This window comes from Odontesthes bonariensis, chromosome 23 (assembly GCF_027942865.1).
Source record: "Odontesthes bonariensis isolate fOdoBon6 chromosome 23, fOdoBon6.hap1, whole genome shotgun sequence".
NCBI lineage: Eukaryota > Metazoa > Chordata > Actinopteri > Atheriniformes > Atherinopsidae > Odontesthes > Odontesthes bonariensis.
In genome coordinates, this window is record NC_134528.1 from 5,834,419 (window position 1) to 5,968,793 (window position 134,375).

Consider the following 134,375-nt stretch of genomic DNA (forward strand, 5'->3'; position numbering starts at 1 on the left):
CAGGAAAAAGTCAGACCTCACAATGGCTTGGCCCTATTTTCTCTCCCTTCGTATCACTGCCTGCTGTGCAGACTGAGCAGCAAACACCGTAACAGGCGCGGCTGTCACCAGACTTTTTCCTGGAGAACGATTTTGTGATGCAAATGTATTACTCTTTTGAACGCATATTGTTTTGAGAAGCAAAACGCTTTATTTTTTAAACCCCAGCCAACTAGCCGGACTACCTTCATCAACACCAAAACGAGGCTGGAACTCTGCTCACAGGACGCAGCAGGGGGTAAGAAGATGTTCATAAATGATGTTGCTGATATGGGATGTCATACAGCTTCATGTCAAAAGAGGCGAACTATCCCTTTAAGCTTTCGGTTTGCCATTTTACACCATTAAACTAACAATGCAACTGGTTTGGGTAAAAAAATACAGAGTAGGGTGTCACAAAGTGATAAACAACCACAACAAAAAAGCGCACCAATAACACTCCAGACGGCTTAGCGTGAAACAGCTTTTCCTTTGAATAAAACCATTCAAAGAGTCGCTCACTTCCAGTTTTATTCTCATTGTAAATGAGTCTTTAGTGTCTCCGTTTTCTGCTCTTTGCCTGATCCCTGAAAACCTTATTAAGTTCCTGGAGTTTTGAAATGTTTGACTTATTTTTCAGTTTCTCCTCTTTCACCTGCTCCATCTCCAAGTTTTCACGGTTTTAAAGAGTTCTAATACTTTCCCAAACCACACACACACACTTCACCAGCATGGTTAGTTTACAGCCGGAACATTTACGCTCGTTTCGCTTGAGCCAACCGAAGAATTTCATACAGATCGTCGTCTGAACCCGATCGTGTCCCAACCTGAAAAAAGCAGCTTGATGAGATTTCTCAGCTTTGTGTGGAAGAACTTGAATCTCCTGCATAAAAGCTGCGACCTTAAACACATCCAACCTCCTGCAGAATGCTGAACATCTGCTGGAAACTCTGAACCGAGCAAAAAAAAAGACACATGTGGGCATAATATTTGGACATGCAGATTCATATCTGTTTACATCAAATGAATTTGTTTAGTGGATATGCATCCTTTGACGGGTCAGGCATGAACAGGGATTTACTGTAAATATTTGACGTTTACTTTGAGATCAGACGCTTTGGGTGTTTTACATGTAAACAAATTCTGAGTTACACAATATGTTAAATAATCTAAGATCCATTTATGCTTATATACAGTGAATCACATCGTTTGATTATAGGAACGTGGATCTTTTTGCTTAATGACGCTCGACTGAGCAATAAAACTTTGTTCAAACTCTCAGAACTTCGTGATAAATTCTCGGTAACTATCGAATTTAGTGGAAGTTCTGCAGACCGATAACAACTACTTCATTTGTCAACATCAGAGTTTTAGTAAAAGTGGAATCTCAACCGTCTAAAAATAGGCAAGGCATCTTTATTTATACAGCGCATTTCATACCACAGGCAACTCAGTGTGCTTTACATAAAGATAAAGGCATTTAAAAGAACAGCATAAAAACAAGCAATTTAAAGAGAATATAAATTAAAACACGCAGTTAAAAGCAATCAAAGAAGAGGGGAAAACAGAAAAATATAAAACAATTAAATAGGATTTATAGCATTATGCGTTAAAATGATTTAAAGGAACTCAACCATAAGCACACGGAAAGAGAAATGTTTTTAACCTGGATTTAAAAGTGCTCACAGTTGTGGCTGATTTCAGTTCTGCTGGTAGTCTGTTCCAGTTGTGTGCAGCATAACAGCTAAAAGCTGCTTCACCGGGTCCAGTTTGAACTCTGGGCTCCACTATCTGACCTGAGTCAGCAGATCTCAGAGCTCTGCTGGGTTTATACTCTGCCAGCATGTCATCCGTGTGTTCTGGACCTAAACCATTCTGTGATTTGTAGACGAGTAGCAGAACTTTAAAATCTATTCTGTATGGATATGTTCTTAAGTTGATAAAAAGCTGATTTGGTGACTGATTTGATATGATTGTTGAAGGTCAGGTCTGAGTCTATCAGCACGCCGAGGTTCCGGACTTGGTCTTTAGTTTCTGTCAGTAAACACATTGAGACAGTGACTCAAGATGTTTACTGACAGCAAACCTCTTCTCTTTGTTGCCAAACACAATGACCTCAGTTTTTTTCTTGATTTAACTGAAAAATAGTAAAATCTCCACGTTTAACCCTCGTACCCAATTTAAAACAACTTAATTTCTGAAAGGGGACATTTTTGTCCCCTTTTAAAACAACTTATAAATATCACATGTTAATATTTTTTTCTGCTTTGTTTTTCGTAGATCTTTTATTCCACTTCAGTTCTGATCATAACTACCAATTATTTTAAAAAATTTAACCCTTTAAATACTGGTTTATATGACGTAAACGCCAATTTCTGTAAAAAAAAAAAAAAAAAAAAAAAAAAAAACTCACAAAAACTGCTATATTTTCAATATATAGAATGCAAAGTGGAATTATTGAGTCGGGATAATTATGGTCTGGGATATCTCAATGATCAGCAACAACATTGATTTTTAGGGATTTTTATTTTTTTTGCTATGTCTGTTTACCTCATATACACAAGTATTTAAAGGGTTAATTTTTTGAAAATAATTGAAAACTTGGTGTTTATGATCAGAACTGAAGTGGAATAAACAATTTATGAAAAAAAGTGGAAAAAAATATTAACATATGGCGTTTTTAGGTCGTTTTAAAAGGGGACAAAAATGTCCCTTTTTTTCTACACAATGAAAAATTGTATTGTATATGATGTGTGTTTGAAATAAATTAAAAAAAATAGTCAAAAATGCACAACTGGACCAAATATGATGAATATCACTATCTACAGTGTGAAATTACAGAAGAAAGTACACCCCAAGTGGACAAAAGCGTCCAAGTTGGACCAATGAACAATAGGGTTCATTTTTTAAAATAATTGAAAACTTGATGGTTATGATCAGAACTGAAGTGGAAGAAAAGATTTATGAAAAAAAAAGTGGAAAATAATATTAACATATGGTATTTTGGGGATCATTTTAGAAGGGGACAAAAATGTCCCTTTTCAGAAATTAAGGGGTTTTTTTTTCAAATCAGGCATAACAAAAAAAAAAAACTCTAAAAAACAATGTATTTGCAAATCATTGACATATCCTAGACAATAATTATCCCTACTCAATAATTCCACTTTGCATTCCATATTTTGAAAATACTGGCACCAAAAGGCTTAAAATTTGGGCTAAAAAGTTCAAATTGGCATCTAAAGGGTTAATTTTTTGAAAATAATTGAAAACTTGGTAGTTATGATCAGAACTGAAGTAGAATAAAAGATTTATGAAAAAAAGTGGGGAAAAAAATATTAATATAGGATGTTTTTAGGTCGTTTTAAAAGGGGATAAAAATGTCCCTTTTCAGAAATTAAGGAGTTTTTCTTTCTACAAAAAAATTGTACTGTATATGATGTGTTGGAAATTTAAAAAAAAAAGTAAAAAATGCACAACTGGACCAAATATGATGAGTATCACTATTTCCAGTGTGAAATTAGAGGAGAAAGTACACCCCAAGTGGACAAAAATGTCCCCCATCAGGGATTAGGGTTAAGCATTATGAATAGCCGCATTTCATTTCAAATTGTGCAGAAAAAGTGCAGAAAAAGAGGCAGCCAGACCGAACACCAGCTACAGTAACAGATCAGTGTGGCCGGCGCACAAAGGTCAAGTCTTGGCTCCTAAAACAGTGCGCCCTTGTGTTGGCTGCGTTCCCCCGGCCCGCCTGCGGCCTCGCAGCATCACACACCGGGTGCCAACTTTTACACCACGTCGAGAAACCGGTCAGCTCTGGAAAACAGCCGTGGAATTATTGACAGTGAGATTTCTTTTGGGAATGCTGAAAGCCCGATGTGTTGGCACAACGAGGCTCTTTATGCCATCTTTCTTCTTTCTTTCCTCCTCTCTGTGTTTGGGTTTTTTGGACCCGTGCCCGGTGCAACAGCTGCCGTTAGCTGTGTGGCTGCAGATTATTTGGTTTTACCCTGTGGTGGGACTTTACTGCGAGCCAGGTGCTGCCGTAGGATCGCTGGATCTGCTTTAAACCCTCATGTGGTCGGCAGTCTGAGGCTGCAGGGGAAGCTGCCTCACAGACCGGAGGACACCCCCAGAATCCAGATTAAAAAGGCTGATTTTCATCCTTTGGCACAAATTAACACGATAATACAGACAGTGATAGAGGGAGGTGTTTAGATTCTTTTAAACTTGTAAAACAAATAGGGGAAACCCTGCACTGAAAGATGTATTAATCTCAGCTCAAATTCAAAACAACAATAATTGATGTAGTGAACTTTATCAGTCAGTCGTACGACATAAATCTGAATAAATGAAGCATAATTTCTAGGACTGGGCAAGTTAACGCGTTAACGCATTAATTATTTAACGCCTATAAATATTTTAATCGCACATGTTTTATTTATTTGTTTTTTTTTACAATTTAAAAATATAAAATAAAATAAATATTTTTGAGGGCTTTTGTGCCTTTATTTTTTGTTACGACTTCAACTTTATTAGTTTTCCATAAAGAAAAATACGCAACAGTTCCAGATTAACATTACACAAACATTGGCAAATCTTCTGGACTCTCCATAGCATGTGCCAATATAATAATTAAGATTACTTAATAGAAAGAAAAAAAATAACTAAATAAAATAAAAGACAATGACATCAACTACCACAAACCAAAAATCTACCTATATAACTTAACTTAAAAAAAAAAGAATTTAATCGCTCATTAACGCAGGTTTTTTTGTTTGTTTGTTTGTTTGTTTTTTTAAATTTAGAAATTAAAAAATTAAAAACATTTTGGGCTTTTGTGCCTTTAATTGGATAGGAAAGTTCAGAGAGACAGGAAGCAGGGGCAGAGAGAGGGGGAACGACATGCAGCACAGGGCCAGCTGCAGCGAGGACTATAGCCTCTGTACATGGGGCGGCTGCTCAGCCCACTACGCCACGGACCACCCCTGTTTTATTATTGTAAAAGTCTGCTGCTCACAGGCTTTTATTTTGTAAAAGTCTGTTGCTCACAGGCTTTTATTTTGTAAAAGTCTGCTGCTCACAGGCTTTTGTTTTGTAAAAGTCTGCTGCTCACAGGCTTTTATTTTGTAAAAGTCTGCTGCTCACAGGCTTTTATTTTGTAAAAGTCTGCTGCTCACAGGCTTTTGTTTTGTAAAAGTCTGTTGCTCACAGGCTTTTATTTTGTAAAAGTCTGCTGCTGTCTGCTGTGGAACCAGAAAAGAAAGTAATCGGCAGATCCACCAAACATGGAGAAGGGTACGGAACTTTTACTCGGCCATTTTCATTTTAAAGTTCTTCCAGACGGCGGAGTCGACAGAACCAAAGTCATCTGTAAACACTGCCAAGTTGAATTGTCTTCTCAGCGTAGTAGTTCCAGTCTAAAATATCACTTAAATGCAAAACACACAACTGATAGCAGCAAGTCATTCAAGGAAACAGACAGTGGAGCGAGGCTTCTACATAAAAACTACAGAAAGATGCTGATGTTAAAAGTGTGTTTGCACAACAAATGTTATGGCACTTTCATTCATATGGCAGCACATTTAAAATAAAACTAAATGCTAAAAGCTATACGCTACTTTTGGATTTATTTCTGGATTCTGCGTACAAATGAGATTAATCGTGATTAATCAGGGAAATCATGTGATTAATTAGATTAAAGATTTTAATCGTTGCCCAGCCCTAATAATTTCATATAAGGAGTTAAGACCTGAGATAAAACTCAGCTTCCTGCCTGATTTCCCCCCCCTCGATGTTTCCCCTTCTCCACCCCTGCAGCACGATGATGCTTCGCCCCTGTTGGATAACTCGTCCCCGACCACGACAGTCATGCTCGACACAGACCGAGGCCACTCTGTGATCTCCGAGGCGGAAGAAAAACACTGAGGCCGCGCCCGACTGTACGTTCAGATCAGCACTTTCCCCGAGAGCTTCACATCGTGATTCTAAGTCTTTGGAATGTCTTCGGGCCTCTCTGCTGGTCTGACGCACACGAGGAGTGACTGAACATCTGCCCCCATCAGTCAGCAGGAAAAGGTTGTGTAACAGGTTTATCCAAATTAGACACGTTGTGCTAAGTCTCCTGGATTACTGTTAAAAAGCTTCAATTACAAAGATTTTTGCTTGTCTGGGAGTGAGCCAAGTAATCCAAATGCCTACTTTTAACACTTCTTTACAGCTCACAAACATCTCAAATTAGCAGTTTATTAAATAGCCATCCATGTATTTAATAAGTTCAAGGTTAGACTATTGCAATGCACTTTATGTTGGCGTTTATGTTTGTTTTTAAAGCTCTTAACGGCCTCATCGTGTTTGTCAGCTCAATAAAACCTTGTTTTATTTCGGTTAAAATGAGATTGAGACTGTAAAGCCCTGTAAAACACACAAGTGATTTAACCTTTAGTTAAAAACCTTTAATTAATTCCAGATATTGTTATTTCTGCTGCTCTATGACAAATGTTTGTGTCAATCTGTGAAGTTTCAAGGCCACATGTTGTTTTATCCGATAGAAAAGTCACATTTTGTGTGCAGAAACAAGATATTTAGCATATTCTAGTGGAAAGAAAATCTGAATTTCAGCATTTATTTGCTGAAATCTGTTAATCTTTGGGACTTCTGCAGGTCCTAAAGAAGAACAAGAAGCTCGAAGGGAGATGGACAGAGGGTGGGCCACTCCCATCGCATACGCCACCTGGAATCAGACACCGGGTCTTTTTTCTCAGTTAAAATGTTTTTAAGTCGTCACGACCTTGAGAAAGCCATCCAAGCCCTGATAAGTTCAAGGTCAGACTATTGCGGTGCTCTTTATGTGGGCGTCTCCCAGTCTTCTCTCAGCCGCCTTCAGCTGGTGCAGAACGCTGCTGCCCGTCTTTAACCAACACCAACAGACGTGTGCACATCACTCCTGTTCTGAACTCCCTCCATCGGCTTCCTGTCCTTTAGAGAACTGATTTTAAACTTTTAATGTTGGTTTTTAAAGCTCTTAACGGCCTCGCCGATTCTACATACATTCATCCATCCATTCATTCATTTTTTTTTTATAGATAGTTTTTGTGACACTTGTTTGATGTGAAATTCATGTACTTGTGATTTTCATGTTTTCATCAGTAAAAGCATAATTAACTGTGAATAATGCATATGTTCATTGAATACTAGCCAATAAAAATGAACATTTCTAATAAACACAGTTGGTACAATCTCAACCAATGAAGTAGGCACACAAGTTACTACAAGTAAATAAAGTTAAGGTCTTGGGGGAAAAAGTATCAGTTTTAAAAAAAGTCTGGAATTTTAATTTGGAAAAAGAGCAAGCACCCTGTATTTATTTTATTTGATTTTGTTGTATTTTATTGCCTTCACTGTTATTTTATTTTGTTTTTACTTCTTCTCTTTATTTATTACCTGCTGTAAAGCACTTTGGTACACCGTAAGGATTGGGGCTGTATAAATAAAATACATTTACTTCGACAGACTAGATGCATCCGCTGGATGTGGCTTCCAGGTCTGAAAAGTAACACAAATGTTTGCTAAAACAGCTTCATTGCAAAGAGCCCGCTTGTTATGTAAAATAAAGTCATTTCTGTCCATCCTAAAGGAAGACATTCATGCTTTGGGAGTAATCTGATCCACCGGCCCAGCCTGCGGGTTGTTTATCCACCTGATGGAAATGTAAAAGGTTGTGGCTGCATTTGACCGGTCATACCTGAGTCTGCCTCTTCTGTTTCATGTCGTTTTTTTCCCCTCCTGAGCTGGGTCACCCATCTGCAGAGAAGCAAACCTGGAGCTGGACTGAGCGATGAGGAGCAAACGAGATAAAGATTATGTTGCAACTCAGTAGAAGAAGATGCTGTTCTGACTGGAGAAAAGACTCAAACGGGGGTTTATCATTAGCTGCCTCAGACCCACCATTTTAATCCTTTCCAGAGTCAAAGTGGTCTCAATGTCTCCTCCTTAATTTGCCTATTAATACAATACTGAATAAAGAAATATTAATGCAATAAATGAGACCAAAACAGCAAGAAAATATGGGTTAAAAGCTATAAGCACAAAATTAAGGCATTATTTATATTAAGACGTGCATTCCTGAGCAAAAGGTTTGTTCTTCTTCTTCTTCTGAATATGTGCTTATAACCAAAGGGAGTTTGAGATTCTTGCCAGGGAGTTAAAAAAAACAAAAAAAAAAACACACCCGACTAATGGACAGTCCCGAGATCTAAGCCAACCACACTGAAGCATATACAGCAGTGCATTACAACTCATATATAGCATCATGGTCTGATAAATTTACTGTCACTGTGTGTGTTCTATGTCACTTATAAATATTGATATATTTTTTTCATTATATTAGATTTTTTCAAATTAATTTTGGGAACACAGTAATGAACTCTTTTGACCACCAGGGGGGGGCAATGTCCTCCTGCAAACTCCGCCGATGCTTTTAGTCCATACAAAGAGAAAAGCAAGGAAACGTTTCTGAGAACATCTGAATCCAGCAGATAAAACACAACACATGTGGACATCCAGAACCAGCGGATGAAGGGTGTTTCAGTCCTCTGTGAGCGGCTCACCGTGGACTAACACAAGTCTTAGAGGTTTGTGGAGGAATGAGAACATTCAGCTCATTTTTAACATAATTGTGTTACACCTCTCAGTGCAAGTAGTGGGCAATGAAGTGCACTTAATTTTCTAAAAATGGAATAATTTGCATGAAGGAGGATTGAATTTGTGGGGATAACCAGAAATCTGGGAGACATTCCAAACACTAGAGGGAGTCATTACATCTGCAGCAAAAACAGACTGAATTCATTACTCTGCAGTACAAGCAGGAGAAGCCTGAGATTCTATCTTTAGTAGATGCATCAACTTACTGAAAAATGTAAGAATATAAACACAGTTTATGAGGTTAAAAGCAGAGTGAGTGATTAGTCATTAGATTATATCTTATATTCCTTTTTAAGCTTTAAATTGAATCTTATTTACTTTTTCTTGATGTTGAATAACATGTAATTCTTATTATTGTCTATTTTTTTCCTACTTTTAGACGTGATAACGTTCATTATTTTGGGATTAGGATTTTTTTAAACTGAATTTCTTATATGACTCTTTTGGTAACTGAAAGCAGTTTTAACGTAAATGTACAAAAAAGCTGTTTTTCAGATGCAGCTAAAGAAATGGGAACAAATGATGTGTCTCTGTGACAGGCTGCTGGGAACAAAGTGCCTAAAGATCCAGTTTAAAACGGCTTCTTTGCTAAGTTGTCTGTTCTGTGTGGACACAACACTGGTTCATCCCTTGAGTTAGGAGCCTTTTTCCTGCCTGAATGATTAGCGACATGTGATGATGTTTACTCCCGTTTCATCTTTAAAGATTTTTACCCGTTTCTCTGTGATCCTCTAATCATTCTGTTTGTCTGTCCTGAGGCCTTTTCAGGGCTGTTTACACACACAAATATGTTAAAATGAGATTTAATCTTTTAGATTCACTGGATGCCTTTTGGGTTTCATGCTTTCCGAGCCAGCCTTTGTTTATTTTCAATTACCAGAACAGTAACTAAAGTTTACTTGTATCTGTTCTTTCCATCTTTTATCTTTTGTCCATGATAATAATACAACTGTCAGTAAATCAAATACATGGTGTTGTTACTGATTTGAAGCTCCACGTTGCCAAGAAATGATTTAAAACACTTCATTTGACACATTTTAGCCAATTTTCCCAGTTAAAAGGTAAGAACTGGTTAAAGCTCAACACACTGACTCACCTGTTTGATTATTCTCTGTTCTGTTTGTTTTTTTGTCTTTTTCAGCCTCTCCTCCTGTCGTCTGCTGCCCTCTGCAGGAGGCTCATTCTCCCCTCTTTATGGTGTTTGGCCTGATCCAAGAACGTGTCATCCAGCTGGGAAAAGTCAGGGATGCACGATCAAATCAGCCTGCCTGTGGTAAAAATGTAAAGAAGCAGTGCATCAAAACCCATGAAAACCACACCTGGGATGCTTCAGCCACACCTTCACAGGTGTAGCCGACGAAGCCGTTAAGGCCAATCAGGCCCAAACTCCACCTTCAGACTCCTGCTGCCACAAAAAGGTCAGTGAGGCAAGAAATCCAAGGCAAAAAATACCTCTTTTAATCAATTATATAAAAATGTTGGTGTCTAATTGGGTTGTAAGTTATCATTTTACATTATTTCTTCATTTCTATGACAGTTTGATTGAAACAATCACGCCTTTCACAGAAATTCTCCCCAATCTAACGAAGGAAACACACAAAATCATTTAAACCCAACAACTGTGCAGCATTTTTAGCCACTAAATCATCAGATGCATGACTTTCCTTGTTGTTACGGGGTCTTTCTTGTGTTTGTTTACATATCACACAGCTTTCCAAAGATAATTGCTGTTAAAAGATAATAATTGGGTCAGGTCTTTAAGCTCTGCAGAAAGCTGAGGACGACCCATTCATTTGAACCAGGTGTGCTGGAGCAGGGAAACATGGAAAACATGCAGGGCGGTGTGTCCTGGGGACCAGGGTTGGGAAACCAACACTCTCTTTGTCACTCCTGTTCAGATTCAATGCAAAAAAAAACTCAGCTTCAGCACTGATGGCTGATGTTGCTCTTATGTCTCTTTGAGAGAGATTTTGATCTTTCTCTCGATATTTCTTTATTTAAAGGAGGAGTTCGGTTATTTTAAACCTTTTTTCTGGCATAAAATACGTTCATCTACTCACTGATAACAGTTTGGTGAAAGTCGGCGTCCTCCGGAAGATGATTCAGGACTCACGATTCGTACCTGACTCACAGTTCACAGGCTCGCTCGCTCCCGGCTTTATTTTGAAGGAAGCGGGAGTTCATTCATTATGTACATAATTTTATTCTAATGGTGCAGTGTTGAATGTTATAATATTATTATTTTTGCACTATCGTTTAGGTTATTTAAATGTTGTAGTTGTGCACAGTTTCATACATCTTGTTATAATTTTGCACTGTTTCGCATTGAATGTTAATTTTTGGCTATTTGGGTTATTTGAATTTATTTAGAGAGAAAGAAAGAAAAAAAAATGTTTGGCCTTGGAGACTTCTTGATTTTTAGCCTTTTTCCACAATGATTTGGGACGTGGTTTGGAACTTGTTTGTACATTCCGTGGCGCACACTCTGGGTGATTGATTCAAGTGACTCGAAAACCCGATTCACTTTAGTGAGTGACTCGTACAAACTCGAGTCAGTAAAAGGAATCGAGTATCCCATCACTAGAAAGAGCTGAGCTGCAGTGGCGCGCTTCAAAGATGTTACCCCACGAGACGCGTGTGTAGAAAGCCCCCGATAACAACAACACAGCAGAAATAAAGACAGATAATGCCTTATTTAGAGGCTGTATCGTCTCTGTCCTGTTCTCTCCCGTTATATGGATATACGCTGATCTCCAGTGATCTAAATATCTTCAGAAGGACGTCGACTTTCACCAAACTGTTATTGGTGAGCAGATGAACGTATCTTATGCCAGAAATAAGGTCCAGGTTGAAAAAAAACAAACTTGCCCTTTAATTCTAGTTATTTGAGGGTTTTTTTGGGCTTTGTAATAATATCTGCTGTATAGTTTTTAATTTCAACCAATGTTTGACTGATTCACCAACAGGATGATGATAACGAGCACATGAATCCCCTTTGGTTTACCTCACGTGGTGCAGGCTGAAGTTTATACCACCAAAAGTCTGTGAATCTATCAAAACAGAGCCGTGCCTGCAAGATGATGCAAAAAAATCTCACAGAAAGAGAAGATTTTTACAAGGAAACCAAAATATGCTTAGCTGCTGCAGAAAAACAAACTGTGGCACTTTACTGAAGGGACGCGTTAAGCTCTTCTCCTTTTTGTCTTTGAAACTGGTAGAAAACTAACGAGGAGGTCATTTCTGAAGAAATCTGTCATGTTAGCTTTATGCTTGTTGGTATTCAGATCATGTTTTACTCATTTAGCTATTTACACCTTTACAAAACTCAGTCAGTTCTGGACGGTGTCATGTCATCGCTCTCCAAGCCGCTCAGTTTCAGAGCATCAGGCACATCTGTGCTTTCTGCTTCTGGTTTCTTTGTGATGATGCTCAGCCTTTAAACAGGCTGAAACCTGATCTCACAGACTCATGTGCACTGTCCACATGCTGAGATCACACTGGAAAAAAATCTAAATCTTACCAAGTATATTTGTCTCATTGAGTATCTCATTACACTTAATATAAGACACAACTGCCTAACAAGTACCATTTCAGCCAGATATAGGGACTTGTTTTAATACAATACATCTTGAATATCTTGTTAAGTGAAAAAGTCTTGAAAACATCTTGTTTTGAGTTGGATTTCACATGAAACAAGTTTTTTTTTTCATTTAAAGAGGTTTTTAAGCTAATTTCAAGATCACTTTTAACTGAAAAGTTCTAAATATCACATCTTATTTAAAAAAATCTTGACAAGCCGATTTTCACTAGTTCCATTGGCAGATTTTTTTGCTTATTTCAAGCAAAAACATCTTGTGTTTGTTGTTTTTTTACTTATTTTTGGAGGGGGCATTTTTTCCAGTGCACATCATATAAATGTGAGAAAACCAGGCTGCTTTTACAAGTGTCTTTACACCTGAAATTTGACTGGTAAAGGGAAGGCATCTCTATCTGAACCCTCAGATAGGCCCAAAGAAGCACAGAGAAGGCGTGAGTGAAACAAATGGAGGAGCTTCAAATGAATCCTTTTGTTGACGTGATTTACTCGAGGGCTCTGAAGCTGAGTCCAGTTTCTGGCAAAACGGGAACACAAAGCAAGGAAGGAGTTAAAAAACAAGTATCCAGAGGAGAAAAAAGCAACCCCACCCTCCCTGCTCTGCCTCTGAATGGTCTAACCCAGAAGTTCACATGGCGCCCTGCCCCCATGTGTATGTTTTCTTTGCCTTATATAGCGCAGGGTCACCCGGCTGCGGTGCCCGGCTCTAAGCGATCAGGCGCACATGCAACCTGCCTGTCTACACATCTTGTGCCTGCACATCGCTCCTGTTTTCCCAGTTCAGTTCTTAGAGGAATAAAGATGAACGGTACGATGGATGGGAACTACGACCACGGGTCCTTCATGTTTACCTCCGAGTCTGTGGGAGAGGGGCATCCTGGTGAGTGCAGGACTCCCTTTCTGTGCAGCGTTATGCAAGAAGTCTTTCATGTTTCAGTGATCATCGATGATTCTGAGGAATGTTCAGAATCCAGAGCCGAGCGCCAGTCTGTGAAGCCTCATGGCTTCATTCCTCATTCCTCTAACTCCTCCAACGTGAGGCATACTAAATGTACACTTATGGAGGGGGATTCAGCCAATTTTCATAAATTTTTCAAGTTGTGGAGCAGTTGCATGCGATGCTTCTTTGAGCAAGGAAGTTTAAACTGTAACTGATTTATGTCGATTAAACTTTAACCAAGGTTTCTGATTCAAGATTCAATACTTTATTGCCATGTAAATGGAGTTAAATTGAATTTTTTATGGTTGCTCCACCCAATTCAAAGAAAGAAAACTCATAAAATTCATAAAAGAATGCAACGGGGTGAAATCAGATGCAAGTTGAGTGCAGAATGAGAATTTGCTTTAATTCTCATTAAAATAAAGAGTGATTTCAATTGACTAGATTTGAGAAAACAAGTTTGATTAATGTGACCAATTTAGTCTAATTAACATCTGTTCATTCAGTTAGTTTGAAATGTATCTCTGTGTTATAGTCACACTATTTTGAGTGTTTTTAACATAAAACTTCATACTTTGTCATTTATAAATGATTAGACGTTTAATACCTTCTCTAATAATCAACTTAATGTGATTTCACATCTAAGATTAAACACAAAGGCTTCCATTAGATTTAGTGTCTTTGGAAAATGAATCATGGAAAAGAACAACATTACGCATCGTTAGCAAACAAACCTCGAACAATCTCTTTTTATTGTAATTCTATGTGAGATTTCACAACCTCTAAAAACGTTTTTTCTTGCATTAAATTTACAGATTAACAAAAGTTTATTAGAGCCTCCATTTCAGCAGGTTTCTATAAAGTATTTTCACTTTAAAGGTCAAACAACACATGATCTGCTGCAAAGAATGATATACACGTGAGTTTATGTTTAGAAACTTCATTTATACTCTAAAGTTAGACTACCTATTGTGCTAAATCACAGGAAAAGATAATCTCAAGGTTTCTTTAAAGATGCAGCTCAGTTCAAGTTCATTATAATCCAGTTAAATCAAATCCAGTCCAATTCATATCATGAATGGGATGGTTTAATTCAGCCTCCTGTCCTGAGTATGCATTAGGACACAGTGGAGAGGAAAACTCCCTTTTAACAGGAAGAAACCTCCAGGAGAACCAGAACCATGAAAGGCGGCCATCTGCCTCGACCAGCTGGGGGTTCAGAGGACAGGACAGAGGGGACAACAAACAGCGTAACACCAAGCCAGGGATACCTGCTGAGAGGCTGTGTTCGAAACCGCATACTTCTCCTACTACTCATACTACTCATACTAACTTTTTGAGTTAGTATGCGAGTTTGAGTAAGCGAGAAGTTCCCGGATGCATACTAGATTCTCTGAAATGTTGGGTATGCATCATGAGGTTACTACTCATACTCAAACTACCCAAGATGCAACGTAACGTGACGTCGCTGATCGTCATTTCCTGTCAAAACGGCAGTTTCAAGCTAGCTACAACGAGGGTAGGTTCACTTCCTGTTTTCAAAACAAAAGCACCAATTGTATGGTAATGGCTTTCCCTATGATAAAAGGCAACGGGTATTTTATTTTGTGAAAATAACCGGAAGTGCGTTGCTCACTGCGGCTAGCTTTAGTAGCGCCGAATTCGTGGGAACAAAATTGTAAACAGCCGATATTTTGTCAGGTTTTCAACACGTTGGGGATCTAAACGACTACTTTCTCACCTGAAAATGTTTCAAATGTTGCTAAAGTTTACAGAGTTTAGAGCTTAAGCGAAATCAGCTTCAGGCCGGCTGATTTCGGCTCGGGCAGGAGCGAAATGCATTGTGGGTAAACGCTCTGCATACTGTCTGATCGATCAGTATGCAGTATGAAAGTATGTAGTATGCGGTTTCGAACACAGCCATACACTTTAAAGCAGTTAGTAGTATATGAAACAGAATTCAGAGAACCTATCTGAGAATTCAAGCTCAGTGTTCAGTTTGTCCTATTTCATAACTTCCTATGTCGGTAGATCAAAAAAGTATTTGTATTCTAACTTCTCTGTGTGAAGTCTTCTGTTTTCCATCAGTTTTTTGAACGAGCCGAAGCTGTTTGATCAGCTTAGTCTCGGTGAATTTTTCCTTCACAAAGAACCAACGATGCACACATGCATTGGGTATGCATCATGAGGTTACTAATACTCAAACTTGCAATAACCTGCAATGATAATACATCAAAAACTCAACCTCAACTGTGTTCAGAAGCCAGTGCCAGAAGAAACCGGACTTAAAGCCTTAGAGTGTCCCAGCAGCTCTGACACAAAACCTGTGTTTGATTCAACTGAGGAGGCAAACTGTTTTTTAAGCCTGGAACGTGGACCATCCAGGACCAGCTGGACCATCCAGGACCAGCTCAGACGAGTACGATGGAGTCAAAACATTTAGAGCTTCTTTACAACGAACAATAAAACCTCAAACTGGATCCGAACAGGAAGCCAATGAAGGCTTGCAGCAATCCTGTCACTTTTAACCTCTGGGCTGACCTGTTGTTCCAGTTTGAAAGACTTATCAATGAGGTCAGCTGTAGGAAATAAGAGGACCTAGAACACTATCTGCACCATTCAGTGGGCCTAAGATGGAGCCTTGTGGTACACCACAACTGAGTGGGGCTGCTGATAGATATGTTCTAAGAGGAGAAGATAAAGAAGTTGATAGTTTTTGCTTTTTTAACGGCTGAAACCACAATCAGAAGAGTTGCTGATGACATTGTTGGACAGATATTTCAAGTTACCAGCAGGGTTTTACACAGGTTAAAGTTTTATGATGATCTACACAAGTTTAAAGGTTTTTACAGCAGAATACTCTTCAAAAACATCTTGTTTAAGAAGCAGATCATAAAGCAGGGGAATAAAACTTTGTATGATCTGGTGGAGTGCAGCATGACATACTGATATGTAATCACCCCACCAAAGTCTATTCATAGGAGCGATGCGTAGTACTCGGTGAAAGGGGATATTTCCCTGCTCTGCCCTCACCAGGAATCTGACCGCAGAAGGTCACAACTCTGCACACATGCAGATGTTGATCCTTTTAAAACTTTATTTTTCCTCCCAGATAAGATTTGTGACCAAATCAGCGATGCTGTGCTGGACGCTCATCTGAGGCAAGACCCCGAGGCTAAAGTGGCTTGTGGTGAGTAACGCTGTGTGGTTTTGTCCAGCAGAGGGAAGCAATACGCCAGTAAGAGTGAAGTGTGTTTTATTATGGCTGTGAGGAAGGAAAGGAGAAAGATGGATGTGCCAAGTTAGTGAATTAGTGGTGGGTTAACTATTTGAACGGTTTGAGGCCAGTCTTGTTTAAAGGGATCCTTAAAGGATCCTTAATTTAAGCCATTAAAAGTGCAAATGTTTGAAGATTTACCGGAATATGATAGAAAGTAATGTCATAACACATACTTTCTTTTAGCGTTACATACCTAAATCAAGTTTTAGAGATGTTTCACCTCTAATCTTTGATTGGACAGATTATAGTGGGTGAAAAAGGTGCTCTACCCAATGGTTGAGCAGGATGTTAAAGAGTTAAACCCTACATTAATAATTATTCTCTATAAAGCTATAAACCTGCACAGTTGGATGTGTTCTGGTGTTATTGGTAAGCTAGCTCTGCTCCGGTGAAGGCTGCCAGATTAAAGGGACAGTTCGCCTCTTTTGACATGAAGCTGTATGACATCCCATATCAGCAACATCGTTTATGAACATGTTCTTACCCCCTGCTGCGTCCTGTGAGCAGAGTTCCAGCCTCGTTTTGGTGTTGATGAAGGTAGTCCGGCTAGTTGGCTGGGGTTTAAAAAATAAAGCGTTTTGCTTCTCAAAACAATATGCGTTCAAAAGAGTAATACATTTGCATCACAAAATCGTTCCTTCTAAACTGACCAATACAAGACAAAGAGCCAGTATAGGGATGCAATATGACAACGAGATGAAAATGACCAACACAAGACGAAATGTAACACAAAACCAACCAAAACACAAAACATTTAACCACAAAATGACCACAAAGACAGAAAATGTGCACATTTCAACACAAAACTGTCATCCAATGCTGACAAATAGATTAAAAAAAAATCAAAACACAAGACACAAAACAACGTAGAAGAGATGAAAAAAAAAACAGATCAACATAAAGCTCGAAACAAGACGAAAAGATGCCACAAAATGACCAGTAACATGCACACAAAATGCACAACAAGAATCAACCGAGACTAAGAGGAATTACGCCGTTTCATCTGCTCGTTCAGTCAGACCTCACAATCGCTTGGCCCTATTTTCTCTCCCTTCGCGCCTGTTATGGTGTTTGCTGTTCGGTCTGCACTTCGGTCTGCACAGCAGGCAGTGATACGAAGGGAGAGAAAATAGGGCCAAGCGATTGTGAGGTCTGACTTTTTCTGGAAAACCATTTTGTGATGCAAATGTATTACTCTGTTGAACGCATATTGTTTTGAGAAACAAAACGCTTTATTTTTGAAGCCCCAGCCAACTAGCCGGACTACCTTCATCAACACCCAAACGAGGCTGGAACTCGGCTCACAGGACGCAGCAGGGGGTAAGAAGATGTTCATAAATGATGTTGCTGATATGGGATGTCATACAGCTTCATATCAAAAGAGGCGAACTATCCCTTTAAAGGTAGATGTCAGATTTTCATGAGAACTGATAAATTTAGTTTACAATTAGTGACCTGAAGTCTAACTAAAAACTTAAGGTCTAATATCAGCCACTGGCCAGTCAATGCACGGGGGGCTTATTCAGGTTCTGCATGTATACCTGGGCTGAGTTTTCAGGCTGTTCTGCCAGATTTGTGTCGGTGTGGGACCAAAGCATCTGTGTGTTGAAACAGAGACGGTGTGTAAGACGGGGATGGTGCTGCTTTGTGGAGAGATCACGTCGCGAGCGTGCGTAGACTACCAGAGAGTGGTGAGAGACGTCATCAAAGACATCGGTTATGACAACTCAAAGAAAGGTGAGTGGAAACTTAAGTTTAGGGGAGAGGGATGTCCGGGTGTCCCTCCTGGACCTGTTGCCTCCACCGAGGTAATGGAGGCTCAATTTGCCCCAGGTTAGGGTTAAGTTACACCAGCTTGGGGCAAACTGACCATCTAATTTACTCAAAATCAAACTAATATCTTACAAATAGTTAAATAGCATAAAACCAAAACTTGCCCAAATGAATTTGGGCATAATTCAGACAATGATGAAGGCAAACTCGTCCTTTTCTCACATTTGGGAACTCGCAAACAAAGCAACAAAGTTTAAAGACCATAAAAAAACGTAAAAACTAACAAGCTTACGAATTCAGGGAAATATTTAGCAGAATGTTTTACATGGTTTCATACAGTTACAAATGACCAACATGCAACATTTAAGATTTAAAAGACTTTGTTGTATTTGCACAGTTGTACACAAGCACAACCAAATTGGGTCACAGTTCTACTCCCGGTGCAAACATGTAATAAATAATAAAACAACTAAATAAGGCACTTATCAAAAAAAAAAGAAACACAATATATAAATTAAGGGACGGCAGACTGGGCTATAAACAGACGTGTGGCATATTATTAATGTGAGCACTGCACATATATATGTGTCCTGGGTCTGTCCCGGGTCTGTCCTTGGTGTGTCCTGGGTGTGTCCTGGGTGTGTCCTGGGTGTGTCCTGGGTGTGTCCTGGGTGTGTCCTGGGTATGTCCTTGGTGTGTCCCGGGTCTGTCCTTGGTGTGTCCTGGGTCTGTCCCGGGTCTGTCCTTGGTGTGTCCCGGGTGTGTCCCTCGCTCTTCCTCCTCCTAAAGTCCACGATCCCTTCCTTTGTATTGGAGGTGTTGAGGACCGAGTTCACATAAATTATTTGTCTCTTCTCTTCTCACTGTCCATTTCTTTTTGTCTGTCCAGGCTTTGACTATAAGACCTGTAACGTGCTGGTGGCCCTGGAGCAGCAGTCTCCTGACATCGCACAGGGAGTTCACATCGATCGGGGGGGCAGCGACATTGGAGCCGGAGACCAGGTCACCCAGACCCAGATGTTTAAAACTCTTATAGACGAGATTTAGTCCAATGAATTTGTCTGCAAATGTAAGAGAAGACAGCAGTTCCGTGATCTGATTTTACTCACTGGATGTGAACAGGGTCTGATGTTCGGATACGCCACAGATGAGACCGAGGAGTGCATGCCCCTCACCATCGTCCTCGCCCACAAACTCAACGCGAAGATGGCCGAACTGAGACGAAACGGGACCGTCCCCTGGCTCCGTCCAGACTCCAAGACACAGGTGGGCTCAGAGTACAACGCAGCAAACACAGATTTTCTTTTTTAAAAAAGCACAAAATGTGCAGATACTGTATATTTTCTTGCACTCTTGTTTGTAAAACAGGTCCAATTTAGTATGTTTCATCTAAATAAAGCAGAGATCCTCATTGGGCAGCTCCTCAAGCTTTAATTGGCGGCTCGCACTCGCATAGTAGCTTATAACAATATGGTAACAATAACAATATTTTTTGTCAAATAACATACAGCGAATACTGCACAGTATTAAGTATTTTTATTAAGTACTAATTAAGGCTTAATGGTGTTTCCTAAAGGGGGCACACTGTTAAACCTGGCAACGCAGCCCGCTTAAAGGCCTACAGAAAGCTGACACTACACCCAATAAATAATGATAATACCTACACAGAGGAACAATAATGATCATTGGACTCTACACCAAAACATTTCATAAACGCATGAAATTAGCGATTTTGAATTTGCCGCCTGGAAATCCTTCCTGGAATTCCAGACTGGGGGCGGGGCTTCCGTGTGACGTCACAGGTGCCATGGGTTTTCCTGGCTGCCGCTATCATAGTATGCTTGTTGAGTGGTGAAGGCAATAAAACGTTGGGTTCAGTGCAGTTTTTATTGCAAGTAGATGTACGAAGTGCTGTGGGTGCATGTGTTGCCCTCAGCAGCAGCAGCTCACACCACCGGGGACAGAGGAAGCAGAGAGACCCGCGGTCTTGTGTCTGTGCCTCCCTGTCCGCCTGCCTCCTCTCTGGTGAAATCAGCCGGAGCCATCCCGCCGTGTTCAGCTCCCTGCGGTGCGGACGCTCAGGGGGAATCCACCTGGCGGAGAGCGGACACACCGCGGGATGGTTGCCCTGAAATCAGCCGGAAGAGCCGGCAGAGTCGGGGCTCTTGATGATCGCTCTGCTGAGATTTCCACTCTCCACCTGGCAGAGTGTGTTCGCTCTCCGCCAGGTGGATTCCTGTCAGACCGCAGGTCTCTCTGCTTCCTCTGTCCCCGGTGGTGTGAGCTGCTGCTGCTGAGGGCCACACACGCACCCACAGCACTTCGTACATCTACTCGCAATAAAAATTGCACTGAACCCAACGTTTTATATTTCCAAGCGACGTCCCGCAGCACACATCGAAATTTGCCGTGAAGAAGCTGTCCAGATCTGGCAAACTGCTGGCTTCGCTGCTAGAACTACTGGGGGTTGTTCCAGCAGCTGGCACTCGCGACGTCACGCACCTGTCGTTCCAGTTTGCCAAATTCGAGTCAAATGTGGTGATAGTTTATTGGGCCTAATCAGGACTATCCAGGGGCCTAAAATTATTTTAAAATCAAAAAAAAATTCCATGGTATATAAGGAATCGATCTGCTATTTCAGTTTTGTGCAAAAAAAATCACCTTTCTGTAGGCCTTTAAACCACCGTCACACTTGACCGCAGTGCACGCTAGCTCCTTTAGCCAGCGCGAGATGCAGGCACAATGGATCGGTTTTTAATTAAAAAAGGGCAAAAACCAGCACAAAAACCATGCTCATCCTGAATGTCTCACTATGATTACAACAACAAACTACAAATACAACATGAAGAAAGTCAAGGACATGCACGCCAGCTTCCGCTCATCCCAGTATTAAGGTAAATGTGGTCTGAATTGAAAATGTATTGGCTGTGTTGTTTCCTTTTTTGTGGGATGTTTCATATGTAGAAATACATATTTGCAAAAAGGGGACTTTAGTATGTTGTGGTAAAAGTGGCTCTTCCCTTGATTTTGCTGCCAATGTGGCTCTTGTGAAAAAAATAGTGAGTATCACGTAAATAAACTGGACTATAGATGCATCTCAGCTGGTTAATGCATCACCATGGAGTACATATGGCTGCAGATTTATCATATTAAAGGCAACACTTTGTGTTTGTTTTCATCGGCGTCCTTTGCTGGAAGAGGAAGTCCAGTCAGCAAAGTTGGAACTGAATATTTCACTCAGTAGAAAAGTAGGTCGGTGTTGGTCACCTTCAGAATGTGCTTACCAGCAGACACAACCAGTGCACGCTGGTATGCAACATCTGAGCTGGGAGACTCCTTCCCTCCAACACTTCTGCGGTGTCAGTTTGCACCGATGCTTTGAGCTCGCAGCACACGCGACACTCCCAGAAGCTCGAAAATGACATTTAAGACGGATATTTTGAGCTTGAATTATACGCTGAGAATCTGTTTCCTTGTGCAGGTGACGGTTCATTACGCGCAGGAGAACGGCGCTGTGATCCCAAAGAGAGTCCACACTGTGGTGATCTCAGTGCAGCACGATGACGACGTGAGCCTGGAGGAGCAGAAGAAGGTCCTGAAGGAGGAGGTCATCAAAGCTGTGGTCCCTGCAAGATATCTGGACGAGAACACCGTCTATCACCTGCAGCCCAGCGGGCGCTTTGTGATCGGCGGCCCGCAGGCAAGTCCCACAGATGTCAAAGATCCAGTAACGGCTTATATATGTCCAGGTTTTCCTCCATGTTTGTTCTCTTTAAAGACGATTTCTGCCCCTGAGGATGAAAACACACCTTTGCACAAAGATGTGATGACACAAGCTTTGTTTTTCATGGTTTAGTTCCCTTAATAGTGTTTAAACGTCAGTATTTAGTCGACTGATATTGAGTGCGTTGTTTGAATAATTTAATTTGTTTGAATCTATAAAGTAGGGCTAGGCAACGTATAAAATGTTTAATCTAATTAATCACGATTAATCGCATTTGTGCGCAAAATCCAAAAATGAATCCAAAAGTAGTGTACAGCTTTTAGCATTTAGTTTTATTTTAAATGTGCTGCCATATGAATGAAAGTGCCATAACATTTGTTGTGCAAACACACTTTTAACATCAGCATCTTTCTGTAGTTTTTATGTAGAAGCCTCGCTCCACTGTCTGTTTCCTTGAATGACTTGCTGCTATCAGTTGTGTGTTTTGCCTTTAAGTGATATTTTAGACTGGAACTACTACGCTGAGAAGACAATTCAACTTGGCAGTGTTTACAGATGACTTTGGTTCTGTCGACTCCGCCGTCTGGAAGAACTTTAAAATGAAAATGGCCGAGTAAAAGTTCCGTAACCTTCTCCATGTTTGGTGGATCCACCGATTACTTTCTTTTCCTGTTCCACAGCAGACAGCAACAGACTTTTCCAATAATAAAATAAATAATAAAAACCCGGTTCAAGTCCCGCATCGGACGGCCCTGTGCTGCGTGTCGTTCCCCCTCTCTCTGCCCCCTGCTTCCTGTCTCTCTGAACATTTTCCTGTCCATTAAAGGCACAAAAGCCCCAAAAACTGTTGTTTTTTTTTTATTTAAAAAGAAAAAAAAAAAAACGTGCGTTAATGCGCGATAAAATATTTATCAACGTTGAATAATTAATGCGTTAACGCGATAATAACGAGTTGCCCAGCCCTACTTTAAATATTTGTCATTTTCAAGAATCTCAAATAAACCGATTTTCTCTGTTTTATCCTTGTAAACTGAACATTTAATCTCATTCAAATCGAAACATCTCTCATTTTTATCGGGAGAATGGAGTCTAAAAAGGTCGATATTTAAGTCTGTGTGTGTCTTCTCCATCAGGGCGATGCAGGAGTGACGGGCAGAAAGATCATCGTCGATACGTATGGCGGCTGGGGGGCCCACGGGGGCGGCGCTTTCTCTGGGAAGGACTACACGAAGGTGGACCGCTCGGCTGCCTACGCTGCCCGCTGGGTGGCCAAGTCTCTGGTGACGTCCAAGCTGTGCAGGAGGGTGCTGGTGCAGGTGGGTTCGCCTCCAGCTGGGATCCTTTATTTCAGTTTCATCTCTGAAATGTAGTAAATCTTCACCAGAGAAACTGATATTTCTGATGAGACATTAATGTTTAATTATTAAACATTAAACTCATTAATGAGCTTGAATAGGAGCAGTTTCAGGCCTCATCTGAAAGGCTTCTTCAGTTGTTCAGAAACTTGTTGGTCGTTTTGGCTAATAAATAGTATGTGTGTACGATACTTAGAAGCTGAAACTCCTCAATAACCGGTTTAGAATTCAAATCAAATTTATTTGTAGCACATTTCATGTACAAAACAATTCAAAGTGCTTTACATAAAATAAAAGCATTGCAGCAGGGAGTGTAAGAAGCATTAAAAATACATAAAAGAATATAAAGAGAAACAAATAAAATAATTTAAATGAATTTTAAAAAAAGCAACAGTCCAGATAAATTAAAAATAAAAAAAAATAAAAGATATCGTGCAGATTTCATGCATGAAAAAAGAAATGTTTTTAACCTGGATTTAAAAATGTCTCCATTTGGTGAAAGAAGCCTTTAAGATGAGAGCTGAAACGTCATTTTTCATTGATAAATACACCTACTTTAGTGTTTTCATTGCCACAAATCATCAACAGAGCATCACTATAGCTGTAAACGGTGATTAAAATGCCAGTTTGTAACTTAAAAGCATTCAGCAGCTACATAGATGCCCGGTAGAAGGCGGGTTAGAATCAACAACAAACAAAAACTCAGTAACAACATGCAGCAGGATATAAAATATATATATATAAAAATGTGCAAACAGTTCTGATATGCATGTGAATATGGGTTTAATGCTTATCCTCCCTGGCCACCCAGTGGGGAGTTATAGAGTCTTATGGCCAGGGGGATAAAAGAGTCATTTAGTCTGTTTGTGGAGCAGCTCCGGGACAGCAGCAAAAGTCTGACCTTGAACTTATTAGGGCATGGATGGCTTTCTCTTCAAAAATATTTTTACTGAATTTTCCTTATCAACAACAATGTGAGGGCACATCCAGCATAAAGAATAGAAGTAATAATAAATAAATAAAGTAAAAACAAAACAAACACCTTGGGTATACAGACAGTAAAATAAAAATGAAACAAACCCCTTGGGTACGCAGGTGGTAAAATAAAATAAACAACACAAACCCCTTGGGTATATAGAAAGTAAATTAAAAATAAAAACACCTTGGGTGTTTAGAAAGTAAAATAAAATAATACAAAACAAACACCTTGGGTATATAGATAGTAATATGGATGGCTTTCTCAAGGTCATGACGACTTAAAAACATTTTAACTAAGAAAAAAGACCCGGTGTCTGATTCCAGGTGGCGTATGCGATGGGATGGGGGCCCACCCTCTGTCCATCTCCCTTCGAGCTTCTTATTCTTCTTTAGGATCTGCAGAAGTCCCAAAGATTAACAGATTTCAGCAAATAAATGCTGAAATTCAAATTTTCTTTCCACTAAAATATGCAACGTGAGCTAAATATCTCGTTTCTGCACACAAAATGTGACTTTTCCATCGGATAAAACAATACGTGGCCTTGAAACTTCACAGATTGACACAGACATTTGTCATAGAGCAGCAGAAATAACAATATCTGGAATTAATTAAAGTTTTTTAACTAAAGGTTAAAAAGTACCCGTCTGATTCCAGGTGGCGTATGCGATCGGAGTGGCCCACCCTCTGTCCATCTCCCTGTTTACGTACGGCTCCTCTCAGATGAGCGAGAAGGAGCTGCTGCAGATCGTCAACAGAAACTTCGACCTCAGACCCGGCGTCATCGTCAGGTCAGGATCATCAGACTCTTCCTGCGTCTGCTTTTTAAGCTTTTTATAGACGAGCGGTATTACTGAGCTTCACGGTAATGTTCGACCCATACACATGAAGGCTTGTGATTGTGCTGCAGTGACCTGGACCTAAAGAGACCAATCTACCAGAAGACGGCCTGCTATGGACACTTCGGCAGGAAGGAGTTCCCCTGGGAGGTCCCGAAGAACCTGAACGTTTAGTGTGTATGTGAGTAGAGTGTGAGTGGTTTATAGATGCACACATAGCTGTTGCCATGCGCCTGTAATCTAGAGGGGTCCGGGTGGGGTCTCAGTTCTTTCCGGTCATCTGAGATGGTTTTATAATCTGACACACCAGATGGCTTCTTACATAAAACTGATTTTACAAAAAGGAACTCAGCTGCTACGAAAGATGAGGGGTTTCCTAACCCCTGCATGGCAACTAAGAACAGATAGTTTCACACTTTAACTGGTTAATCTGTCCAGTATAAAAGCGAATGACCAATGAGAGCCATGCGTGTGTTCCTGAAGACAATCATGGGCCTTTTATAATGTCTTAAAACCAATCAAAATGATCGTTATTATGTGTAATCATTGTGTAATGATTCATTGCTACAAGTCAGAATCCACTTTTTAATTTTCAAAGGTGCAATTACATCCATGGATCAAATAAAATGTACCATAAACTGGCCCAATTCTGCTTTTAATCCCGTTGACTGATCAGACGCAGATCATCGCTATGGAAACGCTTGAACTTAATCCAAAACTCAACGAGTTCAAATGGAATTACGGCATCTACAAATGACTTGTTTTCACGTATAATTATTATGAATATAAACATGAAAGTAATTACATTAAGTGCACCTGACACTGTTGAATCGAATGGAACATTTCCAGCACCAACTTTCCTGCAGGTGTCAGTAAAATGCTGAATTTTGTGGTGAAAATCAAACCTGAATTGTGCCCTTCTTTAAAATGTTGTTCGTTTACTCTCAAAGTTCAGGTTCAAGGTGAAAATGCTGGAAAAGTTGGAGCTTCTTGTTCTTCTTTAGGACCTGCAGAAGTAACAGTGAAGCAAACACGGGACGTGAACTAAGAAAGGATACAGAAGTCCCAAAGATTATCAAATTTCAGCAAATAAATGCTGAAATTCACATTTTCTTTCCACTAAAATATGCAACGTGAGCTAAATATCTCGTTTCTACACACAAAATGTGACTTTTCTATCGGATAAAACAATACGTGGCCTTGAAACTTCACAGATTGACACAAACATTTGTCATAGAGCAGCAGAAATAACAATATCTGGTTTTTAACTAAAGGTTAAATCACTTGTGTGTTTTACAGTGCTTTATAGTCTCAATCTCATTTTAACCAAAATAAAACAAGGTTTTATTGAGCTGAAAAACACGATGAGCTGTGAACAGAGGCATTAAGATGTGAAGGTTTTTAATTCATTTGTGAATCGATGCAGACAAATGCAGCAGTGCAAAGATAACTGTTGGGTGTGTATATTCTTTATCTTTTTGTTTTCAGTTAGAAATAAGCACGAGTTTCCTGTACTCGAGGTTTAATTAGCAGTTCTTCAGTTTTCTCATATTTGGCATAAAACTGTGTGAAAAACCTGTGTTTGTCTATAAATGAGCTGTAAAAACGCCGAACGTCCCATTCTGTCTTTTCAAAATGAGAAAAATCCACTTTTGTTTGTCTCCATTTGTTTTATTTTTTTGCTCTTTGTTTGAGTTACAGATTTATTTTCTTATAAAAGTGTTATTCTTATACGATCAAATACAGCATTTCCTCTATAGTTTGGTCCCACTGAGGCTGTAAAAAAGCCTCTTTCAAAGGAAAAGAGCTGAAAGAACACACCAAAAAATATATCAGAACTGAGCTTATGTGCAAAATATGAGGCAACATGTTACAGCGTTCATAGCAACATGAAATGCACGATAGTTAAGCTGTTCGTATGATAATGACGGATACTTCTGCCATGATTTTGGGTGGAAAAAGACACTAAAGATGAGAAATTATTCTCGGCACACTGCAACGTTCACCCATTTACAGAAGCCCAGAGCGGACATGGTACACATAAACTTTTTTTTAATGGTTTTCTCGAGTTAGTTTACCGAGGCCACTTTTTCTCCCCAGTTCGCCCCTGTTTATGTGTTTATATGTATTTCTGGCAAAGGTTTTTACCCATCTTTACCCCCCTTTCCTTGAAAACTAAATAAAGTAGCCTATGAATCAAACATGGAATGTGGAGCGTTTGTGAAAATGCACAAAGCAAATCCCGCTGGTGTGACGAGCAGAGATGGGACCAAGTCACACATGTGCAAGTCTCAAGTCTTAGCTTTCAAGTCCCAAGTATTTTTTTCTTGGTCAGGTCAAAGTCAAGTCACCTTATTGTTGCAATTTTACCTGCAGAATCTGATCTTAATAAAGTGAAAACACAAAGATATAAGTAACTATCAGTAAACATCATTGGCCAATGTGTCCAACCTGTCCACCCCGTATCATATCAAGCTAACGTTAGCTAACTACCGGCTAGGCTACCAGGATAATATTAGCTAATTTAACGAGCACTTACTGGTCAGAATGGATCTTCAAATGACGAACAAAGTTGGAAGTTATGCTAGATGCTTAACACTCAAGTCATTCAAGTCATCGTCTCAAGTCAAGTCAAGTGCCGAGTCTTTAACTTCCAAGTCCGAGTCGAGTCTCAAGTCTTTTATTTTTTGTCAAGTCAAGTCGACTCGAGTCCAAGTCACAGTGACTTGAGTCCCCGTCTCTGCTATCCACGTCCGCTGCAGTCGAGCCAGCCGTCTCCTTAAAGTACGCGGGCTGATATGAAAGTTATCGCTACGAGACAAACAAACTGCGAACACATATAAACAGGGGCGGACTGGGGAGAAAAAGTGGCCTCGAAAACCATCGGTAAATTATCTGGAGAAAACCTTTAAAAAAAAGTTTATACGCACCACGTCCGCTCTGGGCTTCCGTACCTATTGCTGAAGCTTTTTGGGAAAACTTCCCCCGCACGGCTGAAGGAAAGCGTGAAAGCTGGTGATGTCAGAAAACTTCCTGAGTAAAAACGATGTGAGATCGTCTCTGTGACGGCGCCTCAGTGAGGATCTGAGCTCAGGCGCTCTGTTAGAGGAAAGGCTGTGACTCAAAGACGCTCTAACCAAACAGCGAAGGCACCTGAGTGCACCTGCAGCTCATTGCTGGCCTCCGTGTTCACAAAGGCACTTTCTGCAGTGTCGCTGTACTTTGACAGAAGTCTGAGTTCTGGTGCCGTGGCTGCAGCTTCCCGTCCAGCAACGAGTTCCACCTCAGCTACAGGATGGTCAAACCCTCCGGCTGAGGTTGGTGGGCTCCTCCACCAACCTCGGCCTTGTGGTCGGAGGTGGAGAAGCTGTGCATTCCCCCTCCCCTGGAGAGCACCATCAGCGTGTCCCCCGACATCCCCCCGAACTCGAAGGCAAATGTCCCGTAGAAAAGCATGATGAGCATGCAGTAGATCCACTCAAAGATGGCGGAGGTGTGCTGCAGGGCGAAGCTCTCCTGGCCGAAGAAAACTCCGCCCGGTGACCAGAGGTTAAGAAGGACAACGGCCGAACAGCAGGAAGGTCATGAAAACAAACAGCCGTGAGTCCATGCATGCACAGATTTACTCTTTGTAATTAAAAAAAGGTGAAAGTTGACATAAAAAAGTCTAAACTGGCTCATCACAACGGTTCCAATCAGAAGCCCATTTGGCCTCCTGACTCTGTGGTGTGAATGTTTGAGTGTTTTCTTGTTTTGTCGTTTCTTTCCAACAGGTTATGTTTTGTAATTGTTTTCCTCTGAATAGGGCCTCAGTGATTAGTAGAATTCAAAAATTATATTTTAAGTAGGGCTGGGCGAGTTAACTCATTATTATCGCTTTAACTCGTGAATTATTTAACATCGATAAATATTTTATCGCGCATTAACGCAGGTTTTTTATTTTTTAGGGCTTTTGTGCCTTTTAATGGATAGGAAAGTTCAGAGAGACAGGAAGCAGGGGGCAGAGAGAGGGGGAACAACATGCAGCAGAGGGCCACCCGATACGGGACTCGAACCGAGTCCAGCTGCAGCGAGGACTATAGCCTCTGTACATGGGGCGCCTGCTCAACCCACTATGCCACAGACCACCCCTGTTTTATTATTTATTTTATTTTGTAAAAGTCTGTTGCTCACAGGCTTTTATTTTGTAAAAGTCTGCTGCTGCCTGCTGTGGAACAGGAAAAGAAAGTAATCGGCGGATCCACCAAACATGGAGAAGGGTACGGAACTTTTACTCGACCATTTTCATTTTAAAGTTCTTCCAGACGGCGGAGTCGACAGAACCAAAGTCATCTGTAAACACTGCCAAGTTGAATTGTCTTCTCAGCGTAGTAGTTCCAGTCTAAAATATCACTTAAAGGCAAAACACACAACTGATAGCAGCAAGTCATTCAAGGAAACAGACAGTGGAGCGAGGCTTCTACATAAAAACTACAGAAAGATGCTGATGTTAAAAGTGTGTTTGCACAACAAATGTTATGGCACTTTCATTCATATGGCAGCACATTTAAAATTAAGCTAAATGCTAATAGCTATACGCTACTTTTGGATTCATTTTTGGATTCTGCGTACAAATGAGATTAATCGTGATTAATCAGGGAAATCATGTGATTAATTAGATTAAAGATTTTAATCGTTGCCCAGCCCTAATTTTTAGTGTAAGAACGGAAAGCGACTGTATTTATGTATCACACACGTGTAGAACAGTTTGTTCTCCAGCAGGAGGCGATATAACACAATTAGTCTCATCGCCTCTAAAAACAATGGAGCGTCTCACTTTGAGAGCTGGTGACCAACAGTGTGTAAAGCAAAGACATGTTCTATCGAAAAGAATGAAAAATATGAATGATAATGAAGATATGAATGAATTATTTTTGTCTTAGATCAGATCTGTTCATATATTATATCCAAATGGTCACAGAACTGGAACCATTTCAGCTCCTTCTCCTCAGCTGGGTCTGTTCTGGTTTCTATAGGAACACATCTGACGGAGGTGTTTGGTGGTCGGTGGCTCCGCCCCTTGTCATGTTGTCACGGCTGAAATGTTTACTCATACGGCACGGACACAACCGGCGCGTGTTCATCTCAAATTGATTGATTGATCGTTTTTATTTAGTCATTTATTATCATTATTATTATTTAGTAGTAGTATTTTTATTAGAATTGGTATTATTATTGTTGTTAATATACAATCATAAATCCTAATAATTTTTTGAGCTACTTGACTAATTTGAATTTCCCCCATTGGGGATGAATAAAGTATTTTTCTATTCTATTCTTGACTATCAGTGATCAGCTTGGTGTATAATCCCCTGGTTTGGCCTTAAAACAGCTTCCTACCAGCTTTATTTTAGTCTGAAGTTCTGATGTTTAATCTCTCGACCAGTAGAAGACGCACAACCAACTCATGGAGTCCAATGATTTCAGGAGAAATTTCAGGTTTGACTACAGACACAGCAACAAGAGTAGAAAGAAGCAACCAGCCCAAAGGATACTCAGCACCAGGGCGATCAGTGCCAGCAGCGCCATCCCCACTCGTATGTGACCTATCCGGTACTCCTCCTGGGTTTTGGCCAGTCTGTAGGTCAGAGCCGACTGAAGACACACAAACAGCATGCTGGACGGGAAGGCCACTCCAGCCCCGACGTAGTGGAGGACTTTGGCGAAATCCACCTAGGAAACACCAAAAAATATCACGCACAACAGCATCAAACGTTGCCCAATACATACAGGATGCTGTAACAAATGGATGCCCAGAGGCTGAATCCCCAAGTAACCAGGGGTCTGCCTCAAGCAGGTCAGTTTTCACAAAACTGAAGAAACATCCCGAGTGGATCGAAACAAAATCGACTCCTGCAGACATTCATGGTTCACAAATGACGTTCACAAATCAAGTCCAGCCACCAAGGTTACATTTTCCTGCTACATAAAACCTTTTTAAAACCTTTTTTTTCCCCACATAACTACATATTTTATTTGTTTTCCAATGAAATTTGGTTCAAAAGTCACTGATTCTTTGTTCATTATACAAAAATAATTACATTCCCATCAGCTATGCTAATGCTTGGTATTCAGGCTGATTAGCAAATGTTACATGCTAGCATGCAAAACTTAGCACTGAGTGTTATTGGCTATTAATAGATAAAACAATCCTCAATCAGCAGTGTTTCCAAAAGTCTTTGTTTTAGGAGTTATTAAAAATGCTGGAATAGTGTAAATTCATACCAAGATGAAGAGCACAGTGAACTTTGCACATGCTAAACAATTAGCGTGCACATGCTAGCATGTTTAATTTAGTGAAACACAGCTTCTCAGCGCTGTCAGTTTGGCTGTTCAATGTTCTGTTTTCACCACTGAGATATTCATTCTGAACAATTTGTGTTGATTTGTTTCTTGTCTGACCAAAATACCCGTCTCGCTTTGCTAAACATTGATTTGTGGGTGATGAAAGGTGGTATTCTGCCACATTATGTGCTGTAATATATCTTCACAGTCATTTTCTACCAAATAAATGACTTTTAGCACCCTCAAAGACAAATTTAGTCTTCAGTTGATATATAAAAAAAGAGATGGAAGTGGAAATAATCTCTTTCCTGGTGAGGGCAAGATAACCAACAAAACCAAGCTGATGGAAACACAAACACTGGGGTCATCCTGACCCAACACTGGCACACTTTAGAAAACAAATGGCAACCACCGGGAAACTGTAATGATACTTATTTACAAAGGCAACCAAATACACTCTAAAATCATCTGTGATGCTGAGAGGGATGACAGTGTCAGCTTGAACTCAGTAATGAGATAATATCACTGTGGACTCATTCAGTTTTAGCCTCCAAAACAGAGGAAGTTCATCTTACCTGTATTCATGATTATTATCATATTTCCTGTGATCTGTCTGCAAGACGCTACACAAACGCACACATTTTCAAACGCAGCAGCTACTATGAGGACAAAGCTATTCAAACAGTTTAATTACAGGGAAGAGACACAGAGAACAAGCAGTCAGCCTGAGTTATGTTCTTATCCTGCAAAGCACCTGAGAGCTCCGTAAAAATGATGAGCTTTTCTGCTGTCAAAAGGCTCAGTTTGTACAGCTTTTAAATTACACACTTCATGTAATTCATGTGAAGTAATGTGCTGGTGAGGGTCTTTTGATGACCATTATTCTGAGACTCTGCTGTCACACTTGGGCTACAGCAGTAAGTAAGTCTGAAAACATTGTCATTTTTGTTGGTAATTTTGCCTTTTACAATGTAAAACTAGGGCTGGGCAACGATTAAAGTTTTTAATCTAATTAATCACATGATTTCCCTGATTAATCACGATTAATCGCATTTGTACGCAGAATCCAAAAATGAATCCAAAAGTAGTGTATAGCTTTTAGCATTTAGTTTTATTTTAAATGTGCTGCCATATGAATGAAAGTGCCATAACATTTGTTGTGCAAACACACTTTTAACATCAGCATCTTTCTGTAGTTTTTATGTAGAAGTCTCGCTCCACTGTCTGTTTCCTTGAATGACTTGCTGCTATCAGTTGTGTGTTTTGCCTTTAAGTGATATTTTAGACTGGAACTACTACGCTGAGAAGACAATTCAACTTGGCAGAGTTTACAGATGACTTTGGTTCTGTCGACTCCGCCGTCTGGAAGAACTTTAAAATGAAAATGGCCGAGTAAAAGTTCCGTACCCTTCTCCATGTTTGGTGGATCCGCCGATTACTTTCTTTTCCGATTCCACAGCAGACAGCAGCAGACTTTTACAAAATAAAAGCCTGTGAGCAACAGACTTTTACAAAATAAAAGCCTGTGAGCAACATACTTTTAGAATAATAAAATAAGTAATAAAACAGGCTATAGTCCTCGCTGTAGCTGGACTCGGTTCAAGTCCCCCATCGGACGGCCCTGTGCTGCATGTTGTTCCCCCTCTCTCTGCCCCCTGCTTCCTGTCTCTCTAAATTTTTTAATTAAAAAAAAACAAAAACCTGCGTTAATGAACGAGTTAACTCACTCAGCCCTATGTAAAACTTAATACTAATACCACTCAGAATCTCTTCAGCTGTGACTGAACGTTCTGCTTTGTAGGACCTCGTTTTACTGCATTTTAATTAATTTGCTTACTTTACGGATCAAAAAAAGGTTGAGGGGTCAGCAGCAGTGTAGGCGGATCGTATTAGTAGCCTTCTCACATGCTTTTTGACATCATGTGTGACCAGGTCAGGACCAAGGAGAATATTTAATTCTATATCATAAATAAAGTGGCAGCCGGGCAACATAATCTTGTCATTCATCAAGTCTCTTATCTATGAGATTTATCTCCTACTGTTAAAGCCACTTTTAATTATCTGGATACACATGATGGCCAACATCTGGCAGGCAGAACAAGTAACTTAAGTAGGGGATAAATGTTAGTTCAGAGTTGGCCGACGTACATTTGCCAGGGTTCAAAGATTAGGTCTGCAACTTGGCTAAATTCAGGTCACCATACGTTGTCATTAGTAGGTCTGAAGGGATCTAAATTGGCCCACGACACCAAAATGTCCCAATCTGAGCAGCTGCCACAGAAACAGGCGAGCCTGCTCAAGACTTTCAGCAGCATACACACAATACTTCTGCAGATTAAACTCCCTAAAAACAGTTTAATTGTGGGCCTTATCATTGTGAATATTTCCATTTCAGAAAAAAAAGAGCAACTCTTAACTGGAAAAAGAGCCGATACGGTTACACCGCTAGCAAATTAGTAAACAACGATTTTGACATTTGGGTAATTCATCAAGCAGAAAACATGTCTTGATCTAAGTAGTGCTTTGTAACTTTCATTTATCACGTTTTTCCTACATTTAAAAACCAAATCAGATTATCAAGATATAAGACAGAGGTCACCAACTGGCGGACCGCGGTCCGGATCCGGACCGCAAAGCCGTCCCATACGGACCCGGACCTAACCGGCCAACAACAGAAGGTTATGATAAAACCTGACGGAGCGCTTCCATTTTCACCGGCGCAGCTTTTGTAGTCTTTACGGTAGCAGTTTAGCTGCTGTGGAAACGCACAGACCAATCCCACGTGATACTACTCAGCCAATCAAGTCTGTGCATTACAGGCGGTAAACATTGCGAACCTACAGTGCAGACAGAAAAAAGAGTTTGAGTCAAGTTACACATGAAAAGACGATAGATAGCATACAGTTAGAGAAAACAAAGGGAGATATACAGACGACTGACTTGAAGAAAGTTGAGAAACAGGAGTGAGACGGAGAAAGGTAGAGAATTAAGTAACAAATGGCGCTCTCCCAAAAAAGAAAAGTGGACAGCGAAAATAGAGTATTTAATCCGGAATGGACAGACTCGTTTCTGTTCATACTTCCCACTGGGAGCATTAAAGCAGTGTGTCTCAAATGTTCAGAGACTGTGGCACTTATAAAAAGTGCCAATATGAAACGCCATTATGAGACAAAACATAAAGGTTTTGAACAAACATACCGACTCAAATCTGAAGTGAGATCACAGAAAATAAGTGGTCTCAGAGCCCAATATGACCAGTCCAGAAAACGTTCTGTGAAGACCTGTTAGGTGTCACTCCCCTTCAGACCAGTACAAGAGGAGAAGACATCTACCTGGCCATAAAGGAGATGTTAACAAAGAGAGGAATAGAGCCAAAACAAGTGGTTTCAATAACCACAGATGGAGCCCCTGCTATGATCGAGAACATTATACTTATCTGCAGTCATACATACATGTTCAGTTCTATGTTACGTGACAATAAATATTGTCAAAAAGTTTTTGAATTGTACTGAATTCATTTGATTTAACCGTCAGGTATTGATTACATGCAGATGTTGATACAACTACTTGGCTACTTAAATATATATCACACTAAATAGTTAGACTTTATGATTTTCCGGACCTTTGCTTCAAGAAATTTTCTCTAACTGGACCTCTTTAAATTTTAGTTGAATACCCCTGATATAAGAAATGATTTAAGATGAATGATACTCTAAGAGTGCAACTTATATAGCTAAAAATCTACCCTCAGTAAATGCCCAAATTAGAAAGCTTGAATATCAAAATAAGAACAATACAGTTCTTAAAGTGTAAATGGAAATAAACAGTAGCCTCCTTTACTATGTTTTTATTTGTGAAGAATAGCATAATGTTGAGAATGAGCCCTTTTTAAATCAAAAGTGTCTATATGTTTCTATGGGATCTCTGAAAGGACAAATCAAACACCGGCTCTTTTATTGGCCACCCACATGTATCCGTTTGGAAAGGTGGGTGGCACAGGTAGCATTCAGCTTCCTCCCCACTATATCATTAAATCCCACTCATTTCATCTTTAATACGTTTACTTTTGGAACCGTTACACCTGCAAAAGGATGTGATGGAGCTCGAATTTACGCTGTGTTACCTCATGAATCATGCAGAACTACGTAAAACTGATGAGTTAGAAGTGAGCGTAAAATGTCTTATAGGTCTCTTGTCTGATTTCTAACTGGAAGATCATCAGACTTTCCTCTGAACTAAAACCCTGAGTCAGTCTGCAGATGTGGTGTCAGAGCGACACGTTTCCAAAGATTCCTGCCATGTTTACAAGAAGGCAAACACTGAGGTTCATTATGTACGACTGGGCAAAGAAAGGGAGGAGGACCCTGCAGCCAATCAGGGAGCAGAAGAGGACCACCTTTAATTGTTAATGTTTGAAACGGATGAAAAGCAGGCTGAACTGGTGTGTTCTGAAATGCATTTGAAGGGCCCCTCAGGTCATAAGAGGAGAAATCTGAGATGCTAGTTATTATCATTTCCACTTAAATGAAAACAGCTCTGATTGTTGCCACAAAGAGTTAAAGCGGTATTACAGTATAATATTTTTAAAATAGCAATAATCAAACAGTTATATACAGAATTACTCAAACTCTACGAATCTGCAGAGAATTATCTGCAGCTAATCTTGGTTTAAACTCACTTTAAAGCTGCCAAGCTATGAATTTATGGTCCATAAACAGCTGCAGCTGTTTGCAGTAAGAAAGCTCTTAAAATCCCTGAGTGTTGCACTACCTGCTCAGTAGGAGAAACTGCGATTAACCAATTTATCACCGTCAAATCCCAAAGCGTGTTTCCATCTGCGGCTTTTCCTACAACCTCTAAAGATGTGTGTGTTGGACTGATGCGAGTTCTTATTGAAATGTGATCACTAAACAACATGCCAAGGGAAAAAAAAGTCTCCAATAACATTTCCAACAGGATAATTCGGTCCACTTAACCAGTTTGTAACGTCCTAAAACTTCCTGTAAAACAACAACAACCAGGGACAAAGATTCTGACTCAGAATCTGATTGTTTGGACGCTCATTCGTGTTTGTAATTAGCTGAATTACCTCAGCATTACACAGCTTTTCCAGTCTTTTCCTCTGCCAGCGAGTTTAAAAGATTAAGATGCGTTTCCCAGTTCCTCATTTGACATGTTGGCTTTGTGCTGTTTTCAATTAAATAAAGAGTTGAGTAGTAGAGGAGGCAGCAAGGAAAATAATAGAAAACTTGATTTTCTCTTTACGGACAAAACAAAGTGAAAAACTGGCCAATAAAGGCAAGTAGACTAAAAGATGGTGACGGTACGAAGCTCTGAAGCGTGCCCTGAACTGGAAGAGCGATTACAGCTGAAGCCCTGATTGGAGGCTTGTGTCGAGCTCCCAGAAATCATGTGATCGACGTCACCCGGTTGGGCTCATCTGGCGATTCATGCATTGAAATATAAAATAACTAGGACTGGGCAACTTAACTCATTATTAAACTCATTATTATGGGGCGCCTGCTCAACCCACTACGCCACGGACCACCCCTGTTTTATTATTTAGTTTATTATTGTAAATGTCTGTTGCTCACAGGCTTTTATTTTGTAAAAGTCTGTCGCTCACAGGCTTTTATTTTGTAAAAGTCTGTTGCTGTCTGCTGTGGAACAGGAAAAGAGAGTAATCGGCGGATCCACCAAACATGGAGAAGGGTACGGAACTTTTACTCGGCCATTTTCATTTTAAAGTTCTTCCAGACGGCGGAGTCGACAGAACCAAAGTCATCTGTAAACACTGCCAAGTTGAATTGTCTTCTCAGCGTAGTAGTTCCAGTCTAAAATATCACTTAAAGGCAAAACACACAACTGATAGCAGCAAGTCATTCAAGGAAACAGACAGTGGAGCGAGGCTTCTACATAAAAACTACAGAAAGATGCTGATGTTAAAAGTGTGTTTGCACAACAAATGTTATGGCACTTTCATTCATATGGCAGCACATTTAAAATAAAACTAAATGCTAAAAGCTATACGCTACTTTTGGATTCATTTTTGGATTTTACTTACAAATGTGATTAATCGTGATTAATCAGGGAAATCATGTGATTAATCAGAATAAAAATTTGAATGGTTGCCCAGCGCTAATAATAACTAAAAAGAAACAAAAGCTGAACGGCTGAGGAGGAAGCAAACACTTCCACACTGGAGTAAAAGCTAATCAAGGTCTCATGGGAGGAATACAAGTAACGTACAACAAGCAAAGACGTGAATAAGACACAACGATCTGACAACAAGGAACAGCTGAAACCTAGGCGTGAATCTCCTGAGGAAGTGACGAGGGGATCGAAGGCAGGTGAGTGCAATGAAAACCAGGTGTAACACAGAGGGAGGAAGTAAAACTCAACAGAATAAACACGGGAGAAACTACAAAAACAAACAGGAAGTAACCAAAGATCAACGAGGAAAACACAAACAAAGGAAAAGTCAAAGCACACGACACCTGGATCATGACAGAAATAAAGTCAAAGGGGAGCTAAAAGGCACATAATGCAGGTCATATTCATCTTTTACGTGTGTGGCGTCGTATCTAAATGAAAAAACAGCCGCCTTGTGTTGTGGGTTGAGTGTTGGTGGTGGTAAAAAATTAACTAGTTTGGCAATATTTCAACTTGGCATTCCCTTGAAATGTAAGATTTAACTGCTTTATTACATAATTTGTCACCCTGTGCAACTACTTTTTCTTAAATGAGTAATTTTTTTATCCATTATGTAAAGAGTCTGTTGTGTGGCAGAGACCTGGTTACAACACGGTTAGGCCTTGGTGTCCTTTTCATGAATCACAGGATGACAGCGTTGTTATCTATGTTCATCTAAGTTTCAGCACTTGAAGCTTTAATTCTTTCAAGGCTTTGAAGACGATGATTGAGACAAAAAAGGTTGAAAATGAGGAGCAAACTCTCTAAAGGTCCTGAAGCCATCACTACCAAAATATACCAATATATCGATGAGTATGCAGTATGGAAGTATGTAGTATGCGGTTTCGAACACAGCCATACTGATCGATCAGACAGTATGCAGAGCGTTTACCCACAATGCATTTCGCTCCTGCCCGAGCCGAAATCAGCCGGCCTGAAGCTGATTTCGCTTAAGCTCTAAACTCTGTAAACTTTAGCAACATTTGAAACATTTTCAGGTGAGAAAGTAGTCGTTTAGATCCCCAACGTGTTGAAAACCTGACAAAATACCGGCTATTTACAATTTTGTTCCCACAAATTCGGCGCTACTAAAGCTAGCCGCAGTGAGCGACGCACTTCTGGTTATTTTCACAAAAAATAAAATACCCGTTGCCTTTTATCATAGGGAAAGCCATTAGGATACAATTGGTGCTTTTGTTTTGAAAACAGGAAGTGAACCTACCCTCGTTGTAGCTAGCTTGAAACTGCCGTTTTGACAGGAAATGACGATCGGCGACGTCACGTTACGTTGCATCTTGGGTAGTTTGAGTATGAGTAGTAACCTCATGATGCATACCCAACATTTCAGAGAATCTAGTATGCATCCAGGAACTTCTCGCTTACTCAAACTCGCATACTAACTCAAAAAGTTAGTAGGAGTAGTAGGAGTAGTATGCTGTTTCGAACAGAGCCCAAGACTAACCGAGAAAAACAAGGGAATAGAACAAGAAAACTGAAGCAGAGAATCCTAAAACTGCAGGAAAGTTAAGAAAATTTAACACAGAAACCACAGATCAGCAGTAAGATCTGCAGTGAAACCTTCAGCTGCAGTTGTTAAACATCTGTAGTGGGATCAAAGTGCCAATATGACTCCCAGAAATGTGGCACGGCTGAGCTGCTTAGGTTGGATGAGCGCTCGAGGACAAATATCTGGAAATTTAGTGCAGCAGGTGAGTAAACATGTTTGTTTAATGTTCCTCGGTGCAGACGCCTTAACATGAATGTCACGGGAAAATTCAGAAGCCCAGCAGTAAAGACAGCACGCAGAGTTATTACAAAACACTGACAGCTACTTACAACATCCAGCCAGAGAACACAAAGACGGACAATTTACAGACGGAACAAACGATCATAAAAGCAGATTTTGATTGGAAAGTCTACAAAGTGCAGAGAGACTGCAGCAGAGAGATGGGCTCAGCATGGGGGGGTGACGGTTCAGCCATCATTCAAAGCCACATTTAGCCACATAATCCAGCCATTAACACCACTTTTAATCAATTAGATCCTCTCCAACTATCTCACCTCAAGACATGCTCATTTTGGTTGGATACGTGCTGTTCTTTCACTCAGCAGCTGAAAACTCACCTTTATTATCGTTGAAGAGGTGCTCTGAGCTCCTTTGTGCTTTTTCTAACGTTACACAACGTATTGTTTGTGACATGCAGGCCCTTTGCTTTCTGTTGCCATGACGCTGGCCTATAAATCCAGTCTTATCCGAGCAGCAAAGTCTGTGTAACATTTGTAAGAGAAAGAACAGTTGAGCAGAACTCGGTCAGGTGTGAAAACGGTTTATCTGCCGTTTACAGAACTGAAGCTACAATAACACGATGTCCCGTTCATTTTGTCCTGAGGTTACGCTTTGGATCAAACATCCACCTTAGTTTTAAAGAAACCAACAGAGCGGTTATTGTCTTACTGTTCAGACTGTCTTACATTTAAAGGGATAGTTCGCCTCTTTTGACATGAAGCTAGTTATTCAGTTCATGTTTTCATTTTGAATATAAAATTCATAAAATTAATTAAAAAAATAACATGGATTACCCGGTAGGAGCGCAGGCTGAGAATGGCATCATGATTGGATCCCTACCCTGTCCATCAGCCATGCCCTCTCTACATACCTTAAGTGTTTATTGGAGAGAATAAACTCATATCAGATATGCATCAACATGGCAGCGGGAGGCTTCCGTAATTACCATTTTGACGGCAAAAGACGAACAGCACAGAGCAAGACATGCGGCATCAACATCTCAGACAGCCAGACGACAACTTCCAACTTTGTTCGTCATTTAAAGATCCATTGTGACCAGCCTCGTTTTGGTGTTGATGAAGGTAGTCCGGCTAGTTGGCTGGAGTTTAAAAAATAAAGCGTTTTGCTTCTCAAAACAATATGCGTTCGTTCAAAAGAGTAATTCATTTGCATCACAAAATCGTTCTCCAGGAAAAAGTCAGACCTCACAATCGCTTGGCACTATTTTCTCTCCCTTCGTATCACTGCCAGCTGCCGCCTGCCGCGCCTGTTACGGTGTTTGCAAAACGCTTTATTTTTGTGGCCCCAGGCAACTAGCCGGACTACCTTCATCAACAGCAAAACGAGGCTGGAACTCTGCTCACAGGACGCAGCAGGGGGTAAGAAGATGTTCAGAAATGATGTTGCTGATATGGGATGTCATAAAGCTTCATTTCAAAAGAGGCGAACTATCCCTTTAAGTATTTCAGATGTCGGCTAAAAGATGAAATCCTGATTAACTGCAGCTTCATCTAAAATGAAATATGTGTGTTCAGGGATTTCTGCTACATTTACCATGTACACTTTGCATCTCTTTGCACCTCCTCTCGTTCAGTTTTGGGCTCTGAAACCAAACGTTTTCCTTCCTGAGATCCACCAGCAAAAAGACTGCTGTACAGGTCGACTAAACATCCTGTTAGTTCAACACAACCAGTTGGCATCTGCATGAGAACAACGGGTGCAAATCTGCATATAAAGTTGGTACATCTGTCAATGAGTGCTTTTAGGCCTAATTTAAATGTTACATCCATATAACACATAAATGGGTTGTTAAAAAACAAAGTGATCCCAGTGCTTCTGGAGCTAAATGCAACAGACATCTCCTCCGAGCCATGAACACCAGTGCAGGACTTCATGGAAAATAAAGTCAGTTTAGCCTAAAGCCACAGCTGTTACAGTATAACGCTGTTTTCTTTAACAATCCGGGGCCCCAGCAGGAGTCCCATTCTGGCCCCGTTCTTAATTCAGCTTTGAATAAAGAGTAATGTTTAACTGGTCTTATAAGGGAGCAGTTAAAACTAACTAGCATCTCTCAACAGACGCCAACATCAAACTGAGCCAAAAGTCTTCCCTAAAAGCAGCCTGAAGAATACAGAATGGGTCACTCACTATTCTGCCTTTCAGTTCCAGGAAGTGAATGATTGCACACACAGAAAGCTGCGAGTAAAGGTCAATTTAAACTGCGAGTCGAAAAAGAAAAAGCACCAAATTAAGCTGTACCGGGATCGTCTCCTGGGAGGACGAATTTACCTGGAAGTTTCCCACCATGATGAGACCAGCAGCACAGATCCAGCCGGTGGAGAGGCCGGCCGTGTTGAGGACGCAGTTCTGGTGCTTCTCGATCACGTGAGCGTAACGCAGCAGGCCAATCAGCATCACTAGAGGGGAAAGAAGCAAAAAGCGGGGATCTCAAACCGCTGTCCTGCAGGTTTTAGACGTTTCCCTGCTTCAACACACCTGATTCAGATCAATGTTAGCTGGTCTGTGCAGAATTTAACAATCTTCTGAAGAGATCCATTTGAGGCCCCGTTTACACGATAGGAAGACGCAGATATTTTCCTGCGGTTTGGCCTCTCATTTACACCAAAACCCCGTTTTTAATCACAGAAAACGATTATTTCTAAAACCCTCCGGCCAAAGTGGAGATTTCTGATAACGCCGGTTACGTGTTGCCGTGTCAACTGGGAGAAACGGCGTTTTAGGTTCTTAAACGTCACATCATGCTTACCGTCATGCGAGCGCCTTGTGTTTACAGTTTGTTTGGCTACTGATCAGGATTATCAAGGGATTCTATAATTGGTTGATCTGGTTTGACCCATATTGGATAAACACTGACACACGTCTTCATTTTTCAGACATTTTACTTCTGCTCCTACCAAAGCCCCAAAATAAAGCTATAGGATTTTAAATATTCTTCATAGTTAAACAGGCTTACAAACAAACAAGCAAAGAGAGATACAAGTTTGGCTAGCCTGCTAGGCTAATTAGCATTTAGCACACGTTTGTTGTCAAACTTTTGACTTGTACTGATTTAGATCAGGTATTTTCTCATTTAGTGTTACGAAAGATCTACAAGATTTTGGAGTTTAACAATAGATATACATTAGAGTTTATGATGGGTAACAAAACAGAAAAATTACAGCAAATAGGCTTATCTTAGCAAGACGGCTTCAAATAAAGCTGACTTGCTGTCTTGAAAGACCGGGATCTGATGGGTTTAGTATTTGTTTGATAACGTGAATAAACATTTAATGTCAAAAAGGAAGAACCATGTGGCATAATTTCAGAATAAACTGTTCCACTGCAATTTCATCAAATTTAATGTCACATTAATTGTAAATATTGGAACTTGATAAGCTGTGTTCTGACGACACGATGCCTCCAGATATTGTTAAAGAGGCAGTTGAATACATAGATATAGGAATATTGTTGACATGTTGACCTGGTGCCCCCTATTACTCTGTGATTGTGTAGCTGGGGAGTGTTGGAAAGCTGCAGATCCTTAATTTCAGTCCAACATGAACATATTTATCTTGTCAATCATGATGACATACTGATTGTGTTCTCTTTGCCTTTTAACCCTTATACGGTCTTAACACTCTGTTTACTCCCCTTGTCCTACTGGTCAAAAATGTCCTGCCCTACCAAAGCCCCAAAATAAAGCAACTTAATTGAATTTTAAATCCAAAATCTATTTTGTATGACGAAACCACCTGTTATTTATCTATTCAACTCAATTCAATACATTTTTTATCATGTATTTTTTGTTACACAATACAAAAAGACAATCACCAGTTTTCAGGATTACACTTTTTTTTTTTAACCACAAACCAACTGTCAGTTGGACCAACAGTTTTCTTGTTTTCTCAGTTTTCTTTTACATAATAAAGGTTTATTATTGCTATAAGATAAATGTGAAGTAATTACTACTGAATTAATTGTATTGAAAGGGGAAAAAACTGAACTTTTTTCTGGTGTTTAAATGTTTTTATAATTCACGGGTCAAAAATGACCCATAAGACAATCTTTGTACCCTAGTGGTGTACAGCCCACATGGAAACAAACAAAAATAAAGTCTGACTTTTTCTAATGATGGGGTCCCTTTAGGAAAAGTCATAACATTTCAAGTTGGAAAAAGATAGTTTAAGGTATTTTTTCTACAGCTAAACATTGTAGTGGCTCACTTTTGACCCGCAAGACAACAGGAGGGTTAATTGGTTTGACTGGGTATTAAAAGAGCACCTTAGAGGGGAAGAGTCTCAGAAGTGATGATGGACAGAGGGCCAGTTGTTTGTTTTTTGGAACGATACCAGAATAATGTTCTTCAGTGTAAAATTGGGAAGACTTTGAATATTCCAGCCTGTACAGAACATGATATCATGCAAAGATTCAGAGAATCTGGAGACATCTCAAATGATATTATGTACATGTGACATTATTGTGGTCATTAACTCGTGTTTCCTGTATCCTTTGAATGGTGTTACAGTGGTTTTTTTCCCCTCTTTTCTGTCTTCTCAAACTCCATCTGGTGGAGGCGGATGGCCACCCTTCCTGGTTCTGGTTCTGCCAGAGGTTTCTTCCTGTTCAAAGGGAGTCGTTCCTCTCCACAGTCGCCTCAGGCACCCTCAGGACGGGAGATTGGACAGAAGACAAGTTTCAGTGCAATCTGTTGGTTTCCTTAGCTAGGAAATTGTTTTTGAATTGGCTCTATATGAATGAATTGGATTATTTTGTAAATAATTATGATTACAATGAGTTGAATTCCAATTGGCTTGAATTGGACTTTATTATTTAAGTGCCTTGAGATGACATGTATTTGGCGCTATATAAATAAAATTGAATTGAATTTCTGCTTCAGGCATTGAAAACAGGGCTGATTCTGTCCTGTAAATCACTGCATGGGCTCAGCAACACTTCCAGGAATCACTGTCTGTGAGCACAGCTCAGCGTAACATCCACAGATGTTAGAGCTCCATCAGGCAGAGAAGAAGCCACATGTGATCCAGAAACTCTGCCGTCTAATCTGGACCAAAGCTTGTTTAAAATGGACCGAGGCAAAGAGGAAAACTGTTCTGTGGTCAGATGGAAATCATGGACGCTGTGGACTCCATACTAAAGAGGAAAGGGACCATCCAACTGGTTATCAGCTGTCAGTTTAAAGCCTGCATCTCTGATGGTTTGATGGTTAGTGCCTCTGGAACTGGAAACCTGCACATCTGGAAAGGCTCCATCCATGCTGAAAGGTATAAACAGGTTTTAGAGCAGCATCTGCTCCCGTCTTCAGGGAAGGCCTTGCTTATTTCAGCAGGACAGAGTTAAACCACATCCTGCATCTGCATCTTCACCACCTGAAGACATTTACAACAAAGAAGACCCAGGACTGCTGAGCAGCTAGAATCCGACATCAGACAAAGGTCAAAGGTCCTTTTTTAGTAACTGGGGTTGAATATGTGCAGGTACAGGGATGTCTTTGTTTAGGTGTGGGAACGTATCCACCAGAGATGGGACCAAGTCACACATGTGCAAGTCTCAAGTAAGTCTCAAGTCTTAGCTTTCAAGTCTCAAGTAAGTCCCAAGTCTTAGCTTTCCAGTCTCAAGTAAGTGCCAAGTCTTAGCTTTCAAGTCTCAAGTAAGTGCCAAGTCTTAGTTTTCAAGTAGTAAGTAAGTCTCAAGTCTTAGTTTTCAAGTAGTAAGTAAGTCCCAAGTCTTAGCTTTCAAGTCTCAAGTAAGTCCCAAGTCTTATCTTTCAAGTCTCAAGTAAGTCCCAAGTCTTAGCTTTCAAGTAGTAAGTAAGTCTCAAGTCTCATCTTTCAAGTCTCAAGTAAGTGCCAAGTCTTAGTTTTCAAGTAGTAAGTAAGTCTCAAGTCTTAGTTTTCAAGTAGTAAGTAAGTCTCAAGTCTTAGCTTTCAAGTAGTAAGTAAGTCTCAAGTCTTAGCTTTCAAGTCTCAAGTAAGTGCCAAGTCTTAGTTTTCAAGTTTCAAGTAAGTCTCAAGTCTTAGCTTTCAAGTAGTAAGTAAGTCTCAAGTCTTAGCTTTCAAGTCTCAAGTAAGTCTCAAGTCTTATCTTTCAAGTCTCAAGTAAGTCCCAAGTCTTAGCTTTCAAGTAGTAAGTAAGTCTCAAGTCTTAGCTTTCAAGTCTCAAGTAAGTGCCAAGTCTTAGTTTTCAAGTAGTAAGTATGTCTCAAGTCTTAGCTTTCAAGTAGTAAGTAAGTCTCAAGTCTTAGCTTTCAAGTCTCAAGTAAGTGCGAAGTCTTAGTTTTCAAGTAGTAAGTAAGTCTCAAGTCTTAGCTTTCAAGTCTCAAGTAAGTGCCAAGTCTTAGTTTTCAAGTAGTAAGTAAGTCTCAAGTCTTAGTTTTCAAGTAGTAAGTAAGTCTCAAGTCTTAGTTTTCAAGTAGTAAGTAAGTCTCAAGTCTTAGCTTTCAAGTAGTAAGTAAGTCCCAAGTCTTAGCTTTCAAGTTTCAAGTAAGTGTCAAGTCTTAGCTTTCAAGTCTCAAGTAAGTCCCAAGTCTTAGCTTTCAAGTCTCAAGTAAGTCCCAAGTCTTAGCTTTCAAGTCTCAAGTAAGTCCCAAGTCTTAGCTTTCAAGTCTCAAGTAAGTCCCAAGTCTTAGCTTTCAAGTCTCAAGTAAGTCCCAAGTCTTAGCTTTCAAGTCTCAAGTAAGTCCCAAGTCTTAGCTTTCAAGTCTCAAGTAAGTGCCAAGTCTTAGCTTTCAAGTTTCAAGTAAGTGTCAAGTCTTAGCTTTCAAGTCTCAAGTAAGTGCCAAGTCTTAGCTTTCAAGTTTCAAGTAAGTCCCAAGTCTTAGCTTTCAAGTTTCAAGTAAGTGTCAAGTCTTAGCTTTCAAGTCTCAAGTAAGTCCCAAGTCTTAGCTTTCAAGTTTCAAGTAAGTGTCAAGTCTTAGCTTTCAAGTCTCAAGTAAGTCTCAAGTCTTAGCTTTCAAGTCTCAAGTAAGTCCCAAGTCTTAGCTTTCAAGTCTCAAGTAAGTCCCAAGTCTTAGCTTTCAAGTCTCAAGTAAGTCCCAAGTCTTAGCTTTCAAGTCTCAAGTAAGTCTCAAGTCTTAGCTTTCAAGTCTCAAGTAAGTCCCAAGTCTTAGCTTTCAAGTCTCAAGTAAGTCCCAAGTCTTAGCTTTCAAGTCTCAAGTAAGTCTCAAGTCTTAGCTTTCAAGTCTCAAGTAAGTCTCAAGTCTTAGCTTTCAAGTCTCAAGTAAGTCCCAAGTCATTTTTTTTAGGCAAGTCACCTTATTATTGCAGTTTTACCTGCAGAATCTGATCTTAATAAAGTGAAAAGACAAGATATAAGTAACTGTCAGTAAACATCATTGGCCAATGTGTCCAACCTGTCCACCCCGTATCATATCAAGCTAACGTTAGCTAACTACCGACTAGGCTAACAGGCTAATATTAGCTAATTTGACGTGCACTTACTGGTCAGAATGGATCTTCAAATGACGAACAAAGTTCAAAGTTATGCTAGATGCTTAACACTCAAGTCATTCAAGTCATCGTGTCTCAAATCAAGTGCCGAGTCTTTAACTTCCAAGTCCGAGTCGAGTCTCAAGTCTTTTATTTTTTGTCAAGTCAAGTCACAAGTCATCAAAACAGCGACTCGAGTCGACTTGAGTCCAAGTCACAGTGACTCGAGTCCCCATCTCTGGTATCCACGTCCGTCCCTGAAAGAGAAATTTCTCCCCCGTCGCTTCAACTGAGTTTCCTAAAGATTCTGATAAAAATGTTTCTGAACTCAAAGCCCAAAGAACGGACCTGAGTCAGCATCATGGGAGCAGCCTGCTCAGAGTTTCCTCTTCCTGTGGTGAAGGGATGATGCTGCAGATCTCTGTGTGAGCAGATTCCTGACGTCTGTTTGTCGAGCGGCTCCATCAAAGCCTCACAGCAGTCTCACGCCGCTCTCCCACACTTCCATGCGACCCTCGCGGCGTGCACATCTGGTGCTCATCACACTACAAGCTGCAGAGAGCGACTGTTTTGATGTTCCTGTCCAGCAGCAGACTCTGCGCTCGGCTTTTTGATGATGGAGCGCACAAGGCTGAAAGAATCCGTGTTATGGGTTCTGGGTTATCTGCCCGACTCAGCGAGGGCCGACGCTCGGATCCGATGGGCTCCAACCATTACTATTCATCTAATCTCCGCTCACACCACACCTTGGAGTTAAACAAACTCCTCCACAAACAGAAACTGAGTATTGGGAACAGAATCAAAAAGAGGGAAAGCTTTTGATGTGGGGATTGTGAAGCCTGCTGCTTTCTTTGGGAGCTGAAAGGCCTGGGTGGACAGATAAATATTATAAATTATATAACCCTTGTTGTAGATTCTATTTGTTTCTTTTGGCTCACGAAGGTTAAGTTCATCAAATGTTTGATTCAATTCAATTTTATTTCATTTGTACAGCCCCAGATTACAACAAGAGATGACTTTAGTCCATCATCTCTCACCTATTGTCTCTATAGAGATTTTGTCGAATGGAATTATCGGAACAAACAAGACTGACTGACCGTGCACAACCACTTTAAAGGGACAGTTCGCCTCTTTTGACATGAAGCTGTGTAACATCCCATATCAGCAACATCATTTATGAACATCTTCTTACCCCCTGCTGCGTCCTGTGAGCAGAGTTCCAGCCTCGTTTTGGTGTTGATGAAGGTAGTCCGGCTAGTTGTCTGGGGTTTAAAAAATAAAGCGTTTTGCCTCTCAAAACAATATGCGTTCAACAGAGTAATACATTTGCATCACAAAATCGTTCTCCAGGAAAAAGTCAGACCTCACAATCGTTTGGCCCTATTTTCTCTCCCTTCATATCACTGCCTGCTGTGCAGACTGTGCAGCAAACACTGTAACAGACGCGGCTGTCTGCAGGCGGCAGCACTGTCACGCCCACGGGACTTTCCCCATGTTTTTAGTTTTATGTTTTATCATGTTTTAGGTTATGTTTTGGTTTTCAGTTCATGTTTTTAGTCTTGCCATTGAGTTTCCCCTCACTTCCCATATTTGCTCATTAGTTTCACGCATATCACTTGTTCATTCCCCACCAGCTGCACCCAGTCACTAATCACTCCCAGTTCCCTATTTAGTTTCCAGTCTCCCCTGTCATCTGATTTTGTGATTTCCCTACCTACTTACCTACACACCTACCTTGTTCCTGATTTTTTTTTCCCTCATGCCATGCCACGACCCCGAATTTAAGCTAAGTATTTATCCATGCTATGTCAAGTGTTTTGTTTTGTTTTGGTCAAGTAATTATTCCACAGTTTAGGTTTTTGATATCCGGCTCAGCCGCGCTTGGTTTTGACTTTTGTTATTTTTTAAATAAACCAAGTGTGCTCTTACCTTTTGAAGGCCGCATCCGTGTCCTGCCTATCCACCCACCGTGACAAGCAGGCAGTGATACGAAGGGAGAGAAAATAGGGCCAAGCGATTGTGAGGTCTGACTTTTTCCTGGAGAACGATTTTGTGATGCAAATGTATTACTCTGTTGAACGCATATTGTTTTGAGAAGCAAAACGCTTTATTTTTTAAACTCCAGCCAACTAGCCGGACTACCTTCATCAACACCAAAACGAGGCTGGAACTCTGCTCACAGGACGCAGCAGGGGGTAAGAAGATGTTCAGAAATGATGTTGCTAATATGGGATGTCATACAGCTTCATGTCAAAAGAGGCGAACTATCCCTTTAATGCTTCAAAGCTTCTTCAATGCACTGAAAGAATCAGGCAGATCTGCCTTACTGCAACATCCAAATCTTTAAGATTACTTTAATGTCATGTGGTCACACAAAATTACTCCACTGCATTTGACCCATCCAGGTTGGCACCTGATGCACACGCACATGCACACGCACGCGCACACGCACAGGGTCACACACTCATGGAGACAGATGCCATACACTGGACTGCCGTGCACTGCCACGCCTCCAGCTGTCTACCAATCTTTTTGAGCCGTGGGAATTCTCAATGGGAATCGAACTGCCAACCTTCCGGTTATCGGACTCTAACCACTGAGCCACAGCCGCCTGCCTCTTCATCTAAACTCGCCATTTTCATCAGGTGGGTGACAGCCTGCGGAGCGAAGGAAAGCACCCACCCAGCTGTCGACATGCAGCTGAACCCCTTCTCTGCACATTCAGTCAGGAACTGAATATTTTGGGGGCAAAGCCAAGAGAAAAACAACCTAAACAAGTGTTCTCCTGATTCCTTTTATGGACAATTACAGACAGATTTATTTTAGTAAAATATCCCTTTACTCTACTGTAATATTTGTGATTCTGAGTCACACTTCTGCGGTTCATCAAATCCAGCTTTAGTGTGAATGTCGTCCTTTCGGACAGATTTCATTCCAAAGTCTGTCGTTAGTGGAAGCATCTCTGTAATCTTGTGAGTATGAAGACTTCCACGCAAAGAAATGTTACCCTAGATGTCTCTAACAATAAGTAAGGAGGTGTAAAAGCAGCACGAACTGACAGAAAAGTAAAAATCTGTCCTGATGTATCATCTGGTCTTCAGTGAAATCATAATAAAGCCAGTTCTGTGTCATAGAGTTGTGATGAAGAGAGCATGAGCAGAGACTTTGGAAACCAGAGAAAAGCCCTAAGCTCACACAGGTTAACGGGTTTGTTAGAGATTCCCCAAATTCCTGCATTTTCTCAGAAAACTGCACAAACCAGGTGTTCACTGTCACTTCAATGAGTGTTTGAAGAGAGGGAATACAGGCAGCTTCAGTCGGATCACTCAGGTAAATGGTTTGGATGGATGGATGGATCAGCTTAAAGGTCCAGATGCATCTCTCAGCTCCTGTGTCAGGTCTTTGCTGGAGTTTTTTCCTCTCACTTTCAGATCCTGTTCATCTGCTGTAGATAGTTCTTTAGGCCTGACACTTCTTCTTTTTTCCTCCACTTGTCCAGTTTCCTCAAATGTTTTAAGGACACACTGCACACCATGCTGAGATATGCCAAGTTTTCAGCTAACAGCTCTTTGGGAATCACCTTGTTGCTGCAGAAATCCTGTTTTCTGTCTGTCACACTGTGTTATCTTTGCTGTTTTTCACACATGCAGCTAAAGAAATGGGAACAAATCTTAATTCCAGTCTAAAACCCACAAAGAGCTTCTAGATTATTCATTTCTGGTGGCATAAAACAATTTATATTAATTGTTCCATAATTAGTCATTAGATTATCTTATATTCCTTTTTTACTTTGTCTTGATATTGAATAAAATATAATTCTTATTACTGTCTTTTTTTTTTCTTTCTACTTTTAGATGTGATAACGTTCATTATTTTGGGATTAGGATTTTTTTTAAAACAGAATTTCTTATATTAATTTGACTCTTTTGGTAACTGAAAGCAGTTTTAACGTAAATGTACAAAAAAATTGAAACTATGAAGCTGTTTTTCACAGATGCAGCTAAAGAAATGGGAACAAATGATGTGTCTCTGTGACAGGCTGCTGGGAACAAAGTGCCTAAAGATCCAGTTTAAAATGGCTTCTTTGCTAATGTAACAGAGTTGAGGTGTAGTGTGATTCCACTTGCCATAAAAACTCTTCACACAACACTCAAACTTAGTCCTATGGTACTTAAATGCAGCACCCCTGGATATTAAAGTTGTGCACCCCGGGGGAAAACAGCAGTCGGACCTCGCACGTTCTTTTTCATAAATGTCGACGGTAATTTTTGTCTTTTTTTGTTTATACAGTGACCGTCTTCTTCTGTGAAATACACAACGCAAGAGTGAGTAAAAAGTAAAAAACCGCTAAACTAAGTTGTCTGTTCTGTGTGGACACAGCACTGGTTCATCCCTTGAGTTAGGAGCCTTTTTCTGCTTGAATGATTCATAGGTCAGAGTTAAGTGGCTTAACAAAGAAAAAACACATTCCACTGAAAATGCTCAGGTACAAGGACTGAAAATGAGTGAAAATGCAGAAAATGTCCAAAGAAAAACTCTGAAATACCTTCAGAAAGATGGAAAAAGGTCTGTCTGCTTGGAAGGAAAATATAAAGAAATGAGTGGTTTGAGTATTTTGTTCAGTACTTTATAATAAAAAACCCATCATTGAGCAGTATGAGGAGTTGCACTGGAAAAAAATCTAAATCTTACCAAGTATATTTGTGTCATTGAGTATCTCATTCCACTTGATATAAGACACAACTGCCTAACAAGTACCATTTCAGCCAGATATAGGGACTTGTTTGAAGACAATACATCTGGAATATCTTGTTTAGTGAAAAAGTCTTGAAAACAAATTGTTTTCAGTCGGATTTCACATGAAACAAGCTTTTTTTTTTCAGTTGAAGAGGTTTTTAAGCTAATTTCAAGATCACTTTTATCTCAAAAGTCCTAAATGTCACATCTTATTTCAAGAAATCTCGACAAGCCGATTTTCACTAGTTCCACTGTCAGATTTTTTTTGCTTATTTCAAGCAAAAACGTCTCGTATTTGTTTTTGTTTTTTTTAACTTATTTTTGGAGGGGCATTTTTTCCAGTGTGAAGACTGCGATTCATCTCCATATCTATTGTAAAAGGCAAAAGCAGATAAAAGTGTCTCTTCTCCTCCTCTTATCAGTGACAGAATCCCATTTAACAAGCTGCCGAAGCCCCTGCAGCCTTTTTCACAGCCCTGTAAGCTTCCCTTTAAAAATCTAAGTAGATTGCAGCTTACTGTGGTAAATTCCTTGGTAGTAAGAATCCTAACAAACATCCATAAAGCCAATGGAGACATAAAACCAACGTGTACTCTGCACAACAGGCAAAAAACCCTGAGAAGACCACCCAAAATAGATGGTTTAAAGCAGCTCTGGAGCTGCCCCTCTGGTCAGCGAGGGCTTGTGGGTTGTACACGGCATAAAAAACACAACCATTCATGGTATGGAGTCAAATTTTCCCTCAGACTGAGGTCTTAACCAGGACTTGGCAGTGATTCAGACAAATGGAGAGTTGGCTGGAGACACTACAGCTGAAAAAACAAGCCTGAGGTCTTAAATGCAAAGAGTCTGGTTCGATTGGCAGCGGAGTGTGGAGGTTTAAAACTCTGCTTATCTCTGAGTACATGTTTCTGAGTGAAAACCTTGTGCTGGTACTCACCCATGAAGGATCCAGTGCTGCATATGAGGCTGAAGAAGCAACTTTCAGGTGGCAGAGTTCCACATTTACTACAATAGAGACAGAGAAGAGAACAGAGAGCTTAATGTGGGCTCAGAGGGGCTAAAGTGCAAGTTTAATAAAGTTCTCATAGTTCAAACCGTGAACTCCTGTGTTTGCTGTCATCTACCTCCTGCCCTGTTTTTTCTTGATCTTGTAGCATTCTTATAAATAGTCATGAGAAATGTTCCTTTAGCTACTCAAAGGTACTAGAATTAAACCAATACGTTTTCAACTGTTGAGTTTGGGAAAGATATAAATTTATGAGTCTTATAGACGGAGCACATCTTCACTCAGTGGGGTCACATGGCTCTGAAAGGATCGGATTATTGGCTAAATTACAATAAGACTGAGTTGAGCAAGGGTAATTATCCTTGGATATATGGAGGTGAATGAATCGGATCATAGGCACAAAGCGTGTCATGATAGGTGGCGCTGTACCCATTCCAACTATTGCTAATAGAGCCACTTCCTGTTGACCTCTTCCAGCGGCGTCAATTCAGCCAAAGCTAAGGTACGGCGAGGTCACTATAGTCACATGACTACAGTATCAATCAATAAATATACAGCAAGTAATCACCACAAAAGTCTGCTATGTAGCTTATCTGTGTGCAAATGCAGTCTCACTCACACCCCGCTAACATAACAATGGACTCGTCTCCGTCTCCCTGTTAGCATTAGCATTAGCATTAGCCTCGTTAACAGCCTGAATCCCGCCTTCACTACCTGCTCCTCCTTCCTCCGCCGCTGGGGCAACATTGGACCCATCATCACCTGCCTTTCTTTTGGTGATAAATAAATGTAAAGTTTTCTCTTTTCTTTCATATGTTACATTAATTTGCAAACAACAAATCCCGCTAATAACATCAGCTTTGACCTCCAGGCTCCGTCATCTCGTGGGAGGAAAGGGGGGGGGGGGTACAAAAGGGGATACAAAGTGTTGGGGAAGATGATACTTAGATAAATTGATTGTGTTTCAATTGTAGTTCATTTATATGTATTAAATAATAGAATAATCAATTCAAATTGACACAGAGTAATTCCATAAATTCTTTTTTTTTTTTAAAGAAAAACGAACATTTCCATTTTTCCCTGGAGCCAAGGTGTGGCAGCTGCCGTACCCAATTGATGCCCGTGACCTCTTCACCACCAACAACAACAACAAACTCAGGCGTTGGAGAAAGATGGAGAACGCAGAGCCAGATGAAGCTACGTCTCTCTACATTTGGTCTGTGATGCCCAACGGAGCATTCTCCATCGCGTTGTTTGTTTCTTTCTGACGGCGACAACAACAGGAATATCGTCTCCTTTGACTTCCGGGTCACGACCCCGGGAAAACATCTGGAGCATGCGCAGAACGCAAAGTCTGATTCACCACGTGCTTCAGCGTCTACAAGCAGGTTTAGAGTGACTTTCAACTCAGTTATCTCGGGGTCTGAATCCGATCCGATCCAGTTCTTAGTCAGATTAAGGTGTCTACATGAATTTAATAACTCATCCTGATTGTAATTTAGCCAATAATCTGATCCTTCGTCCATCTTTCAGGCTGTCCGGCATGTGGGGAACAGCACTGGGTTAACATGGGCCTCTTTATGGTGAAGATAAGCCGCAACCATGAATTAAAAGTGAGCTCTTAGGAGCCATATATGTGGAATATATGGATGTATATTGTGGAACCAGCTGCCAGTTTGGGTTCAGCAAGCAGACACTCCTTTAAGATTAGTCTTAAACTTTCCTTTTTTATAACGCTTATAGTTAGGGATGGCTCAGGTGACCCTGAAACATCCCATAGTTAAGCTGCTTTAGGCCCAGACTGCTGGGGGAGCTCCCATGATCCTGAACTGAGCAGAAATAAAGCAACCCTTTATTAAAAGCACAGTAAATGACTGAAAACTAGGGCTGGGCAACGATTCAAATTTTTAATCTAATTAATCACATGATTTCCCTGATTAATCACGATTAATCGCATTTCTACGCAAAATCCAAAAATGAATTCAAAAGTAGCGTATAGCTTTTAGCATTTAGCTTTATTTTAAATGTGCTGCCATATGAATGAAAGTGCCATAACATTTGTTGTGCAAACACACTTTTAACATCAGCATCTTTCTGTAGTTTTTATGTAGAAGCCTCGCTCCACTGTCTGTTTCCTTGAATGACTTGCTGCTATCAGTTGTGTGTTTTGCCTTTAAGTGATATTTTAGACTGGAACTACTACGCTGAGAAGACAATTCAACTTGGCAGTGTTTACAGATGACTTTGGTTCTGTCGACTCCGCCGTCTGGAAGAACTTTAAAATGAAAATGGCCGAGTAAAAGTTCCGTACCCTTCTCCATGTTTGGTGGATCCGCCGATTACTTTCTTTTCCTGTTCCACAGCAGACAGCAACAGACTTTTACAAAATAAAAGCCTGTGAGCAACAGACTTCTACAAAATAAAATAAATAATAAAACAGGGACAGTTTGTTGCGTAGTGGGTTGAGCAGGTGCCCCATGTACAAGAGGCTATAGTCGTTCCTCCCTATCCATTAAAGGCAAAAAAGCTCCCCCCCCAAATTTTATTTTATTTTTTTTTATTTTTAATTAAAACATTTTTTTTTAAAGAATATAACCTGCGTTAATGCCCGATAAAATATTTATCGGTGTTGAATAATCAATACGTTAACGCGATAATAACGAGTTAACTTGCCCAGACCTACTGAAAACGTATATTTTTTAAGTTATCTGATATGCTTGGTCGCATACCGTGAGTGTTTTATTAGATTTGTTTCATTGAAACGATTTAAACAGGCTGTTCGGTCTGTTTCCACATTGTATCGTGTTATTTTTTACGAAAGCTAGGACTCTGTGTCCATGAAAACCAGACAAACCAGGATTTTCTCATGTAAACACCCAGCAAACGTTCCTAAACTCATCCTGTAACACCTGCACAGGTGACTGCGCTGACCTGATGAGCGGTATGTTGTCCAGGGTGCAGCACAGCACGGGTCCTCTCTGTAAAGGCAGCTGCTCCTCACAGGACTCATTATAAAGCCTGCAAGCACATACATATGAACACACTCACTTCAGACCGCAGATACATATTGGATACATAAATACAGCTGATTCCCCTTCTTCTCAAGTTCAAACACTCCGATGGGCCTGACTGGACATGTTGAAACTTTGAAAAGGTCCTTTTTTCCCCTCATATCTTCACAATGAGCCCTTCGCGATGGACCACTAAAGTTAGGAAATGTGTAGAAACTCATGGTTGAGTCTCAGCTGGAACACGTGTGACATCATCGCTCGAATTCTACGCAAACAACAGTAGAAAATTAACCCAAAATATATTCAGGTGAGAGGCCCTGAAAGGATCGGATTATTGGCTAAATTACAATAAGACTGAGTTATTAAGTGCATGTAGACACCTTAATCTGACAAGAAATTGGATCGGATCGGGTTACTCGCGATTGGACCCCGAGATAACTCGGTTGAAAGTCACACTAAACATGTTTGCAGACGGTGAAGCACGTGGTCAATTAGACTTTTTAGAATTAGAATTAGATTTAGAATTTTTTCCCGGGGACGTGACCCGGAAGTCAAAGGAGACGATATTCCTGTTGTTGTCGCCGTCAGAAAGAAACAAACAACGCGATGGAGAATGCTCCGTTGGGCATCGAGTTTGTGCAACAAGCAGCTCATCACAGACCAAATGTAGAGGGACGTAGCTTCATCTGGCTCTGCGTTCTCCATTTTTCTCCAATGCCTGAGTTTGATCCGATTCATTCACCGCCATATATCCAAGGATAATTACCCTCGCTCAACTCAGTCTTATTGTAATTTAGCCAATTATCCGATCCTTTCAGTGCCATGCGACCCCACTGAGTTTATCTCCAATTTACATCCTAGCATTGTATTGTATTATATTAATGTTCTGTGTTTTCACCAATTGTAACATCTGACTTTTAAATAAAGTTCGCTTTTATTAATTTGTTTATTTTTAAATCGATACTTTATCGGGAAACAAAAAATCAATATATATCACAGTTTCGATAAAATTGCTCACCCTAGCTGGGAGGAAACCCAGAAATCACTGGAGGGGGATTATAAATCTGTTTTATTTTTTCCTTTCAGTCGCAATTTAATCTAATTTTGTTCACAAGATCGGCGAACTATCAGTTCTACCACAGGGGTAGTTGTTACTGTTGTAAAGAGTCGGACTCAGTCAGTCATGGCAGCTTCAATCAAGTGTGGCCCTGAGCATGCAAATATAAAACAGGCAATTAGAGCAATAAAATGTTAAGTGAACAATTGTTATATATAAAAACACCCAGATTAAAATGTGTGAAACATTAACAGAGTTAAAGTTAATGCAAATGAAGCAGACTTCCTGGTGTCCTGTGAGCCCTGACACTCCAGCAGGGAGAAATGTTCACACATTAATGGACTTAATTTGCCTAATTTACACTTTATCTCAGTGGAAATGCAAAAGACCCGGAGCTGAAATAATCTCTTAACACCTTGAAAAGGGGCCCCGAATGTTTAGTTTCTGAGTGTATTTGGTCAAAATGCAATGTGGTCAACAATATCAATGGCTTTATCAAACTGTTAAAGAGACGGCATTCAGATAGATGTCACATTTAAGACCAAAGTCTTTCTGCATATTAAGTTTCTAACACCTTTTTGACACAAGATAACTGCAATCAATGTGCTTTTTGGTTTGTCTGTGTGGTTTTGGTACCAGTTGGGAAGGTACAGGTGATAAGAATCAGTATTTAGGCTTCACATACCACAGAGGTTGCTCCATAAGAAGCGCCTCCTCTTTCCATTTGCAAACCATCTGTTTGCATTCTTTATCCCTGCTACAAGTTTAGTTTAAAGAAGTCTAAAATCTCCCTCCCTACTTCCACCCACACACTTATTCTTATGGGATTCTTATTTGCACTAAAAGCACTTTATGCTCTACATTTAAACGCTGTATATGAAGACAAAAGGCTCTTTCACACCAGACAATAAACCCGTAAAAACACCAAATAGCTTCTTTTTTTTCTAATTCATCAAGCAGAGGTACAACCTGCATACAGTCCTGTGTGTAACGTATACATGGGACAACCAAAAGAGTCCAACATATCAGAATGTTTTTGCCCAGAACAGCCTGTAGGGATAATCAAATGTTATCCTGTTGTGTTGGACAGTTGGAATGCATGGTACTGGAGCACTGAGGAAAATCACTGGGCTTTTGGGCAGTGTTAAAAGAGTCAAGCACCATGTTTTGGCAGGTTTATCTGTGTATAAAAACCCTGCATTGCTGCACTAATGTTAGCTCTGTTTTTGGTCACCACCTCCCCTCTGGGGGGGGGGGGGATATCTGACTCTTTAGCTGGTGAGTTCTTCACTCTGTGTGCCTGTTATTCTCTAACTGTGCACGTTTATTGCTGAGAAAGTTCTGTACAGAAGATTTTTCCTCTGAAAACACCTGCAAAAAACGCCAGCTGCTTAAAAGATGTTAAGAGAGCTGCGATTTGTAGCTCCTCATACACGCTTCCACTGAATTACTGATGTAAAAATTCAAAGTATTTGTATGTGTTTGCATGTGTATTTTACCAGTTGTGTACAGGGCAGACATGCTGGTTGTAGAGGGCCATCGCATATCTGTAAAGGTGAAGGAGACGAAAATGTTTGGTCAAAGAAATCAAAACAAGTTTCAGAAGAGATTGGCTGTGTTCGAAACTGCATACTACTCCTACTACTCCTACTACTCATACTAACTTTTTGAGTTAGTATGCGAGTTTTAGTAAGCGAGAAGTTCCCGGATGCATACTAGATTCGCCGAAATGTTGGGTATGCATCATGAGGTTACTGCTCATACTCAAACTACCCAAGATGCAACGTAACGTGCCGTCGCCGATCGTCATTTCCTGTCAAAACGGCAGTTTCAAGCTAGCTACAACGAGGGTAGGTTCACTTCCTGTTTTAAAAAAAAAAGCACCAATTGTATGGTAATGGCTTTCCCTGTGATAAAAGGCAACAGGTATTTTATTTTGTGAAAATAACCGGAAGTGCGTTGCTCACTGCGGCTAGCTTTAGTAGCGCCGAATTCGTGGGAACAAAATTGTAAATAGCCGGTATTTTGTCAGGTTTTCAACACGTTGGGGATTTAAACGACTACTTTCTCGCCTGACAACGTTTCAAATGTTGCTAAAGTTTACAGAGTTTAGAGCTTAAGCGAAATCAGCTTCAGGCCGGCTGATTTCGGCTCGGGCAGGAGCGCAATGCATTGTGGGTAAACGCTCTGCATACTGTCTGATCGATGAGTATGCAGTATGGAAGTATGTAGTATGGAAGTATGTAGTATGTAGTATGCAGTATGGAAGTATGTAGTATGGAAGTATGTAGTATGCAGTATGGAAGTATGTAGTATGGAAGTATGTAGTATGCAGTATGGAAGTATGGAAGTATGTAGTATGCAGTATGTAGTATGTAGTATGGAAGTATGTAGTATGCGGTTTCGAACACAGCCGTTGTTTCAGCTGTAAAATCAACACCTGTTTAATTGCTGTTTTTCATAAACTAAATCAGGTACACTGCAACACAAGTTCAGCCTTACATCCCAGTAGCACATGCCGTCACAGAGATTAATAACAGACTCAGCTCAAACTAATTTTAGCTCGTCTTCGTCATATGTGCACAGAGCCTGCTGGTTTGGTTTTTAACCTGCACCATGACACCATAGGTGTCATAATCTCTTAAATCTTACAGCTAATTCATTAGACATGCCATAAAGCACATGCTACAAGTGACTCAACAGCAGATAGGTCTGAAACAACAAACAGTATTTACTTTGTCCACCTCTTTGGTCCACAGGACGGATTTCTATCAACTTTTGGGTCTGGACATGTTTCCCGATTGATGAATCCTTCTGAATTTTGGTGATTTGGTCATTCAGCACAAACATTTATGTTCCCTACAGCATGAAATAAACTCCCATCAACAGGTGAAATGGTTAATTTATACTCTGCTTTGGTTTAAGTTGATGTCTAGCAACTTATGTTTGGTGCTAAGTAGCTAAATGCTAAAGACATTATGCTAGCATAACAAATGTTAGCATGCTAAATGCTAAAGTCAGCAGTTAGATCTGATAACCAGCTCAAATACAACTTCAGAGAAATACTAACATCGACTATAAGGTTCTGTTAACCTGTCACATAGTTAAAGTTGGATGTTCATAGTAAACGCAACAATAACGGTTTAAGAAGCAATAAATGAGAGCCAAAACTCAGGATTCAGACTTCAGTGAAGTGTCATTATCTACTTTTAGTGCTGAGCCGAAGTTAGCTCATGACGAATTTCTTTATATATCTAACATAAGCACGATATACCAACAAAGTGCAGATGATAGAAATTTGGGCGCTGAACCTCCTTAGGGTCGCAAAAAGTGCTGGAGGTGTGAATCATGCAAAGCTATTTTACTGGAGCTGATAAGAGAGCATGTGTCTTCTTTTAAATATATCAAGTGAAATTAGTGTTGCACATCACAGTTTCTTTCAAAACAACCAAAAAGACCTATTGCACCACAGATAAGAGACACTAATCCGATAAACAAGCTTTCAACTATTGTTAGTACACTGAAAAATGCCTCTATTGATCACTGATAATGAGGGAATGTCCAGGGCAGAACAACTGATTTGGTTTTAACTTAGATGACAACAAACCAATGCTTATGAAGCAGCATTTTAAATCATTGCAACTGCATTAGTAGACACTGTTGGAAGTTTAAATGTCACCAGCTCATATTTTATACCAGTCAGCTGTCAAAATCTACTCAATGATACTGGCTCTAGTGTTAAAGATTCCCAACGCAAAAGCAACTCTCATTGTGTTCTGTTGTCATTTGAGGAGCTCAGGATGTGACTAATGTGACTAAAAGCAAAAACAGGAGGAATGAAGAGGGCAAACTCCAGGAAAACACCAGGACCAGATCCACCTCTAGGAATTTCAAGGATTACTCTGCTCCTACACAGTCGTAGAATAAACAACAAGCCTTCCAAAAAACAAACGTGTTTTACATGCATGAACTTTGTTCAGTCGCTTGAGGTCATCTTAACCTCCGCAGGGAAAATAGATAAACTGTGTAACCACACTTGTGAATAGACAACTGTAATCCTAAACTGCTTATTGGTTCAAGATAACTTCTTCTATCTGTCTTTATTTCAGCAAAACTTTAAGACGAATTAATGAATGAATGCCTAATATTGCACTGTTGGTTCATAGCTGCCGTGTTGTTGTTATCCGGGGCTATATTCTCTGAAGTTGTATTTGAGCCGGTTATCAGATCTAACTGCTGACTTTAGCATGCTAACATTTATAATATTAGCTAACATTTGTTATGTTAGCATCCTGTCGTTAGCATTTAGCTAATTAGCACCAAACATAAGTTGCTCTGCATCAACTTAAACCAAAGCAGAGTAGACGCCGCTGCAGCACAGCTCACTCACTCCGGTAAGGACGTCCATCGTACTCCAAGTTGTCATCTACGTCGTCAAAATCTGACAAATATCCTGCCATGTAGCTGCAGCAAACTCCGTGTGAAGTTAGCCGACTGTCACAGAGCACGGAGTAAATAAGCTGTGCTGCAGCCGGGATTCAAACCAGTGTTTTTATGAACATTTCCAGTATTTTAAAGCGTGCATTTTTATTCTTGTTTGGTCCTGAAACATCACACCAGATTGTCTCTTGACATGTTGGTGGTGTCTGGAAGTGTCTCTGTGAGACTAATAAATTAATCTGTATAGCTGTGCATGTGCAGGTTTGTTTTTATGACAGACGCATTACATCCTACAACTGTAGGGGGCGCCAAAGGGCAAAAACCCGCCAAATTATCTGGAGATGCTTCAAAGCCCTGATACGTAAAATCTGTAGAGCTCTTGAAGGTTGTTAGAAAACAAGCAGAGGACATCTATGAAGATTAACATTTTGTACTTTCAAGACTTTTCTTTTAAGAGAGACTAAATTCAGCTCATTTCCCTCATAGATCGAAGAGCTTTTTATTTATCTTACCTGTGTTATGGGTGTTATAAGTCCATTAAACTATTGGTCATCTTTCTTAAGCGCAATATATTCAGAAAGCAGTTTGGTTTACACACTGTGACTCAGTGAAATGACTCAAACTGTCTGCAGCTCAAACTCATTTTACAGCTTCAAGTCACCGACCAAGAGAAGCCGGCGATGACCGGCGTATTCAGGAAAGTCTGAGGTACTCACACGACCCATATTCCTGTGATGGTGAAGACGGGCAGGCTGACAGGAAGGATCATCCACAGAGACATGATGATCACAACTTCGTCACACAACTGAAGGAACAGGACACAAAGAATCTTTACAGTTTACATTTTTATCATAAAAAAAACAACCATTGTGCATTTTTTTGCGACTCCACATTACATAGAGTCAATCATAAATGACAAAACTTTGTTAAAATGTGTATTTATGATAATTAAATAGTTGTTTAAACAAAAAAAGACAAACATATTCTCACTTCAGCCTGGGAAACATGAGGATTTGCTGCTATTTTATGCTTTACATTAATGTAAATTAAATATTTGGGAGTTTCTTTTTGGGGTTTTTTGAACAACATTTGAGTGTTTTTCTTCACTTTATAGATTAAATAATTGACTGATTAATCAGCAAAGGAATGCAGTTGTTAAACCATAATGGATAAGAAAAAAAGAAATCATTATATTTGCACCCATGTGCTGCTGTGGATGCGATTCAGGTGTGATGTGATAATAACAACCAATGTTGCCTCTGGCTTTTTTCCCACAAACACAGCTGCACTTCCACACTTTTAATGTGTAAAACTGACGGAGCGCTCCTTTAAGATGAAGTCCTCATGGCCAGGTTAACATGTGAGGGCAAACAGGAACTCCTGGGCCCCTAATTACACCCACTTCCCCCACAAGTTGTGCAGATTTTCTACTTTCTAATGCACTCAGACACAGTTTGACCTTAAAATTAGAAAACTTCACGCACGACTCCTTTAACTCCAAACTCAGTAATTCTGTCTGTCTGTTAGCAGAATTACTCGCGTAGTTTTGGACGGATTTTTTGGAGAAAATGTCACCAGAAGTGGAGAGATTAACTTTTCACATTGATCTGTTCACACATCTGGATCCAAGACGTTTAATTCAGCCGTGGTGGAGGAATGCAGTCTTGAATTACTATTATACAAACGGTTTTGTTCAAAGGCTTTTTTAGCTAGACCGAGAAACCAGCTGAGTTTTAGGGGCTGGAGTTCAGGGGCCGGGTTTCAGACACGTCCTTAATGAATATGTGAAGAAATGTTTGTATGCTTCAGGTTCAGAACTCGTCAGTAAAAAAGGATAGAAATAAAGGAAAATTAAATTTTCTGACTACAAAAGACTGGTGGGGCAATAAAGAAATAAAACATTCTACAAATATTTGAACCTCTAAAGGATGAATGCTGCGATATTCACTGTTGTTTATTTACCTTTAAAATCTGCATCCACTTAACTAAGTCTGTTGAGTTTTTAAAGCTCTACTTCTTACAACTTCAAAAAGGTCAATTTATTTATCTATTTTTTTAATTTTCCCGAATTTTGTCAGAAGAAAATGTATTTATTTACACAAAATGTAGAAATTCTGATTGTAAACTTGGCAAAATTAGTAATAAATGCTTTAAAAAAATCTATTAAAGTGATAAATTTCTATCATATACAATCAAATCACGTACAACGGTGGATATTAGTAGCTAAATTTAGTCATTTAAGTGTAACTCAGAGCTACTTTCCACTCAACAACATTTCAGAGGGAAATATTATATACTCTCCATTTCCTACGCTCAGCTGTCAGCTTTAGTTTCTGTTAAGATGAAGATTTTACACGATAAACACAACGAGCTGTAAAAGATTAACACATGGTTTCAAATCTTTTAGGCCTCTTCTGTTGTAAATGAAGCAGTTTGTAGTCAGGTCAGGTTTCAGATGTCTGAGAGATGATAACAGCTCCAACAGAGAGTGTTTTTAATTCATCAAAACCTCTCATTTAAATTTCATTTTCAAGAAATGTTCATTTTATCCAATATTGCCCTAAAAAAATCTCTGTTTTCTCATTAACCATCTCATGTCCGCTCAGATCGATCTGAATATATCACAGAGAAGGACCAAATCAGTTGCAGATTCTTCCTTTTTCAGGCTAAGCTTTGACTTGTTTTGAAGTATTTTTGCGCGGCTGTATACTTCCCACCACTGCTCACATGTGACGACTCCCTCCACAAATATGTTTCATATGTTTCATATGTTTGTGGTTATATTAAACACAATGTTTCTGATTGTATACAAGATCCAGAAATCTGCCATCCTTCTTACAGCACTGTGCAGAAGTATTGAGCCACTTCTTATTTCTTTATATGTTGCCAGAACAACAAAGAAATACGATTTATTAAAACAAATATAAACACGGTTTATAAGGTTAAAATCAGAGTTAGTTCAGTTCTGAGCAGCTTTAAAGTGAATATCTGCTCTGAGCTGCTTTCTCCTCCAGCACAGCCTGAACCCTCTCAGACAGCTTTCTGTCCTTTCTTTAAGGAGTCTTCAGGAATAGTTCTCCAGGCTTCTTGAAGGACATCCCAAAGCTCTTCTTTGGATGTGGGCTGCCTTTTGTTGCGTTCTCTGCCAACATGATCCCACACTGCTTCAGTAATGTTGAGCTCCGGGCTCTGGGGAGGATTCATCCCTCCATCAGACCTGCTGCCACTGATTTTCAGCCCACTTCTTGTGTCCTTTGGCCCAGCTCAGCCTTTTCTCCCTGTTTCCCTTCCTTAAGAACGGCTTCCTGACAGCCACCCTTCCATGGAGCCCATTTCTGATGAGGCTTGGGCCAACAGCAGATGGATCAGCTGAAGGTCCAGATGCATCTCTCAGCTCCTGTGTCAGGTCTTTGCTGGATGTTTTCCTCTTTCTTAAGGACATCACTTTCAGATCCTGTTCATCTGCCGTAGATAGTTCTTTAGGCCTGACACTTCTTTATGTTTTCTTTTGCGTTTTTTTTGTTTTCTTTTGTGTTTTTTCGTTTAATTTTGTGTTTTTTCTGTTTTATTTTGTGTTTTTTTGTTTAATTTTGTGTTTTTTTCTGTTTTATTTGGTGACTTTGGGTCAGATTTCCTCCTGTTCATCTGCTGTAGATAGTTCTTTAGGCCTGACACTTCTTCTTTTGTCCTCCACTTGTCCAGTTTCCTCAAATGTTTTAAGGACACACTGCACACCATGCTGAGATATGCCAAGTTTTCAGCTAACAGCTCTTTGGGAATCACCTTGTTGCTGCAGAAATCCTGTTTTCTGTCTGTCACACTGTGTTATCTTTGCTGTTTTTCACACATGCAGCTAAAGAAATGGGAACAAATCTTAATTCCAGTCTAAAACCCACAAAGAGCTTCTAGATTATTCATTTCTGGTGGCATAAAACAGTTTAATCATGTAATTTATATTAATTGTTCCATAATTAGTCATTAGATTATATCTTATATTTCTTTTTTAAGCCTTAAATTGAATCTTATTTACTTGGCCTTGAGTTTGAATAAAATATAATTCTTCTTATTGTCTGTTTGTTTTTTTTCCTACTTTTAGACGTGATAACGTTCATTTTTTAGGATTAGGATTTTTTTTAAACTGAATTTCTTATATTAATATGACTCTTTTGGTAACTGAAAGCAGTTTTAACGTAAATGTACAAAAAAGTTGAAACTATGAAGCTGTTTTTCACAGATGCAACTAAAGAAATGGGAACAAATGATGTGTCTTTTAACAAAGTGCCTAAAGATCCAATTTAAAATGGCTTCTTTGCTAAGTTTTCTGTTCTGTGTGGACAACACTGGTTCATCCCTTGAGTTAGGAGCCTTTTTCCTGCCTGAATGATTCATTCAGAGTTAAGTGGCTCAACAAATAAAAACACATTCCTCTGAAAATGCTCAGCTACAAGGACTGAAAATGAGTGAAAAAGCAGAAAATGTCTAAAGAAAAACTTTGAAAGACCTTCAGAAAGCTGGAGAACTGTTGCTTTAAGACCACTTTAAAAGATTATAAGTTTTGAATGAGTGGTTAAACAGTACTTTATATAACACATAACTGTTGCATTGCAAACCCAGTCTGAACAGAGTAAGTTGTGTTTGGTCTTTTCTGTAGCAGAGCGGCTCAGCTGATGCTTTTCAGGTATTCTACACGCACACCTTTAGTCTGATCTTACCTCGTTTATTCTGAGAGAAAGCTTCAGTCTCCGCGTCCTCCAAACTGCAGGAAAAGTTTGCCGTGACTCGGAGCTCCTGCGTCTGAGCTGCCGCAACAGATGTCATCGTCGACAAGAAGATGATCCGGATCAGGAGGGACGCAGCGGCTGAGTTCTCCCGGCCTCTGGCATCCCAGCTCTCCTCCGTCCGCAGAGCGATGCGCTGTGGCCGGGCTGTGGGACCTCTGACTCCTCCCAGCTCACTCCCACCTTCCTCCCCTCATTGGAAGGATTCTCGTTGCGCTACAGGCCTTCCTGTCCAGGGCCGGCCCAAGCATTTATGGGGCCTTAAGCAGAATTTCATTTGGGCCCCCCCTACCATCACCTCAGCTCCAGATGCCTCATTATTTCATAGGCTACACTGTTATGTGTGTAACGGACCCACAATCATTAGCATTATTTGTAATCATCTTACATTATACAGGTGTCATTATTCTTTTTAACCTTAAAGGGATAGCAAACTCATAAATATGGTTTAATTAACTTCTACATAAAGAGTGATGTATAAGTATGGCTCATTAATTTAACCATTTGAAAGTAACATCAGCAGGCTGGAGACTGCATTTATAGTAAACACGTTAAATAGATTAATTTCTTTCAGATGTGCAATGGTGTGCAAAATGTTCAAAATACAAATACAAAATAGAATCAAATGACATTCACATTATCTTACAGAAAAATAAGGTTGTAATCAAAATCAAATTCTTAAATAATAAATACAATACTTAAATAATTTTGCCCAACGCTGGCAGCAGCCAACAGGAGGCATAAATTAACCTAGTATTAGTATTTTGTCAAAATTTAAAAAAAAAATTCTGGTGTAATACAATTTCGTTTAAATTATTCAATGTTATTTTAATTTCATGTATATATTTACTTTTTTTATCACAACGTCTCGGTGCTCTCTGGGGCCCCCTGGTGGCGTGGGGGCCCTAAGCGACCGCGTAGTTGGCATATGCCTTGGGCCGGCTCTGTTCCTGTCATATCATTTTCATTTAAACCGTGTAAGAACATCAGTCACGTCCTCTTTAAAGGGATAGTTCGCCTCTTTTGACATGAAGCTGTATGACATCCCATGCTGTGCAGACCGTGCAGACTGAGCACTCCCCTGCTTCCGAGCAGCAAACACCGTAACAGGCGCGGCAGGCAGCAGCAGGCAGTGATACGAAGGGAGAGAAAATAGGGCCAAGCGATTGTGAGGTCTGACTTTTCCTGGAGAACGATTTTGTGATGCAAATGTATTACTCTTTTGAACGCATATTGTTTTGAGAAGCAAAACGCTTTATTTTTGTGGCCCCAGCCAACTAGCCGGACTACCTTCATCAACACCAAAGCGAGGCTGGAACTCTGCTCACAGGACGCAGCGGGGGGTAAGAAAATGTTCATAAATAAGGCATAAGGCTTTTTAACAGTGACTGCTGAGTTCTTCAAACACAGTCTCACAGAAATACTTGTCATAGCTAAGTTGGTCCACAAGGGAAAACGTGGTATTGTCACAATTTGGCCCCCAAAATTGTGACAATACCACGTTTTATTCGGCCTATTCATTTACATTGCTTCGCAACCAGGTCACGTGACAATTAACTGTCCCTCAGCTAAAAAAGGAAAATGGCCGATTGTCAACCTTTTTTCTGTGAAAAACATAACATTTTAAGAAAGCATCTGCATTTGTATGCATTTCGATGGAATTTCTAGTGAGAACTATGCATAATATTTTCAGGATCTTCGTTCAGAGAATGTAGACGATCTTTCGTTTTATTAGTTTCGCCGAAGATTTTGGTATCTCCTTAAAAAAACGTAAGAATATCACGTTTTCTACCGTTGTTAAGGTGGTTGCTATGGACGCTGCTATCTCTACGTCACCGACCTGCGCCGACATTCCCCGTAATTTCTGTTAAAAAAAAAGAAAGAAATATATATATACATATATATATATATATTTAGTTTTTTGTAGGTATTTTTTTTTAGATATAGCCACACTATATCTGCGTGCCGCATGCGCCAATGGCTGAGTTACGGCAACCCGACCAGGACAATGCAAAGGAATTTAGGCTGAGGTGAAGGAACAACGATTTAATTGTGTAGTTACATATGACACAACAGAACTTCTGTTGTGTATGCATTCTAATATTCTTCATTCTGTTCATTTTACATTTTTTGGAATACTTTAAATAAATTATATATATAATTTTTTTGTATTCACAAAAAGCAAAAGATCATTTTTTGATCATAGATAATAATATAAGTATATCTATGCACCCTATTTGTCTGTTATCAATCTATTCAGAATCAGAATCAGCTTTATTGGCCAGGTTTGACTAAACAAACAAGGAATTTGACTCCGGTAACTTCACTCACAAAGTACAACACTCAACAATAACATAAAATAATAAAAATTAGAAATGCAGAACAGAATGTGTGGCAGGGTAATTGTTGTTTACCGTTCTGATTTCCTTAGCGTGCCCGATCACGCAGGGGCACTGCTCACTAACATACGGCGTGTACATGTGAGTGTTATATACTGATGCATGAGGGTTTATGCAAACTGAATGAATGTCGAGTGTAATATGTTTTTTTATGTAATTAGTTTGGGCTGATTGGCGTACGGGGACACGCGGCTCGTCGGGCGTCCTCATACTGACAAAGGGATTGTTCATTAGACGGGACTGTCGCTGCTTTTTCTCCCCACATAAGGAGTCCGTTAGGGCGGGCCTTTTTTCTCTTTGTTTCTTTATTTGTTTGTTCGTTTTTAATACATTTGTATAGTAAGAGGGCATAATCCATTCTTTTATTTGGTATTGAGCAACCTATTCCTCAGACAGCCGTCTTAAGCCGGAGTTATAGTTGACGCGTCTGTCACGGCGGTGTCGCACCGTGACGTCAAAATGACGTTTCAGGCCTGGCGCTTCCCTTGAAAAGACGGCGCAGCGCGTTGTCGGGCACCAGTCGATTTTTGTAACTTGGCGGCGCCAACAACGACAGACCGGATGGACCGTTGTGAGACCAGGCTCAGTGAGGAGGTGCGTTTGTACAGGCAGCTGTACGAAACTGCAGTGAAACAGCACAGGGAGCACGTAAACTCCCCAAACTGGTGGACAGAGATTGGCAGAACTTTGGGGAAAGAGGGAGAGTTCTGTAAGAATGTGTGGAAGAAGCCACGGGACAGATACGTGAAGGCAAAGAAGAGGGCAGAGACTCAAAGTGGTGATGCCGGGGGTTTCAAACCTTCACCTCTTTTAACTGAATTAAAAAATTAAAATGATCCGAATACTGCAGCAGTATAATTAATTACAGTATTCCTGCTCTTGACAGCGGCATTGTTTTCTTCTCCACTTTCGTGGTTGTAGAGTAGCGCTAACCTTCACGTAGCAGCGACACCTCTGTGACGGAGAAAATTGCAACTACTGGCGCATCGACTTGCGCCACTATATATAGCGGGCACGAAATCGTGACGTCATCAACACCGCCCGCGCTAGCAGACGCGGCAACCATGCTAGAGCCTTTAGACCAGGCGTACATTTGGGGCACCTTTTTTGCTGTGACTTGAACTGTTTAAGCACCTCATCTGTGTGTAGTGTGAGACGTGAACTTGGTGCCATATTTAAAGGTGGGGTCTGTGATGTTTTCTGGAGCATTTTTTATCATCTGAATCGTCTGAAAACCTCCTCACGACCCCATTGCACCCACTAAAATAGAATATTTGGAAAAAAACTAAATCTTTTAGTCCATTGTAGAGGGTGTAGCAAGAGGAAATGTCTGACCAATAGAAGTAATGATGAGAGTTACTTCTATTGGATTCTGACACGCCAATCGACCGTCAGCCCCCCTCCCCCCTGCGCGTTCACAGACTCGTGACTCGTTCATGTGTTTTGAAGGCGTGGTTTCAAGGGGTGGGCTGAAGGGAGAGGCAAGGTTGTGTATTTTCAAAAATATAGCTTGCAGGAACCGTTTTTCCAAGATCTCATACCCCACCTTTAAGTAGCTCTGTGGATATGTGGTGTTTTGGGTCCTAAATGCATAATTCTGAAATCTAAGATTGGCGGCCTGCAGAGTTACTGGGTCTATTGTTGATAGACTGTCTACAAACTCTGATGCTATTTTTATTCTATTGTGTCCGAAATCATTGTTAATAAAAAATGTAATTTATTTATAGATGCATCTCTCTGTCGTCCTGTTTATTCTGGACACTTACCTGCAGTATAGTGGCTTAGGAGGGTTGAACACATTTACACCAACACCCTTAGACACTTTTCCCCACTACACTTTAAAGCACTTTGCAGAATTCAAGCAGAGTAAAAAGTGGAAACTTTAACTGATGAGGTTCCCAGGACTGACTGAAGGTCCCAGAGATAATCAGCTTCAATCCTTTCTCCTGGAGTTGTGTTTCCTGCAGCTGGAACTGTGTGTGTTTGTTTTCAGAGTCTCCAGCAGAGCCAGATGTCCTCTACTCTTCACTGAGCTAGTCCACCAGTCCAACCACTGATGTCCAGCTGCTGGGACCGGTTTGCTGCACCAAACCACCAGTTTAGCTTCATGAATTTATCAGAATCTGACCACAAGCCAAAGCTGTGTAATGTCCTCAGAGACTTTCCTGTTATTCATGTTGTATTAATGAGTTCTGGGGCCCGTTGCACAAAAGTAGGATAAAGGGATTAAGCCGGGATATGTTGGCTATCCTGGATCAACTTATCCGTGATCCGGTTGCACAAAAGTAGGATAAGGGAAGTGGGATATGTTCAGACGTAAGTTACCATGGAGATTTATTCTGTGAAGCTAGCCTGCTCCAGACCAGGCTAAGATCCAGGATCTATTTAATCTCATTCCTTATCTCAGTCAGCGGTCGCCACAAATGGAAACCAATATTTATTCCACTGCCTAGAACATATTGTTGAAACATTTAACTATACCCACTATCATTATTGAAACATTTGTGATCATTAATCACAATCATTTTAGATAACTGATGATTTTAGATGAACTTGCAATCATTAGATAATTTAGTTTCCCACAGACTACACATAAAGTACATCACCATATAATTATAAATACACATTAGAGTATACCATGATGTTCCTTTATTGAACAAGGATGAATCAAAGCAAGTAAACCATCAGCTCCTTTCAAAACTGAAGTCACACAGTGCTCTACAAGACAAAAAGCACAGAATCAAAGCATGCAGTTTGAGACAAACTGTTTGTAAAAATGGTAATACAAATAAAATTGCCTTGCCTATACAGCACAAAAATGCCTCTGCCATTGCAGGCCCAACTTAAATAAACATGCAATATTAATTAAAATAATGTAACACATACTGGTCTCTGACCAGCCGACCACAGTCGTCATCCGGGAAGATGGCAGGACTGTCCCAGTCTATGAGAGCTGGCACTCTGGGGGCCCTCTCCTTTCTCACTGTGGAGGACAGCACAGGCCACAATGATATCACATGCCCCTGCTGGGCTGACTCTCAGGTGGGTCAGACACTGAAAGCGTGCCTTCAGTAGGCCAAATGTCATTTCGATCCTGGCCCTTGTTCTGGCATGGGCATGGTTGTATGCCAGTTGTGCCTCCAGATGTTCTGCAAATGGAGTGAGCAGAAAAGGCTGGCAGGCGTACCCTCTGTCACCCAGCAATACACCCAGGAATTCACCTGAGAATACAAAATGTTACCATCACAACCTCATAAGTAGTGACAGTCTTAACACAGCCATGATGTTAAAAGTGGTTATCAATAGAGGTTCTGTGGCTCACCTTGTGATAGGCGCCGATAGATCTCTGAGTTCCAAAACACTCGGGAGTCGTGGACCGAGCCGGGCCACTTTGCCACAACATTACTGATCAAATAGTCAGCATTGCAGACCATCTGAAATGATAAGATGTTAAACCAATTAATGCACATCACAGGCAATGTACAGTGTTCATTAATTTACTTTATCAAAAGTCATGTTCACCTGTACATTGATGCTGTGGAAGTTTTTCCTGTTCACAAAATCCCCCTCATGGCCACCTGAGGGGGATTTTATTTTGATGTGTGTGCAGTCCACTGCACCAATGACATTGGGGAAACCTGTAATACGATGCAATGAGTATCTTACTCTGAATGTTAACATTGTAATTGTAACTGTAATTTAAAAAAAAAATGTCTTACCTGCAATCCTATAGAACTCCTCCTTGATGTCACAGAGTCTTCTATGCCCAGGAAAGGAGATGAAGATGCTTGCAAGTCCTTTAATTGCGTTTTTTTTTCACTGCTAAAACAGTACAGGCAATGTGTGGGCAGGCACATTCTTAATAAAAAGTTGCTGCCATGTCCATTTTGGTTGCTTGCTTGCGCTTGACTCAGAGCGCGTGTCAGTTTCAGGGGGTCTCGGATCCCCCGAGTCCCCCGTAGTTCGAACACTGCCTAATTGTGATAGTTTCAGTGGAGTGGTGAGTGTGATTTGTGCACCACTTACGCATTCAGGCGGTCAGCAATGGTTTGCCACGCTTGCTCCCTTTGTTTTTTAACTGTGGCAGTATTTCCTTTTTGTTTTATTTTCTCCGTCACCTCTTCATATGCTTCCATTAATAATTATTGCTCCGCTGGGGAGAAATACGCCGCCCTTGTTGCCATGGTGAATCAGTGAATCTATGATCGATCGTGGGGTCTAAGAAAGCCGTGTGCGGCACTTATCCAGGATCGCTTTCACCTGGCTTGATAAATCCGTGTCTGCTCATCCTGGGTTGGCCTTTGTGCAACCAACTAAGCCTGGGCGCCCATGTTTTGGATTCCTTGAACCTGGCTAAGTAACTCATCCTGGATGTCTAAATCCTACTTTTGTGCAACGGGCCCCTGGACTCAGCTGCTGTTATCTCAGCAGCACTCTGCTTTCTTTGTTGTTTCTCTTGTGCAGAAGGAGAAGGCTGAGAGAATATTTCACTTTTGAATTTAAAAAAAGGTATAAATCATTATTAATTGAAAATTATAAAACTATAGTATGATTGATGGACATTGTTTTGCTTAAAATCTTCTGTCATGTTCAGATGTTTACTGTAAAGTTGTAAAATATCGGCTGCAGTTGTGTTTGCTAGTCTTGTTTTCTTGGAATTATATATAACGTGTGCAATAGGGCTAGGCACAATAAGTTTCTTTTTACTTCAGCCTAGACCCTTTTGGTCATTACATAATCAAAGAAATCGATTGATGTTTATATTTTGTTATGTATTATAATGACCAAATAAAATGACTTTACCTTACCTTCCGCTTTAGCTGTGGCTCACCTACATACACTGCTCCTCAGAATAATTCAGTTCACTTCATTTTATCTATAAAGCGCCAAATCACAACAAATGTCATCTCAAGACACTTCAATAATACAGTCCAATTCATTGTTATCATAATCCAATTCATTCAATAGTAGTCCAATTCATCCATCCGGAGCCGATTCAAAAACAATAACAAAGAAGATTAAAGTGAAAGCGAGTTTTATTCAGTGGCTGAAAATGAACAGAAAAAACTCCAGAAAAAAACTCTGAAGCTGGAGATGTTTGAATTGTTTTGTTTCTGTTGAATGAAATAAAATAACAACTAAAATGTCTTCTCAGGTGAATCAGAAGGATTCTCAGAGTTGTTCCCCACAGTGTTTTTCAGCCCACATGTTTAAATATTGAGTAGATTCTTCTCTGAGCTGATTGGCTGATTGCTTTTTGTTCACACTGTGATGCTGTTAGCTCTCATGTCATAGAGGACCCAGACTCTGCTGGAGTTGGGTTAGATCGTCATGGTGATCATTTCCATCAATCACCAGAGAGTGGGATCAGGTCTGAATCACTGAAAACTCAGTTTCAGGAACACAACTCTTTGTCTCCTCCATAAAAGTAGATTTTTACATCTTCAGCTTCTTGGTAGTTCCACCATGTCCCACCCTCTGACTTTATCACCCGCAGCCATGTTAGTAAGATGGAAATGTCTCTTCTACCAGAACATCATCTGCTTCTTAGATAAAACTGCATCTCACATATTCCAGCTTCCTCTTAGTCACAGCACCCTCTGCTGGATTGTAGCAGAACTACAGCAGACTGACATTTATTTGAATCTTAGCAGTGTGGTGTGAGGACAGGATGCTGGAACTACATATTTATTGTTCTCACTGTTTTCCCCAGAGATTCTTAGTGGGAGACTTATGACTCCATCTTCAACTGAAGCCTCTTGGTCTCATCCTGTTCCGTCTTTGTTCCCAAGATACTTTCATCAGTCAGATTAACCTTCAGTTAGTGCATCATTTAAGTCAAACAGAATCATGTCAGCATCACTATGGGGTATCATGTACATATTTATTTATGATATCTTCAAAGTAATTAAATATACAATCCTTTAGTCAAGCAAACTTGATTGGAATAACAGCGGACTACTTTAGAATCAAGAATCTTTTATTGTCACTATGCAGGCATAATGAAATTTAGTTCAGGAGCTCTTGGCTTTGTATACACAAAAAATATAAAAAGATATTTAAATAGTATACAAGAGAATAAAAATAGTAAAAGTTAAAGTAAAAAAGTTACAGTGCAATCCGGTTATTGTATGACTGTATTGTACATACTGAAGCATAAGTAAGTCAAATAAGTCAAATAAAAGTGCAGTGCAGTGAGAGTCTCTGTCTGCAGAGGTTTATAATAATCAGCCTATGGGTGGGGGTGGAGGGGTGGATGTGTGGGGGTATGGGATGATGGATTTCACAGCTCTTGGGAAGAAGCTGTGTCTCAGTCTGTTGGTGTGGGTTTTGATGCTCCTGTACCTCTTTTTGGATGGAAGAGGCACAGATAGTTCATGTCCTGGGTGGGTGGGGTCTGTGGCTATACGACTGGCCCTCCTTTGGACCCGGCCGTCGTATATTGAGCTGAGGGGAGAGTCCAGTCCTCTTCAGCTTCCTCAGGAAGAAGAGCCTTTGTTGGGCCTTCTTCACCAGGTGGGATATGTGCATGGACCAGGTGAGGTCAGATGTGATGTGGATGCCCAGGAACTTGATGCTGTCCACCCGCTCCACCTCCGCCCCATGAATGAGGAGAGGGGTGTGTTCTGTCTTCCTGGATCTCCTGAAGTCCACAATGACCTCCTTGGTCTTGCTGGTGTTCAGGACCAGGTTGTTGTCTGAACACCATCCTGTCAGTAAGAAGAACCTGTGAACCTCGGGAGAAAAGATCAAACTCCCACATGAAAGATGTCCCAAGGCAGGTGTGCACTGGTAATCCATATCAAATTTCGTTGCGAAAAGTTGCTTCTGTCGTGTTTTATTTGGCAGCTCGTTCATGCTCGCACTATTTTCTTCGCGGTGGCGGAGTAATATCAACGAACATCCAGTACAAAATGTCAAATAAAACACGACAGAAGCAACTTTTCGCAACGAAATTTGATATGGATTACCAGTGCACACCAGTAACCACTCCGGTGAGTTGATGATTTTGAAAACGGACGTTTATGGTGCTTTTACGGACCTTTTTGGACATGTACCGTACTTGCCATTCTGAAGCAGGTTGAGAAGAATCAAAATTAGGCAAATACCGGAGACAGCAGTAAACATCAAAAAAGCGGTGAGGGGGGTTCTAAAACATTGCAGACGACTCGTAAATGAGGCTTAATGTTGAAAATACCGCAGTTCTCCTTTAAAGATACAGACAACACAACATCTGACTGTAGAACAGTTTGCAAACAAGCTGACTTACCCTTTCAGCAGCTTTGGTTTATCATCCACAGTTTGTTGACCCGAACCCTCTTAAGAAATGTGAAGGCAGAAGAAGGAAGAAAATAAGCTTGACCTCCTTTTTGAAATGTTTTTGTGTGGAATCTCCCGTTTTTATTTTGAAGGTTTCCCAAAGACAAAGATGTGAGGAAGAAGTGCTCTGGTGGAAAATTTGCAGGGTTTGTGGTCCGGCAGACTGAGAAATCTAATAAAGACAATTTGAATCAATCTTGATATAGATTTTAATTTCTTCTGAGATATATGTAGATATAGATATAATTCTTTTCTGATATATAACTTCTGTCTATTGTGTTTTATCTTATATGTATAATGTATTATTTCTTCATTTTTCAGCTTAATAAAATATCTGAGTATACAATCTGCTTCTGCTTCTCTATCATATATTAGTGGTAATATATATATACATATGTGTATGTATTCTTCTGTAGTGTGATAATTAGCTTACTACTTTGATGTTTATAATAAGCTAAACGTTTGAGAATTAAGCAAGTTGAATGTTTCACCATCAACACAAAGTAGTCGGAGAGCTGCCTGTGGTAAGATGGCGGCCATCTGCGGACGTTCGACTCCGTTGCCCAGCAACGCGGACGAGACATCTAGCCATTCTAATCTATTGAACAGAGCAACAGAAAGCTACAAGCAGGTGAGTCCAGAAAAATAATGAATTTAGCGGTCAGACGTTAGCAGAAATGTCTTCAAATTGCTCTGTGTCATTGGTTTGATTCCTGCTCCTGGACACGGGCAGTCAGAACATGCAGCAGAGAGTAAAAAGTTCAAATAACCTGGCTGCTATTCACAGTTAGCACGTCCCGCTAATGCTAATGCTAATCGTTAACCGTTAACCGCCAAAAAAATGGAGCTTTAACCTTTTAGCTGTGAGTGAAACATACTTCTAAACCCCTTTCTTCCTCTTTTCTAACCTTTTGGGGCATTTTTTGACCATCCTGTCACATTTTCCACTAAAGCTGCCGTTTTCTTAACTTCTTTCTGTAGTTTTGCTGAAATCTTTTGTGAATTAAAAAGTGTGATGATCAAATGTCAAATGTAGAATTTTTTTTTCCAGACTTATCTGAGTATCATTTGGCTTTTTGATAGAAGTGTGCAGCGAAAACATGTGATTTGATGTGTTTAACGTACACAATATGCCATATTTCATGATTAGATCTTAAAATGACTTAATTATGGTCAATATAAATACTTTAATTACATGAAGAGTTTAAGTTGTGTGAAGAGGAGTCATAGCATTATAATAAAGACTTGTCGGTGATCCAGGAAAGTATCACAGGAGCAGTAGAAATCCAGTTCTCCTCAGTATCAGTGTCTGATTTCTCAGATTTACACTCAGAAGCCCATTAAAAGACAGTCTGACTGTCCTCTTCAGAAGTGTCTCATGAAAGCTTCATTATTCACTTTCCTTTACATATCCAATATTTTCTTTTATCCACGAACCAACAAGGACTGAGCACATGATTAAAATGTTCTGGAAATAAGAACACGTTTAGAAATGGAGAGAATCTGAACCTCAGTCTTTGGGACAGGGCTGGACTGGGACCAAAAAATGGCCCACCATGAATATTTATACGATCACACAAGTAATCTCATCACTTTCTGTGAAAAATGCAATTAAATCCTAACACAAATGTATTCATTTAAATAGAGGTGCACCGAAATGAAAATTTGTGGCCGAAACCGAAACCGAATAATAATTAATCACTTGGCCGAATACCGAAACCGAAACCGAATATTACAGTTCAGTTAAGTTATCAAAAGTTAGATTTTTCACCATTTTTAAATATTGCTTAAATCTACGCCTTACAATAAATGTTTAGACATGTTTTTCAAAGAAAATAAATGTTTATTTGAAATCTTCAAAAGTTATTACTAATAACTATAACTAATAACTAGAGATAAGTTTCATTAATTCCCATTTTCAATTCATTCTGGGGTTTTTTTCATTCATTTCATACAACAAAAAATACAACATATTATAAAAGCGTTCCAACACAAAAATGTAAAAACATGCAATATAACAAATTATCTGAGTGTCCTTTTTGGCATAGAGTCTAGGTAGCCTGCTCCTTCAGGAACAGTGGCAGCATTTTTTGTAGTTTGTGTGTTTTGCCTTTAAGTGATATTTTAGACTGAAACTACTACGCTGAGAAGACAATTCAACTTGGCTGTAAATGCAGGAGTTTTAATTTATTTTGAAATACATGCTTTTACGTGGAAACAAGTAAAACAGGAAGTAGCGTCGGTTAGCTCCGTTAGCTTCACACAGAGACCGAGGAGCACCTGTAGCGTGATGTTACCTGCTAGTTTATTTTTATTTTATTCCTCCATGCTTCGTGGTGTTTGCTGTAACTGTGTGAATGTGATGCATAGGAGAAGTGAAAGTTAAAGAATCCTAGTTCTGACCGTGAAGATTGCCCCTGGGGAATGACTCTGCCGTTGGTTGAGAAGCAGCTAAAGTGGCCAGTATTACTTTGATTATTTATTGGTACCAGCGACAATGCTAAGAATGCTATTTCTTTAATGATTACAACAACTAATGTTGTATTTTATTTTGTTTACTTGAACATTTAGTTATACGGTGTTGATGTGGCGTTAATAAACATCTGTGAAAAGAACCGGAGTCTCGCATTGAATCAATGGGCGGCATATTGGCAGAGTTTACAGATGACTTTGGTTCTGTCGACTCCGCCGTCTGGAAGTGGATAATTTTGCGTCACCACTATTCGGCCTCCGATTCGGCCACTCATTTGGCTTTCGGCCGAAAGCCGAATGTGTTTTTTTTGCGTTTTCGGCCGAATATTTTCGGTTGCCGAATATTCGGTGCACCTCTACATTTAAATAAATCTCCTCACCTTACAAAAGCATTTTTTTTTCATTAAATCGCTCTTCTCTGCCACTCTGTCAACCACTGTGTGAGTATCAAGGGACACAAGAACATCTTTCTCGGTGGCCATCAACATAAAGGCTTCCAGTTTGCTGGCAGAAAGGCAACTCCTCAGTCTGTGTTTGATGTAGCGGAGGGTTGAAAATGACTGAGGCAGGAATATTAATTTTGTATTTCGTAAGCAAGGCTGCTCAATTTCTCCATTGATAAAATAAATTCACAACTCTACAACATAAAAATTCATAAAAAATTCATGTAGAATATGGCATATACTTTGTTGTCTACAGTAGTAGATCAACCCTCATCTTACATTGAAGCTCCCAGATCAAGAAGTGACGTCGACACAGCTTTAGCAGCAGAGAAGCCATTAGGCTTGTTTTGATAATAATAAACTCCTGGACTATGTACAAACTTCCAAATGCATCGTTTTGTGAGTACAGACCATATTTGTACTAGGGCTGAACGATCTATCGTTATCGTATCTATATCGAGATATGAACATTCAAGAAAGTAATTTCGAAAAAGCAACGATATAAACGATATATTTCCCCCGCGCTCGCCCTGCTTATACAGCTCCGGCAGTCACCATAAACATTACTTTTAAGATTGCCCTTGAACGCACCCCACCGCCAGCCAACCACAAAGCTTATTTCACGCTTGCTGTGGATCGACAGCTGAAGCCAACCAATGACAAACATAGGAGGGTGGGAGTGAGGGAGAAGTAGACTGAGACGCACACAGCCACACACATTCACGGGGAATTCACGGCGAAATCAAAACGAAAGAAACGAAAGAAAAGTGACATGAGCGCGGAAGATAATTCGGCCGGTGGCAGTGCAGAATCTAATTTTGTGCCAAAACATAAATCATCCTCCATTATTTGGAGGTATTTTGGATTGAGAAAGGATGATGTCGACCAGAGCGAGGTGCTGTGCAGGTCGTGCTTGGCGAAAATTGCGACGAAGCAAGGGAACACAACTGTTATGTTTTCTTATGAAGAATATAAGATGTTGCACTTCAATGCACTTTCAATGTTTCACCTTACACCAGCTGCTGCATAGGTTATTTATTGTCAAAGCAGAGCTACAGTAAAATGTTAGATTTTTTTAATTTATTGATTATTGAGTGACTTTATGTTAATGTTGATGGCAGTGAGTTCTAATCAATAAAACTGCACTCTTTTGTTTTATGATGTTTTTATTTTTCTGAAAAATGCTTGGTTTTCACCGAACCCGTAGTCATATCGTATCGTATCGATATCGAGATATCTGGCATGAATATCGAGATATGAAATTTTGTCCATATCGTTCAGCCCTAATTTGTACTACTGTAGAAGTTTGGTGTCATGGCATGTGATTTTAGTGCGGTAATTTTGGACATACTGCCAGGTTCCATTAGCGCTTGTACTAAGCTATTCGGGATAACTCAGTAACTCAGCTGATGTTCAGCCAATATCGCAAAAACTTCGGGTGGGCTACTTGGCTGGATGTCACGGTTCAAATGACCCCAGGTTGAATCTACTCCGAACCATCACTTTAAGACATGCTTGTATTCTGACCAACCTATTGGGTTCATCTGGTTTCATAGATAAGTATAACTGATAATAACTATTTTACCGTATTTACGTTTATCCTTAGCCAGCCGTTTTAAATAGGATTCTACGTCGCCCGCTCCGGCCCCTGGAATGCATTTGACTATGGCCGCTGGTGCCTCTAATGCCACGTTTCTGACTATAGAGCTGCCAGTTACCAGGGTTTTGTCCTCAGCGGGTGTGTCGCTGAGTGGGGAAAATCTGTTTGAAGGAGTAACTGAACATCTGACACACGGATCAGGTGAAAGCAGGAGATGGAGGGAGAGAACTGGTAGCCACGCTAAGCTAGAGAACCAGACACACCGCTAAAAAGTGAGAATAAAGATTAAAGATCTGTAGGAGTGTGTTAGAACAGAACGATAAGCTATAGAGTTAACTATGCAAAATTGTGTAAGTTATAGGTAGAAATAAAGTGATTATCAGTAGTCCAAGAGGAGCAAGAAATTCCACAGTACACAAGCAAGGTAACAGGAAGTGATGCAACACGTCTTACCGCAAAGCCTTACACTGACTCAGATGAGATTTATGGGATTTTTCTGAATTTGATCAAAAAGCTACAAATATTTTGAACTTAGTGGGTCTTTAAAGAAGCATTTTAAAGTTCACAGGGATTTAAATAAAAAGCACAGTAATGAGTTTAATGGAATGTGACTGGATGGTTAAAAACTGTGCAGAAAGGTTATCAAGAGAAGAAGAAAAGTGGGTGTGGTTTAACACGCTGCACGCCACAGCTGGAACTTATCGTATGTGCTGACTGTTGCAGAGTTCATCAGTCGGAGAACCAGAATGGAGCAGAACCAGGAGCAGAACGAGGAGCAGTACCAGGAGCTGACGCATGAGCTGAAGCAAGAGCTGAAGCAGGAGCTGAAGCAAGAGCAGAACCAGGAGCAGTACCAGGAGCTGAAGCATGAGCTGAAGCAGGAGCTGAAGCAAGAACTGAAGCAAGAGCTGAAGCAGGAGCAGAACCAGGAGCAGAACCAGGAGCTGAACCAGGAGCTGAAACATGAGGTTAAGCAGGAGCAGAACCAGGAGCTGAACCCGGAGCTGAACCAGGAGCAGAACCAGGAGCAGAACCAGGAGCAGAACCAGGAGCTGAACCAGGAGCTGAAACATGAGGTTAAGCAGGAGCAGAACCAGGAGCTGAACCCGGAGCTGAACCAGGAGCAGAACCAGGAGCTGAACCAGGAGCAGAACCAGGAGCTGAACCAGGAGCTGAAACATGAGGTTAAACAGGAGCAGAACCAGGAGCTGAAGCATGAGCTGAAGCATGAGCTGAAGCAGGAGCTGAAGCAAGAGCTGAAGCAAGAGCAGAACCAGGAGCAGTACCAGGAGCTGAAGCAAGAGCAGAACCAGGAGCAGTACCAGGAGCTGAAGCATGAGCTGAAGCAAGAGCAGAACCAGGAGCAGTACCAGGAGCTGAAGCATGAGCTGAAGCAGGAGCTGAAGCAAGAACTGAAGCAAGAGCTGAAGCAGGAGCAGAACCAGGAGCAGAACCAGGAGCTGAACCAGGAGCTGAAACATGAGGTTAAGCAGGAGCAGAACCAGGAGCTGAACCCGGAGCTGAACCAGGAGCAGAACCAGGAGCAGAACCAGGAGCAGAACCAGGAGCTGAACCAGGAGCTGAACCAGGAGCAGAACCAGGAGCTGAACCAGGAGCAGAACCAGGAGCTGAACCCGGAGCTGAACCAGGAGCAGAACCAGGAGCTGAACCAGGAGCAGAACCAGGAGCTGAACCAGGAGCTGAAACATGAGGTTAAACAGGAGCAGAACCAGGAGCTGAACCAGGAGCAGAACCAGGAGCTGAACCAGGAGCTGAAACATGAGGTTAAGCAGGAGTTGAAGCAGGAGCAGAACCAGGAGCTGTACCAGGAGCAGAATCAGGAGCAGTACCAGGAGCAGAACCAGGAGCTGAACCAGGAGCTGAAACATGAGGTTAAGCAGGAGCAGAACCAGGAGCTGAACCCGGAGCTGAACCAGGAGCAGAACCAGGAGCAGAACCAGGAGCTGAACCAGGAGCTGAACCAGGAGCAGAACCAGGAGCAGAACCAGGAGCAGATCCAGGAGCTGAAACATGAGGTTAAGCAGGAGCTGAAGCAGGAGCAGAACCAGGAGCAGTACCAGGACCAGAAGCAGGAGCAGAACCAGGAGCAGAACCAGGAGCAGTACCAGGAGCAGAACCAGGAGCTGTACCAGGAGCAGAACCAGGAGCTGAACCAGGAACAGTACCAGGAGCAGAACCAGGAGCTGAACCAGGAGCAGAACCAGGAGCAGAACCAGGAGCAGAACCAGGAGCAGAACCAGGAGCAGAACCCCTCCACCAGGAAACGAGCCCGCTCATCCTCTGGGTCCACCGGGCCACAGGTCAGTGTGGAGGACGTTTTTATTTTATTTCTTATTTATTTGGTTAGGACTCTGCACATTAATCACATATCAGCAAAGCATGTGAATATGCCGGAGTTAGCACAGTTGCTAAATTTCATCCGTTGTCCTCAGGCAGGTATCATAGAAACATACAGACAATACACCATGACAAAAAACTAAAGAACAAACAAACAGAAAATATTTAGAAAGATTCACATCAAAGTTAAGAGTCCGTACACAAAAGGGAAAAGACGGAGAGGTGACCCATGAGAAGCTCTGGCTGTTGCCGATTCTAGCAGATGGGTTTAAAATCCAACGTTAAAACTAGACTTAAAAATAAAAATAACGAATACAGCGGGGAGGCGCGGCAGCAGCTTGCCAGCAGTCCCTCCCACGTCTACCAATAAGCACATCATGATTAATGGTGTCAAAAGCACCCTATTATTTCTATGTTGCTTGGATTTACCTTTTTTTTTGTGAAGTTCGTTATAATATCATTGACTTTTTTAATAAGTTACCTGAGCCAGCCTCAATGTCGTTATTTTCCAGAATATTAGACCAATCTAGATTTTGGATTTCCTCATTCAGGAATTGTTGCTGGCTTTTGGGTATGAAGTAGAACTGGTGACCTCTGGTGGATGCCATTAAATGCTTCCTCTTCATTTTCCATGAGCACAAGATAAAATTGTGATCTGACAGGCCTGATGATAGATTAAAAGTCTTAGAGATTCTTTCAGGATTATTAGTAAATATTAGATCAATTGTTGTATTTGACGTATTAGTTATTCTTGTCGGTCCTTTTATGATTTGTGTCAAATTGTACTCATCCATCAGCTGTTTAATTTTTTTCCTGACTTGATGTCCCAGTTGATATTAAAATCAGCGAGTAGGATGATTTCCTTTTTGGAGTTGCAGTGATTTAAGATTGTCTGAAGATGATCATAAAACACATCCTTTGCTGAGGTGGATCCACACAAATCGCAGTAAAAGACATTGCATTCTGGCTCAGTCTGCAGATTTGAGAGGTTCAGGAGCTAATCTTCATTATTTGTGTTTAAAGTCTCTGGGTTACATGAATTGAACCTGGTGGTGGTAATATTCTGGGTCTTTAATGGTTAGATGACAGGTTTGTGGAGTTGTTTTAACAAAGAGAAACAGAGGTTGAGTTAAAACGGACTTTGTTTCCCTGATGGCTGTTGAGCTGAATGGCTGCAGACCTCTGAGTTGTAAGCTGGAACAGAGGTTTAGTGTAAAGAATGTCATGTATTACCACCACTGTTACTTTTATTCCTTTAAACCAGTGGTCATCAACCTTTTTCAGCCCAACCTCTACATGGCGTTTAAGTGAACAACTTGGGCAAGACTCATCATTTAGAAATATTGTAGCTCAAGTTCCTTTTCAGAGTTTCATCATGACAAAAGTAATTAGTGAAAGAGCAAAAAGCAAGAGTTTACTGCTTAAAAAGCTGAACGTGTGCAGAACACATCAGAGCACAGTGCTGATAGCTGAGGGCACTTATAAACGCACCCTCAGCGTTCACGTTTGAGCTGAGATATTGAGACCTGTGTGGCTCGGTCTGTCCAGGTCCAGTTAGAATATGTTGGTTAGCGTAGGTTAGCTTCGAGAAATCTTTTGGGTGAACTTCAAAAGGATCTAAGTCTTCTTCCTCTCTGTCATTGCAGAAACATGGAGCCCAAGAGGGATCCGGATGGCACTGCTGTAAGGACTGTGGGAAAGTTATCAAACGATCAAATCTGAGGTATCATCAGAGGCTTCATACAGGAGAGAAGCCATATAGCTGTGGTCAGTGTAGGGCAGCTTTCACTACATTAGCTAATCTAAAGACGCACCAACGTATTCACACAGGAGAGAAGCCTTACAGCTGTGGTCAGTGTGGGGCAGCTTTCACTCAATTAGGTAATCTAAAGACACACCAACGTATTCACACAGGAGAGAAGCCTTACAGCTGTGGTCAGTGTGGGGCAGCTTTCACTGCATTATCTGATCTAAAGACGCACCAACGTATTCACACAGGAGAGAAGCCTTACAGCTGTGATCAGTGTGGGGCAGCTTTCACTACATCGTCTGATCTAAAGAGACACCAACGTATTCACACAGGAGAGAAGCCTTTCAGCTGTGATCAGTGTGGGGCAGCTTTCACTCAATTAGGTACTCTAAAGATACACCAACGTTTTCACACAGGAGAGAAGCCTTACAGCTGTGGTCAGTGTGGGGCAGCTTTCACTGCATTAGGTAGTCTAAAGACACACCAACGTATTCACACAGGAGAGAAGCCTTTCAGCTGTGGTCAGTGTGGGGCAGCTTTCACTACATCATCTGATCTAAAGAAACACCAACGTATTCACACAGGAGAGAAGCCTTTCAGCTGTGATCAGTGTGGGGCAGCTTTCACTACATTAGGTAATCTAAAGACACACCAACGTATTCACACAGGAGAGAAGCCTTTCAGCTGTGGTCAGTGTGGGGCAGCTTTCACTGAATTAGGTCATCTAAAGACACACCAACGTATTCACACAGGAGAGAAGCCTTTCAGCTGTGATCAGTGTGGGGCAGCTTTCACTGCATTAGGTAATCTAAAGAGACACCAACGTAGTCACACTGCAGAGAAATGATTGGCTTAAATCAACAACAATTTTTACGGCAGATAAGCAAACATTCACCTGAGAGCAGCTACAGGAACTACCAATCAGAAGCCTTGCATTTGTTTAGATTAAAAATGTTCTTTGTGGATTACCACCTTTTCTTGTTAGGACTTTAGTTCTGAATGTTCTGTGGGGAGCACATGTTTGAGGAACGCTTGAAAGTGTTTTATAATTTGTTGGGATTGTTTTAACTGGGGACGGATCTCCCGATGTTCAAGACAAACGTGGCATCAATTTAATTTCAGTTTGATGTGAAGTCGAGCTTTACACTTGTTTGTATTTCATTGTTTATTAAAGGTCGGATGTTAACTTTTCTCATGCTTTTCATGTTCTTGCTACACAGATATGTTTTTTAAGAAAATATGTGTTTGGTTACGAGGGAAAGTTGACCCTTATCATCTTCCCCAAAGACCCAGAAATCTTTAACGCAGTCTGAAAAAGGTTTGGAGTTGTTCCCTGTACTTCCCAGACAGCTGTATGATGCTCATGACTGAAGCTGAAAGTTAAGGCTGTTCCAACACTAAAAGGGCACGAGGCTCAACTTCAAGCTGTGAAACTCTTTCAAATGTCTCTTGTGTTGGAATCAGACGTGTGAACGCATTTTAGTCCAAACGTCATGGCTGCACTGAGGGAAAAGGCAGCTAAGCAGGCTAACGGTACTTTGAATTGAACCGTTTAACAGGAGAAAACTGAACTGATCTGTTTGTTGCTTCTACAACTGCTCAGTTACTCACACAATCAGGTACTGAGCAGATTTACCAAACAGACATTCTGCTGTAATCTCAGATGCTCTCAGTCGCGCTGCTCACGTTGTTTTAGTCCACAACTCTTCTTCTTCTTCTTCTTCTTCTTCTGCCCCGACGGCTACACAACTTACCCAGAACACCCGGTGGCAGAGTGTGCACACGACACCCTTATACTTTATTGGATTGTATGTACAAACTCAAACGCTGATCATTTAAACCTGCGTCAGGCTGTTTTTGTTCCCTTTAGTTTTAAGCTGACTGCTGTTAGACCCGATTCTTTAAATTGGAAGCCCAAGAACAAGCTGGAGGAATCTTAAGTTAAACAAAGTATTTATTCGTGGTCACATGTGAAGTTTAGCCGTGCTGAACTCGGAGAGACAGAGCCCTCGCAGGGCCTCCATCAGAGAGAGCCCCGATATCTGTACACATTTCATATTTATGTCCACCTTTATCTCACAGAGGTTGTACCTACATTTGACGACGCATCATTGAATACTTACTCATGCTGTGAGCAGGCCATCCACCGTCTTTGTCATGTTGTTTGGATGTGATAAGCGATGTGTGTGTGTGAGTGTTGTTTCAGGCGTGCATCTACTGTACCAGACCTATCTGTCCTAAGAGCCGCTTTATCTGACCCAGTTATTTTATCCCGCTACGTCATCTTAAAGTGTTGGACATACATTTGCGTTGTATGAGCAGAGTGTAACGTACAAACTAGGAACATAGATTATCTAGAGAACTACAGAATATGAATACATAAAGTCTAAGAATAAAGCCAATTTATAACATTCCCCCTCTTGGCATGATTTCATCATGTCAACCTTAAAATGAGGTCAGAGTGTCATATTCTGTATTGTGTCACCCCTGTTAGCGGCAGCCAACCTAGCAGGGCCCCAAACTGCAAGTCCGCGGCCACTTTAAGGTGCAGCACAACCAGAGGAGATTTTTTGTCAACATTATGTAAGCATCAATGTGTAAGCTGTTTCTTCATTGCGTTATCAGCAGCAAGCAAGTCTTCATTGCACAGGCATGTGGAAAATATAATAAACAATTCTAATGCGTTAGCAAAAAACTTTTCTATCAGGAGTATTCCATCATTTTGCTCGGAACAGAACCTCTTTCCGAGAGGGTTAAGACCTTCATAACTCACTGATTTTAACTCTGCAAATGAGCACATTTCTTAAAAACTATAAGTGTCACGCCTCTACGTGTATGCACGGACTACATGTATAAATATTTATATTATTCTGTGTGTATGTGGCCCCGACCCCATCTTCTGTGTGGAAAACTATATGTGGTTTGAACAGTGTCAAGGCCCTGCTCACCCATAAGTACCATTAACATTACCAGCAGGCTTGTCAACCCTTTGCAGCGAATAGGAGCGAAAACCCGATGGCTGAACCGGGAAAAATTCTCCTATGGCCCCGTTTCCACTTGGCGACCGACCACCTCATTACCGTTCAAAGTCTAAGCTCCCGCTCCAAACAGCCGAGTCACCCCACTGGCAATGGTTATACTAATGATTGGTTGATTTATACCCACAAAATGATTAATCAGCTTAATGATTACATGATATACAATAGATGAACAAATACAATTTTTTATGATGTCCACGTGACGAGTCGTGTAGTCTCTTCTGGTCCAATCCTGTCACTGCTTGGTGCTTGGTTCTCCTCATGGCTGAACATCAGTTCAGCATTCTGATCCGGACCTAATCTTGGAAGGAGAGGTCACCAGTACGTCACTTCCTGAGGGATCTTCAGCATCCCTTTTCCCTAACCAATCTTGTTTTTAGGACAATTTCAAGAGAGAATTTCCGCTGTGTTATGTTGACAGTGCTTGAAGATTGTGTGCTTGTTCAACCATCATCTTGGCATGATGGGCACGGCCTTCCAGAATTTCAGATGGACTCCCTGTCCGTTGCTTGGCTGTGAGTCCTGTAGTGGTTCTGAATCTGTGGATTAATAATTAGTCGGAGAACAAATCATGCAGCACACCAGAGCAATTTTCATTTGCCCTGTATCTTATACTCAGGACATGTCTTTCTTGTCCTCACTAGTGGGCACAGGTTCAGTCCTAGTGCCCAATTCATCATTTTTCTTATGTCCCCCAAACCAAAACAAAAACAACCAAATAAAATAAAATAAAATAAAATAAAATAACCCAAAACAAAACAACTGGCCAGTTGATATAACCCTTGTGTGCTCATATAACTCAATGCAGTGCAGCGTTCCTGCAGAATTCAGTACCATCAATTTCCTTTTGCTGTGGAAAAACTTCAAATCATTTAGAGAACACATCACCACAGAGACACAACACAAAACAACACAAAACAAAGACAAAAGAAGACAAAAAACACACACAGAATTTTGTTGGGAAAACTTGAGAAGCAATTAATTGCCGAACATCTCCACTGCAGTTTCTGCTCCTGTGTTGCTCTTTGTCAGTAGGTGAGGTTCCTCAGTCAGTGTTCTTTCGGTGGGATCTGGAGCATGAGTACAGCGAGTCTTGTAGCTCCAGTTACTCAGTCTGTCTCCTATCAACCATACCTTTACACAATCCGATGTATGCAGCTACCTTGTTTGGTCCCGTCCACAGAGGAGAGGACCAGTCACGTTTGTTGACTTTCTTTAGGACCCAGTTTCCTACTTCAACAGGTGAAGTATGGCGGTCCTGTTCCTTAGTGAGCATTTCTGTAACCTGTTGAGATATACTCATCACCGTGTTATTCAGTTGTTTCACTTATTCACAAAAGTTTTCATACTGTCGTAGAACAGGGGGCGAGCCTGTTGGTGCAGTAGTAAATGGACAGAGTCTTTTCTGCCTGTCCAGGCCTCATGTGTGACAACATTCATGGTGGCATCTGGAGTAAATCTCAGGTTAATTAACATCATAGAGAGAACTTCAGCCCAAGTTAACTTTGTGTCTGCACAGATTTTGTTGGGCCTTTTTGATGGTTCTTATTTGCTCTTTCCACTCGTCCTTGTGAAGCTGGGTGATAGACTTCACCGAGCTTATGTCCAGTTCCAAACATCTGTTACATTTCTCTTAGTTCTTCATAAGAGAAGTGAGCACCATTGTCTGATCTTATCACTTCTGGTACCCCAAATATTGGAATAATTTCTCTTGTAATCCCTTTAATGACTTATTTCTCTTTTTCATTGTCTTGCCTTCCAGTTGGAGCAGCTGCTTCTTGAGTTGATGTAGGTGTTTAACAGGGCGCCGGCTGAGCTCACAAAATTTTTTCTTATAAACGGATTAATCTTCCTTTTCCAATTAGAGCTGCTCAGACCTCTAATTATTTAAAATGTTCTAAAATTCTCAGTTTGTTACTATGGTTGAGTGGCATCTCTTTAACTGTAAACAGAATTTTATTTCTATTTCACCCATTCTATCCAATGCTATACTGTTTAATTCAATTATCATTTATCTGCAGGGTTAGAAACTGCTAATCGTGTTGATATATTGTTTCTCTTGTATGGCTCTCTGGTCACTGTGGCTGTTTTTGAATGCGTCATAAAAACAAAACTTATCAGTCTCACTGTAGCTGTCTTTAAATGTCTTTCAGAGTGTTCCTCTTTAAGAAAGCTATTGGTGATATCTGACTCCTGTAGCGCCTTTTGTTGTGTTTTTGTTAATATCCTAATAATCTAACCTATCTTAAACCTCTCTATAAAGCATTTTGCTGCTTTGTTAAGAGAGCATTTTAATTGTTTCATAGATCTGCTGCAGTTAAATAGTTAAATGGTATATGGATATTGATCACTATCAACTCAGACTTGGTGAAGAGAGGCAGAGGAGAACTATTTAGATCAGCTAAATTTTTGGAGTTATGTTAATATGATCTCTAAAATAATAACGGCTAACCTTTACTGCTTTAAGATGATAACCGGCTGTTTGACATCTGACTGTCTGGCCTTGCTGTTAAATCCTGATTGTTCAACCTATGTCACATGGTCTGACTGTCTGATCTCAGTCCTGCTTCAGGTGGAAATCATAAAGTCTCACTTTGTAGAACATTTGTTTTTGTTCCAACAGCTTTTCAATCAAAGGAGGAAATATTCTGAACGCTCTGCTTGTGTAAATCTTATTTCAGCAACAACTTGTATGAATGTCTTGTTTTCCTGGATTTATTTTGGACATTTTATTGCTTCTTATCTCTTCACTGCGATTCTTGCATTGAAAAGCTGTTTTCAGTTTATCTAAGTACTTTGGTATCTCTCCTAATCATATTCATATTAAAATAACTAGATGTAGTTCTTGTACTCTTAAAGTACCGGCCAGTGATCACTCAGAGTCTGTAGATAAACGTATTGTTTGGACTGTCCTCGCTCTCAGGCTGAATGAGAGAAGAAGAAGCAGGGTTGAGATGAGACACTCTTAGGGTGATAGTATTTTATGACAAAGAGAACAACTAATAACATTATGGAGCAGCTTGGAGGTTATCAGTTATCTGAAAAAGTGTTTGGAGCTTTTAATCTGTGTGATTCATTATTTAGCCAATCTTTAGTTAGAAACTTTGCTCTCAGGCCAAGTTTCCAACTCTGTTGATCTTTTTTCCTTATAGGTCTCTTATTAGTGCGTTGATGCTGAAAAAAAAATATTAACTTCTGTCAATGAACCTTTGGGAAAAAAAAATAAAAGATGTTACTTTGATGCTAGGTTAATTTGGCTTGTTGCTCTTGTGATTGTTAATTTGGAGTTAGATTGATATTAGTTTTATTGCTAATGCCATAAATGCTATTTTATTGTTAATTTAGAGCTAGGTTAATGCTCAACCTGTTTTGATGTGACTCAAGCTAAAGGTGTTGCCCCAACTTTTGCCCTAACCAGATGCTTCCATTCGGATCTATTCATAGACAACAATGCACATCACAGCTCTGTAAATTCTAACCAATGAAGTATTAACACACCTCTAAGCACAAGATTTTATTAAGTCCTGGGACGCCCTATTGTAGCATTCGATGGGAGCCAGAGGCCTGATGCCAAGAATTCTGGTTTGGGTAGGGGTGGGGAGGGGCTTGTCGAGGATCCTGTTTTGGAGGAGGGTAAGTATTGTAATCATACTGAGGAATCCCCCGTACTTGGTGTGCGTACTGTTGGGCCCGACCTTGTTTGGCCCCATGGCTGTAGCCCCTGCATTGATAGCATCGATCATTACTTCTTCGGGTGAGTTTGACCCTGTTGTGGTGGTTTCCTCTTCCCCTATTTCTGAATGGAGGTGGGTATGGGTATGGCCCATAAGAAGCAGGTGGATGGTGTGATTGCATAGCAGGAGGAGGGGCCTGCTGAGATATTTGTTCAACATAAGCCTTGTTATGATTTACCTTTTCTCTTATTTCTTTCAATTGTGATTTTGCCACTTGTACCTGCAAGGAAATTAATTCCTTTTTCTCTTGATCCCGTTCTTCGATTTCATTATCAATGTATTGAGTGACATGGGCAGCCCATAATGCATATGTCAAGTTTGTTAATCCAACCACTTGTTTCAGCGTAGATTGCACAGAGGGAGACAGTGATCCTTCCACAGCTCCTCTAAATAGCATCTCAATGGTTTCACTTACGGCTGGATCTTCACCAGTTCTATCCTGCCATAGCCCTCTTACCCGGAGTAGATAGGCTGCCCCTCTCTCATCTCCATTCGGTGGTAGTCGACACAGTTCAGCTGACCTCATGTGTACAGGGAACTTTTCTCGTATTAGTGGCCATAACAAGTACACAAGCTGATGTAGGGGCGTACTGTCTAGGGCCGTATCAGTTTGGCGGCGTTGCTCAATTTCTTTCAACATGCCCAATGACGTGCATGAGGCAAATACTCGTCTGAAATCACCTAGGGCTGGGACTATTCCAGCACATGCTTCTAGAAATGCCTTAATCCATGGTGTGCCCCCTTTATTTATGTCTGGTAACTGGGATTTAATCATTACAGTGTCCTGCAAGGAAAATGGATTATACGTGGTAGTAGTGCGACCATCAGCTGTAGATGCCATTACCAATGGCATCTGATGATGACTGCGGCGGATGTCTGTGTGAGAGTGAACATTACCACTATCTGGTTTCTGAGCAGGGACATGTTCAGTACGATTTGTCCACTCACTCGGTCTGTTTTGCTCAAACACAGAAGTCAGGCTATTTACTGAGGGACCACCATTTGCAGCTCCTGATCTATTCATGTAGATAGGTTCAGATGGTGCTTCCCCTGATTGGGTTTCTTTTGACCGTGATTCAAATGTGTCAGTTATGTTGGACGGAGGCATCTTATCTTCTTGTGTAGTAGGATGTGTCTCTGGAGAAGATAACGTCTTGACTGGCATTTGATGTGGAAGTTGTGCAGAGGACTGTCTCTGAATAGAGAATTTAACTTTTGCCAGAAATATTTCTGCTTTTTTCTGCCATCTAGTCAAGGTGTCAAATAATGCCGATCCCAAAGAGCGGGATTTACATGTTTTCCACTCATTGATCATTTTTTGTGACATATTCCAATGTTTTCAAATGTGTTTATACTTTACATATCAGCATTCAATGTGACCATCAGACAGTAAATTTATACTTTGATTTTTACTGATCAGGGGACATCTTAATTCAGACAACCTAATTTAGCTTGTCCAATGTGCAGAAATTTCACATATATTCATATATAAGAGGTTTTTCTGCTCACCTTTTTTCTCGGGCGCCTCGAATTGTCTGAACAAAGTGACCCCCTCAATCAGCTCCGGCAGTCCTCCCTCGGAGTCAGTCCAATTCACGGGGTCGCGGCACCAGCTGTTAGACCCGATTCTTTATATTGGAAGCCCAAGAACAAGCTGGAGGAATCTTAAGTTAAACAAAGTATTTATTCGTGGTCACATGTGAAGTTTAGCCGTGCTGAACTCGGAGAGACAGAGCCCTCGCAGGGCCTCCATCAGAGAGAGCCCCGATATCTGTACACATTTCATATTTATGTCCACCTTTATCTCACAGAGGTTGTACCTACATTTGACGACGCATCATTGAATATAGGGATGGGGCCGATCCGATCCAGTATCGGTATCGGGTTCCGATATCAACGTAATTCACTTATCGGAAATTTCCGATCCACACCCCTAGATTTCCGATCCACACATGGATCTGACACATGCTGAAAAGATTCTCCGCGCACAGTTCTGGTATGCTGCTTTGCTACTGCAAGATGTGGAATGGATTTCCTAAACGGGGCCATCTCAGTGATCACAGTATTGCACAAGCACGCCTCCGTTCAAGAATTCCATGCCATAGTTTGCAACAAGCCAGCAGGCGAACGTTGAGCTGGGAGCTTCAAAGTAAGATGAGGGTTGATCTACTACTGTAGACAACAAAGTATATGCTATATTCTACATGATTTTTTATGAATTTTTATGTTGTAGAGTTGTGAAGTTATTTTATCAATGGAGAAACTGAGCAGCCTTGCTTTGTTGTCTACAGTAGTAGATCAACCCTCATCTTATTTTGAAGCTCCCAGCTCCAGAAGTGACGTCGACGGAGCTTTAGCAGCAGAAAAGCTATCAGGCTTGTGTTGATAATAATTAACTCCTGGACTATTTTCAAACTTCCAAATACATCGTTTTGTGAGTACAGCCCATATTTGTACTACTGTAGAAGTTTGGTGTCATGACATGTGATTTTAGTGTGGTAATTTTGGAGATACTGCCAGGGTCCGTTAGCGCTTGTACTAAGCTATTCGGGATAACTCAGTAACTCAGCTGATGTTCAGCCAAGATCGGAAAAACTTCGGGTGGGCTACTTGGCTGGATGTCACGGTTCAAATGAGGATGAATCTACTCCGAACTATCACTTTAAGCATTCACAGCTTGCACAGTCTCGCCTGGAAGACCTGCAGCGTGAAATGCAAGTGGGAACAGTGAGCCACTCTATGTTGTTGCCACTTTAGTGGACGCTCGATACAAGGACAGGTGAGGCATTTTTTGTTGCAATTTAATCAAAATGCTGCTGAATCAAGTGTTAACATATTCCTAACTTGAACGTGAATATTTCTTAATGACATTAACTTAATGTAAACTAAAAGTAATTGGATAATGGGGAAGTGTGTGTGTGTGTGTGTGTGTTTGCCTGCCTGCATGCCCAGCTGTATAAATTAGAACAAGACTGTTATCAGAGATATCGGAATAGTATCGGTATCGGCAGATATCCAAATTTAGTTATCGGAATCGGATCGGAAGTGAAAATATGTGTATCGGTGCATCCCTAATTGAATACTTACTCATGCTGTGAGCAGGCCATCCACCGTCTTTGTCATGTTGTTTGGATGTGATAAGCGATGTGAGTGTTGTTTCAGGCGTGCATCTACTGTACCAGACCTATCTGTCCTAAGAGCCGCTTTATCTGACCCAGTTATTTTATCCCGCTACGTCATCTTAAAGTGTTAGACATACATTTGCGTTGTATGAGCAGAGTGTAACATACAAACTAGGAACATAGATTATCTAGAGAACTACAGAATATGAATACATAAAGTCTAAGAATAAAGCCAATTTATAACACTGTGTTTGGCGTACCCTGAGCATTTCAGTGGAAAATGTTCAGCACAGACTTGGAGGTGTATTGTGTTCTTGTGGTAACAACGTCCCCACAGCTATTATGTCCTTAAGAGTTTCTTAGAAAGCGTTTTTTTCCGCTCACAGTGGGAGAATCTCACTGACAAATCCCACTTTGGCCTAAAGATGTGATCATCTGTGACTATTGTGTGTTAGCGATTGGCGCTACGGTCCTAGCTGAACAGGAAGTAGCCACCAGAAATGCAAGACGGTCGCTGTAGCAACTGAATGTTACGCAGGAATGTCTTCCTGTATGCAGATGGTCATCAGTGAAGTCACCTCCCCCTGAATGAACCCCGTCATGTTGTGTATATGTGGCAAAACATGGCGAGCCAGCCGGGGGGTCTGTTAGCGTGACAGAGACAGTCCCTCAGAAGTTAAACCCAGTTTGTAACTGAGCTGACTCACAGTGGAAGTCACACGTTAGATCTGGCTCTCAGCGAGTGTTTCCTGTTGAGATCCAGCCGTGTCTGATCAGTGCTGCAGTTTCTTGTTTTGCATTATTCTCTCCTCTAACTCAGACTACACCTGAAACTAATCAAAATCAGGAAGCAGCATGAAGAATTGTCACATCAACCAATTCAAAGAAGTAATAACAAGTGCTTCAAAAAGGCAAATGAATGAAGGGACGTAAAAATGAGGAAAATACCCTCAGTCCCCAGAAGTCTTTCTGGGGTTCCTGCTCCCAAAGCACACTGAGCGCTGCTTCTGTGCTTCAGTGTTTTTCAGTAGTTTGTGTTTACTTTTTCCACCTCCGTAATGATCTGTAAAACTGAAGGTTGTTGAAGAACACATTGCTGGATCCAAACAATAGTGTAATGTTCCAATTTGACCTCCTGGTGGCAGTGTCGTCTCACTGGTGGGGATTTCTCATTGATTCTTTTAAAAGCAGGAATCAACGTCAGATATTCATGATCTGAAGGGGATGAACTCCTGTGCTTCTGCAGAATCGTGCAGAGCAGTTTCCTCCAGTGCAAACATGAAGTTAGTGTTTTTCACCATATATATTTATATTTATATCACATCTGTTATGATGTGTAACCGTAGCAACGGAAAAGTTGTTCACCTGTTGGTGCAGCTAACTGAGCTTCACAAAAGCCCAAGAAATGGCTGGAAAAATACCCCAAATCTGGATGAGCTGAAGAGGAGACGTCTAGGATGCAGAGCAGGAACAAACTGGAGGAAAAGGAGGAGGAAGTTTAAAGCATTTCTTCCCTCGATCATCAGGGGAAATGTGAGGTCACTGGTGGATAAGACAACTACATGGATCAACTACATACTGAAAGGTTGAATCCTAAATTTTCTCTTTTCATTTTATTTTCATAGGGACTGAGTTCAAGCCTTCTCCAGGTTCCACTAAATTTTTCTCAGTCTTCAAAGTATGAAACCAACAAGTCTGAGACTTTATTGGGATACAGAGCATGAGACAGAACACCAAGCAGCTGAACAAACCAGAGACAGTTGATGAGCAAAGCTGCTTCACAGGAAACATGTTGGAAGACTAAAAGATAGTTTCTGTGGTCATCAGTCTCAGGTAAAAAGTGCCAAGAAAGCAGCACAAAGCAGCAGAGGCACCGCTCAGAGGGCCAATAAACTGCTTTGGGACTCGGAGATCATATGTTCAAGTCCTGTGAGAGCTGCTCAAAGAGTTTAAATGTCTCCGGGTTTTAGAGGCCAAAGCAAAGAGTGAAAAGCTTTAAGGTGGAAAGTTTCATTCTCTGATTTAATGGCTCAAACTGGTACTGAGCAGCTTTTAGTTTGTCAAGATGAGGGATCAGAGCTCCTAAAGAAATAAAGTCTGCAGTTCAGCATCCCAACAGCAGAATGGAAGCAGCTCAGAAAGGAGGCTGAAGCTGTGATTGGGCGCTTCAGGCAGATGCAGAGCAGCTTCTGGGAGCAGAGGGAGGGGCTTCAGCTCCTGTGGATGCTGATGGCTGTTAGGAAAGGAAGGGCAGGTTGTTCAGCTCAGAGCAGCAACATATTTATTCAGCTTGGACATATTTCTGGAATTAATGGTTTATCGCTTGTATCTTTAAAAAACTTTGCCCCCTGGTGTATGAAGAGAAGAAGAAACCACAGGGACCCACCAGAGGTGGGGACTTGGACTTGAGACTTGAGACTTGAGTCCCGATTTTGATGACTTGAGACTTGCTTGACCAAATCAAAAAAAGACTTGAGACTCTACTTGGACTTGAGAGCAAAGACTTGAGACTCTACTTGGACGTAACCCTCTGGACTCGAGTCAAGTCACATGCAGCAAGCACAAATATCAAAATATTTTTTAAAAGTGTCGCATCAATACTGTAGCAAGCAGCCAGAAATCCCAGCCGTCAGTGACACCTGAACGCCGCCTGAATTTTTTATGTGCAAGTTTCAGCAAGTTTGTGTAGAAATAAAAGGAGAAATACCTCCCAAAGTCTATCGTCTATTGATTTACAAATGCACTCCTGTTATCAGTCTTGGCTGGATAATTAATGCCAATACACACAAAAAAAGATACTAAAGATATCGCCCAATTTTTTCAATTTCAAATAGCTTTATTGGCACAAGAAGGCAGTGCTTATATGGACGAAGCATCTAAACACAATATTAATAAAAATAAACAAATGAATAAGTGGCAGAATATTAACAATAGAATATAAACAACTTAATTGAGGCGTGGTCATGATCCGTATCATTAATTATAATCGATTTGTTAGGACTTGGTTGGGACTCGAATACAAAAATCCTAGGACTTGGACTTGAGAGCAAAGACTTGAGACTCTACTTGGACTTGCAACATAGGGACTTTCTCCCACCTCTGGGACCCACACAGGAAGAGGGCGGGCTTTATTTGGGGCTTCAACAACAAGCTCAAACTGGCCAAATGAGTGAGAGACACAACGATGGAAACAAGTGTTCAGTAGCTGCTCTGTAAGTAGAGAAGCTGTGTTTTTCTGCTTTAGCTGAAACACTTTAACTGTTCCTGCTCTGTGGAGAACTTCTGATAGTGGAGGGGACATTAAAACGGGTCAGGCTGAGGTCGGATGGAAAACACATGATGATGAGCTGCTTCAGGAGGAACTTTACGCAACTAAGAGCGTACAGAAACTAAGTGAAAAGAATGCAAAATAAATGCTCAGTTTGACCCAAACTCCTGCAGCTGAGCGTGTAAAGAATAAACGGTGTGAGTGGTATGTGGGGGGGGGGGGGCAGCAGGGCTTTACCACTGCTCGCCCCACCTTGTTTCAGCTCAGGTGTTTTCTGCTGAAGTCGACAGCAGAAAATGTTTGAGGAAATCTAAGACGCAGTGGTGTCAGATAGAGATGGGCTTTAGGCCACGCCCACACAGAACCTTATCAGAAAGTAGAAATGGACGGTTCTTGTACGGCACTTTTCTGATCTTAATGACCACTCAGAGCTTCAACACTACATGCCACATTCAGCCACACTCACACAGCACGTCTTAGTCTGTAACTACAGGCTTTCTACTCAGTCACACACATTCATACACCCATGGATGCGTCGCTAGGCAACGTGGGGTTCAGCGTCTTCCACCTGTGGCCGGGGAAGCCGGAGTGGAACCACCAACCTCCCCATTGGCTGAGTGTAATTGGATGAATCATATAACGCAAACACTCATCGGTTAGGCTATTCGTCAAATTTGTGCTGACACACAAGGAAATCGTCATTCGTCAGAAGCAAGCAGGTGTTCTACAAACTGCAAACGCCAAGCTGCGCGAAGTGTGTGCCACGCCACAATGTGGGATTCAGAAAAAGATGGCGAGCTGCGGGGACCAGTTTGCTGCACCAAACCACCAGTTTAGCTTCATGAATTTATCAGAATCTGACAACAAGCCAGAGCTGTTTAGTGTCCTCAGAGACTTTCCTGTTATTCATGTTGTATTAATGAGTTCTGGACTCAGCTGCTGTTATCTCAGCAGCACTCTGCTTTCTTTGTTGTTTCTCTTGTGCAGAAGCAGAAGGCTGAGAGAATATTTGACTTTTGAATTTAAAAAAAAGGTATAAATCATTATTAATTGAAAATTATAAAACTATAGTATGATTGATGGACATTGTTTTGCTTAAAATCTTCTGTCATGTTCAGATGTTTACTGTAAAGTTGTAAAATATCGGCTGCAGTTGTGTTTGCTAGTCTTGTTTTCTTGGAATTATATATAACGTGTGTAATAGGGCTAGGCACAATAAGTTTCTTTTTACTTCAGCCTAGACCCTTTTGGTCATTACATAATCAAAGAAATCGATTGATGTTTATATTTTGTTATGTATTATAATGACCAAATAAAATTACTTTACCTTACCTTCCAGTTTAGCTGTGGCTCACCTACATAAACTGCTCCTCAGAATAATTCAGTTCACTTCATTTTATCTATAAAGCGCCAAATCACAACAAATGTCATCTCAAGACACTTCAATAATACAGTCCAATTCATTGTTATCATAATCCAATTCATTCAATAGTAGTCCAATTCATCCATCCGGAGCCGATTCAAAAACAATAACAAAGAAGATTAAAGTGAAAGCGAGTTTTATTCAGTGGCTGTAAATGAACAGAAAAAACTCCAGAAAAAAACTCTGAAGCTGGAGATGTTTGAATTGTTTTGTTTCTGTTGAATGAAATAAAATAACAACTAAAATGTCTTCTCAGGTGAATCAGAAGGATTCTCAGAGTTGTTCCCCACAGTGTTTTTCAGCCCACATGTTTAAATATTGAGTAGATTCTTCTCTGAGCTGATTGGCTGATTGCTTTTTGTTCACACTGTGATGCTGTTAGCTCTCATGTCATAGAGGACCCAGACTCTGCTGGAGTTGGGTTAGATCGTCATGGTGATCATTTCCATCAATCACCAGTGAGTGGGATCAGGTCTGAATCACTGAAAACTCAGTTTCAGGAACACAACTCTTTGTCTCCTCCATAAAAGTAGATTTTTACATCTTCAGCTTCTTCGTAGTTCCACCATGTCCCACCCTCTGACTTTATCACCCGCAGCCATGTTACTAAGATGGAAATGTCTCTTCTACCAGAACACCATCTGCTTCTTAGATAAAACTGCATCTCACATATTCCAGCTTCCTCTTAGTCACAGCACCCTCTGCTGGATTGTAGCGGAACTACAGCAGACTGACATTTATTTGAATCTTAGCAGTGTGGTGTGAGGACAGGATGCTGGAACTACATATTTATTGTTCTCACTGTTTTCCCCAGAGATTCTTAGTGGGAGACTTATGACTCCATCTTTAAATGAAGCCTCTTGGTCTCATCCTGTTCCGTCTTTGTTCCCAAGATACTTTCATCAGTCAGATTAACCTTCAGTTAGTGCATCATTTAAGTCAAACAGAATCATGTCAGCATCACTATGGGCTATCATGTATATATTTATTTATGATATCTTCAAAGTAATTAAATATACAATCCTTTAGTCAAGCAAACTTGATTGGAATAACAGCGGACTACTTTAGAATCAAGAATCAAGAATCTTTTATTGTCACTATGCAGGCATAATGAAATTTAGTTCAGGAGCTCTTGGCTTTGTATACACAAAAAATATAAAAAGATATTTAAATAGTATACAAGAGAATAAAAATATTAAAAGTTAAAGTAAAAAAGTTACAGTGCAATCCGGTTATTGTATGATTGTATTGTACATACTGAAGCATAAGTAAGTCAAATAAGTCAAATAAAAGTGCAGTGCAGTGCGAGTCTCTGTCTGCAGAGGTTTATAATAATCAGCCTATGGGTGGGGGTGGAGGGGTGGATGCGTGGGGGTATGGGGTGATGGATTTCACAGCTCTGGGGAAGAAGCTGTGTCTCAGTCTGTTGGTGTGGGTTTTGATGCTCCTGTACCTCTTTCTGGATGGAAGAGGCACAGATAGTTCATGTCCTGGGTGGGTGGGGTCTGTGGCTATACGACTGGCCCTCCTTTGGACCCGGCCGTCGTATATTGAGCTGAGGGGAGAGTCCAGTCCTCTTCAGCTTCCTCAGGAAGAAGAGCCTTTGTTGGGCCTTCTTCACCAGGTGGGATATGTGCATGGACCAGGTGAGGTCAGATGTGATGTGGATGCCCAGGAACTTGATGCTGTCCACCCGCTCCACCTCCGCCCCATGAATGAGGAGAGGGGTGTGTTCTGTCTTCCTGGATCTCCTGAAGTCCACAATGACCTCCTTGGTCTTGCTGGTGTTCAGGACCAGGTTGTTGTCTGAACACCATCCTGTCAGTAAGAAGAACCTGTGAACCTCGGGAGAAAAGATCAAACTCCCACATGAAAGATGTCCCAAGGCAGGTGTGCACTGGTAATCCATATCAAAAGTTGCTTCTGTCGTGTTTTATTTGGCAGCTCGTTCATGCTCGCACTATTTTCTTCGCGGTGGCGGAGTAATATCAACGAACATCCAGTACAAAATGTCAAATAAAACACGACAGAAGCAACTTTTCGCAACGAAATTTGATATGGATTACCAGTGCACACCAGTAACCACTCCGGTGAGTTGATGATTTTGAAAACGGACGTTTATGGTGCTTTTACGGACCTTTTTGGACATGTACCGTACTTGCCATTCTGAAGCAGGTTGAGAAGAATCAAAATTAGGCAAATACCGGAGACAGCAGTAAACATCAAAAAAGCGGTGAGGGGGGTTCTAAAACATTGCAGACGACTCAGAAAAGAGGCTTAATGTTGAAAATACCGCAGTTCTCCTTTAAAGATACAGACAACACAACATCTGACTGTAGAACAGTTTGCAAACAAGCTGACTTACCCTTTCAGCAGCTTTGGTTTATCATCCACAGGTTGTTGACCCGAACCCTCTTAAGAAATGTGAAGGCAGAAGAAGGAAGAAAATAAGCTTGACCTCCTTTTTGAAATGTTTTTGTGTGGAATCTCCCGTTTTTATTTTGAAGGTTTCCCAAAGACAAAGATGTGAGGAAGAAGTGGGAAGCTGCTTTGAGGAGGGAATGTCTATGAGCCATCTTCCCACTGGGTTTGATGCTCTGGTGGAAAATGCTCCGGTCTACATTTGCAGGGTTTGTAGTCCGGCAGATTCTGAAAAATCTAATAAAGACATTTTCAATCTTGATATAGATTTTCATTTCTTCTGAGATATATGTAGATATAGATATAATTCTTTTCTGATATATAACTTCTGTCTATTGTGTTTTATCTTAAATGTATAATGTATTATTTCTTCATTTTTCAGCTTAATAAAATATCTGAGTAGTACACAATCTGCTTCTGCTTCTCTATCATATATTAGTTGTAATATATATATATATATATATATATACATATGTGTATGTATTCGTCTGTAGTGTGATAATTAGCTTACTACTTTGATGCTTATAATAACCTAAACGTTTGAGAATGAAGCAAGTTATGTCTTGAATGTTTGAATGTTTCACCATCAACACAAAGTAGTCGGAGAGCTGCCTGTGGTAAGATGGCGGCCATCTGCGAACGTTCGACTCCGTTGCCCAGCAACGCGGACGAGACAGCTAGCCATTCTAATCAATTGAACAGAGCAACAGAAAGCTACAAGCAGGTGAGTCCAGAAAAAAATGAATTTAGCGGTCAGACGTTAGCAGAAATGTATTCAAAGTGCTCTGTGTCATTGGTTTGATTCCTGCTCCTGGACACGGGCAGTCAGAACATGCAGCAGAGAGTAAAAAGTTCAAATAACCTAGCTGCTATTCACAGTTAGCACGTCCCGCTAATGCTAATGCTAATCGTTAACCGTTAACCGCCAAAAAAATGGAGCTTTAACCTTTTAGCTGTGAGTGAAACATACTTCTAAACCCTTTTCTTCGTCTTTTCTAACCTTTTGGGGCATTTTTTGACCATCCTGTCACATTTTCCACTAAAGCTGCAGTATTCTTAACTTCTTTCTGTAGTTTTGCTGAAATCTTTTGTGATTTAAAAAGTGTGATGATCAAATGTCAAACTTAGAAAAAAAATTTCCAGACTTATCTGAGTATCATTTGGCTTTTTGATAGAAGTGTGCAGCGAAAACATGTGATTTGATGTGTTTAACGTACACAATATGCCATATTTCATGATTAGATCTTAAAATGACTTAATTATGGTCAATATAAATACTGTAATTACATTAAGAGTTTAAGTTGTGTGAAGAGGAGTCATAGCATTATTATAAAGACTTGTCGGTGATCCAGGAAAGTATCACAGGAGCAGTAGAAATCCAGTTCTCCTCAGTATCAGTGTCTGATTTCTCAGATTTACACTCAGAAGCCCATTAAAAGACAGTCTGACTGTCCTCTTCAGAAGTGTCTCATGAAAGCTTCATTATTCAGTTTCCTTTACATATCCAATATTTTCTTTTATCCACGAACCAACAAGGACTGAGCAGATGATAAAAATGTTCTGGAAATGAGAACAGGTTTAGAAACGGAGAGAATCTGAACCTCAGTCTTTGGGACAGGGCTGGACTGGGACCAAAAAATGGCCCACCATGAATATTTATACGATCACACAAGCAATCTCATCACTTTCTGTGAAAAATGCAATTAAATCCTAACACAAATGTATTCATTTAAATAAATCTCCTCACCTTACAAAAGCATTTTTTTCATTAAATCGCTCTTCTCTGCCACTCTGTCAACCACTGTGTGAGTATCAAGGGACACAAGAACATCTTTCTCGGTGGCCATCAAAGACTACATTTGTTACATGTACCGTTATCGCTAAAGGAGGCAGAGGAGTAACTGAACATCTGACACACGGAGCAGGTGAAAGCAGGAGATGGAGGGAGAGAACTGGTAGCCACGCTAAGCTAGAGAACCAGATACACCGCTAAAAAGTGAGAATAAAGATTAAAGATCTGTAGGAGTGTGTTAGAACAGAACGGTAAGCTATAGAGTTAACTATGCAAAATTGTGTAAGTTATAGGTAGAAATAAAGTGATTCTCAGTAGTCCAAGAGGAGCAAGAAATTCCACAGTACACAAGCAAGGTAACAGGAAGTGATGCAACACGTCTTACCGCAAAGCCTTACACTGACTCAGATGAGATTTATGGGATTTTTCTGAATTTGATCAAAAAGCTACAGATATTTTGAACTTAGTGGGTCTTTAAAGAAGCATTTTAAAGTTCACAGGGATTTAAATAAAAAGCACAGTAATGAGTTTAATGGAATGTGACTGGATGGTTAAAAACTGTGCAGAAAGGTTATCAAGAGAAGAAGAAAAGTGGGTGTGGTTTAACATGCTGCACGCCACAGCTGGAACTTATCGTATGTGCTGACTGTTGCAGAGTTCATCAGTCGGAGAACCAGAATGGAGCAGAACCAGGAGCAGAACCAGTGGCAGTACCAGGAGCTGAACCAGGAGCTGAAGCATGAGCTGAAGCAAGAGCTGAACCAGGAGCTGAAACATGAGGTTAAGCAGGAGTTGAAGCAGGAGCAGAACCAGGAGCAGAACCATGAGCTGTACCAGGAGCAGAACCAGGGGCAGAACCAGGAGCAGAACCAGGAGCTGAAACATGAGGTTAAGCAGGAGCAGAACCAGGAGCTGAACCAGGAGCTGAAACATGAGGTTAAGCAGGAGCTGAACCAGGAGCTGAAACATGAGGTTAAGCAGGAGCTGAAACAGGAGCAGAATCAGGAGCAGAACCAGGAGCAGAACCAGGAGCAGTACCAGGAGCTGAAACATGAGGTTAAGCAGGAGCAGAACCAGGAGCTGAACCAGGAGCTGAAATATGAGGTTAAGCAGGAGCTGAAACAGGAGCAGAATCAGGAGCAGAACCAGGAGCTGAACCAGGAGCAGAATCAGGAGCAGTACCAGGAGCAGAACCAGGAGCAGAACCAGGAGAAGAACCAGGAGCAGAACCAGGAGCTGAACCAGGAGCTGAAACATGAGGTTAAGCAGGAGCAGAACCAGGAGCAGAACCAGGAGCAGTACCAGGAGCAGTACCAGGAGCAGAACCAGGAGCTGAACCAGGAGCAGTACCAGGAGCAGAACCAGGAGCAGAACCAGGAGCAGAACCAGGAGCAGAACCAGGAGCAGAACCAGGAGCAGAACCCCTCCACCAGGAAACGAGCCCGCTCATCCTCTGGGTCCACCGTGCCACAGGTCAGTGTGGAGGACGTTTTTATTTTATTTCTTATTTCTTTGGTTAGGACTCTGCACATTAATCACATATCAGCAAAGCATCAATGTGAATATGCCGGAGTTAGCACAGTTGCTAAATTTCATCCGTTGTCCTCAGGCAGGTATCATAAAAACATACAGACAATACACCATGACAAAAAACTAAAGAACAAACAACCAGAAAATATTTAGAAAGATTCACATCAAAGTTAAGAGTCCGTACACAAAAGGGAAAAGACGGAGAGGTGACCCATGAGAAGCTCTGGCTGTTGCCGATTCTAGCAGATGGGTTTAAAATCCAACGTTAAAACTAGACTTAAAAATAAAAATAACGAATACAGCGGGGAGGCGCGGCAGCAGCTTGCCAGCAGTCCCTCCCACGTCTACCAATAAGCACATCATGATTAATGGTGTCAAAAGCACGCTACTATTTATATGTTGCTTGGATTTACCTTTTTTTTTGTGAATCGTTATAATATCATTGACTTTTTTAATAAGTTACCTGAGCCAGCCTCAATGTCGTTATTTTCCAGAATATTAGACCAATCTAGATTTTGGATTTCCTCATTCAGGAATTGTTGCTGGCTTTTGGGTATGAAGTAGAACTGGTGACCTCTGGTGGATGCCATTAAATGCTTCCTCTTCATTTTCCATGAGCACAAGATAAAATTGTGATCTGACAGGCCTGATGATAGATTAAACGTCTTAGAGATTCTTTCAGGATTATTAGTAAATATTAGATCAATTGTTGTATTTGACGTATTAGTTATTCTTGTCGGTCCTTTTATGATTTGTGTCAAATTGTACTCATCCATCAGCTATTTAATTTTTTTCCTGACTTGATGTCCCAGTTGATATTAAAATCAGCGAGTAGGATGATTTCCTTTTTGGAGTTGCAGTGATTTAAGATTGTCTGAAGATGATCATAAAACACATCCTTTGCTGAGGTGGATCCACACAAATCGCAGTAAAACACATTGCATTCTGGCTCAGTCTGCAGATTTGAGAGGTTCAGGAGCTAATCTTCATTATTTGTGTTTAAAGTCTCTGGGTTACATGAATTGAACCTGGTGGTGGTAATATTCTGGGTCTTTAATGGTTAGATGACAGGTTTGTGGAGTTGTTTTAACAAAGAGAAACAGAGGTTGAGTTAAAACGGACTTTGTTTCCCTGATGGCTGTTGAGCTGAATGGCCGCAGACCTCTGAGTAGTAAGCTGGAACAGAGGGTTAGTGTAAAGAATGTCATGTATTACCACCACTGTTACTTTTATTCCTTTAAACCAGTGGTCATCAACCTTTTTCAGCCCAACCTCTACATGGCGTTTAAGTGAACAACTTGGACAAGACTCATCATTTAGAAATATTGCAGCTCAAGTTCCTTTTCAGAGTTTCATCATGACAAAAGTAATTAGTGAAAGAGCAAAAAGCAAGAGTTTACTGCTTAAAAAGCTGAACGTGTGCAGAACACATCAGAGCACAGTGCTGATAGCTGAGGGCACTTATAAACGCACCCTCAGCGTTCACGTTTGAGCTGAGATATTGAGACCTGTGTGGCTCGGTCTGTCCAGGTCCAGTTAGAATATGTTGGTTAGCGTAGGTTAGCTTAGAGAAATCTTTTGTGCGAACTTCAAAAGGATTTAAGTCTTCTTCCTCTCTGTCATTGCAGAAACATGGAGCCCAAGAGGGATCCGGATGGCACTGCTGTAAGGACTGTGGGAAAGTTATCAAACGATCAAATCTGAGGTATCATCAGAGGCTTCATACAGGAGAGAAGCCATATAGCTGTGGTCAGTGTGGGGCAGCTTTCACTACATTAGCTAATCTAAAGACACACCAACGTATTCACACAGGAGAGAAGCCTTACAGCTGTGATCAGTGTGGGGCAGCTTTCACTCAATTAGGTAATCTAAAGACACACCAACGTTTTCACACAGGAGAGAAGCCTTTCAGCTGTGATCAGTGTGGGGCAGCTTTCACTGCATCATCTGATCTAAAGACGCACCAACGTATTCACACAGGAGAGAAGCCTTACAGCTGTGGTCAGTGTGGGGCAGCTTTCACTACATCGTCTGATCTAAAGAGACACCAACGTAGTCACACAGGAGAGAAGCCTTACAGCTGTGGTCAGTGTGGGGCAGCTTTCACTCAATTAGGTCATCTAAAGACACACCAACGTATTCACACAGGAGAGAAACCTTTCAGCTGTGGTCAGTGTGGGGCAGCTTTCACTGCATCATCTGATCTAAAGAAACACCAACGTATTCACACAGGAGAGAAGCCTTACAGCTGTGATCAGTGTGGGGCAGCTTTCACTACATTATCTAATCTAAAGAGACACCAACGTAGTCACACTGCAGAGAAATGATTGGCTTAAATCAACAACAATTTTTACGGCAGATAAGCAAACATTCACCTGAGAGCAGCTACAGGAACTACCAATCAGAAGCCTTGCATTTGTTTAGATTAAAAATGTTTTTTGTGGATTACCACCTTTTCTTGTTAGGACTTTAGTTCTGAATGTTCTGTGGGGAGCACATGTTTGAGGAACGATTGAAAGTGTTTTATAATTTGTTGGGATTGTTTTAACTGGGGACGGATCTCCCGATGTTCAAGACAAACGTGGCATCAATTGTGATTTGATGGACAGAACAAAATGCATTCTGTTTGAAAGTAGAAACATGTTTATTCTGTTATACTGAAAATATTTGTTTTGTTTAAAGTTAAGATCCACAAAGTAGCTTTGCACCAGCTGTGTTTATTTATGTAAATATCTGAAGTCAGTTTGATATGAAGTCGAGCTTTACACTTGTTTGTATTTCATTGTTCATTAAAGGTCGGATGTTAACTTTTCTCATGCTTTTCATGTTCTTGCTACACAGATATGTTTTTTAAGAAAATATGTGTTTGGTTACGAGGGAAAGTTGACCCTTATCATCTTCCCCAAAGACCCAGAAATCTTTAACGCAGTCTGAGAAAGGTTTGGAGTTGTTCCCTGTACTTCCCAGACAGCTGTATGATGCTCATGACTGAAGCTGAAAGTTAAGGCTGTTCCAACACTAAAAGGGCACGAGGCTCAACTTCAAGCTGTGAAACTCTTTCAAATGTCTCTTGTGTTGGAATCAGATGTGTGAACGCATTTTAGTCCAAACGTCATGGCTGCACTGAGGGAAAAGGCAGCTAAGCAGGCTAACGGTACTTTGAATTGAACCGTTTAACAGGAGAAAACTGAACTGATCTGTTTGTTGCTTCTACAACTGCTCAGTTACTCACACAATCAGGTACTGAGCAGATTTACCAAACAGACATTCTGCTGTAATCTCAGATGCTCTCAGTCGCGCTGCTCACGTTGTTTTAGTCCACAACTCTTCTTCTTCTTCTTCTTCTTCTTCTTCTTCTTCTTCGCGTGAGAGGAGGGTGAGTGGAGAGCGGAAGAAGAGCGAAAGAGAGCGCGAGTGTTTATATAGTCTATCTTTGTTTTTTTCTTACTGTCTTTTCACTGGTGTTTATGTTAGTTGTTTAATTGTAGTTTTGTGTTAGTTTTGTCACGTTTTTAAGGGTTTTTTTGCTTTCGGTTCGGGTGTGGCCGTCAGGCGTGCCTGGCTGGCCGGCGTCTGGCGGCGCCATGGTGGTTGGGATGTCTGGTGGTGGGTCTTTCTCCACGCTGACACGGAGGAATGGCGTCAAGGTGGGCGCTGGGTCTCCGTGCGGCGTGGAGGAAGTTTGTTTGGCGGTGGGAGAGGTGATTGGGCATGGGGCCATTAAGTCGGCGGCTCGGATGAGTGGAGCCGTTGTGTTATTTGTGGAGAAGGTGGAGCAGGCTCAGCAGCTGGTGGAGACTGGCGTTTCGGTGGACGGACTGTTTTTACAGGTAACGCCACTAACGTCACCGGCGATTAAAATAACGCTGTCAAATGTGCCTCCGTTTATCAGCGACGAGTTTTTGATTGGAGAGCTGTCGAGGCATGGCAAGGTGGTGTCGCCCATTAAAAAGATAGCGTCTGGGTGTAAGTCGCCGCTGCTAAAACATGTTGTCTCACACAGAAGACAGCTGTTTATGATTTTGAATAGAAGGGATGAAGAGCTAAATCTAAGGTTTCATGTAAGAGTAGATGAATTTGATTATGTGCTTTTTGCTACATCGGCTGGCATGAAGTGTTTTGGCTGCGGCCAGGAGGGCCACATTATTAAAATGTGCCCAGACAGGGTCGGGCCGGCCCCGCCGAGTGCGGCGAAGCAGCGGCAGCAGCCCGCTGCTGCTGCTGAGCAGGTGAGAGACCCACCTGGCGAGGCTGCGGCCGCGGGGGAGCCCGCTGCGGCCGCGGGGGAGCCCGCTGCGGCCGCGGAGGGGCCCGCGGCTGATGCGGAGGAGCCAGGGGAAGGTAAGGTTGAGGTGTCGATAGAAGTTGTGAAGAGTGTGAAAATGAGTGGATGTGTGGGAGAAGATGGGAGCACGGTGTTGTGTGTTGATGGGGTGAATGATGGTGAAAGTATAGTGGAGGGTGACGTTGTGCAGACAGAGCAGGGGGATGAGGAGCATGTAGGGTGTGGAGATCAGGGAGAGAAAGGAGAGGTGCAGGTGGACGGACAGAACAGTGCAGAGTCGGTTTTTGGTGCTGGAGTGGAGGGAGATAAAAGTGAGGCGGAGGAGGCGATGGAGCTGGAGGCTTCTGCCCCGATAAAGAGGCGAAGCAAACGGAGGAATGTGGTGACTGCTGTTCAGGCCAGTAAACAGGCAAACAAGCTGGCTGCAGAGAGAAAGGAGGTGTCGGACAGCAGCGACGCCGAGAGCTGGTTCTCTGACAGCAGCGAATTATCTGTGTCACAATCAAGCAGCAAAGAAGCTAGATACCCTGCAGAATCTTTTAAAATGTTTTTAAAAGAAACTAAAGGGCTGAAAGGAATAAAAATTGAGAGCCATTTTCCTAATTTGAAAATGTTTTACTTCTCTGCGAGGTATACACCTCTGGGATAAATAAAGTATTTTTGAATTGAATTGAATTGAATCATATCAGGAATAAAGAAACATCAGGATTTACAGAAACAGAAATTTACAGGTTAAAGAAAATAATGACAAAGGTTAGAAAACAGCTCTAAGAAAAATGATGCACAGCAGCACTTTAACATTATTTAAAGTCTTTTTGTACATAGTTTTTAGCCTTTTACCCAATATGGATTCTTTTAAAATGGCATCTTTGAATCTTAGGTAGTGTTTTAATCAGAAACATTTTACCTAGAAGCGCTTACTGGCATTTTAATTCTGCTCTAACTTATGATCGGAGTTTTAAGGAGGTTTTATGTTATTTTTGGACTGATTTTAGACAAAGAAAATCTGATTTTACTTGTCTTAAACAGTGGTGGGACCATGGTAAAGTTCAAATAAAGCTGCTGAGTCAGCAGCACACTCTCAATGTCACCAGTGACATTACCGGATCTATCAGAGATCTGGAGATAAATATAGTGGAATTAGAACGACTTAGTGAATCCACAGGAAAACGAGAGCATATTGAAGCTCTCAAGTCTAAAAGGCTAACTTTAGCAAACCTGCTGGAAAGCAAGGTCCAAGGCGCATTGGTCAGGTCCCGGGTCCAGAACATCAAGGAGATGGATGCTCCCTCTAGCTTTTTCTTTAACTTGGAGAGGAAGCACGGGCAGAGGAAGCAGATCCACTCTTTGCTGTCGGACGCAGGGCAGCCGTTGAGTGAGCCGGGTGAGATAAGGAGGAGGGCAGTGGAGTTTTACCGTTCGTTATTCCACAGTGAATACCAAGAGAACGAGGAACTGTTTCGGGAGTTCTGCAATGAACTACCCCAGGTCTCTGAGGAGACCAACTCCGAGCTGGAGTGCCCTCTGGGGTTTCAGGAACTCCACACAGCCCTCCTCGGCATGCAGGGCCAGAGGTCCCCGGGCGTTGATGGGCTCACTGTGGAGTTCTACAAGGCCTACTGGGACATTCTGCAAAAGACCTGCTAGATGTCTACAATGAAAGTCTGTCCACTGGCTCACTCCCTTTGTCCTGCCGCAGGGCGGTCATCACCCTGCTGCCCAAGAAAGGCAACCTGCAGGACATCAAGAACTGGCGCCCTGTGTCCCTCCTCTGCACGGACTACAAAATCCTCTCCAAGGCCCTGGCCACGAGGCTGGGGAAAGCTATGGAGCAGGTCATCCACCGGGACCAGACCTACTGCGTCCCCAGCAGGTCCATGGTAGATAACATCTGCCTAATTCGAGATATTTTGGAAGTCTCTGGTTCATTGGGTTTACAAACTGGCTTGATTTCATTAGATCAAGAAAAGGCATTTGACCGCGTTGAACACGGCTTCCTCTGGAAAACCATGGGGAAGTTTGGGTTCAGCGAGGGTCTCATTGCCAAGATCCAGGTACTGTACAGTGACATTGAGAGTGTGCTGAAGATCAACGGTAGCCTGTGTGCTCCTTTTAGGGTGCGTAGAGGCGTTCGGCAGGGCTGCGCGCTCTCGGGGATGCTCTACGCACTCTCCCTGGAACCCCTCCTCCAGAAAATACGCTCGACTGTTTGTGGTCTGGTTTTACCCGGTTTTAATAACAAAATGGTTTTATCTGCCTACGCTGACGATGTTGTTGTTTTTATAAAAGATCAGCAAGATGTTAGCATTTTAACCAAGATCACAGATAAGTTCTCTGCACTGTCTGCTGCGAGGGTGAACTGGGGGAAAAGCGAAGCCCTGGCTGTTGGTGAATGGACTGATGGGCTCCCAGTTCTCCCTCAAGGTCTTATTTGGAAAACGGATGGTTTTAAATATCTTGGTGTGTTTTTAGGCAGTAAAGAAATTGTGAATAAAAACTGGGAAAATGTGGAGCAGAAAATAAAGAACAAACTGGCAAAGTGGAAATGGCTGCACTCGCAAATGTCGTATAGAGGCAGAGTGCTGGTTTTAAACAACCTTGTTGCCTCACAGTTGTGGCACAAACTGTCTGTGTTAGACCCACCATCTGGATCATTAGTCAAAATACAGTCAGAGATGGTCGACTTTTTTTGGGATGGTCTACACTGGGTGCCACAATCTGTCTTGTTTTTACCACGAGAGGAGGGGGGCCAGGGCCTCGTCCACCTGGCCAGTAGAACAGCTACATTTCGTTTACAGTTCATACAAAAATACCTGACAGGATCTCCTGTATGGAAAGATGTGGCCAGCTGTATCCTCAGACGGGTTAACTTTCTGGGGCTGGATGCTGCTCTATTTTTAACCAATTTTAGCTTTTTAAAGTTAAAAGAGACGCCTCAATTTTATCAGGGTGTTTTTAAATCCTGTGCTCTTTTTAAACTGTAAAGAGCAAAAACGCATAATTCTCTGTATTGGCTTTTAAAAGAACCACTGGTGTGTGGAGCAAGGCTGGACGTCAGCGACAGCAGTGTGCCGGGTCTGTCTGAGGTGTTGTCCAGGTCCGGGACGGTGACCCTGCGGCGTCTCGTGCGGGTTGCTGGACCTGACCTCTCTGACGTCCAGGAGGTTGGCTCGCTGCTTGGAGTCCGGTCCGCCAGGCTGGTCCAGCGCTTCCTGGAGCGGCTGACGGCCGGGGAGAGGCGGCTCCTGGAGCTTCATGCAACAAAAAAGTGCCTGCCTGACCCAAACGACCCGTTCCCAGATGCGGTCCTGGACCCAGGTTTTGCGGAAGACGATGGTCCCCTGCTGCAGAGTATGGATTTTTGTAAAACTGGACCAAAAGTACTGTACACATACTGTACAAAGATATTTAACAAAAGAACTCTCAACAAAAGACCTAGCTGTGTCTGGAGCGACAAATTTGGAGGACAAAAACCACAGTGGAGGACTTTGTACAAGCCTCCTATAAAGAAACGGACTGGTGACCTCCAGTGGAGGATTCTTCACGGCGCCATCGCCACAAACTCGTTTTTATCGGTCATCAGTCCGGGGGTTTTAAATGAGTGTCCTTTTTGTAGGTTGTCCGAGAGTATTTTTCATGTTTTTATAGATTGTGTACGGTTGACTAGTTTTTTACAATTTTTAACAAGCGTTTTTAGCCTTTTTGGCGTGGTTTTTACCAATTCTGTTTTTATCTACGGTGTGCATTACAGTCGAGCCACTAGTTTTAAATCCCGCATTTTAAATTATTTAATCTCGGAGGCAAAAATGTCCATTTATATAACTCGCCGTGATAAATTGCAGACTGGACCTCATCTTGACGCCGTGGCTCTGTGGAAGTGCAACATCAAGGCCAGGTTGAGGTTGGAGTTTTGCTTCCACAGAGCCACGGGGGACTTAAAGCGGAACTCCGGGGCATTTGAAGCGTGTTTCCATTGCTAGAGGTTGTCAAATACTGCCAGTAGGACACAGAGAGATGCGTATCTGCGCTCCCTGTGTGGAGATGTCTGTCCGCACACCCTGTCATGCGAGGCTAATACGTGGTGGCTAAGGGGCAAGCGCTAACCCTTCCACGTAAAACAACAACTTGCACACTGCAGAAACGTCACACCACTTTATAACCCATCCGACAATAAAGTCACAAGCCTTACCATCAAAACCATATGCATGGTTCTCACATTACTGGCATGGGGACGTTACAAAACAACTTTATAAACAGCATGTCACTTACCTCTTGTCGGTAGGCTCGCGCATGTGAAAGCCCAAAAGAGTCGATGGAGAATAATCCCATATACAAAACAATTATATTCTCTAGAAAAACTGCGTTCAAGTATTTAAAACATTACAACAATATTACTGGGCATGTATTGTTGTAATGTTTTAAATACTTGAACGCAGTTTTTCTAGAGAAGATAATTGTTTTGTATATGGGATTATCGTCCATCGACTCTTTTGGGCTTTCACATGCGCGAGCCTACCGACAAGAGGTAAGTGACATGCTGTTTATAAAGTTGTTTTGTAACGTCCCCATGCCAGTAATGTGAGAACCATGCATATGGTTTTGATGGTAAGGCTTGTGACTTTATTGTCGGATGGTTTATAAAGTGGTGTGATGTTTCTGCAGTGTGCAAGTTGTTGTTTTACGTGGAAGGGTTAGCGCTTGCCCCTTAGCCACCACGTATTAGCCTCGCATGACACGCTGTGCGGACAGAGCGATCTCCACACAGGGAGCACAGATCTGGACCTCTCTGTGTCCTACTGTCAGTATTTGACAACCTCTAGCAATGGAAACACGCTTCAAATGCCCCGGAGTTCCCCTTTAAATAGTTTCTTACAAGTGTGGGGTTTTAACAATGTACTGTGCACTGTTTCAAATCAAGAACTCATATCTATTTATTTAATTATTTATTTAGCTTATGTGACCTGATTGTGTAAAGTTGTATTGTTGGATCATTGTCAATAAATGTTTTGTTAAAAATCAAAAATCTTCTTCTTCTTCTTCTTCTGCCCCGACGGCTACACAACTTACCCAGAACACCCGGTGGCAGAGTGTGCACACGACACCCTTATACTTTATTGGATTGTATCTACAAACTCAAACACTGATGATTTAAACCTGCGTCAGGCTGTTTTTGTTCCCTTTAGTTTTAAGCTGACTGTGTTTGGCGTACCCTGAGCATTTCAGTGGAAAATGTTCAGCACAGACTTGGAGTTGTATTGTGTTCTTGTGGTAACTACGTCCCCACAGCTATTATGTCCTTAAGAGTTTCTTAGAAAGCGCTTTCTGCCGCTCACAGTGGGAGAATCTCACTGACAAATCCCACTTTGGCCTAAAGATGTGATCAGTGGTGACTTTTGTGTGTTAGCGACTGGCGCTACGGTCCTGGCTGAACAGGAAGTAGCCACCAGAAATGCAAGACGGTCGCTGTAGCGACTGAATGTTACGCAGGACTGTCTTCCTGTATGCAGATGGTCATCAGTGAAGTCACCTCCTCCGAATGAACCCCGTCATGTTGTGTATATGTGGCAAAACATGGCGAGCCAGCCGGGGGGGCTGTTAGCGTGACAGAGACAGTCCCTCAGAAGTTAAACCCAGTTTGTAACTGAGCTGACTCACAGTGGAAGTCACACGTTAGATCCGGAGTTAAGACGAAATACGGATTTTTGTTAAAAAATGATTTTAATTTGGCCAGAACAAGTTCAGACTCCTTAGTCCTTCATATATATCCTTTCCAACTAGGTTCCATGCATAAACCTGTCAACTCCAGAGATGGCTGTGGGTGAAAATCCCAACAGATCAGAAGTGAACGCGTTCAATTGGACATATTCATAGAACGTGCTCACGTTAGTCATGTGTAAAAAGCTCATTTTGCCTAAAAATGCTCAATTTCAGTTCATTTGTTTTGAGTTTGAGACCTCCCCCCAGTGGTCCCAGCATTGAGCCCTCAGACAGTCCTCCACTAATAGGTCTAATTAACTTTTAACATTCACTGTGTCACAAGCTTCATGTAAACCCAGAAAAAGGGCTGCAAAGTGTTGCTTGTTGTCCAAGGATTCTATTCATTCATTCTTGGGCCAGAAATATACCTGCTTTTGATCATGGATACACGTGTTCATCCCGGCTGCCTCTTTGTTTGCAGCATCCCTTGCGCACACCCTCGCAAAGCTCATTTTTGTGTAAAAAGGGTTTCAATTTCAGGTATCACCGGCAGAGACTGGAGCTGCCGCTGGACACCTGAGTCTCCAGAAACGCACCACAGGTGCAGCCAACAACACAACACTTCATGTGTGATTTTCCTTTCGTAGCCATTGCGCTCGTATGCTCGATGCTCGATACACGATGGCGGATCTTCAACTAATGTAGAGGGTGGGGAGTGGGTGGGGACTCGACAGGTAAATGCAAATTCCCTTATTGTGACGTCACAATAAGGGAGCCATACAAATGGCTCACAGCAGCATTTTTTTCTTTTCTTTCTACTGACCTACAGAAAATGGATGGATGGGTTTTTTTCGCGCTCGGAGTGTTTAAAGGAACAGTAGAGACCCAAATATGAACACAAAGACCCGCAAAAAGTGAGCTTTGCGTAATATGTCCCCTTTAACAAACTGTCGTTAACCTCAAGCAGTAGAGATTTATTGAATGCAACCTTTGCTGGAGCTCATTTGATTTTGTGTATTGTCTACTTCTCTGTTCCTTGAATCCTGGATGATTCTTGATTGTGACAGAAATACAGATAAAATATTTCCATGGTCACAAAGTTCTCTTTGGAGCCTCTCATGAACAAAGGAATCTGCAGAATCTTGTTGCATTCGTTCCAAACATCCCAGTATACTTCTGAAAAACATTCTAATGTCATTTTCAATGCTCCTCACCTCCAAATTGTAGAAAAACAAAAGATGATAAAACAGGATCAATTTGAATAGTTTCATTTTGGAGTTTTGCAAATAAATATTCTGTTGAAATATACCATGGAATAATTATTAATGCATTTCCTGATTTAAGAGTTACTTCCTGTTTGAGTAAGCACTTCCTGTGAATGTATGCATGTGAGAGGAGAATGTATGTATGTGAGAGATAAAATATATGTATGTGAGAGGAGAATATATGTATGTGAGAGATAAAATATATGTATGTGAGAGATAAAATATATGTATGTGAGAGGAGAATATATGTATGTGAGAGGTGAATATATGTATGTGAGAGATAAAATATATGTATGTGAGAGATAAAATATATGTATGTGAGAGGAGAATATATGTATGTGAGAGGAGAATGTATGTACGTGAGAGGAGAATGTATGTATGTGAGAGATAAAATATATGTATGTGAGAGGAGAATATATGTATGTGAGAGGAGAATGTATGTACGTGAGAGGAGAATGTATGTATGTGAGAGATAAAATATATGTATGTGAGAGGTGAATATATGTATGTGAGAGATAAAATATATGTATGTGAGAGGTGAATATATGTATGTGAGAGATAAAATATATGTATGTGAGAGGTGAATATATGTATGTGAGAGATAAAATATATGTATGTGAGAGGAGAATATATGTATGTGAGAGGAGAATGTATGTACGTGAGAGGAGAATGTATGTATGTGAGAGATAAAATATATGTATGTGAGAGGTGAATATATGTATGTGAGAGATAAAATATATGTATGTGAGAGGTGAATATATGTATGTGAGAGATAAAATATATGTATGTGAGAGGTGAATATATGTATGTGAGAGATAAAATATATGTATGTGAGAGATAAAATATATGTATGTGAGAGGTGAATATATGTATGTGAGAGGAGAATATATGTATGTGAGAGATGAAATATATGTATGTGAGAGATAAAATATATGTATGTGAGAGATAAAATATATGTATGTGAGAGGAGAATATATGTATGTGAGAGGTGAATATATGTATGTGAGAGATAAAATATATGTATGTGAGAGATAAAATATATGTATGTGAGAGGTGAATATATGTATGTGAGAGGAGAATATATGTATGTGAGAGGTGAATATATGTATGTGAGAGGTGAATATATGTATGTGAGAGATAAAATATATGTATGTGAGAGATAAAATATATGTATGTGAGAGATGAAATATATGTATGTGAGAGATAAAATATATGTACGTGAGAGGTGAATATATGTATGTGAGAGGAGAATATATGTATGTGAGAGATAAAATATATGTATGTGAGAGATAAAATATATGTATGTGAGAGGTGAATATATGTATGTGAGAGATGAAATATATGTATGTGAGAGATAAAATATATGTATGAGAGAAGAGAATATATGTACGTGAGAGGAGAATATATGTACGTGAGAGGTGAATATATGTACGTGAGAGGAGAATATATGTACGTGAGAGGAGAATATATGTATGTGAGAGGAGAATATATGTATGTGAGAGATAAAATATATGTACGTGAGAGGAGAATATATGTACGTGAGAGGAGAATATATGTACGTGAGAGGAGAATATATGTACGTGAGAGGAGAATATATGTATGTGAGAGGAGAATATATGTATGTGAGAGGAGAATATATGTACGTGAGAGGAGAATATATGTATGTGAGAGGAGAATATATGTACGTGAGAGGAGAATATATGTATGTGAGAGGAGAATATATGTATGTGAGAGGAGAATATATGTATGTGAGAGATAAAATATATGTACGTGAGAGGAGAATATATGTATGTGAGAGGAGAATATATGTACGTGAGAGGAGAATATATGTATGTGAGAGGAGAATATATGTATGTGAGAGATAAAATATATGTACGTGAGAGGAGAATATATGTATGTGAGAGATGAAATATATGTATGTGAGAGATAAAATATATGTATGTGAGAGGAGAATATATGTATGTGAGAGATGAAATATATGTATGTGAGAGATAAAATATATGTATGTGAGAGGTGAATATATGTATGTGAGAGGTGAATATATGTACGTGAGAGGAGAATATATGTACGTGAGAGGAGAATATATGTACGTGAGAGGAGAATATATGTATGTGAGAGGAGAATATATGTATGTGAGAGATAAAATATATGTACGTGAGAGGAGAATATATGTACGTGAGAGGAGAATATATGTATGTGAGAGGAGAATATATGTACGTGAGAGGAGAATATATGTATGTGAGAGGAGAATATATGTATGTGAGAGATAAAATATATGTACGTGAGAGGAGAATATATGTATGTGAGAGATGAAATATATGTATGTGAGAGATAAAATATATGTATGTGAGAGGAGAATATATGTATGTGAGAGATAAAATATATGTATGTGAGAGGAGAATATATGTATGTGAGAGATGAAATATATGTATGTGAGAGATAAAATATATGTACGTGAGAGGAGAATATATGTATGTGAGAGGAGAATATATGTATGTGAGAGGAGAATATATGTACGTGAGAGGAGAATATATGTATGTGAGAGGAGAATATATGTATGTGAGAGGAGAATATATGTACGTGAGAGGAGAATATATGTATGTGAGAGGAGAATATATGTATGTGAGAGGAGAATATATGTATGTGAGAGATAAAATATATGTACGTGAGAGGAGAATATATGTATGTGAGAGGAGAATATATGTATGTGAGAGGAGAATATATGTATGTGAGAGATAAAATATATGTACGTGAGAGGAGAATATATGTATGTGAGAGGAGAATATATGTATGTGAGAGGAGAATATATGTACGTGAGAGGAGAATATATGTATGTGAGAGGAGAATATATGTACGTGAGAGGAGAATATATGTATGTGAGAGGAGAATATATGTATGTGAGAGGAGAATATATGTATGTGAGAGATAAAATATATGTACGTGAGAGGAGAATATATGTATGTGAGAGGTGAATATATGTATGTGAGAGATAAAATATATGTACGTGAGAGGTGAATATATGTATGTGAGAGGAGAATATATGTATGTGAGAGGAGAATATATGTATGTGAGAGGAGAATATATGTATGTGAGAGGAGAATATATGTATGTGAGAGGTGAATATATGTACGTGAGAGGAGAATATATGTATGTGAGAGGAGAATATATGTATGTGAGAGGAGAATATATGTATGTGAGAGGTGAATATATGTATGTGAGAGGAGAATATATGTATGTGAGAGGTGAATATATGTATGTGAGAGGTGAATATATGTATGTGAGAGATAAAATATATGTATGTGAGAGATAAAATATATGTATGTGAGAGATAAAATATATGTATGTGAGAGATAAAATATATGTATGTGAGAGATAAAATATATGTATGTGAGAGGAGAATATATGTATGTGAGAGATAAAATATATGTATGTGAGAGATAAAATATATGTACGTGAGAGGAGAATATATGTATGTGAGAGATAAAATATATGTATGTGAGAGGAGAATATATGTATATGGGAGTGGCAGTATGATTTATGGCTTGTACGGCCCCTCATACCCTTGCTTAAACCTAACCCTAAGTAGAGCACGCTCTCAGCTTAAAATGTGAGCATTAACACTACGCTGCTATGTTTCACAAAGTGCCATTAATCCACAAGTGCTTCATTGAACTGAACACAGTCAGTATCTACTACTGTAGACTGTGATCTACTGGCCCCTCAATTCTAAGATGGAAGGCATGTGGGTGCAATGCGGAGACAGTAGCAAAAGCTGCCATCTTGTCAACGCCAACAGACACCTGCTTTATAAAGGATTGACATTTTATTAAGATTGCAAAACAATACCATTACAAAAGTGTTGGAGGATAAAATCAAAAGATTAATATGAGTACTGAGACATTTGCTTGAATGTAGAAATAGAAAAGTGGCTGCGTTGTGCTTGGTCGTATGTGAGCAAATGTATGGGTGTGAAATTTGTATTTCATGGTAATAAATTCAATCCTAGATTCCAGTCTGGCATGGCCACAAATGACTTCAAATCATCCCATACATACAAGATTTGTGAATGTTGTGTGCTAATGTTAAAGCATTAGGGTGACGTAGAAGAACCTGATCTCTCCAGACCAGTAAACATGCATATCAACACTAGCGCAATAGCACTGTGGAGTCCACCCAGCCAAGGTGAAACCCGGGGTACACCGGTTCAGTGAAGGTGGTTTTGAAGGTGTGGAGGAGGGTGAGCGCATCGCAGGAAACGCTGTAGAAGGACAGCGTCCCTGCTGACCAATCCAGGAAGACTCCTACTTTATTGGAGCTGATTGCGGCAGTTACTGCAGTGTTCACGGCGCTGTGCAAGGTCCTGAAGCCATCTTTGGTGCAGCTCAGGCCCCAGGAGGAGTCATTCCGGCCTAACCAGCAGTCATGACCCTCTCCCTTCCTGCGCATCCCTCTGTAGGCCACCCCTATGCAGACTCTTCCGCTCCACTCCGTCTCCCAGTAGCAGCGCTCTGTCAGTCCCTCCCTGCACAGCACCTGCGTCCAGTGGTCAAACCTCTCCGGGTGATCAGGATACGACTGCTTGGTCCAACGTGTTGCTTTCCTGTTTCCCTCAGACAGAGAAAGGTCTCTGTGTGCTGTGTTTGGATCCAGGGTTAGATCGATGGTGTCTGATAAATCAGATATAAAGAAATGTTAGTATCAAATAATCACTTCGTCTCAGAGTCCACTATGCTGGTAACTCACATTTCTTTGGACCAGGCTGGATTCTGGACTCGCCACACTCTTCCACACTAAAACAAAACAAAAGACCAAAAGTTTTTCATGCTTGTATTGTTAATATATATCATTGTGCTTTTCCACTTTTCCAGTTTACTCTTTTTTTTTTTTTTAAGAACGCACCATGCAGAGATATTCCAAGTTTTCAGCTAAAAGCTCTTTTGGATTCACCTTGTTGGTGCAAAAATATAATCTTATGTTTGTTGTAGGTGCAAAGAAATAAATGGGAACGAATTGTGCGTCTTTTTGACCGGCGGCTTATATCAAAGGAAATAAAGATACAATTTAAATCTGTTTTGTGTAGACACAACACTGCTTCATCCCTTGAGTTTAATTTAAAATTTAAAATCCTTTAAGTTTGGCCATAAAAAATGCTGCATGCGCTACATTTACCATTTACCAGAGATATGATGATGTCTCAAATTTTCTCTACATACCTACAGTCTTTGAATGTTACATGTCAGATATCTGTTCGGCCCTCTTGGGCTGATGTTTGACTGATGTGTCACTGAAGCTCAAGCTGACAGCATCACTACCTGAGTTTCTCCAGACTGCAGTGTGGGTCCTCCACTAAAGCCAACAGCAGCATCAGGCCAGAGTTTCCCGGGTGGTTGTAGCTCAGGTCCAGCTCTCTCAGCCGGGAAGAATTCAGCGCAGAAGCTAAGAAAGTGCAGCCTTCTTCTGTCACTCTGCACCAGGCCAACCTTCAAAAAGAGACACCAGGGTGTAGCATTTAGCTCATCTCCACATCGGTGAAGGTAGAAAATGAGTGTGCTCGTCCGCTTGATTTCTGTACTGGAACAGGATTGCAATCAGAGGACTCACATGAGTAGCTCCAGTTTACAGTGAGGACTCCCCAGTCCAGCAGAAAACCTTTTCACTCCTTCATCCTGAAGGTCGTTGTCAGTGAGGTCCAGGACTCTCAGCTGGCCAGAGGCAGCGCTGATGACTGATGCCAGATCATCAGAGCTGTCCTTTGTCAGGTTGCAGCTCCTCAGTCTAAACAAAGAATGAACAAAAGAAATTACCAAAAGAATTTCTTGACTTGACTTTTGGGGGGGGGAATGGTTGGATAATGTATTACCGGAGTGTCTGCAGTTTGCTCTTCTTCATCCCTGCAGAGAGCTGCATCAGTCCTGCATCTGTCACGTTGTTGTTGCTCAGGTCCAGCTCTCTGATTTGGGATGAGCTGATGACACTGGTCAGGGTTACACAGCAGGCTGCAGTGAGGTAACATGCACTTAGACTGTAAAAGAAAGGTAGTGTGAGACATTATATATTTATTCTGACTGTCATCCACTTCTGCTTGGAATACCAGAATTGGAAGTGAACATCCTTTGCAATAAGACAAAGCAAATGATCGATTAAATCAAGCTCTCAACCCTGCTTGGACGGTTTGCTTAGAGCAGCAGAAACACTTTCAAATTATTACTGTTAAAGTCACTTAGTTACTTCCTTTTAACTTGTTTTACGCAGGCTTTAACATTAGCTTGTGGAGGATCTTCAGTAAAAAGGAAGGCTGGTAACCCAAACAGTGCAATGATAACTAATACATAACAACTTCACATGAAACAGTCATCTCATCCAGTAAATAGGTGAGATCTCAACGTGCCAAAGTCAGACCAAATGTTACAGCAGTGCATAAAAGTTTTATAACCCTTTGGAAATAACATGTTAATCTGCATAAAAGAGCATCGCAAATGTTTTTCTGGATGGATGGTGCTGAAATGGCACTTTTTGATTCGGAGAAAGGAAATCCCTGCTGCACAGCGTTGATTATCTTATGCTATCTGTGTCACATGGTAGTGGAGGTATAACTGTGTGACAGTTTGCTATCATTGCAGAAACAGTGAATTATGAATTCTAACAAAAAATTCTAAAGGAAAATATCTGTGTAATACAGAGAAAGTGGGTAAAGAAGACTTTTCAGAGTGAGTTTCAAACATCCAAGCACCACTTTATACAAAGTTCTCACTGCCAGTGCGGTCATAAAAGCATGAAGTCACTCTTTGAAGTTTGTTGAATATTTAATCACTTACTTTGCCACTCGGGCTGCCTTCACAACAGGCAGCAGCCTCAGAAGACCCTCCTCTGACCTGGCATAGTTACACAGTTTAAACTCGCTCAGCTCCTCTTCTGAGGTCAGTAACACAAAGACCAGAGTGTTCCACTGACCAGGGGAAAGGCTGGCTTTGCTAAGGCTGCCTGAGTTTAAGTAGCACTGAATCTCCTCTACAAGAGAGTGGTCGTTGAGCTCATTCAGACAGTGAAAGAGGTTCAGGACTCTGTCTGGGGACTGGCTGGCCTTAATCTTCTCCTTTATGTGTTTAATGATCTCACTTCTTGTCCTTTGGTGTGTTCTGTTATCGTTCATTAGAAACTTCAGCAGAGTCTGGTTGGACTCCTGAGACAGGCCCAAAAGGAAGCGCAGAAAGATGTCAAATTGCCCATCTTCACTCCGCAAAGCCTTTTCTACTGCTTCCTTGTAGAGGATGAGCTCTGATGTGTTTCTGGGGACGAAGAAGCGGGAAGCAGACGACTTCTTGACCAGGACGTTGATGTTTTCATTGTTGAACATCATGAAGACGTACAACGCAGCAAAGAACTCCTGAACACTCAGATGCACGAAGCAGAACATCTTCTCCTTACACATCATCATCTCTTCGTTGAAGATCTGTGTGTAGATTCCAGAGAACATGGACGCCTGTGTGACTTTGATGCCATTCAAGCAGAGGTCTCTCTCATAGAAGATCAGGTGACCTTTCTCGAGCTCTTTGAAAGCCAGTTTACCAAGCGCGAGGAGGTTCGCTCTCACACAGTCCGCATCGGACTCTCTTCTTCTAAGCAACCTCTTCTTCATGTTCTCAACATACAAAGACAAGAATTGGATGTACATTTGCGTGAGAGTCTTTGGAGTGTCTTTATTGTCTTCTGTTGCCAACTTCTTCTCAAGAACACTTGCTGCCATCGAGCAGAAGACTGGTATGTGGCACATGATGTGGAGGCTCCTGCAGGTTTTCACATGTGCGATTACCCGGTTTGCTAATCCCTCGTCATCAATTCTTCTCCTGAAGTATTCATCTTTTTGCGGGTCATTGAACCCTCGCACCTCAGTCACCAGATCAATGGACTCCACTGGGATCTGACTGGAGGCCACCGGGCGAGACGTGATCCAAACAAGAGCCAAAGGAAGCAGTTTTCCCCTGATGAGGTTGACCATGATTAATGCAATTTTGGTCGTCTCCCTCACGTCTGAAACAATTTCACTTTTGTGAAAGTTCATGGAGAGGCGACTCTCATCCAGACCGTCCAAGATGAAGAGCATTTTGTTCTCAATATTAGTAAAGATTTCTGTGTCTTTTATTTCAGGGAAAAAGACACAGAGAAGCTCCACCAGACTCAAGCTTTTCTCCTTCATCATATTCAGCTCTCGAAAAGAGAGGGGAAATACAAACTCTAGGTCTTTATTTGCCTTCTCCTCTGCCCAGTCAAGAGTGAATTTATTGGTTGATACAGTTTTTCCGATACCAGCGACTCCCCTCGTGACCACAGTTCTGACGGGGAAGTCTCGCCCGGTAAGAGGAGCAAAGAGGTGATTACAGTGGATCGATTTCTCCTGTGTCACACATATTTTGGATGCTCTCTCAATCTGTTTCACTTCATGCTCACTGTTGACTTCACCACATCCTCCTTCAGTGATGTAGAGCTCTGTGTAGATTTGATTGAGAGCTATTTTCTTTGTATTTGTCACCATACCCTCATGCAAGTGACTGAACTTCCTTATCAGAGAAGCTTTCAGTTTCTGCTGGCATTCTGCAATCTTATTATCTGAGGGAGATCAAAAGTCATTATTTAGGTTTTCCTTATATTGAATCTGTTTTTTTTTTTTTGTTAAATTGCTGTAAAGTAAGAGGAACTCACTTTGTGGGTGAAGAGAACCAAAGTTGCCATTTTTGTCTTGAGCTAGTTCTTCTTTAGACCTATAATTATCCCCTGCAAAAAAAGAGAGAAAGATCAGTAGAGCCCAAAGCCCAGCTTAACTTTAACAGTTAACAACAGAAGCAGGAACACTTCAATGCAATATCTGCCTTTAGGTCAAATTTCTCCAAATTGTATCACATATGAATAATTATAAGTAGATTTTTCCACTTATGAACAGTTGAAAACAAATACTTTAAAAAGAGCACAGTGAAAAAACAGGCCTCAAAGTTGGAACTCACACAAGAAAACGAACCTGAGCTCATTTTTTCTTGGAAAACCTGTGATCATCAAAATGAATGTGTTTCTTATTATAAAACAAAAGTAATTCAGTTGTTGAGATGTGATACAAATTGGAGTGATTTGACATTCGTTTGATTAATGCACAGTGATGTGCTCACTGTTGGTTACTTTATATTTCAGTACTTGTACCTTGGCTTGTTGATGTGATAATGATGTTGATGGTGTCGATGCAAGAACCAATGATGGAGGGAGCAACCACGCAGCCCCCATTCTTAGCAGTGAAGTTGGGCTGGAAATGATGCACCTCAGCCTGAATTGAAGGAACCGACACTGGGAGAAACCACAAAACTCGGCTTCATTCGTTTGTTCCCAAAAATAAGGCACGGTGAAAACGTGAATGTGAGGCTGACTCTTATTTTTAGTTTAATTTGGAACCATTTTCCTTAGTGATGTGAAGTTCTGAGTTCAGCGCTTTACCCCAAAGAAGATAAATGTCATCCTCACCCTCAGATACGTCATCCATGTTATCTGCAACAAACTTTTGCACTATTTTTGTCCAGCTCTTTCATCATCCTCACGTTCATTATTTCAACTGACAAGTGCCATCGCTGGTGTTCGTCATCTCAGCCTCTCTGTGTGGACAGTCATGCAAACTACTTAAAATAACAAACAGCATCTTTTCAAAACAATTTAAAGAAACGCTTACTTACTACAACAGCTGAGACTTCCGTCTGATTCACACTGTTGTGTTCACGCTGCTGTGTGACTGTAAGAGGCTTGTTTCCTGTTTGAGTGATTATGAAAAAAAGAGGAAGCAACGTCTGCACAGTCTGCAGAATGTAAAAAGGCTGAGTGAACAGACCACAGAAGTTTCATTTCCAGCTAAATGAATTGAGTTTAACAAAAACAGCAGTAAACTGTGTTGATTTTTATTGGAATGGAAAAATGATCTGTGATTGAAGAAGAATTCGGATTCCTTCATTTTATTTAAGTGAAAGTACCAACACAACCATTTATAGGGATCTGAGGGACAACAAACAGTCAAAGTGTCAGAGTAAAGGTGTTCTGATCCATCTGAGTGATGTTCACACTACTGAGATAGAGTTTTATATACCGGGTAACCAGATAAAAGTGAAAGGTTTTAAGATGATTCATTTCAATTTCAATTTTCAAAATGTATTTATATAGCGCCCAATCACAGCAAATGTCATCTCAAGGCACTTTAAGGAGAGTCAAATTCAAGCCATTTGTGATCCAAATAATTGTAATACGATCATAATCCATCAAATCATATTCATTGAATTACAAATTAGTCAAATTCCTACAATTAAAAGAAAAAAAAAGTTGCCTATCTAATGAAAGCGACACAATGCTTCCAAAACTTCTCTTTAATCTAATCCTGAGCGTGCACGAGGTGACAGTGAACAGAAAAAACTCCCTTTCAACAGGAAGAAACCTCCAGCAGAACCAGACTCGGAAAGGGCAGCCATCTGCCTCGAGTGGTTGGGGGACAGGAAAGAAGGGACCAAAACAGCCCCAAAACACGAGGCCAGAGATACCTGCTGAGAAAGAGAAACACAAGTTAATGACAACAATGATCTCATGTGTGCATGGAGAGCAAAAAGAGCAGAGGGAGGAGAGGTGCATCATGGGAGGTCCCCCAGCAGTCTAGGCCTAAACTAAGGGATGTTTTTAAGGGTCACCTAAGCCCCCCCACCTAACTGTAAGCTTTATCAAAAAGGAAAGTTTTAAGTACTCATTGTGGTACTGAAAGTCAAGGAAATGCCATCTAGACTAATTATATAACTAAACATTTTCATCCTGAGGCACTCAGGCCCAAAGACAACAACTTCTGTTTTGTCTGATTTAAAAGCTGAAATGTGCTTTGGGGGAGATTTCTTTTCCATTCATTGTTTTTAGGAGCATTGGATCATTTGAACATTTATTCAAATGGAAACATATCATAAAGTTGAGGGGTGAACAGTTACAATGTAATGTCACTGAAATGAGTTGTGACATCTGAAATGTGACCCAGACAAAAACTGCGTCATCCAGGGTCATCAGAAGTAAAAACCAACAATTTAAATAAAGATAAAAGAAGGAAAGCTCTGATTTAAACATCAAAATCGTTATTTATTCTTAAGTAAAACCTTTACATCAGGCAGCTAAATAATTAATTGGACAAGAAATGCCAATATTTCTCACTGCACTGTGATTTAAGTTTAAAGTAAACTGTAAATGCTCTAATAAAAAAAAAAAAAAAAGTGCTTTAAGTATTTAATTACTGTACATGAGTAGCTGTACCTAGTTACATCCCATCCCTGAAAATTGTCCATCAATCTTCTAAGTAGAATCATTTGGTATTGATTAAAAACAGTTACCATACTGCATACAATATTCAAGCAAAGCCTGAAACTTTCACACAGTTTTTGACAATATGCATATAAGATCAGATATTTTAAATATCCTAATAATAATAATAAGGAAATTAACAATTAAACAAATATGATGATGATGATGATGATGATGATGATGATAGTAATTTATTTCAGACAAAACATTTCACCGGTCAGTGCAAAGCAAACACAAAGTACATAATAAATTATAAATAAATTTCTTGAAGACACATCACATCGGTGATTATGAGTCTGAAAAGGAGTATGATGAAGTATAACTTATATAATCATACCCCTTTTCCAGTAGTAATTTATCACATTATTTTCAGTTTCCAATATCCTTTCTGACAACATGAAATAATAATTATATTTCACAGAGAGATGAAAGTACTACATACACACACATATACATATGTACACATACATATATACATATTCACATATACATACACCTATACACACATATACATACATACACCCATATACACACCCATCTGCTTATATACAAAAATAATACACAACTATTTACAGACCTATATACATTTACCCACACATGCACAGACCTGCACACACTTGCTGAAATCATACATAGAGTTTTCTCTATGTATGATGGCTTATCAAAAGTTAAGGGACAAAGGTAAATACTCAGCTTCTGAGTAAATGTCCCCTTATGGGTAAATAAAGATGATCCATTTATTCTGATCCTGTTTGGTCTTTGCAGGAGTGTTAAGGTGTTTCTTTTCACATCTTTATATTACATTACATTACATTACACTTAGCTGAAGCTTTTTATCCAGAGCGACCTACAGCTATTTAGATACAGGGTAATGGTTATATCCTCTCTTGGTTTCCATAATAGTAAAGTTTCCCTTTTTTGGAGATGACCAGATCTCCTCCATCTTTTCTATGACCTCCTCAGCGACTCCCAGCATCCATCTGGTGTTATATCCTACTGCCACTTCTCCCCGGCGATGTCCTGAGTCACAGCCTAGGACCTGAGGATATGATAGATGTAGCTCCTGAAAGTCCTCCTTAATGCTCCTCTCTGTGTTGCAGCTCTGACTCTGTGAGTTACAAGAAAAACAGGCACTTACCCTCTTCCTTTCTGAAGGTGTTATAGACCACAAGCCGACAAGTACAATCGCTGATTTAGGAAATTCGCTTAACTTGTTCAAAAGCTACCTGCGTTTTTTTGGACATTCTTGGGAGGTGTCTGAAAAAGAAAATAAATAAAATACTGTGACCGAAACAGAATTCTGGAAAAGTGTAGAAAACACTTTACAGCACTGCTGAGGATCATTTCAAATTTGAAACAGCATACATGTGACTATGTCAAGAAGAAGAAGAAGACAGCAGATGGCTAATTTTCTGTTCTCCATTTGGTAGTGTCACATTTCAGGTTGAAGTACGTGTTATACTTTGCCAAGTGGACATGAAGAGCAAATGGCCGATGCAATATAAAAGTAATATGATGTAGTTAATTATAATGACAGGAGAATATTTTATTTTAGCAGTCATGGCACACCAGCTCGCTGAGCCAAGTGATAAAGGAAGCATCCTTCGCTGCTATTAATGACTAACTTGAGACGTGAAATCTAATGCCAACAAAACTAACCGTATCATGTCTAAATATACATTTGTGTGGTCTTCAGGCAGGTAAGCCCAACTCGCCTCTCTTTATAGTCCTCACTCAAATTCTTCAGAGAGAAAATAATTTATGGTTCGTGGTCATGGGTGACACACTGCCAAAATGGGCATTTCCAAGATTGTTTCTCCTTTGCAGTGTCTGTGCTCACTGTAAGAGAGGCTGCGGCCGCACTGCAGCGGCACAGCTTCAGCAGAGATACTGCAACAGATTGGACAACTAAGATTCGGATTAAGCTTTAAGTCTTTACCACCGTGTACTCCACTGGTAGAGGAGGATGCTTTACAAATTGCTTTAAGTCACCATGCAGGCAAATAAGCTGGGATCTGGGGATGTGTCAAGATCCATCTTCCTTTTTTCAGATCCACACACCACTGAAATGTCTTCCACTATCCTTGATTCAGCTGGTTCATGTACACCTTCAATGACTTGCTTAGATGCAGTCATTGTTCACTCTCACTCTACAATGAACCAATATGAGAGAAAGCAGCCGTTTGATGAACAGTTTCTAAACTGTGGACTGCCTGTGAAGGGTAAAAATAAAAAAAGAGTAAGTAAATGAATTGATAAATAACTATCAGACGTAAATAGTGAATCTTCTCTCATAAGTGTGACAATGTGCTGGTTAAATAGAACAATCAGGTCAGAGTTGGTATTTTTGGTCAAGCATGCTGCAGTAGTGTCAGTGGAACACATGGTGGAAGCAAAGTCCCAGTTTTTACTGGTTTTACTGCACGCTCATAGCATGCTTCGACTGAATCAATTCAGTTCATTGCATTCCGGCTCGTATAGTGCCAAATAACCGCATACACCATTTCAGGCTTAATTAGATGGTGACGTCATGTCAGTATCATGAAGAGTATAATGAGTATAACAGCAACATAAGTCAAAAAATATCTTGCATGGAAAAAAATAGACAGAACGTAGAAATATACTGTTGCATGCTAATGTTAGGTTTCTGCTACTAGAAATGATTAACTGAGAAGAGGATGCATGGATCTCCTGTAGGCAGACGTCCATCCATTTACAAAACCCACTTGATCCAATTCAGGGTTGCAGGGGGCTGGAGACTATCCCAGCCGCCATTGGCCGAGAGGCGGGGTTCACCCTGGACGGGCCACCAGTCCTTCACAGGGCCACACAGGGACAGCCACGACACTCACACTCACTCCTTGGGTTAATTTAGGATCACCAGTTAATCTTACATGCATATTACATGTATGGGAAATACACAGTTAAAGATAAAATATTAATAAATAAACATTTCTGGCAATTTAGTTTGATGACCCAACGGACTGTGGTTGAGCTGATCCTGAATACAAGTCAAAACTAATTGAATATATAAAAACACACTTGCACACAAAACTACAGAAAAACAAAAGAAGACACTGAACTGGAAAAAAAACTGCTGCATTAATAACATAAAACAGTGAAGGATGTATTTCAAAAAAGTATTAGTGATTCTAAAGCAAGCTACATTTTTAATCAGCCTTAATTGTAGCTCACCCTTAATTTTATAATCAATTCCAATTTATCAACTAATCTTAGTAGATAAGGAGGTGTTAAAAAAAGGAAGTGTTCACTTTCACACCTGCAGTTGCTCGCCAACACTGCAATCATATGACTTCTAGTGGTGAAACCTGTGAACTGCCTCATATTACCCTCACACATTTGGTCATATTTGTTGTAATACCACTGCTGTAGTGCTATTACAATCCATATAACAGTATTAAAGAAAAAAAATGACCTCACACTGTAAAAAGAAAAGGAAAAAAAAAAGATCGAAAAGGAAAAATTTTATTATTCTGGCCACGAGGTGCCAGAAAAATAATTGAATCATAAAAATACAAACCTTTACCTTTCACCCTTTTCAATTTTCACAATTGTCTATCACTGCTCACCACAGTCAGGTAAAAACAAGTGCACCACATAGAAACTGCAAACCTTGAGGAACCTTGTTTAAATCTCTGACATCTAGGATTTGGACGTTCTCTTTGCCGTTTAAGTCTGTGGAGTTATCATATCTTATCTAAGGTCTTCAGCACAAGAGGTTGTGGCTGTCTATAGCCCTATTCGGACGGGACTAGTTTAATGGGGGGACCTGGGGTAAAGTAATAATAACCGGGAAATCTAGTCCCGTCCGAACGCGCCATTTCAGTAAAGATAGCGGAGTATGCCGGTAAACTTTGCAGAGAATTCTACCTCCTGTGAAACGGTCCGGAGTATCTACCATAGGTAATACTGATCCCGTGCGAATGCGACCTTCGGTAATAAGTACGGAATATGTCATTACATCCTTTTAAAGAGAGAAACAATTAGGTGTAAAATAGAAAATGACACTTAAGTTTCGTTGTGCAATCCTTTTTTTAAACTATACTTTACATTCAGGTAAAATAAGTATCCTGAGCAAAACTTTTGGTGAACAGTACTTTACATTAAGGTCAAAAATGAATAAATCTTCTGTTCTGTTATACTGTACAATACGTTTTAGTAATACTTATCATTCAGGTAAACAAACAAAAAACTCTTCTGCGTTTGTATACAATAATTTTGGAGCAGAATGCTTTATATTCAAGAAAACTCCTCCCATGTTAGATGAATATTACAGGGATTTCTTGTCCCGTCCAAATTGGTCATTTCTTCTCCCTGGCGTCGTCTGGTTAACCAACATTACCATACGTCCCCCCGTTGAACTAGTCCCGTCCGAATAGGGCTTATGAGTCTGGCAAAAGGAATCTTTACCACCCCAGTTTCAAAAAAGTTGGGACACTGCGTAAAATGTAAATAAAAACCGAATGCAATAACCTTTCAAATCTCATAAACCAATTATCTTTCACTGTAGATCATAGAAAACATATCAAATGCTTAAAGTGACCCAGCAAAGGACAGGAGACCTCTCTGGAATGGACCCAGCTGGGATAGGCTGCAGCCCCCGGCCTCCACGACCCTGCATTGGATTAAGCAGGGTTAGAAAATGGATAAATGGAAGGATGTTGAATCTTGAATCTTCATCTTCAATTTGATGGCATCAACATATGGAAAAAAAAAATTGGGAAGAACCATATTTACCACTGTGTATCCCTTCTTCATTTAACAACAGTCTGTGAACATCTGGGAACTGAGGAGTTCCTAGGCCTTTGGAAGAGGAATGTCTCATTTCTTTTTATTTAGGATTCTAGCTGCTCGACAGTCCTGGGTCTTCTTTGTTGAATTTTGTGTTTGTTGAGGCTCCAAATGTTTTCAGTCTGTGAAAGGTGTGGAGACCCGGCAGGCCAGTCCGCCACACCCACTCCTTCACTATGAAGCCATGCTGAACCGCAGACTGGTTTTATTAGATCCAGTCTGCGGATTAGCATTGTCTTGCTAAAATGTGCAAGACCTTTCCTGAAAACGACATCATCGGGATGGGAGCATAGGTTGCTTTAAAACCTGTTTATATCTCTCAGCATTGATGGGGCCTTTCCAGGCGTGCAAGTTATCAGTCAAATAGGCACTAATGCATCCTCATACCATCAGAGATGCAAGATTTTGAACTGAGTGCTGATAACAAGTTGATAACACTTCCTGAAAATTATTTCTGCAAGTTTTCCTGTGAAGTGATTTCCATGACAGAATCCTGCTTATTTTTAACTGCACGGCTGCCTGAAGGCCCAAATGAGGGGAGGGAGAGCCCCTTGCTGTCTAAGAAAATTAGCAAAACCATTTTGCCAATGACCAGATCATTTGGAGTAATGTGCTCTGGTGACACAAATCATACATAGAGAGTAGTTTGAACTAAAACGCTTTTCAGGAGAAAATACTAAATGTTGCTTGCTTCCCCAGAAGCTGTTTTTGCTGTCACTGTCTCAGCTACCCAACTGACATGGGTATGTCGGTTGGATATGGGTTATGCTTGTATACACATGTATGGAGCAGGCATTCGACCAAAACTGGAACCTTGTCTTTGCCCACTTAGGCAAACATGAGAAAGATCTACGTGCATGGGTGAACCAAGATGGGCAGGGAAATGTTAGCCTGGCGACGCCATCCTACGTACTTCCGCCCAAAGATTCTGGCTCCGCACATAGTCTGGCCAAATCCCCCTACCTCGGTTCGCTCAGTGTTTTGCCAATCAGCAAACAGTTGCGAGTGGTGACGCAGAACTCACGCGCTGAGTCCATTGTAGTCCATATAATTGTAGTTCAACCGCAGCGGAAATAAACATGGCGACGGAAGAACGCTAGAAGCTATCCATGAAGTTGTCTCAACTCTGGAGAGCATTACACAATTAAAACGAGAGCAAGAGGAATGCCTCGTCAATTTTGTTAGTGGCAAGGATGTCGTAGCTCTCCTTCCAACTGGCTGTGGGAAAAGTTTGATTTATCAAATGGGACCGGTATAATGAAAGCGGATGTGGGAAGCGTGATTCGCGAGCTAGAGCCTCGCGAGAGTAAGCATGAACCTCGACGCATAACCAACGTCATTTCTAAACATTACTGATTGGTTAAGGGAACTCCGTTACTCCAATGAATTTAAGTTGCTGGGTAAGGTCCCGCCCTCCATGGAAACGTATTCCTCTTGGGTTTTCCCAGACTGTTTGACAGAGTCAACTACCCAGGCTCCGCCCTCGCAGTGACGCAACACCTTCGGCTCTGCTACACTTACTCAGGCAAACTGCTCATTCAGGTGGATTCGAGTTCCCGAAAAAATGGGAACTCCACCCACTTTGTCGGGAAGCAATCAACTTTGAGCAGCGCCAACGGCCCAGGGTAGAGGCGTGTTCAAGATAGTGACGTGGTTGAACTGCCACTCAACCCATGGATTGTACACGGAAGCGCTTCATTCAATATCAACATGGAGCAGCGTCAAGCTTTTGACACTGCTGTAGATGCTGTAATGAAAGTGTTCGACGGGAGATTCTCGTTAAAAATCGAGCAAAGAACAGCCCTTGAATCGTTTCTTGACAGGAAAGACGTTTTCGCCTGGCTTGCTCCCTACTGGCTTTGGTAAGAGTTTAATCTACCAGTTAGCCCCGCTGGTAGCTAAATCATTCGTCAGAGGAAAGAGTGGTGTGATTGGCTTAAGCTTAGGCACAGCCTTTTCTGGCCACAACCAGTAGCAACCCGAGGGAGGCGGGTTGACCAGGCCATTTCGAATCGTATTCGTTATGGTCTTGGTCAGACCAGAATCTCGAAGAGATTTGAAAGTCTATGTTAATCAGGCTAAGAGTCAACAGTCGGCTTTCGCCCAGGCTAGGGAAATGTGTGCATGGGTACAAAATAACCAACTCAAATGGAGACCATCATATAGGGCCATTTTTTCCTTACATTTACTCCCAACATGGGCTACATTTACAAATGTTGGCTGGGTATGAATTCTGCATCATTTAAAAGAGTGCTGGAAGACAGTGGGAGACCATCTGTCTGAAAACTGAACCAGAACGGGACCCTTTGAGGGGATGA

The 134,375-nt window shown here is 40.9% G+C and overlaps 3 protein-coding genes and 1 long non-coding RNA gene across 5 annotated transcripts; 1 reads left to right on the plus strand and 3 right to left on the minus strand.

The window, feature by feature from the left end:
* The first annotated feature begins 13,043 nt into the window (after nt 1-13,043).
* On the plus strand, nt 13,044-26,647 carry LOC142373764 (S-adenosylmethionine synthase-like). Its single transcript, XM_075457138.1, has 9 exons — nt 13,044-13,193; nt 16,366-16,443; nt 18,148-18,270; nt 19,196-19,308; nt 19,429-19,572; nt 21,788-22,006; nt 23,164-23,346; nt 25,019-25,152; nt 25,272-26,647. The coding sequence occupies exons 1-9, from the start codon at nt 13,115-13,117 to the stop codon at nt 25,372-25,374; spliced, it is 1,176 nt and encodes a 391-aa protein (XP_075313253.1). The 5' UTR covers nt 13,044-13,114; the 3' UTR covers nt 25,375-26,647.
* Nucleotides 26,648-27,755: 1,108 nt separating this feature from the next.
* LOC142373973 (transmembrane protein 150A-like) lies at nt 27,756-66,064 on the minus strand. The gene is made up of 8 exons (XM_075457459.1): nt 65,914-66,064; nt 61,918-62,006; nt 58,261-58,308; nt 55,625-55,711; nt 52,625-52,692; nt 41,792-41,919; nt 30,720-30,912; nt 27,756-28,730 (listed from the first exon to the last, which is right to left on the minus strand). Exons 2-8 carry the CDS (start codon nt 61,980-61,982, stop codon nt 28,489-28,491), a joined length of 831 nt encoding a protein of 276 aa, XP_075313574.1. The 5' UTR covers nt 61,983-62,006; nt 65,914-66,064; the 3' UTR covers nt 27,756-28,488.
* A 5,640-nt stretch (nt 66,065-71,704) lies between these two features.
* LOC142374390 (uncharacterized) lies at nt 71,705-72,146 on the minus strand. The gene is made up of 3 exons (XR_012768706.1): nt 72,098-72,146; nt 71,901-72,016; nt 71,705-71,812 (listed from the first exon to the last, which is right to left on the minus strand). It is a non-coding gene; the product is annotated as an uncharacterized LOC142374390 (long non-coding RNA).
* Nucleotides 72,147-119,722: 47,576 nt separating this feature from the next.
* On the minus strand, nt 119,723-125,663 carry LOC142374026 (NACHT, LRR and PYD domains-containing protein 3-like). Of its 2 annotated transcripts, none has more exons than XM_075457522.1 (10): nt 125,604-125,663; nt 125,398-125,525; nt 125,083-125,223; nt 124,594-124,665; nt 122,712-124,500; nt 121,757-121,918; nt 121,498-121,671; nt 121,209-121,376; nt 120,640-120,686; nt 119,723-120,563 (listed from the first exon to the last, which is right to left on the minus strand). In XM_075457522.1, exons 2-10 carry the CDS (start codon nt 125,414-125,416, stop codon nt 120,043-120,045), a joined length of 3,093 nt encoding a protein of 1,030 aa, XP_075313637.1. In that variant the 5' UTR covers nt 125,417-125,525; nt 125,604-125,663; the 3' UTR covers nt 119,723-120,042. The 2 variants fall into 2 exon arrangements, with proteins under 2 accessions (XP_075313637.1, XP_075313638.1); XM_075457523.1 differs by having other exon boundaries at nt 125,398-125,546.
* Nucleotides 125,664-134,375: the final 8,712 nt, after the last annotated feature.

Excerpts from the sequence above, each read along its gene's own strand:
- LOC142373764 (XM_075457138.1), top strand. The coding sequence starts at position 13,115 with ATGAACGGTACGATGGATGGGAACTACGACCACGGGTCCTTCATGTTT. Across the intron at positions 16,444-18,147 it reads CGAGGCTAAAGTGGCTTGTG|AGACGGTGTGTAAGACGGGG; the intron begins GTGAGTAACGCT and ends GTGTTGAAACAG. Across the intron at positions 25,153-25,271 it reads AGACCCGGCGTCATCGTCAG|TGACCTGGACCTAAAGAGAC; the intron begins GTCAGGATCATC and ends ATTGTGCTGCAG.
- LOC142373973 (XM_075457459.1), bottom strand. The coding sequence starts at position 61,982 with ATGTCTCTGTGGATGATCCTTCCTGTCAGCCTGCCCGTCTTCACCATC. Across the intron at positions 58,309-61,917 it reads ATCACAGGAATATGGGTCGT|ATATGCGATGGCCCTCTACA; the intron begins GTGAGTACCTCA and ends TCACCTTTACAG. Across the intron at positions 55,712-58,260 it reads GTCTGCCCTGTACACAACTG|GCTTTATAATGAGTCCTGTG; the intron begins GTAAAATACACA and ends ATGTGCTTGCAG.
- LOC142374026 (XM_075457522.1), bottom strand. Across the intron at positions 121,377-121,497 it reads TGTAAACTGGAGCTACTCAT|GTTGGCCTGGTGCAGAGTGA; the intron begins GTGAGTCCTCTG and ends CTCTTTTTGAAG. Across the intron at positions 120,687-121,208 it reads TGCAGTCTGGAGAAACTCAG|TGTGGAAGAGTGTGGCGAGT; the intron begins GTAGTGATGCTG and ends GTTTTGTTTTAG.